This window comes from Phyllobates terribilis, unplaced genomic scaffold, assembly GCF_046119375.1.
Source record: "Phyllobates terribilis strain yellow unplaced genomic scaffold, ASM4611937v1 Scaffold_4__5_contigs__length_816908805, whole genome shotgun sequence".
Taxonomy (NCBI): domain Eukaryota; kingdom Metazoa; phylum Chordata; class Amphibia; order Anura; family Dendrobatidae; genus Phyllobates; species Phyllobates terribilis.
Genome location: NW_027362764.1, coordinates 490107555 through 490251733, shown reverse-complemented (window position 1 = coordinate 490251733; position 144179 = coordinate 490107555). Strand labels below are relative to the sequence as shown.

Below are 144179 nucleotides of genomic sequence, written 5' to 3'. Positions count from 1 at the left end.
GCGTAGTGTCCAGAGGCTGGAGGCGCTACCAGGAGACAGGCCAGAACACCAGGAGACGTGGAGGGGGCCATAGTGTGGGGGTCGTGATGACATTCCACTCGTCCTCCAGTCACTCCAAATTCAAACTATGAGCATGGGTCAACCATTCAAAGAATGAGTCAGGCAACAAGCTGGTTCAAACTCAGAGCACGCTCAAAAGACTACTACAGACAACGTTCTCAGCAATGTTCTATGTTTATTTTTTACATGCACAAACCTAAATACACTACATAATGGGAGGGGAAAGGGGTTGTCCGGGGCGGGGTAAGCCATGAAAGTCCAGTGTCTGGCCACTCCTGATTGGTCCACATCTCCTTATTTCAGTCTCTGGGCAGATATTGCAGCCGTCAGCTTATAATCTTGTTTCGTTTCTCTGAAATAAGTCTTGGCAACACTGGAACTGTCTTAGTTTAAGTTTCGATTTGAGTAATACGTAGCAAGGAAAGCTTATTGTTATATGACACAAAATGGTGGTTAGTACATTAGCAAAAAAGCATATAAAAGTTACAAGAATATAAAAGTTACGAAAATATATATATTCTCTTTTTCCCCGACAATAGGAGGGCAACAACCCAGCAGCAGGACCGCTACCTCCGCCTTTGTGCAAGGAGGAACAGGAGAAGCACTGCCAGAGCCCTGCAAAATGACCTTCAGCAGGCCACAAATGTGCATGTGTCTGCACAAACGGTTAGAAACCGACTCCATGAGGGTGGTATGAGGGCCCGACGTCCACAGATGGGGGTTGTACTCACAGCCCAACACCGTGCAGGACGCTTTGCATTTGCTACAGAATACCAGGATTGGCAAAGTCACCACTGGCGCCCTGTGCTCTTCACAGATGAAAGAAGGGTCACACTGTTAACATGTGACAGACGTGACAGAGTCTGGAGACGCCGTGGAGAGTGATCTGCTGCCTGCAACATCCTTCAGCATGATCGATTTGGCAGTGGGTCAGTAATGGTGTGGGGTGGCATTTCTTGGAGGGCCGCACAGCCCTCCATGTGCTCGCCAGAGGTAGCCGGACTGCCATTAGGTACCGAGATGAGATCCTCAGACCCCTTGTGAGACCATATGCTGGTGCGGTTGGCCCTGGGTTCATACTAATGCAGGACAATGCCAGCCCTCATGTGGCTGGAGTGTGTCAGCAGTTCCTGCAAGATGAAGGTATCGATGCTATGGACTGGCCCGCCCGTTCCCCAGACCTGAATCCGATTGAGCACATCTGGGAAATCATGTCTCGCTCCATCCACCACAGACTGTCCAGGAGTTGGCGGATGCTTTAGTCCAGGTCTGGGAAGAGATCCCACAGGAGACCAACCGCAACCTCATCAGGGGCATGCCCAGGCATTGTAGGGAGGTCATACAGGCACGTGGAGGCCACACACAATACTAAGCCTCATCTTGACTTGTTTTAAGGACATTACATCAAAGTTGGATCAGCCTGTAGTGTGTTTTTCCACTTTAATTTTGGGGGTGACTCCAAATCCGGGCCTCCATTGGTTAATAAATTTGATTTCCGTTGATGATTTTTGTGTGATTTTGTTGTCAGCACATTCAACTTTGTTCAGAACAAAGTATTCAATGAGAATATTTCATTCATTCAGATCTAGGAGGTGTTATTTGAGTGTTCCCTTTATTTTTTGAGCAGTATATAAATAATATATATATATATACTTACATTTTTATTTATATAGATATATCAGATGGGGCAATGCTGGCGCTGTTGATAGTTGTGCCCATCAGCAAGGCATGGTAGCATCCTGTACCCTGTGACCCCTGCAGGCCTGTACCCTGCACAGGTCACTAAAGAGGTCGGTACTTGCTGTCAGGTGTCACAATGGAGCCGGTCATGTAAAGGATTGCTAGTTATTCAGTTCCCTAGTACAGAGGGAATGTGACAGGAGGGGATGCAGAGATGAAGGCAGGCGGCAATAGAGGAGGAGGTGGTGATCCGCTTTACATGTCCCGGGCCGGTACCGGCCAGATCATAGCGCCGCTTCCGCTGGTGGCGCAGTGGGATTTGCACTCGCTCGCTATCCGCCCACTGCTGCGAGGCTCGGGCCCAGCTCAGCACCCAGAGCAGAGGCCGCAGCCTGCTCCTCTCTGATCAGCCTCCCTCTCTCCTTCCCTCCCTCTCCCGCTTGTTGTTGCTCAGTCGGAAATAAGACTCACCTGTCGGAGAAGAAGAAGCCGCAGCAGCGGTGCCGGAGAGCTGAGGCGGCTGTATCTCAGGCGGTGGTGGTGATGAGCAGCAGCATCTTTCAGCCTTGAACAGGCGGTCTCGTCATTCCCCTTCCCTCCGAACCCCATGGGGGACACGAAAGGAGCAGAGCACAGGCAGCGGCTGGGGCGAATGAAGGAGAGGGAGAAAGGTTTATGAATGAGATGTCAATAAGGGGGGTAGAATGGCGGGTGGCCGGGGAGAGTCAGCCTGGGACTGAGCTTGTAACACCCCACTCTCGCTGTTGCTGTTGTGTCCAACAGCTGGTATATAAAAAGATATTAGGTATATAAAAACATGCGTGCATTCGAATGCAAAGTTGTGTCAAAATTTCAAAGCAATCGGTGAAGAACTTTCGGAGATTTAAGATTTTGAACAAACGAACATTTACATTTTTATTTATATAGATAGATAGATAACAGCGTCCCTTATTACATAGCATCCTCTCTAGTTATCTATTGTGCCGTCTCTTATTATATAGCTTCCTCTGCTGTTATGTACAATGCTGTCCCTTATAGAGCATATTCTTGTTATTTTTGTCAGTCACAGTGCCCTCATTTATTACATAGTCATCTCTTGTTAGATATTAACCCCTTTACCCCCGAGGGTGGTTTGCACGTTAATGACCAGGCCAATTTTTACAATTCTGACCACTGTCACTTTATAAGGTAATTACTCTGGAACGCTTCAATCGATCCCCCTGATTCTGAGAGTGTTTTTTTTGTGACATATTGTACTTCATGATTGTGGTAAAATTTCTTCGATATCACTTGCGTTTATTTGTGAAAACAAAACTGAAATTTGGTGAAAATTTTGAAAATTTTGCAATTTTCAAAGTTTGAATTTTTATGCCCTTAAATCAGAGAGATATGTCACCCAAAATAGTTAATAAATAACATTTCCCACATGTCTACTTTACATCAGCACAATTTTGGAACCAAATTTTTTTTTATTAGGGAGCTATAAGTGTTAAAAGTTGACCAGTGATTTCTCATTTTTCCAACAAAATTTACAAAACCATTTTTTTAGGGATCACATCACATTTGAAGTCACTTTGAGGGGCCTTTATGACAGAAAATACCCAAAAGTGACACCATGCTAAAAACTGCACCCCTCAAGGTGCTCAAAACCACATTCAAGAACTTTATTAACCCTTCAGGTGCTTCACAGGAATTTTTGGAATGTGGAAGAAAGCAATGAACATTTAACTTTTTTTCACAAAAATGTTACTTTAGACCCAATTTTTTTATTTTCACAAGGATAACAGGAAAAAATGGACTACACAATTTGTAGTGCAATTTCTCCTGAGCACGCTGATACCCTATATATGAGGGAAAACCACTGTTTGGGAGCGCCATTAGGCTTTTTGAATGTAAAATTTGTTTGAATAATTAGCGGACGCCATGTCGCATTTGGGGAGCCCCTGATGTGCCTAAACAGTGGACACCCCCCACAAGTGACACCATTTTGGAAACTAGAACCCTTAGGGAACTTATCTAGATGTGAGGTGAGCACCTTGCACCCCCAGGTGCTTCACAGAAGTTTATAATATTGAGCCGTAAAAATAAAATTTTCACATTTTTCTCACAAAAATGTTTTTCATCCCCTAATTTTGCATTATCATAAGGGTAACAGGAGAAATTGCACCATGAAATTTGTTGTGCAATTTCTCCTGAGTACGCCGATACCCCATATGTGGGGGAAAATCACTGCTTTGGTGTACAGCAGGGTTCGGAAGAGAAAGGAGCGCTATGTTGGCTGGGATAGGTTGCAGACACCATGTCACATTTGAAGAGTCTCTGACATGCCGAAACAGCAGAAACCCCCACAAATTACCCCATTTTGTAAACTACACCTCTCAAGGAATTCATCTAGGGAAGTAGTGAGTATTTTTTAATTTTTTAATTTATACAATTGGGCAGTGAAGAAAACATAATTATATTTTTACCACAAAAAAATGTTTTAGCCTCAGATTTTACACAGGGCAATGGGTAAAAATGGTGCTGAAATGTGTCACACAATTTCTTCTAAACGTGGCAATACCCCATATGTGACTGTACCGTACCACTTAGCTATACGGCGAGATCCGGGAGGGACGGAGTGCTATTTGACGCTTGGAGAACAAATTATTGTAGAATAGTTTGCGGACTCCATATACACAGCCCCTAATTGCTAGAAGAGCAGAATCCCCCCTCAAGTGACCCCATTTTGGAAATTATACCCCTTTGGGAATTTACCTACAGGTGTAGTGACGATTTTGACTCCATGGGTCTTTTCCAGAAACAAGCAGCAGTGGATGTTGCTGAGTGAAAATTTCAAATTGAAGTGACCAGTTTCTGTAGTGACCAGTACGTTGTGCTCAGCTTGTGCTTCGAGAGACATGCACCTGTAAATTAGGCAAGCTCTCATCGCTACAGGAATGCCAAACATGTGGACCCTAAATGTAGTTTAGGCACATTGTGGGGCTCAGTAGGGAGGGAGACATTTGGATTTGGGAGCACAAAATTTTCTGAATTTCTTTTGGGGGCAAGGGCCATTTCGCTTTTCTAGAGCCTTTCTGCTACCAGTAACTTGGAAGTCCTTTATATTTTTAACAGATAACGGACCCGAGTGGGGCTAGCTTTTTTTGAGGACTGAGTTGAACCTTTTATTGAGAACATTTTACGTAACATTTATCCGGCTCTCTAGGCTGAGCACTTACATCAGGGTTTCCATCTAAATTTCCAAGTGATGTAATTCAGATGAAACCCCTGCAAGATCCATTCACTATAATGAGGCAGCAGAGTTACTCTGGACTCCGTCTGGCCTCTGTTTAGCGGTGTCCTTTTTTTCAGAAGTGCACAAAATTGTGGCCAACCGCACTGTTATGCACGCCTAAAAAAACTGACACCGTGGGATCACAGGCCAGACGGCATCCACAGTGCCTATATCTGCTTCATTACAGAAAATCTTCCATTATGGGTTCCGTCTGAATCACGTATTTCAGAGATTTACATGGAAACTCTGGTGTAAGTGCTCAGCGCAGAGCACAGGATGAATGTGAGCAGAGCCTTACTGCGATCTTTGGGAGACGTAATAAACAAATCAGTAGCAGGTGAAGAATTGGTTTTATTTATTTTTAACGCCGTTCCTCGTGTGGTATAAGTGATTAGATTACTTTATTCTTCGGGTCGGTGCGATTACAGCTATACCAGATTTATATCGGGTTTTTATGATTGACAGCTGTCACACACTAAAAAACACTTTTTTTAAAAAAAAAAAATCTAGTTTTTGCATCACCATATTTTGAGACCTATAATTTTTCCATATTTCGGCTGACAGAGTCATGTGAGGGCTTGTTTTTTGCGGGACGAGTTGACGTTTTTATTGGTACCATTATTGGGTACGTGACATTTTTTGATCACTTTCTATTCCGTTTTTTGGGAGGTAAAATTAACAAAAACCAACAATTCAGGAATTGTTTTTTGAGGTTTTTTTTATGCCATTCTGCATGTGGTAAAAGTGATAAGGCAGCATTATTCTTCGGGTCAGTACGTTTACAGCGATACTACACTTAGAAAAAATATTTTTCTACATCGCTTTATACTGAGAGCTATAACTTTTTTATTTTTCAGCTGATGGAGCTGTATGGCTGCTTTTTTTTTGCGGAACAAGATGACATTTTCAGCGGTACCATTTTTATTTCCATTTGGCTTTTTGATCGCATTTTATTCCGCTTTTTGTTTGGCGATATGATGAAAAAGCATAGTTTTATGCTCCGTTTTTTTGTTTTTTTTTGCGGTGTGCACGGAAGGAGTTAATTGGTGTGACAGTTTTATAGATCGGGTTGTTTCGGACCCGGCGATACCAAATATGAGTACTTTTTTGTTTTTGCATAAATATACGGATTTATTGGTTTAATATTTTATTTATTTATTTTTATTTATTTTGTGATTTTTTTCAACAGTTTGAAAACATTTTTTAGACTTTTTTTTTTTTCATTTTTACTTAGTCCCTGTATGGGACATTAATTTTTATTTTTGTAATCACTGTTCTCATGCAATGCAATAGACATGTATTGTATTGCATGAGAGCTTTGCTGACAGTGTAAAACTGTCATCATCTCGTGCTAGACTCAGCTGCAGGCTGAGCTTAGCAGGACACTGTACATAGCAGACCCAGAGGTGGTCATGTGACCTCCAGCTGCCATGACAACGCCAGGTCCTCTCAGACATCAGGGGGCCACCGGAGAGGTAAGTAGACAACCCCCTCTCCTCTCACTATAGATTGCGGCATCTAGAAGATAGCAAAGGCTTAACATCATCGGGACCTGAAGGCCCGGTCTCAGGGGCCAGGAATACTTTTTTTGGATCTTAATCCTCATTATTTGCTTAAAAAGCAATCCAGAGAACACCGTTTTTCTGCGCCATTTGCTTGTTTTGGGAGAGGTGCTACTGCGTCAGGGACAGATCTGCTTGTGTATTAGGTAGTGTAGGGAGAAAAACCGTACATTACACATATCCATCTTAACAAACAGTCCTTCTGAGGACTAATCTATCTGCAGAGATATCAGGCAGGCAGGGTGTATAGGCAGGCAGTGTATATAGCAGACTGCAGTGCATATAGCACAAGAGGCTCCATTCCAATTCAGCCTTCTGCTGCTGTTAGATATTTCTATACAAAGGCCCAGGTCTCAGGGGCCTTTTTTGGGGTCTTAATCCTCATTATTTGCTTAAAAAGCAATCCAGAGAACACTGTTTTTCTGCGCCATTTGCTTGTTGGCACTGCAGAATACAGCCAGGTTCTTTCCATATTACAGCGCTAAAAATCCAGCCATTTAAAACTATGTTATCTCCCTCACACGGATCACATATACGTTTTCAGAAAATACTGCCATTTCTAACCTCCATTAAAAATTTGTTTCAGTGTGTCAGTGAAGCAATTGACACCAGTTTGCTGTTCAAAATAGTTACCTACTGGCCAGGTATGTAAAGCTGTGTTTTCTCCGTCACACGGATCACATATACGTTTTCAGAAAATACTGCCATTTCTAACCGCCATTAAAAATTTGTTTCAGTGTGTCAGTGAAGCAATTGACACCAGATTGCTGTTCAAAATAGTTACCTACAGACCAGGTATGTGAAACTATGTTTCTCCGTCACACGAATCACATATACGTTTTCAGAAAATACTGCCATTTCTGACCTCCATTAAAAATTTGTTTCAGTGTGTCAGTGAAGCAATTGACACCAATTTGCTGTTCAAAATAGTTACCTACAAGCCAGGTATTTAAAACTGTGTTTTCTCCGTCACACGGATCACATATACACTGTGTTCCAAATTATTATGCAAATAATATTTTCTCAGATTTTCCCAAATTACCTATATGGATTGCAGTCATTGTAATTTTCCAGTCAAATAACTATTAGAGTACAATTGAAAGTTTTTTTTTACAAACTGCCTATGATAACAGTATACTTTTAAAAAAATAAAAAACTCAAACTGCACTCAAAATGCATGTTCCAAATTATTGTAATGATGTTACATTTGCACATAGGACCCCTTGTTCGAAAGGAGCTTCTGAACTCTCTCGTCCATTGAATTTGTCAGGTTTTGGATGGTTTCTGCTTTAATTGTTTTGCATGAGGACAGAATGCCCTCCCAGAGCTGTTGCTTAGATGTGAACTGCCTCCCGCCATCATAGACACTCCTTTTGATGATGCTCCAGAGGTTCTCAATGGGGTTCAGGTCATGGGAGCATGGGTGCCACACCATAAGTTTGTCCCCTTTTATGCCCATAGCAGCCAGAGGTGCAGATGTGTTATGTGCAGCATGAGACGGGGCATTATCATGCATGAAATGATCTCGATGGTCCAGAATGATGGAGTGGAGTATGGCTGGTTGATGGACACCCCATGCAAACATGGCTACGGCACTAACAAGGAGGAGGTGGAGGAATGTTTTGGGCTGGAATCATGGGGAGAGAGATTGTCGGCCCTTTTAGGATCCCTGAAGGGGTAAAGAAGAACTCCATAATGTATGTTGAGTTTCTCAAACAGCACTTCCTTCCATGGTTCAAGAAGAAGAACCGTGCATTCCGCAGCAAGATCATTTTCATGCATGATAATGCCCCGTCTCATGCTGCACATAACACATCTGCATCTCTGGCTGCTATGGGCATAAAAGGGGACAAACTTATGGTGTGGCACCCATGCTCCCCTGACCTCAACCCCATTGAGAACCTCTGGAGCATCATCAAAAGGAGTGTCTATGATGGCGGGAGGCAGTTCACATCTAAGTAACAGCTCTGGGAGGGTATTCTGTCCTCATGCAAAACAATTGAAGCAGAAACAAATTCAATGGACAAGAGAGTTCAGAAGCTCCTTTCGAACAAGGGGTCCTATGTGCAAATGTAACATCACCTAGAATAAAGTTTTGAGTTGAAAACTGTTTGATTTCAGTTTGTAATAACCTGCTAATGCTTAGAATTTTAAAAATGACCATTTTTTTGTTCTTTATTAAAATGAAAAGGTTGAAAACTCTGCTGTGCATAATAATTTCGAACATGCATTTTGAGTGCAGTTTGAGTTTTTTATTTTTTAAAAAATATACTGTTATCATAGGCAGTTTGTACAAAAACCTTTCAATTGTACTCTAATAGTTATTTGACTGGAAAATTACAATGACTGCAATTCATATAGGTAATTTGGGAAAATCTGAGAGAATATTATTTGCATAATAATTTGGAACACAGTGTAAGTGTTAGAACCCTCCTGTTAGTTTTTTCTATTTTGCTGGTCACATGACTTTTTGTCTATATAATCCAGCTCTGCCCTCCTGGCCTTGCTGGACTTCAGTGTTACATTTACTCTTAAGCTAGCCAGGTGCCTTGTACCTTACTCTGTAGTTTGCTTGGTCTTTTGACCACTAGTGCTTCTGTTTGTTTGTTTGTCTTTGCTCTGCTACAATTTCTGCTAGGAGGTGTCCATCTATATCCCAGTCCTTAGTTCTTGTAGGGACCCCTCCCTTTTATCTATAGGTCTGCGTTCAGACTAGCCGAGGACTTAGGCGGGTCTGTTCACAAGGAACAGGTCCCCCGCTGCATCGTAGGGAATCAGCTTAGTCCTATTGTAGGGACAGTTTTCCTATCTTTCCTTAGTGTTTGTAGCAGTTCATAATAGTAAGTCCAGCCAAAAAATAAAACACTCTAAGGAAAGAAATCCTGATTTCAGCATGGTGTCGGTTCAGGAGTTGGCTCAACGCCTGCAGGGACTGTCTTTGGAGGTGGCCGAGCTCCAGCAACACGTGAGTAGCTGTCCTGGAGCGCATTTTGTCGAACCGAAGGTAGGACTGACAGATTTTTTTTATGGTAAACGGCAAGATTTTTTTTCCTTTAAAAACGCTTGTTTATTATATTTTCGTTTAAGACCCAGATCCTCAGGGAATGAATCACAGCGCATTGGGTTTATAATGTTACTTTTGCGCAAAGAACCACAGGGATGGGCCTTTTCTCTACAACCTAATGATCCGTGTTTTAGATCTGTGGAAGATTTTTTTTTCTGCTAGGAGGTTGTTTGTGCCTAGGAACTTTAGGAGAGATTTGTTTGTGGAGTGTCATGAGTCTCGGTTGGCAGGTCATCCAGGAATTTCGGAGACTAAGAGACTTGTAGGTCGCAGTTTTTGGTGGCCTGGGTGGCAGAAGGAAGTCATTAAGTGGGTGCATCAATGTACTGTGTGTGCTACATCTAAGTCTTCACATGCTCCTGCTGCGGGGTTGCTTTGCCCTCTGGAGGTTCCTAGTGCTCCTTGGACGCATCTTGCTATGGATTTTATTACTGACCTTCCTGCCTCTGAGGGTTTCACTGTTATCTGGGTGGTCGTGGACCGTTTTAGCAAGATGTGTCACTTGGTTCTCTTCATCAAACTGCCCTGCGCCAAGACATTCGCTAAGGCTTTTGTTAAAGAAATTGTCAGGCTCCATGGCGTTCCTACCGACATTGTTTCCGATAGGGGACCTCAGTTCGTGGCTCGTTTTTGGCGTGCCTTTTGTGACAGGTTGGGAGTCCATTTGTAATTTTCATCCGGTTATCATCCTGAGTCTAATGGACAGACGGAAAGAAAGAACCAGGATGTTGAACAGTTTTTGCGTTGTTTTGTGGTTGACAATCAAGATGGGTGGTCTGAGTTTCTGCCACTGGCGGAATTTGCTCTTAACAACCATACATCCTCTTCTGCTGGGTGTTCTCCTTTTTATTGTTGTACTGGGAGACATCCGTCGTTTGGGTCATTCTCCAAATTGGTATCGGCTGTGCCGGAGGAGGAGAATTTTTCCGGTGATTTGGAGAGAGTTTGGACTGATGTACGTCGCAACCTTCAAGATGCTAACAAAAAATCCAAGAGGTACTTTGACAGGAAACGTCAAGAGGTTTTGTTTACTGTTGGTGACATGGTTTGGTTGTCCTCTAGGAATCTGCAGTTGAGGATTCCTTCTAAGAAATTGGGCCCGAAGTTTGTGGGTCCGTTTAAGGTGCTTCAGGTAGTTAATCAATTCGCTGTTAGGTTGGAGGTTCCTACCTCCTAGAAGATTAATCCGGTGTTTCATGTTTCCTTATTGAAAAAAGCTGATGTTTCTGATAGGGACGCCACTGTCTCTGTTCCTCCGGTGGAGGAAGACGGTGAATATGAAATTTCTCGCATTCTTAATTCTAGATGGCATAGAGGGAGATTGCAGTATCTCGTCGCTTGGAAAGGTTTCGGTCCCGAGGATAAATCCTGGGTAAGGGCGGATGATGTCTCTGCTCCTAGAATTGTCGGAGCATTTCACAGGAGGTTTCCTGATAGACCTGGGCCTGGAGGATCCGGAGGATCCTCATAGAAGAGGGGGTACTGTTAGAACCCTCCTGTTAGTTTTTTCTATTTTGCTGGTCACATGACTTTTTGTCTATATAATCCAGCTCTGCCCTCCTGGCCTTGCTGGACTTCAGTGTTACATTTACTCTTAAGCTAGCCAGGTGCCTTGTACCTTACTCTGTAGTTTGCTTGGTCTTTTGACCACTAGTGCTTCTGTTTGTTTGTTTGTCTTTGCTCTGCTACAATTTCTGCTAGGAGGTGTCCATTTATATCCCAGTCCTTAGTTCTTGTAGGGACCCCTCCCTTTTATCTATAGGTCTGCGTTCAGACTAGCCGAGGACTTAGACGGGTCTGTTCACAAGGAACAGGTCCCCCGCTGCATCGTAGGGAATCAGCTTAGTCCTATTATAGAGACAGTTTTCCTATCTTTCCTTAGTGTTTGTAGCAGTTCATAACAGTAAGTTTGCTCCAAATTCAGTCATTTGTAGTAAGCGTGGAAGATATTGTCCTTGTCCTCCATTTAAAATGGGCCAGGCACGTGGCAAGGGATGGGGAACTGGACATGATGGTGATGGTGCATACAGAGGCCGAGGCTGAGGCCATGGGCAAGCTGAAATTGTGCCACAACAAACACCCACATCTTCTCGCCCGACCTTCCTGTCCCAATTCCTAGGGGACCGCAGCACACCACTATTGAACCCAGAGCACTGTCAAAAGGTTGCTGGTTGGATAGCGAATAATGCTTCCAGTCACTTAGCCACCACCACCCTGTCTTCCACACGGTCAAGTTTCAGTAGCCGTGAATCTAGACCGCATATTCCTCACCCTAATCCTCCTTCCTCCCACCATGCCGAGTGCCCGGAGACAAATGATCCCACACTTGGACACTCTGAAGAGCTGTTCACTTTTCCATTTATAGATTCGGGCCTCTCACCCAGTCCACTTGAAGCGGGGCAAGAGGAGATCGCATGTAGCCATGCCCAAATATTTGAGCAGCCACGGTCACACGAAGGCAACGGTGGGAAAGTGTCACAAGAGGTGGACGATGATGAGACACAATTGCCAGAAAGTCAAGAGGAGGACCAGGGTGAGGAAGTGGAAGACGAGGTGGTGGATGATATAGTAACTGACCCAACCTGGCAGGAGGACATGCTGAGTGAGGACAGCAGCACACAGGGGGGGGGAGGCAGAGCACCCCAACAGGCAGGGAGAAGCAGTGTGGTGGCCGCAGACAGAAGGCAGGAAACCATTCCCCGTAACACCAACATGAAGGAAGTTGCCAGTACAACTGTTAGGTCTTCCAGAGTCTGGTTGTTTTGTAAAGACTCTGCCGATAACCCCAAAAAGGCCATTTGCACCACCTGCCAGCATCAGCAGAGGTGGCAAAACTAGCAGCCTGACCACCACCGGCATGATCAGGCACATGGCAGCAAAGCACCCGACTTTGTGGGCCGAACCCCAGGGTCCAGGAACAGTGTCTATGGGTGGCACCATTGCTTCTTCCGCTGTTGTGCATGCAAGCCAATCCCCTGTCCATGGTGCATGCGAAGATGCCTCCTGCCCTGCACCTGTCGTTGCACACTCTCAAGTAGCAGCATCAGGAAGCACGTCCATGTCCTTGTTCCCGCGCAGCGTTCAGTTGTCCATACCCCAGTCCTTGGAACGTAAGCGCAAATACACAGCAAATGCCCCACAGGCCACACTACTAAATTCTCACATTTCACTACTGCTTGCGCTCGAAATGTTGCCTTTTAGGTTTGTGGAGATGGAAGCATTCCGCAACCTGATGGCGGCGGCCATCCCTCGGTACTCGGTCCCCAGGCACTACTATTTCTCCCGGTGTGCTGTCCCCGCATTACACAAGCACGTGACCCAAAACATTAGCCATGCCCTCAACAAAGCAGTTACCGGGAAAGTCCACCTAACACCGGACACGTGGACAAGTGCTTGTGGGCAGGGACGGTACATCTCGCTGACGGCACACTGGGTTAACATAGTGGAAGCTGGGACCCAGTCGGACATTGGGACAGAACACGTCCTCCCGACGCCAACGATTGCGGGCCATAGGTCAATCAGGGTTGCCCACACGGTCTACAGCTGCTGCACCTCATCGTCCTCAGCCTCCTCCTCCTCCTCTTCAGCCTCCATCTCCAAAATGACCACATCAGTCACAAGCTGGAAGCACTGCAGCACTGCATCGGCCAAGCGGCAACAGGCTGTGCTGAAGCTAATATGCTTCTGTGACAAAACACACAATGCTGAAGAGTTGTGGACAGCTCTGAAAGAGCAGGCACATCTGTGGCTCACACCGCTAAACCTACAGCCAGGAATGGTCGTGTGTGACAATGGCCGGAACCTGGTGGCGGCTCTGAGGCGTGCTCACACACATACCATGCCTGGCCCATGTGCTTAACCTCATAGTTCAGCGGTTTCTCAAATCCTACCTGGAGCTGCCAGATCTGCTTGTTAAAGTAAGCCGCCTGTTTGCCCATTTTAGAAAGTCACCTACAGCTTCGGTCGCCCTTGCCGTGTTTCAGCAGCGTTTGCAGCTTCCAGCTCACAGACTGGTGTGTGATGTCCTCGCGTTGGAACTCTACACTGCAGATGTTTGGAAGGATTTTTGAGCAGAAGAGGGCAGTTGTTGAGTACCAGCATCAACAAGGCCGTCGGTATTCAGTTCAGACTCCACACATAAGACCTCAGGAGTGGACATGGATGTCAGACATATGTACCATCCTCCAAAACTTTGAGGACTCCACCAAGATGGTGAGTGGCGATGACACCATAATTAGCGTCACCATCCTGCATCTCTGTCTTCTGAAATGCTCTCTGCTCACAATTAAAGAGGATGCATTGCAGGTGGAGCACGATGAGATGGAGCAAGGAACCATACAGGGTGATTACACACAGCCCAGCCTCATCTCATCCCAACGTGGATTGGGAGACAATGAGGAGGAGGAGGAAGAACAGGAGCTAGTTTCATGCACTATAGATGGTACTACCTGCACAGCTGTCATACCGTCTGTTCAGCGTGGATGGCCAGAGGACAGAGAGGAGGAGGAGAGTATGGTCAGTCATCCTCTTGGTGAGGACACGGAAGTCTTGCCTGTTAGTAGTCTGGCACGCATGGCTGAGTTTATGTTACGCTGCTTTTCCCATGACCCTCGCGTTCTCAAACTTTTTGGTGACAGTCATTACTGGTTGGTGACACTTCTAGACCCACGCTACAAGGAGAACTTTATATCTCTTATTCCTGAGGCGGTCAGATCTGCAAAAATGGGGCTGCACCAGAAGGCCCTTGTTGCGAAACTATTAAAAAAATTCCCATCTGAAAACGCTGGCGGCAGAGGTCACACTTCGTTGGACAACCAAGGAGTACAGGCGAGAGAGACACAACTTCAATCCAGCAGAGGCAGGGGAACACTGTCAACGTTCTGGGAAAATTTTCTCAGCCCCTACCATCGCACAAGCCCTAAGGCGCGGGGTACTCTCACAAGGAGTGCAAAGTTTGGGAAGATGCTGAGGGAGTACCTTGCCGACCTTACCAACGTCCTCCGTGATTCCTCTGTGCCTTATAATTATTGGGTATCCAAGCTGGATACGTGTAATGAACTGGTTCTCTATGCCTTGGAGGTCCTGACCTGCTCTGCCGCCAAAGTTTTATCAGAGCGGGTTTTTAGTGCCGCTGGTGGAATTATAACTGATAAGTGCATCCGCCTGTCAACTGAAAATGCTGATAGGCTGATTCTTATAAAAACAAACAAGGGCTGGATTGGGCCAGAGTTCTCAACACCACCAAATGATAGCAGCGTAACATAAACTCAAATCCAGTGTCTTTTCTTGGGAGGTGTATTCCCATGCACCTTTTCACACCCATACATGGGTATACACTTCCTGATTTTGGCTATTTGCTCTTGTCCTCCTCCTTCTCCTCATCCTCCACCACCATATCACCAGGGTGACAGTTGTCCTTGATGCAACACCCACATAATTTTTTTAAAGGGTGTTTATGATCCCCGTAAAAAAAAAATAAAATTATACAGTATGTTCATGTATACCCCCAGGGGTAAATGTTTGTCAGCCCATACATTTAGTGCATGGGCATTACAAGTATAGGAGGCCCGCTCCTTTCTAATTGTAACATTTTTTTATGAGGCCCTCCTCCACGTCTCTTCCAAGGAGCATTGGAGTGCCTCCCAATTTTTGGCAACCCTTACATTCACTGATAGGCCAGCACAATGGGAGGCCCACTTCCTAATAATGGGAACATTGTTTTGAGGAGGCCCTCTGACCTCCATGTCTCTTCCAAGGGGCATTGGAGTGAATCCAAATTTTTGGCAACCCTTGCATTCACTGCAGAGTCAACACTATGGGAGACCCACTTCCTAATAATGGGAACATTTTTTCATGAGGCCCTCTACATCTCTTCCAAGGGGCATTGGAGTGCCTCCAAATTTTTGGCAACCCTTGCATTCACTGCATAGGCAAACACAATGGGAGACCCACTTCCTAATAATGGGAACATTGTTTTCAGGAGGCCCTCCTCTAAGTCTCTTCAAAGGGGTATTGGGGTGCATCCAAATCTTCAAAATGGTACTGGGGTGCTTCCAAATTTTGGACAGCCCTGCCACTCACTGCATACGCAATAACAGTATAGGAGACCCACTCTTTAGTAATGGGAACAATAAAACATAGCCGGCTGATGGCTCTCTACGAATAGTGAGGGCCGACTGCTGGCCCTTTAAGAATAGTAAAGGCCGCCTGATGGCCCTATAAAAATAGGCTTTGTGACTTTCAGAGTCCATCCTTCATAAATGAAACACGATGTGTCTGATGATATCTCACACACCACATGGCTAGATAAGGTTGTAAAATGTTAAAATGACATTTCCTGGTGGATGCATTAATCATGGTTGAAAGCAATGCAAAAGTGAAAAAACGCATCAAAACGCTACGTGTGAACATAGCCCAAGGTGTGGAGGAGCATTTTTGTTTTTGGTGATTTATTTTGCTTTATATACAAGTCATTACCCTGGAAAGGATGTTCCTTAACATATTTCCCAGGAAAATCCATTTTGCTTTTGTTTTGGTATGTTTTATTGTGAGTCTGTAAAAGTGGCGTAATACCTCTAACAACGTTGTTGACAGAAGTGACCTGGGAGTCAGAAATGCTTCCAGGGGTCTTCCCCATGCTGTCCCCATGTCATTTGAGCACTGTTCCCATCGATTTGGGCAATTTTTAGGCCCTCTGCACACCGCCGGGGGGAGCTGCCTGAAAAATGCTCGAGTTTCCCATAGACTTACATTGGACCCGAGTATTCCAATGTGCTCGATCCGAGCATCGAGCACTCAAGCATTTTAGTGCTCGCTCATCACTACATTTAAACGCTGCTCAGCCACTCCCTGAGGTGGAGGTATGGGGAATGACTTCCCTCCCATCTCTATGTCATTCCCATAAAACCACACCCTTTAACCCCTTTCTGACCGAAGGCGTACTAATATGTATCTGCGCCCTGAGACTTAAGAGCCTGATACGTATTAGTACGCCCTAGCTTTAGTCGCGATGATCGCAATAAATTTCCGGTTCCATCTTACCTCAGGGTAGATGGCGCCGTCATCCTGGGGGGTGTCGCCGCCCCCCTGCACCCACGATCACTGTGATCGCTCCTCCAGAACCTGCTGCTGATACTGCTGCTGAAAGAAGAACGGAGAAGACTTTGGTAAGTCCATCTCTGTTCTCCCCTCATCCACCTCAACCCCCCTCCACACGCCCCTCTTTTTACCCCCTCTTCCCCCAGTTTTTTTTTTGTGCATCTTGCAGCAGTCAAGCACTAACCAGTGACTATGTCACTGATCAACGTCCGTGCTCACTGCTTTTCAGGACTTTTTTATCCCCATCCATTCCCCCCCCCCTCTCACTTTGCACCACCTCCGTATGTGCATCCAGCAGGGGCCGAGAGTTGATCGGTGACGCAAATCACCAATCAGCACTCGCGCTCGCTACTTTACCCTTTTTTTTCAACTAACCTTTTTTCTTTTTTAGAGGGCGGTCGTGCTGTCCGATTGTGCGCTGTGCTGGGCCTTGAGATGCCACAGAAGCCTGTGACACCATAATCGCCGCTCCTGTTCTAGAAGACATCTTACAGATGACATCTTACAGACAACTGTAAGTAGGATTTTTTGATCCCTCCTCATCCACCCCAATCCCCCTTTCTCCCTTCCCATCCCCCATTATGCCACCAAGTGCTGATCATTACTTGATCAGTACTTGATTGCTCGACTGTTGTCCATTTTTTTTTTCGTGCTTCCTGCAGCGGCCGAGCGCTGATCAGTGATCACAGATCACTGATCCGCACTCGTTCTCGCTGTTTTACACAGCCTCGTCCTTTGCACCACATCCGCGCGCACACCCAGCAGCCGCCGAGTGTTGATCGGTGACATAGTTCACCGATTCGCACTCGTGCTCGTTGTTTGCAACACCTACGGTAGTTCCTTTTTTTCTCTTTTTTTTCAGAAAAAAAAGTTCACACGAAGCACACTGACACACACAAGTACTGAAGAAGCCAGAACTTCGGCAATACTGGAGTGATGACATTTTGTATAACACTCCAGTGTTCCGAATGGTCATGACCCGGAAACGTTTTCAGGCCATCCACAAGTTCTTGCATTACAACGATAATGCAAGGTGTCCTGCACGCAATGACCCGAACTTTGATTGTCTTTTCAAACTTCGTCCTGTCATCGAGCACTTCAACAACAAATTTGCTGAAGTCTACGTGCCCCAAAGGGACATCTGCGTGGATGAGTCCTTAATCGCTTTTAAGGGGCGGCTTGGATTCTGGCAGTACCTGCCCAGTAAGAGGGCCAGGTATGAAATCAAGCTGGATAAACTTTGTGAGAGTACCTCAGGGTACACTCACAAGTTTAGAGTTTATGAAGGGAAGGACTCCCAGATTGAACACCCTGAATGCCCCCCTGTTCTGAGAGTAAGTGGGAAAATTGTGTGGGACTTGGTGCACCCACTGCTGGATAAAAGATATCACCTGTACGTGGATAACTTTTATACCAGTGTCCCTTTCTTCAAGTCCCTCTCTGCGCGACGTACCACAGCCTGCGGTACTGTCCGCAAAAATCAGAGAGGCCTCCCAAAGACGCTAATTGGGCAGCTGCTCAGAAGGGGTGAGAGCAGAGCCCAATGTAGCGACCACCTGCTGGTGATCAAGGACAAGAGGGATGTCCTTCTCTTGACCACCATACATGGTGATAGCAGTGTGGCGCCCCTGAGGGTTCAGTTGCTACAGAGATACTGCACCTCACTTAGAGGTGTGGCATCTCCTTCTTTCAGGTTTGGAAGGAGTACTGCCCGGGACCCCAACACCCGCATTCAACACTACACTGCTCCAGGCTGGCTGGAAGGGCAAGATGCACTGTGTTTCTGCTGAGCCCTGTCCCTGGCTGGAGTGGGGGGAACCAAAGAGAGGGGGAACCAGTAGTGGGTGTGGGTGGAGGACGCAAAACAGGGGAGCACTTGTATAGGAGGTATATATAAAGGGAAGCCATCTTAGGGTGGCAGTGCAGTGCAGTGTAGTGAAGTGAGCAGTAAGGAGAGGAGGGGAGCAGCGTCTCTTCAGGAGCTCTGCTCCAGAAAGGGGCCTAGTAAGGGGAGTCAGGGAGAAAGGCTCCGGTAACAGAAGGTATCCCAGGGGGTACGGGGAGTGCAGGACGGCACCCATACGCCCGAATCTGCCAGGCGTCAGAGGGATCAGGCCGCAGGAAGGGAACCGGTCCCTGCACCAGCCGTGTTACTCCAGGTCTCGGCTGGAAAAACCGGAGGCTTCTGTACTTCCATGGTGCTGTTGCCACAGCCTCACCCTAGCTGCCGTGAAGGGCATCAAGCAGGTCCGGGAACTCCAGGTTGCCCAGAGGGACTGCAGAGTACCCGATCGGGACTGTGTGTGGGGAGCGCAGGGCAGGAGGGAGAGACCCAGCGCGGGAAGTCGGCCGAGGAAGGAACATAAAGACAGGGGATCCCGTAAAGTGCTTCTGATACACCTGAAGGAGTGCTGAACCCCCTACCTGGCAAACGCAGCGCGACGTGGGAGTCTGACACTTGGACAGTGTACCCGAGGAACTTGAACAGAACTGTGAGTAAACTCGGATGACTGCACTCCACTGCCTTTGTCGGTTATTTCCATCACCCCACCGCGCCTGCACTACAATGCCCACCATCACCATCTGCACCAGCCCTGCCCCGGGGGCCCGCTCCATCTGTGGGGAGCAGAAACATCCTAGCTGCCATCCCATCACCCCCGGAGGTCTGCAGCAGCGCCGGTAACCATTACCGGAAACCACAGGTGGCGTCACGAGACAAACTGTACACTAAAACCCCTTTTAAAGAGTGACCCAGAGGACGGGCCCGGGAGCCGACTGCCGTGACATCCTAAGCAAGGTAAAAGGCCCGGGTGCCGAGTCCCCTATATCCCCCTGGGTGACACAGCAGCACCCTCAGCACTGTACGAGGTTCCACTACACAGGTCGTCAAACCAGACTGTGTAGTGGGGTACAGCAAGTACATGGGGGGAGTTGATCTCTCTGATCTAGTCCTCCAGCCATACAGTGCTTTGAGAAAAGCCAGAGTGAGGTAAAAGAAGCTGGCCGTGCACATCATTCAGATGGCAATGCACAAAGCTTTCCTTCTGTCACGATGTGCAGGCAAAACTTCTGCGTTGTACTTTCAGTCCCAGGAGGTAGTTATCAAGGCCCTGATATTTGGCAGCGGTGACGGAGTGGGCCCCAGTACTTCCGGAACTGAAGGGCCTCGAATTGTGCCAGACCAGCATTTCCCGGGGCAGATCCCTCACAGCGGAAAAAAAGGTAAGTCACAAAAGAAATGCCGAGTGTGTTATAAAAGGGGAATACGCAAGGACACCATTTATCAATGTGACACCTGCCCCGACAAACCTGGCCTGTGCACGAAAGAATGCTTCAAAAGGTACCATACTTCCATGCACCACTAAATTAATTTCTGACGTATGACAACCTGACATATGACACTACATTCTAAAATTCAAAAATCAGATATCAGTTCCAATAAGGGGGCACTTTTTGGGCATTTCCACTGTTTAGGCACATCAGGGGCTCTGAGAACGTGACATGACGCCCACAGACAATTCAATCAAAGTCTGCATTCCAAAGCGTCACTCCTTCCCTTCCGAGCCCTGACATGCGCCCAAACAGTAGTTTTCTCCAACACATGGGGTATCAGCGTACTCAGGAGAAATTGCACAACAGATTTTGAAGTCCACTTTACCCTGTTACCCTTGTGAAAATATTTATTTTTAACATTTTTGTGGAAAAAATGTTTTGTTTTTTTTTATCTTCACAAGTCAACGTTATCATTTTCTGTGAAGCACCAGGGGGTTCAATGTGCTCACTACACATCTAGATAAATTCATTGACGGCCTAGTTTCCAAAAAGAGGGCACTTGCTGGGCATTTCCATTGTTTAGACACATCAGGGGCTCTGAAAATGTGTCATGACACCCGCAGCCCAGTTTTTAGAATGGTGTCACTTTTGGGTATTTTCTGTCATAAAGACCCCTCAAAGTGACTTCATATGTGACTTGGACCCTAAAAAAATGGTTTTGTAAATTTTGTTGTAAAAATGACAAATTGCTGGTCAACTTTTAACCCTTATAGCTCCCTAACAAAAAAAATGTTGTTTCCAAAATTGTGCTGATGTAAAGTAGACATGTAGAAAATGTTATTTATTAACTATTTTGTGTGAGATATCTCTGTGATTTAAGGGCATGAAAATTCAAAGTTTGAAAATTGTGAAATTTTCAAAATTTCCACCAAATTTCCATTTTTTTCACAAATAAACGCAAGTCATATCAAATAAATTTTACCACAATCATGAAGTACAATATGTCACGAAAAAACATTCTCAGAATCAGGGGGATCCGTTGAAGCGTTCCAGAGTAATTACCTCATAAAGTGACAGTGGTCAGAATTGTAAAAATTGGCCTGGTCATTAACGTGCAAACCACCCTGGGAGGTAAAAGGGTGAAAAGAGTTAACCCCCAGCATATAACATGCTGGCAGAAAGTTTATTGGTTTCAGTTCACACAGGCTAGCAACCTGCGTGACACATACCTCCCCTCATATATCATACCAGTGACTGTCACAGTGGCAAAAACCTGGTGACAGATTCCCTCTAATACAATGAGTGCTAGAAGGGGTTCGGTACATGTGAGAATAGATTTTTTTTGAATTCGCACTCTTGTATGTTTTTTTAATATAAACTAGCCCTTTAATGTTCCTGTATGAACCATCTCTTGAATGATGTTGCCTGCAGCTATGTTTCTTGGAAATGAAGAAACTGCTATTTTCATCTTGCAATGTTTATTATCCAGCTTCCCTTACCAGATGTGTCTGGAACTGAGACAGCATTGACAACTATACAGGACGGGAGACATTTTCACCTGACGTAGCACCCAAGCAGTGACTTGAGACTGTGTTGTTATTTGGAGTCAGCTTGTCTCTCACCATGGAAAATGTGGATATTTTTATGTATTGCAATATACATACACTGCAAACAGAAATTGGATTGACTACTGAGGCACAAAGTGGCTGCAGTAATTACATTATTTGCTCCAAACTGCCAAAAATCAATCTGTCTGTCTATCCACATCATTCTTATTTCCCTATGCCAAAAGGCAGTTAAACCCACCAAAAAGTTCACATTTATTTATTTTAAAAAAAAAAGTGTTCTTTTTTCATCAGTGCAGATATGTTAGAATTAAACCAATATGTTCACTTCTAAAGATGGAGAGAGAGCTGTAAAACACTGAATAAACTGTACAGATAGTGTCTGACAGCACAATACTGAAGAATGGTTGCCATCTTTTTATCCATAGTCCACATATGTTGAGATCACTTTGACACGGCTAAGGCCTCGAATCAGTCCACTCATCTCTAGAAATAACATTATGATGGGACATATTGTCAGATGTTACCCAGGAATGTACATCCCTACAAAAAGGTTTTACTGGTAAATTAAATTACATTCTTATTTGATGTTCAACTAGGCAATAAATTAACCATGAGACGTTTTGTAACAATTTTGATTCTTTATAAAATAGAATAACACTAATGTCATATTTATTTCTCATAAACATATGTAACTATATATTAAAAGCATGTTTTAATTAAATAATGATGAAAACAGTGCACAACAATTCACATACAAAGTGTCAATGAGAACAAAATCAGAATAACTTACAACTGTGAGTCACTACATTTCAATAGATTCCAATAATAGTGCAGAACACATGATATTCATATGTCTTTTCTCAATGAAGGAAAACAAATAATGAAAAACACTTTTACAACCATGAAGTAAGATTACATATGAAATGTAGATACTATTGCATAGCTACTGTATATAGTAATTGGGTCAAAAAGTTAGTTATGGGATGACCCCAACCAATTCTTACCAGTGCAAATTTCATATGTTATGAAAGCCTCATCCAAGATAACATATTAGGCCACGTTCACATGTTCAGTACTTCGTCAGTATTTTACCTCGGTATTTGTAAGCCAAAACCAGGAGTGGGTGATAAATACAGAAGTGGTGACGTGTTTCTATTCTACTTTTCCTCTCCTGGTTTTGGCTTACAAATACTGATGTAAAATACTGATCAAATACTGAACGTGTGAACATGGCCTTATACTGAAGAATACAGGAGCCACTAATACTCTGGTGCCTATTGAGCTGCCACTCTCAGGTTTAGGGTTGGGGAACCTATTTATTTGGAAATGAAGAGGTTTTTCAGGAACGTTCTTTTATCAGTAAGACAAATTGTAAAAATGACAGTCTGTTGAGACAAATGTATATGTAAATAGGGACCCTGTAAAGTTAAATGGGCTGTCCCATTACGGCTATTCTGCAAGACCCCCATCCCCTACTATTAGTCTTAGGCCACGGCCCCTCTATCAGTGTTTGGTCAGTATTTTTTCTCAGGAGTGGGAGCCAAAACAAGGAGTAGGTGATAGAAACAAGTCACCAATTCTGCATTTATTATAGCTTTTCTCTGATTGTTCCTCACCTGGTTCTGGCTCCCACTCCTAAGAAAAAATACTGACTGAATACTGACCAAATACTGATAGTGGGGCCGTGGCCTTAGTGGATAGGTACAGTCATTGACCCTCCGTGTTTTACATGCATGATACTTAAACGTATTGGTCACATTACTACATTTCATCTCCAGCTGCAACAAAAGCAGCCAAATATCTGTGGGACCTTCTCAAATTAGCCACCCCCTTCATTGCCAATAGACTACAGGGCAGATTACAGATTGGCATTAAACAGACTAAGCAATTTTATGTATCTTGTAATGTAAATATAAGTTTATAGTAAAACTATACATCTATATCTCTTAACATAGCATTTTAGGATGATCATAGCTATTAATATTTTGATTTATTTATAATTATTCTAAATTTTATATCTGCTTTTTTAATTAAAATAAATGTATATAAATATACAGCAGCATTATTTTTTTCCTTCATAACACAGTGAACTGTTTTTCAGCTATAAGCTTTGACAGTGTACAGTGTATTCATTCGCATTATATACATATAAAAATAGCAGATATTGTCACAGTCCCAAAAGAATATACAGGATCGTCATTTCATTCTATCATTTGAGGTCACTCAGTGCAATAGTGAAAATCAAGAGATTCGTCTTTTTGCTTCTCCCCTGCGAGGGATCCAAGAAAATACAGAAACTATTTGTAAAAAGCCATGCCTTTACAGATACTAAACTATGTAGGTCTGATTAACTGGAAATATCGGACAGATTTAAATCTGTATTGTCTCAAGGCAACTTAGAAGTTCCCAAATATAAAATGTACTAGACTTAAGATCCCAATACACATTAGACAAAAATGGGCAGACGAACTATTGTTTGTCGGTGATGAGAAAGGATTGCATCGGCCGTGTTGAATTATTTTTGACTGATGATCCAACCAGTGCTCATCTATCATTAGCCCAAAAAATGCAACATGCCAAACTGGTGTTTTGAGCAATATATAGGTCACAATAGATGATCATTCATTTCAGTGGAACAGCTGACAATTGTCTGTTATGGTCGAAAATGGCTATTTTGGCCAACTTCTATCTATGCATGGCTACCAATAGTTGCTAAAGATAATATTAGAGGGATAACCCATCAGGACAGAGATAGAAATGTGCTACACGAGAAAGGGAAATATAGCTTGTCAACATTCTTGTCATGCCATTCTCCATATTGGGCTGTGGTATTAATCAGATCCTTCTAAATATTCCCAATATCAGACTTCTGTATTAATCAGAATTTTCTATATATTTCCCAGTTTGGGCTATGGTATTAATACAATATTTCTAAATATTTCCCATTTTGGGCTGTGGTAATAATTAAATTTTTCTAAATACACATTTACACCAGGGATGTCAAACTTAAACACACAAAGGGCCAAAATGAAAAACTTAGACAAAGTCGCGGGCCAACCAGTATACAATATAATGGGCCCCACATAGTCCTCCATACAGAATAATGGGCCCCACATAGTCCTCCATACAGAATAATGGACTCCACATAGTCCTCCATACAGAATAATGGCCCCACATAGTCCTCCAAACAGAATAATGGGCCCCACATAGTTCTACATACACAATAATGGCCCCACATAGTCCTCCATACAGAATAATGGGCCCCACATAGTCCTCCATACAGAATGATAGGCCCCACATAGTCCTCCATACAGAATAATGGGCCCCACATAGTCCTCCATACAGAATAATGGCCCCACATAGGGGTGGTGGTACTGGTGTCGGGGGCCAAATATAACCACCCTGCGGGCCAGATTTGGCCCACGGGCCAGAGTTTGACATGTGTGATTTAGAGTAAAGGTGGTCTCCACTAACTGGACAACCCCTTTTTAAATAAAGAACTCTCCTTTGTAACATAAAAATAAAATATACTTTCCTCCCGCATCGGCACCATTCCAGCAATTTTGGTGCCAGGGCTCCAATGGCAGCTATTAGACTGCTGCACGCATCTGCCCACTAGTGGCCACTGGTTGGCCGTACAGCTCACATGACATAACAGTGTCATGTGATTCCCGGGAGACCCGGCACCGACATTGCTGGAAGTGTGGGAGGGGAGGATATGTTATTTTATTTAACAATGGGGACTACTTTATTTAAAAAGGGATTATCCAGGTAATGGACAACCCCTTGAAGGATCCTTGCAACATTTCTTAATTTGATTGGATAATCGTATGATATAAATTTTATATCTAACTCCAGATACTATTTTTGCATCAGTTGTGCAGCAAAAGGTTAATAGCTACCAACAGAAAGGGCAATAAAATTGATATATTGAAATAAAATCATGAGTGGAGTCAGTCATCCCTGAAGGAAAATTATAATAGTCAAATATTAAGGTTGGTTTATTTACTAAGCTTGTTTGCACAGCCGCCTCCGCGCTAGGTTCCACCATTAACACCATGGACATGGAGTGGCAATCGATTTCCTGTTAATAGCAGCGTTGTGTTCCAGCCTCGCTTTATATCTAATATTGGTTGAATACCTGAGTCCTGACACTCTGTTCTGCTCCTGAACCTTTGATGTTGCTTTGAAGTTCCTGAATTCCGGATTTAGGCTATGTGCCCACGTTGCGGAAATGAAGCGAAAAATTTGCGCTTCATTTCCGCATGTCCTTTCCCGGAAAAACGCATGCGGAATTCCGCATGCGTTTATAGCGCGTTTTTCACGCGTTTTCGCCATGCGGAATTGCCTTGCGTTTTTTGTGCGCATCAAAAACGCTGCGGAAAAATCCGCAGCATGGGCATAGAACTTGCGGATTCTCATTGGGGACCATGGGGTGCGGATTACCTAGAGTTTCACAAACGTTTACGCTGCGGAAAATACGCATCAAATACGCTTGTAAAACGCTACGTGGGCACATACCCTTACGGTGTAGCTGACGACCCCATTCGGACACTGTTCATATTAGGCCATGTTCAGTATTTGGTCAGTTTTTTACCTCAGTATTTATAAGCCAAAACAAGGAGTGGGTGATAAATACAGAAGTTGTTCCACTCCTGGTTTTGGCTTATAAATACTGAGGTAAAATTCTGACCAAATACTGAACATGTGAATATGGCCCAAAAGTTTACCTTCTCAGCATGCTAATGCAAACAAAATAGCCTTCTCACTACTTCCTACTGGCCAAGGGGGCACATAAGCTGCTCAGACTCATTCAGAAAGTGTGTGGGTGATTGGGCACAGGTGCATTCACATCTTCTTTTTAGCAGGACATCTAAGGATGCGTTCACACACGGTTTTAAAAAAAAGCTGTGCTTTACTCACTCTTGCAGTGTACATAGAAAGCTGCCAATCAGTAGTGGTGTGGGTTATACAGAGCTCATGAATATGGAGGACTACCTGGCAGCAGGTTTACAAGTCCTCTAGTGATCATCTTCTGCTGGATTTTATCAAAACTGCACTAAGCAGCCCAGTAAGTGACACATCGCTGGAATCGGGGTCTCTGTCTCTACATTAAGCTGCTTTTAGATTAGGTAGCAAAAAACTGGTGACAGACTCCCTTTAAGTGATTGTGCAAGGAAACAGAGGAAAGGTCTATTGCAGTTAAAAATGCAGAGTGACTGCAAGGTGTGAACACAGCCTTATAGAAGTGAAATATAAAACTGTCTAGTTAAAGAAGCACCTGAAAGCAGCAATATCAATGCATTTACATCGGTGTTGAAGCAGGACTGTGAAAATGAATTCATACAGATACCTTATATGTACAGCTGTTCATATATACATATATACGTGTTTACCACTCATTTACAGACCATAATAAATAGAAGTGTTGCCTGCATGCTGCTTTGCATCAAATGCATGTGTAAGTGAAAGGCCACAATCTGACACCATTTTCCTTTAATGGGTGTATGAGCACATAATGCATTCATTCCCGCCATGTCCTCGCTGAATCACACAGTGACCAGGAAATACTCGAGTGAATAAAAAAGCTAAATAAGTCTAAGGATGAGTGTTTGGGGAGTTTTTGATGTTGCACTTCTGAAGAATTTCTGCTTTTCTTAGGTAAATTAGGTTACTTGTATTTTTTCATTGCGTTTTTGATTCTGCAGTTTTTGCCTCTTTCTTATATGTCATGTTTTTAAATAAAGCTGCTTTGTTTTTGATACTTCCTGAGATTTGGCGTTGACAAAACTTTATTGACAGCACAGTGTGCATGAGATAGCTATAATCCATGCTTTGTTGGAACTATAAGGCTATGTGCCCACAATGCAGAAATACTGCTTATTTTTTCTGCATCTCCCTGGCAGGAAAAGCGCATGCGGATTTTAAATGCGTTTCTCCTGCCAGGTAGAAGCGTCTGTCAAGCGTTTCTGCATGCGGGTCATCAAGCGCTTTTCCAAGCGATTTTAGCATCACTTGGAAAAGTGCTTGACAACTTGGTCGCACTATATAAATCCATGCAGGTTGCAACCGGCATGGATTTATATAGTGTGACCAAGTTAATAGTTAAAAAAAAACTAAAAATGGTAAAAAAAAATAAAAAAATTATCCGCACCATATCCATTATTTTTGCGGAAACGAGACTCTCCTCCAGACCCAGGTACCATAGTACCTGTTAAAAAAAAGAATTTAAAATAAAAAATAAACATTATACTCACCTTCTGATGGCCCCCGGTCTATGGTACCCGGGTCTGGAGGAGAGTCTCGTTTCCGCAAAAATAATGGATATGGTGCGGATTTTTCTGCAATGATAATCCGCAGCGGAAATTTCCGCAGCATGTGCACAGCACATGCTGCTTACCATTGGGGAGCATGGGGCACGTATTACCAAGCATTTTTTAAGCGTTTTCGCTGCAGAAATTCCGCTGCAAAAACGCTTGAAAAACATAGTGGGCACACAGCCTAAGATGCTGCATTTTTTTGAGCAGTGAAAATACAGAGTCAAAAACTCACCAAAAACTTGTCGAGGGAACTTCACCTAATAAAAACACAATGATAACACTATAAGCCATTTGCCCCAGTATACATTTTCTCAGTATTTGATATTTCCCAATATCCCCTGTTATGGCCAGCATGGTGGCTCAGTGGGGTCCTGGGTTCAAAACCTACCAAGGACAACATCTGCAAGGGGTTTGTATTTTCTCCCCATGTTTGCGTGGGTTTCATCCGGGTTCTCCAGTTTCCTCCCACACTCCAAAGACATACTGATAGGGAATGTAGATTGTGACCCCCAATGTCTGTAAAGTGCTGTGGAATTAATGGCGCTATATAAGCAAGAAAAATAAATATTGCTCTTCCCCTTTTTTCATTTCAGTTCCCCTTTGCCTAATTGGAAAAGATTTTAAGGGGTATTCTAAGTTACAATATTGTTTATAGAATTAAAGGTCTTTACAATTTTACAAAATAGTTTTTCTATCAATTTCAAGATATCTGCTTGCAGTCATTAAATAGCTGACTCTTTGTAGCAAAGCCCAATATTGGACATAACTCTAATCCTGGCGGCTTAAAAGGTCCCGTCCCCCCCCCAAAAAAATCAAGTTATCCCCTGATTGCTTGGGGTCCCCAACCACTGTGATCCCAGATATCCAAAGAACGGGACTCTTCAGCCCCATCCTGAATGGAATGGAGGTGCGCATGCTCATCAATACAGCCCTTGCTCTCCCATAGACAATGAATAGAGTGATGCATACTCATCTCTGCTCTCTTCAAGAGGAGGTTGCAGGGCCCCATTTTCAGGGTTCCAGAGCATCAAACTTGGGATAGCTGGGAGCCCCAGTGTTCTGCCCCCCAGTGATCAGCATGTTATCCCATTTTTTGGATAGAGGATAATTAAATTTTTTGGGAATACCCTTTAAATCTACCAATGTTGCAGTCAATAGAGGGATGGGCTGTGTGACACAATCGTGGGGGGCTGTTGGGTTGCTTTGTCAGCTTGGGGTCCAAAGGATTGCTGCATGTATTTTCCTATTAAGCCCTACCAGATGTCAAACAGGCATCAAAACATGGTCAATATGAGTATTGCAGTGTATTGTAAATCAACAATCTAAAAAAAATCACATCGTCAAGACCCCTAAAGAGACAATTTGTTTTTCTAAAAGTTAAAAAAAAGGTTTTGCAATATTAAAAATGGAGGAAAAACTTCTCTACTTACAAAATGCTTTGTTCATTAGAAAAATAAAAATCTAAAAAAAAACACATTATTGTTATTGTTGAAACAATAACAAACCTAAGTATAAAATTATCATGTGGTTTATCCAGCAGCTAAGCAATCATGGATTTTATAATGAAAATTGAAATTAGTCCTGCAAAAAATAACTCCATCAATGGAAAAATAAAAAGTTATGGCTCTCATAATATGGTGTCACAAAAATAAATGATTTTTTTTAAATATGTTTTTATACTACAAATGTGTAAACCATCATAAAAACTATGTACATTTGATATCACTGCATTTATAGCAGCACTCTTAAAATAACTAAAATGTAATTTATAACGCTGAAAATCGAAGTATTAAAAAATGATGAATACTCTAAAATAATGCCACTGAAATATTCAACTCGCCCCACATAAAAAACAAGCTATCTTATAGCGACAGAAGCTGAAAAACAAAAGCAAAAGATAAATGGAATACAGTGGTGAAAAAAATTATGTTCTCAGAGCTAAAATAGCTGTATCCTAAGGGGTTAAAGTACAGTTATCAGACAGTGTATACATTACAGCAGATGGACAGTCTGAGAGGGAATTAAAAGAACACCAGGAGGTGCCATAACAATTATGTAACACTAGTATCTTCACACTGGAGCATTTTTTCTCCTTGAAATATTTACTTTCTGATCGAACAGATAACAGTTTAAATATACTTCAAAAAATCCCTAGTTTAGTTGCAGCCTAAACATCATCTAAATATCACTAGTTCAGTTGTTGCCCAAACATCTTCCTTAAATCACTAATTTATTTGCAGCCTAAACATCCTCCTAAATATTTGTAGTTTAGTTGCAGCCTAAACATCCTTCTAAAAAACACTAGTTTAGTTGCTGCCCAAACATCATCTAAAAACCACTGGTTTAGTTGCAGCCTAAACACCATCTAAAAATCACTGGTTTAGTTGCAGCCCAAACATTTTCCTAAAAATCTCTAGTTTAGTTGCAGCCTAAATACCATCTAAAAAATCACTAGTTTAGTTGCAGCCTAAACATCCTCCTAAAAAAATTGTAGTTTAGTTGCAGCCTAAACATCCCCCTAAAAACTAATAGTTTAGTTGCAGCCTAAACATCCTCCTAAAAATCACTAGTTTAGTTGTTGCCCAAACATCTTCCTAAAAATCACTTGTTTGGTTGCAGCCTAAACACCATCTAAAAATCACTGGTTTAGTTGCTGCCCAAACATCTTCCTAAAATCACTAGTTTAGTTGCATCCTAAACATTCAGCAATATGTTTCAGAGCTTTACCAGAATCATTGTCAGAGTGGTTCTCTTTGTGGATTTTTTTAACACTTCATTTACCAGAGTGTAGACAGATGTGGCTGTACACATTGTTGGTCCAGTAACTTTATATTGCATGGGGCTTATTTTTCTTTTTAATATATGGCTTATACAGTACTGTTCAACACGAAATCACAAGGATACAATTCCTTTCCATAAAATTGCATCTTTTAGCAGCAACAAATTCACATCGCATGCTACTACCAGTCGTAAAAAATGTTAATATAAGCGTTTCGACTAATTAAAGTTTTACTCATGTCTGGAGGAGAGGAAGTTGCTTGATGATATCTGCTTCTTGGCCTCAAATTGCCTTTTAAGGACAGTTCTTAAGAGAAAGATGTTTACTTTTCACTGCTTTTCCTTATTAGAGCACATACATCAATTCTTCATGCAATTTTGTGTGCACAGTGTTCTGCTTACAAGTACCAGTCAGGCAGCGCGGTGACCTCACTCTGATTTAGAGCTCGCTCTCTGATCTTCATTTCTAGGCATTCCATTGTCAGTGGGTATGATTTCAGTTCAAATTTGTTAGCAAAAATGCTATTGGAATTGATTAACCATGGCAGGTCCCCCGTTCCATAGATGCAGATATCTCGAATGTAATGGCCTGGAAAAGACAATTAAAGATGTAAGTGAATATAAACTTTTATTTTGGGATCTGGTAATTGCTTTGCCTGTGCCCATGCCCAGCATTTATCAGCAGACTGTTTGACATCACTGCTTTACAAGTGGCATCGTTGCTGCTTCTGTCTTCTGGGAAACCTTCAGTGTTCCAGGGAACCTTGGCTGGGAATCAATGATCTAACGGTTGTTTATATATAGCAAAAAGTATAATTATAGAAACTGTAGCAAGTGTATCTGTTTATTACAGACTTGGACCTTGTACCATTGAGCTTTTGGCTCAGTTTTCTGTATACAATTTCTTTTTTTAGCCAAAGCTAGGATTGCATCCTGAAGTATAAAGGTAGGATAAGACATGAAGCTAGTAGTGAGCGGAGAATGGGGGTGGGGGCAGGGATGATGCATGACTGCTGCTACGAGTGACCACAGGGGTGACCAACTCGTTGCTCTTATAGTCAGTGATTGGCTGCAGCAGTCATACACCTTCTCCAAGGATTAAGCAAGGAAATTGGTAAGAGATTCAGTTTAAAACAGCAGCATGAGATCGGTAGTCAACTATTTTTTTTATTATCACCATTATCACCATTATATATATATATTTTTTTGTTATTTTTACAGCACGCTGACCCTGTTCTAATAAGAAGAAAAAGAGGTAGATAAGCGTTTTAAAGCTAGTACTACAGTGACTCTGACCATCAGACCATTATTGTCCTGCTAAAGATCTCAGTATGGCGGTGCTACATCGTAACATAACAAACATGATTGTGGTCGCTCTCATGTTGCTGACACCGTGATACACAAGTAGCAAGAAGTCTAGCTGGTTGGGTAATAATGCAACATGCAATTACTTCATCAAAAGCGACCCTGTATAAAGAAATTGTATCGTGTTCCTGGAACTGATGTGTGACATCCTATTCAATACATGTTTTAATAATTAAAGAGCATCTCTTTTTTTTGCCAGCCATCTTCTATTTACCCGTGCCAGTCTTCTAAAGAGCAAACTTATCTATTGACCAGGGGAATAACGATCATGGTTGCAGAAATCTCCACCAGGGTGAAGGGCCCGCCGACACCAGAGCAAGCTTCAACAGGATGTGCGTCCTCGGACGCACATTCAGCTGAAGTGTTTTGCGGCACAGAGACGTGTCGGGTTCATGAGCGGCGATACATACTGCCGGCCAATCAGAGGCCAGCAGCTGATTTCAGCATGCATTTGACTGGGAGCGCATGGCAGTGACGTCAAGCGCTCCCATCACTTGTCAGCTGCCGGCTTCAGGAGAAGACGCCACGCAGTGGGGGAGCAGAGGGAAGGTGAGTAGAATCACTTCATTTTTTTCTTTGCATTAAAAAACAGTAGCAGAATGGGGGACATATATACAGTACAGACCAAAAGTTTGGACACACCTTCTCATTTAAAGATTTTTCTGTATTTTCATGACTATGAAAATTGTACATTCACACTGAAGGCATCAAAACTATGAATTAACACATGTGGAATTATATACTTAACAAAAAAGTGTGAAACAACTGAAAATATGTCTTATATTCTAGGTTCTTCAAAGTAGCCACCTTTTGCTTTGATGACTGCTTTGCACACTCTTGGCATTCTCTTGATGAGCTTCAAGAGGTAGTCACCGGAAATGGTTTTCACTTCACAGGTGTGCCCTGTCAGGTTTAATAAGTGGGATTTCTTGCCTTATAAATGGGGTTGGGACCATCAGTTGTGTTGTGCAGAAGACTGGTGGATACACAGCTAATAGTCCTACTGAATAGACTGTCAGAATTTGTATTATGGCAAGAAAAAAGCAGCTAAGTAAAGAAAAATAAGTGGCCATCATTACTTTAAGAAATGAACGTCAGTCAGTCCGAAAAATTGGGAAAACGTTGAAAGTGTCCCCAAGTGCAGTTGCAAAAACCATCAAACGCTACAAAGAAACTGGCTCACATGAGGACCGCCCCAGGAAAGGAAGACCTCTGCTTCTGAGGATAAGTTTATCTGAGTCACCAGCCTCAGAAATCGCACGTTAACAGCAGCTCAGATTAGAGACCAGGTCAATGCCGCACAGAGTTCTATCAGCAGACACCTCTACAACAACTGTTAAGAGGAGATTTTGTGCAGCAGGCCTTCATGGTAAAATAGCTGCTAGGAAACAACTGCTAAGGACAGGCAACAAGCAGAAGAGACTTGTTTGGGCTAAAGAACACAAGGAATGGACATTAGACCAGTGGAAATCTGTGATTTAGTCTGATGAGTCCAAATTTGAGATCTTTGGTTCCAACCACCGTGTCTTTGTGCAACGCAGAAAAGGTGAACGGATGGACTCTACATGCCTGGTTCCCACCGTGAGGCATGGAGGAGGAGGTGTGATAGTGTGGGGGTGCTTTGCTGGTGACACTGTTGGGGATTTATTCAAAATTGAAGGCATACTGAACCAGCATGGCTACCACAGCATCTTGCAGCGGCATGCTATTCCATCCGGTTTGCATTTAGTTGGACCATCATTTATTTTTCAACAGGACAATGACCCCAAACACACCTCCAGGCTGTGTAAGGGCTATTTGACCAAGAACGAGAGTTATGTGGTGCTACGCCAGATGACCTGACCTCCACAGTCACCAGACCTGAACCCAATCGAGATGGTTTGGGGTGAGCTGGACCGCAGACTGAAGGCAAAAGGGCCAACAAGTGCTAAGCATCTCTGGGAACTCCTTCAAGATTCTTGGAAGACCATTTCCGGTGACTACATCTTGAAAATCATCAAGAGAATGCCAAGATTTTGCAAAGCAGTCATCAAAGCAAAAGGTGACTACTTTGAAGAACCTAGAATATAAGACATATTTTCAGTTGATTCATACTTTTTTGTTACCTATATAATTCCAAATGTGTTAATTCATAGTTTTGATGCCTTCAGTGTGAATGTACAATTTTCATAGTCAAGAAAATACAGAAAAATCTTTAAATGAGAAGGTGTGTCCAAACTTTTGGTCTGTACTGTACCTGGATGAGGGATATATATACCAGGATGGGGAACATACATAACAGGATGGGGGACATATATACCAGGATGTGGCCCAGGATCGGGGATATATCAGGATGTGGCCCAGGATGGTGGATATACCAGGATAAGGGACATATGTACCAGGATGGGGCACAGAATGGGGGGATATATATACCAGGATGGGGCCAGGAAGGGAAACATATACTGTATACCAGGATGGCGGACATATATATATATACCAGGATGGGGGACATTTATACCAGGATGTGGCCCAGGATGGGGGATATACCAGGATGGGGCCCAGGTTAAGGGACATATATACCAGGATGGGGCCAAGAATGGGGGGATGTAGAGAACAGGATGAGGCCAGGAAGGGAAACATATATACCAGGATGGAGGATATATATACCAAGATGAGGGACATATATACAAGGATGGGGCCCTGGATGGGGGATATACCAGGATGGGGTCCAGGATAAGGAACATATATACCAGGATGGGGCCCAGGATAAGGGACATATATAACAGAATGCAATATATATATATCAGAAGGGGCCAGAAAGGGAAACATATACACCAGGATATAGGACATATTTATATACCAGGATGGGGGACATACCGTATATACTCAAGTATAAGCCGACCCGAATATAAGCCGAGGCACCTAATTTTACCACAAAAAACTGGGAAAACGTATTGACTCGAGTATAAGTCTAGGGTGGGAAATGCAGCAGCTATTGGTAAATTTCCACATCCTGGTAAGCATTGCCCACTCATCACCAATCCTGGTATGCATGGCCCCATCATCCCCAATCCTGGTATGCATGGCCCCCTCATCCCCAATCCTGGTATGCATGGCCCCCTCATTCCCAATCCTGGTATGCATGGCTCCCTGATCCCCAATCCTGGTATGCATGGCCCCCTCATCCCCAATCATGTTATGCATTGCCCTTCATCCCCAATCCTGGCATGCATGGCCCCTTCATCCCCAATCCTGGTATGCATGGCACCCTCATCCCCAATCCTGGTATGCATGGCCCCTTCATCCCCAATCCTGGCATGCATGGACCTTTCATCCCCAATCCCGGTATGCATGGCACCCTCATCCCCAATCAGGGTATGCATGGCCCCCTCATCCTCAGTCCTGGTATGCATGGCCCATTCATCTTCATTCCTGGTATGCATGGCCCCCTCATCCACAATCATATGCATGGCCCCCTCATCCCCAATCCTGGTATGCATGGCCTACCTATCCTGGTATACATGGCCCCCCATCACTGCAGACATGAAAAAAATAAACACTTCTACTCACTTTCCTTCCCTCTGCTCCAGCGCTACTTCCTGTCCTGCCAGCAGCTGATCTCAGCATCTGAGCAGCGCATGACGTCACTGCCAGGATGAGCTGCCTGGATATTCACTCTTCTTCACGCCAGGACTATGGGCATGGAGAGGAGTAAATATTGATTTTCTTTAATAGCGCACACTATAACCTCAGCCGCCGGCTTCCGGCTGCGGCTCAGCTATCCCGTCTGCCCGCTACTAAAGATAATGAATATTCACTCTTCTCCACGCCCATGGGAGTGGAGGTGAGTGAATATTCATACTCTCTAATAGCGGGCACACAGGATTGCTGAGCTTGCAGCAGGAGCCGGCTGCTGCAGCTACCATGTGTGCCCGCTGCTTAAGAAAATTAATATTCACTCTTCTCCACACCCATGGAAGTGGAGAAAAGTGAATATTCACTTTCTTTAACAGCGCATACTGTCAGCAGCGGCTGCAGCTCCTCCTGCGGCTCAGCGATCCTGTGTACCTGCTACTAAAAAGAATGAATATTTACTCTTCTCCACACCTATGGGAGTGGAGAAGAGTGAATATTCATACTCTCTAATAGCGGGCACAGAGGATTTCTGAGCCGCAGCAGGAAGCCGGCGGCTGTGACTGACACTGCACACTATTAAAGAAAATGAATATTCACTCTTCTCCACTCCCATGGGTGTGGAGAAGAGTGAATATTCATTCTATGTAGGAGCGGGCACACGTGGTAGCTGCAGGAGCCGGCTACTGCCTGTGCCCTGCTCCTCCGCCGCCGCAACCCCCCCACCACCTTACACAGCCAGCATATATATATATACAGTAAGTATATACTCGAGTATAAGTGAAGGGGGCTTTTTCAGCCTAAAAAATGTGTTGAAAAAGTTGGCTTATACAGAAGTATATACGGTATATACAAGGATGGGGCCCAGGATAAGGAACATATATACCATGATAGGGCCCAGAATAAGGGACATATATAACAGGATGGGATATATATATACTAGGATGGGCCCAGGATGGGGAACATGTATACCAAGAAGGATCCCAAGATGGGGGACACTACTAGATATTGGGGGAGGGGGTGCAAAGTGTATGTCCTTATAGGATTTAAAACGCTACAAGGGCCCATACTACTGACCAACAGGTGGATGGGGGGGGGCCCAGGTCCAAATCTTGCACTGGGGCCCATCGGACTCTAGTTACTCCACTGCTATTGACTATTTGCAATAAAACGTTTGATGATTCTTTGATCACCCCCCAATAGGTTAGCAATTTTAAGAGTGCTGCCTGAAGAAAACAAGCTGCATAATAATTCTGCACACCTTGATAAAGGGTGTTGTATCCTTAGGCCACACCTAAGCATTCAAGTTTATGCAGCTCAGAGTTGGAAAATCTGCATAATAATGATAATATGGTCAAAATACACCTAATAATTCTGCACACAGTGTAAGGTGACAATTTTAGAAGGCAATGCCTGTGATATAGTCCTGATATGATTCTTTCCAAGCTCAGTCCATTTGAGTGTCAATAATATTTGATTTTGAGTGTCGTAATATTATTTTTTTTATTTAGCAAATAATAAAAAAAAATCAGTCATTATTTTTTTAAATTATTTCTGGACATTTTTTTTATAGAAATGTGTGATGCTTGATTGTTTATGGCCCTGTTTCTCCGCTCTGCATTATTAATTTTTGTGACCGGAGATAACTAATATGAATGTTGTACCTGGGACATTGTTTTGTTTGCACTATATTAAGATAAGCACAGGTTGTGTGAAATCATACACAGGTCTTATCCCCCTGACGCAGGCTCACAATAAACACATCCTCATAAAGATACATGTGGTTATTCCCTTGATGTCCACACTGCTATGGAGATACAACACATATATAGTTGATGAAATGTAGTTTCCCATTACTTGTAGGGGAAAAGAAAATGTTCACAATGATTAAGGAGGAATGCAGATATTCACAATGAGAAAAACAGTTTTGACTGCCTTATTATACAGAGAACAAGGGAAATACTGATACTATACACATGTAATAATGTATAGAAGTGCAGGGCCAAGTATGATGCACGGACAGGCAGAACAAGCTAATCTTTGATTTAATAATAATAATGATAGTTTTAGATCAACATTTTGAAGAATAATATGCTGGACGGGTCACTAAAAACAGAACCTTTTCTCTTGTGTAATATGTGCAGGATAAGAATTTTTGATGCTCATTCCATATAACTGTTTTGGGCCTCATTCAGATGTAAGGAGATGGACATATTGCCCGTGTTTCCCCCTTGAACAACAAGTGTGTTATCGTAATGTGAATTGTGCTAAAAGTTAATGGAGTTAGTGATGTGTTTTATTCGACAGTAGTGAAAGTGAGAGTTAATGTTTGGGACTAGCCCAGAGTGGGAGGGACTAGCCTGGAAGGACAGGGACAGTTTTCTCAGAAGAACATACATTTTATGTATTTAATTGCAGTCCATAGATGATTACAGACTTTTCGTTCTACATGATCTTCATCGGTGTACTGACTGCTGGGGACAGAAGTTAAATGAGGAGAGAAAGGACACAGTGTTTAACTTCTGTCCCTAGCAGTCTGTACACTGATGAAGGTCGTGTAGACCGAAACATCTGTAATCATCTATGGACTGCAATTAAATACATAAAATTTATGTTCTTCTGAGTGCCAAGTTTTTTTGCTACTTGTATGGTTTTGGACCCTACTTGCGCACCTTATCCTGGTAGTACTACGGTTTTCTTCACCAGGGACAGTTTTCTTTCAGGAAGTTAGAAAGGGCCCAGTGTGCATAAAAATAATACCTAAGGTCTGATATGAGCAGTGCCGCATGTTGTGGGTGTCCTTAACAAGAAGGAGACAGAGGATAGTAAGATCCTAGCAGAGAGCAAGATAGAGAATTGATCGAAAGAACAGAGTGATCGATGGGAGACGGGTCCTGGGACAGAACGCCTTGCAGTACAGCCCAGAGTTTATAACTCCGGAAGGTAATGGGCCTAGACGGGCCATAGTACATAAGATGAAGAGAGTTCCTCGGGCGGGAGGTCCAGAGCGTCAGTAGCAGTGAAGATTAGTACCAGTCATACTGGCAACATAGTTCCCTTGATGGGAAAGAAGACGCGGATCTGCGGGTTGAGAATAGGACTCTTACTAATTGGACTGTAGTACTGAGGTGGGCTGTGGTGAAGTTGAAAGGAACGTTGAAGATAGAAGATGTAGCATCGGCGTCTCTGCCCCCTGCCAGGCAGAGACGCCGTCCCTCTCACCGCCGCGCTCCCCGCCCGGCGTTCTCCAGCGCTCCTTTTCCTGCTGCTGCCGGCGCGCGCAGCTTCCCGGGCATGGTGCTTAGGGCGCATGCACGCTCCCTCCCTCTTAAAAGGGCCGCGCTCGCCGCCCTAAGGAGTCCCCGGCCAATTGCCGGAGGTCCTCCCATATATAAGGCACCTCCTCCAGAATGGAGGTGCCCGAGCAATAGTTGTTGCACAGTGTACTTACCTCTGCTTCAGCCCTCAGGTCCCGCTGCTAGCCTGACTACCAGTCCAGTCCGCCTGCCTGACTACTCTCCAGCCCGACAGTCTGTCTTCCGTTCAGTCCGCCAGTCTGTCTATGGGCTTGCCCGCCTGCTTACCTGGAAGCACCTGCCCGCTACCTGCCGTGCCTACTTGGAGGCTCCTGCTTGCTACCTGCTGTGCCTACCTAGAGGCTCCTGCCTGTCACTTGCCGTGACCACCTGTCAGCCTACCTGGAGGCTCCTGCCCGTCACTTGCCGTGACCACCCGACAGCCTACCTAGAGGCTCCCGCCTGTCGCCTGCCGTGTCTGCCAGTCCATCCACCCGGATCACTCGTCAGCCTGTCTGCTGTGCCCATCTGCAATACCGGTCAGTCCCTGCCATCTGTACCGTGGGAGTCACCTGCTCCCTTACAAGGTCGTCCCCAGAGTAGCACCTGCTCCCTCTGCTCGGATCCTCCCTGGTCACGGAGTCGATTGAACCGCCATACGACCTAGGTCGCTCCGAGTTGATGCCTAGTTACGCCCCTCTGGGTCCCTCCTTGCACCGCAGCACAGAGGTTCCACCATCTGGATCTGTAACAGAAGATAAGCGAGTAAAGAGGAAGGAATTGAAACTATGTGTGGAAAAATGCTCTGTTTTGTAAAGGGAACATCATGAAGTTGTGTTCCCACTATCTACTGTAGTTTAAAAAAGTTGAATGATTATGATTTGAATACTAGGTGGACATTTAATACCCAGCAGTGGCCACTATCAGAAGACGGCCAGCTCCACAAGTGAGAACAGCTGATCCGCAGGAATGCGGATGTCAAACCCCAACCGATCATGACGGGGGTTTGATGACCCCTGCACTAGAGATGAGCGGTGTTCGACTCGAACTGTTCGCCAATCTCAAATTCGAGCTGTTTTGGGCGGTGTTCGAGTCGTTCGACGAACGCGAACGATTTGCAAAAAATTCGGCTGTTCGAGGTTATGTTCGATAACTGTTCGTGCACCAAAAGCGTAACAGGATTTTTTCACATCATGCAGGGATTGTCTGCCACTCACTGTAATGCTACAGCCATGGTGGTTGTGGCATTACAGTGGTTGCCCAATTCGATGGGAACAGTGCTCACAGTGAAACATGAAAAGCCGGCAATTCAGCAGCGGCATACACCAGTACCCGACAATTTAGAACAGAAAGAATAGAGCATCACACATAGATTAAATAGATAGAAACATGTCAGTCACATATATAATAAGTACAGTGATAGTGTTGATTACTGTACTTGTCATTTAGTGTTAAAATAAAGTATTTATTAAAAAAAAAAATTGGAGTGGGGTTCCCGGTAATTTTAGTCTCTAGCGGAGGTTAAGCAGACGGCTGGGGCAGATGTTTGAAGCCTGGGAAGGGGGTAATACCCACGGAGCTTCTCAGGCGACTAATATCAGACCCCAGCTGAATACTTAGCCTTTACTAGCTATTAAAATAGGGGACCCCAAAAAAAATGATGTGGGGTCACCCCTATTTTAATAGCTAGCAAAGGCTAGGCAGACAGCTGGGGGGCTGATATTAATAGCCCAGGAAGGGTGCCATGAATATTGGCCCCCTCCCAGGCTAGAAACACCAGCCATCAGCCGCCCCAGGAATGGCGCATCCATAGGATGCGCCAATTCTGGCACTTAGCCTCGCTCTTCCCACTGCCCTGTAGCGGTGGCAGTGGGGTAATAGGGCTGGGGTTGATGTCAGCTTATAATACCAGCTGACATCAAGCCCAGGTTAGTAATGGAGAGGCGTCTATAAGACACCCCCATTACTAACCCCATAGGCAAAGTTAAAACAAAACACAAACACCCAGAATAAAGTCCTTTAATTGAAATAAACACACAATTCTTTAATGTTCTAAATTAAACCATGCTTACAGTCACGCCCATTCCAGCTGAAGCCAACGATCTCCTGCAATAAAAGTAAAATAATAAACCAACCTCATCCTTACCTTTCCATGGTTCCCAGGACAGCTTCAGCTCTGCTACATTGACATGACAGGCTGGATCGCAGCAGAAAGCTGCCATCCAGCTTGCCATGCCGCAGACACTGAGAAGCGCAGGCATGCTTGCGCTCCTCAGTGTCTCGCTGTGACGGCATCCAGATGAGCCGAGTTCATGTCCAATGAACTCAGCTCACCTCATGCACGTCACTGACAGCGTGGGAGAATTCTCCTGCGCATGCGGTGAGCATGAGAGAATTCTCCTGCGTTCACCACATGCGCAGGAGAATTTTCCCATGCTGTCAGTGACGTGCATGAGGTGAGCTGAGTTCATTGGACATGTCCAATGAACTCAGCTCACCTCATGCACGTCACTGACAGCGTGGGAGAATTCTCCTGCGCTCACCGCATGTCAGTGACGTGCATGAGGTGAGCTCAGTTCATTGAACTCGGCTCATCTGGATGCCGTCACAGCGAGACACTGAGGAGCGCAAGCATGCCTGCGTTTCTCAGTGTCTGCGGCATGGCAAGCTGGATGGCAGCTTTCTGCTGTGATCCAGCCTGTCATGTCAATATAGCAGAGCTGAAGCCGTCCTGGGAACCATGGAAAGATAAGAATGAGGTTGGTTTATTATTTTACTTTTATTGCAGGAGATCGTTGGCTTCAGCTGGAATGAGTGTGACGGTAAGTATGGTTTAATTGAGAACATTAAAGAATTGTGTGTTTATTTCAATTAAAGGACTTTATTCTGGGTGTTTGTGTTTTTTTTTAACTTTGACTATGGGGTTAGTAATGGGGGTGTCTTATAGACGCCTCTCCATTACTAACCTGGGCTTGATGTCAGCTGATATTATAAGCTGACATCAACCCCAGCCCTATTACTCCACTGCCACCGCTACAGGGCAGTGGGAAGAGCAAGGTTAAGTGCCAGAATTGGCGCATCCTATGGATGCGCCATTTCTGGGGCGGCTGACGGATGGTGTTTCTAGCCTGGGAGGGGGCCAATATTCATGGCACCCTTCCTGGGCTATTAATATCAGCCCCCAGCTGTCTGCCTAGCCTTTGCTAGCTATTAAAATAGGGGGGACCCCACGTCATTTTTTTTTTGGGTCCCCCATTTTAATAGCTAGTAAAGGCTAGGTATTCAGCTGGGGGCTGATATTAGTAGCCTGGGAAGCTCCGTGGGTATTACCCCCTTCCCAGGCTTCAAACATCTGCCCCAGCCGTCTTCTTAACCTCCGCTAGAGACTAAAATTACGGGGAACCCCACTCCAATTTTTTTTTTAATAAATCCTTTATTTTAACACTAAATGACAAGTACAGTAATCAACACTATCACTGTACATATTATATATGTGACTGACATGTTTCTATGTATCTAATCTATGTGTGATGCTCTATTCTTTCTGTTCTAACTTGTCGGGTACCGATGCTGAATTGCCGGCCGGCTTTTTTAAAGAGACGGGTGCATGAAAACATTATTATTTTCTTTTAATAAATCCTTTAACACTAAATGACAAGTACAGTAACCAACACTGTCACTGTACTGCTTATATATGTGACTGACATGTTTCTATCTATCTAATCTATGTGTGATGCTCTATTCTGTTCAAAATTGTCGGGTACCGATGCTGAATTGCCGGCCGGCTTTTTTAAAGAGAGTGTCTTCTGAGCAGTTTGTCAGCTTTTGGACACCTTTGAAGGTGTTTTCTATGTGTTTTTGTTTGCCTGCCATTGGTTTTAACGGTGTTTGACGGTGTTCTAAGGTGTTCGACGAACAGTTCCACGAACATTCCGGTGTTTGACGAACCGAACCCGAACACTACGGGGGTGGCTCAACACTACCCTGCACATGAAATTTACGATGAGCAGTGGAGTTTGCCATGCTAAAAATCTTACACCAGCAGTGGCTGGAGTAGGTTTAGCGGTGAGGTACACATAGCAATGCATGCCTCTGCACGCGTCGTCTGATTTCTTAAGAGGCATGAGCCTTTTAAAGAATAAGGATCGTCTGCTCCAAAATGCCCTGTCATCAAGACGAGCGAGAGATGAATGATGAAACACCCCCTTAACCGTTAGTCACCTTCTTTGTAAATGGCTGGCTTCCAGTCGTGTTGGTGGCGCTGGATATCGGCTCAGTCACACTCCTTCGCCTAGTCGTGAAGCCCTCTGCAGAGTGATTGGTGTCCTGGACTTCTCTGACGTCATGTCACTCTCTGAGGAGATCCTGCTCCTGTGTGTTGACAGCCAGCTCCCTGGGCATGCGCATTGAGGCTGGGTGTACACCTCCAGCTTAATTTTTGATCTGCGCATACTCCTGAAGCCATAGATCCACCTTCAATATGCATACTCGTGGGAGCTGACTGTTAGTGCACAAATGCAAGACTTCCTAGGAGAGTGGTGTGACACCAGAAAAGTCCAGGCCATCGATCAAACTGTGGTGGGCATCACTACTGGTCGGAGGACTGTGACTGAGCCGATATCGAGTACTACCCATATGAGTGGAAGCCAGTAATTTACAAAGAAGGTGACCAAAGATTAAATGTGGTTTTGACCCAGCAGAGGCATATCAGATAGAAATGGTTTGAGTCTCTCAAAGGAAAGGTGACCCTGTCATGGCTGGTTTGCACACACGAATTGGCCAATTTGTGCACTAATTACTTTATTTTTATAAGTACGGTATATTCTATATGGCATTAATGCAGTATAAATTGCACATATTCAGTGTTTGCATACATCTTAGTGCTTCCACTATTTTTTGGTTTGTATAAAGAATAAGTGTTTTTTTCCTTTAAATATTGGGGTGTTTAGCCTTACAGAAACATGTTAAGGATGCACATTACATCACATCTATGGCATTGGGGGCAGTCAGTAGGGCAAAATGATGTGGTGGGTTTAAATCCTTTATTGTATAGATGTGTAGTTAAAGCGTAAAACCTATATCTCAAAAATTTGAGGCTCAGAGTGTTGATTACACGATCAAGTGTTGTTAAGCCATGTTCTTTCTTAGTGTGAGACAAACAAGACATATTAATCCTCCAAACGCTTCTACATACTGAATGTGACTGTGACTAATGGGGTATACACTCCTGTGCCCTGTGAATGCAACACGTCACTCCAGTCGTTTTACCTACTCAGATTTCAGAATTGTGAATTGAAATCGCAAACCTTACAAAACACATATTTGAGGTTCTGGTGATTAGTTACATGGACAAGTGTTATATTATATCCTGGTGTTGTTTATGGCAGACAGGATACTCTGGGCCTATAAATGATTCTACAAAAGTGAATATTATTAATGAGGTATATCCTCTGGGGGTGGTGTGTATACAACTGCTAACATAAGATTAAAGGCGTTGTTCAGACCGGACAACTAAACGTCTGCAGCCATTCTATGAATCACTTTTGAATCCTTACGGCACACGCACCACACCCTGTCAGCCGATGTCACCAGCAAGAGTGGGCATCATGTGACCGCAAGTATGAGATTTGCATACATGTGATCACATGCCGACTAGAGGTACGTGACCTCATACATTACAAGTGACTTGAATGAGGCCGAGCACGTCTAGTCTGAATGTGGCCGGAAGTATACTGATCACGTACTTGAGGTTACATGATCGGCCGCAGAATCCTGTCAACATGCGGTGCACTAGCTGTAAGAAGTCTGCAGTCACATAGACTACTGCAGACTTTTAGCAGTAGACTGGGCAACCTCTTTAAATCTTGTATAATTATTTTCTTACAAGATAAGCTTTAAATCACAAGAGTTTGGAGTTTGATCCGTTATTTACAGGTATAAATGCAATCATTCTATATTCTTTTGATGTAAGATATATATGACAGCTCAAATGCCTTACGAGTTAATAAGGGAATAGTTACTCTAGGTTTGGGGACCAAATATGGCACATCCAAGACTAACAAAGACTAACTAACTTTCTCCTTTCCCATCAGGTTGCTATTTTGCATAATGGCTCCTTCATATAACTAACTTCATTCTTACACATAGGCCCCGATTCATCATTTGCATTTATTTTAAGTTACATTTTTTTTTGTCTTGCGGTATTTGTTGCAATTTTTTTTCTTCAAAATTGTGCAAGTAGTTTAGGAATTTTGTGCAGTCAAAAATCAGCTTTAATTTTTGTCTTTAACTTTGCTGCTAATTTTAAGTGCACACATTTCGCAAAATTTCCCAAAGATAGCGCAAAAATTCTCTGGTGCACATAAAATCACTCCAGAGGGGAACTGGAGTACATTTGCGAAAAAGTTTACGGCTTTTTGGGCTGGGTATTGGGTCTTTATAGGTTTCCACAGGCAGGTGTCTGAACAGTCGGGTCTGGCTCATCCACATTGAGGTCTCCTGACACATAGTGAAGTTTAATACTAGAGATAAGACCTTCCCGATTGGGTAAACCTTGTCGCAGTTGGATCACTTTTACGTTTTTTTTTTTAATCAAAACATTGTCAGCTGGATTCCCTAGGCTATTTACATGTAATATGACTATATATTAGCTTACTTGCTACAAGGTATTTGCTCATTTTGTTTTTATCTTGGCTTTTGTCTTTTAGGTGTGAACAGTTTGAATGTGTACCTGCACATTGCACTTATACCAACATATGTTCCAGCTCATTTCTTTGGTTTTGACTTTTTAACAAGTCGCAAATGAGGAATCAGGAAAGAAACCCCAAACGTCGCCCACACTGGAAAACAGAAGGAATAAAACGTAACAGACAAACACATATAAAATAAAATAAAAATAAAAAGGCAAGCATTAAAAGAAGAATAAGGTGCAAATGAAAACAGATGACAGCAATCCAAATGCAAAGAAACCTAGGGTTGTCCTAGGAGTGGACAACCCCTTTACACTAAAACAAACCATGGACGAACAAGGCAATTACTTATTGGTATCAGGCACCATACTTGATTCAGGAGTTTGTATCATATCTTATTATTCCAATAACAGGGACACCCTGATTTTGGGAGGAGATTCTAAGCTACACTTTGATGAAACACTAGACAAATCTGCCTTATCTCACTCCACTCTGCGCAGTTCTCCCCGGCAAAGTCTATTCTTTGCTACTTTTGTAGCCAATCACAACCTGGTGGATATCTGGAGATACACGCATCCCACTCAAAGATATATATTTTTTCTCCCAGTCATATGAAGTGTATTTCTGTATTGATCATCTGTTTGTATTCCCTGCTGCTAGTGACCCAAATCAAAATAATATATTCACCTTGCTCTGATTATGAACCAAACCAGGGGTGGGCAACTAATTTTCCCGAAGGGCCATATGAGAGATCGTGACTGTTGTGTAGGGCCGAACCAATAGGCTGAAAATAATTCTGCTCTTTATTAATAATAAGATATTCATTATAATTATTATTTTATATTAATATTATTGGATCACTTAATATTGAGCAGAATTTAGTATGCTGACTCGTGCTACTGTTAATAAATGTTAGGATAGGACTTATTATAACATGTATTCTTACCTGTAGCAGCTAATCAACACCATATCATTTACTGCTTTTTTTTATTAAGTTTATAAATCATATGCTTCTGTTATTCAACCCTTATACCTTGGTCAACAGTTCCCCACACACAGTATGATATCCACACAGCCCCCACATACAGTTTGATGTCCACATACAGTATGATGGTGCTCACAGTACCCCACATACGGTATGATGGTCCTCACAGTACCCCACATACGGTATGATGGTCCTCACAGTACCCCACATACGGTATGATGGTCCTCACAGCGCTACACATACGGTATGATGGTCCTCATAGCACCCCACACACGGTACGATGGTCCACACAGCACCCCACATACAGTATGATGTCCACACAGCTCCCACATACAGTGTGATGTCCACACGGCGCCCCAAATACAGTATGATGTCTCCACAGCTCTCGCATACAGTATGATGTCCACACAGCTTCCACATACAGTATGATGTCCACACAGCGCCCCACATACAGTATGATGTCCACATAGCCCCCACATACAGTGTGATGTCCACACGGTGCCCCAAATGCAGTATGATGTCCACACAGCTCCCACATACAGTATGATGTCCACACGGTGCCCCACATACAGTATGATGTCCCCACATACAGTATGATGTCCACACAGCTCCCACATACAGTATGATGTCCACACAGCTCCCACATACAGTGTGATGTCCACACGGCGCCCCAAATGCAGTATGATGTCTCCACAGCTCCCGCATACAGTATGATGTCCACACAGCTTCCACATACAGTATGATGTCCACACAGCGCCCCACATACAGTATGATGTCCACATAGCCCCCACATACAGTATGATATCCACATAGCCCCCACATACAGTGTGATGTCCACACGGTGCCCCAAATGCAGTATGATGTCCACACAGCTCCCGCATAAAATATGATGTCCACACAGCTCCCATATACAGTATGATATCTACACAGCGCCCCACATACAGTATGATGTCCACACAGCCCCCACATATAGTATGATGTCCACACAGCACCCCACATACAGTATGATGTCCATACAGCCCCCACATACAGTGTGATGTCCACAAAGCGCACCAAATGCAGTTTGATGTCCATACAGCGCCCCACATACAGTATGATGTCCACACAGACCCCACATACAGTATGATGTCCGCACGGTGCCCCACATACAGTATGATGTCCCCACATACAGTATGATGTCCACACAGCTCCCACATACAGTATGATGTCCACACGGCGCCCCAAATGCAGTATGATGTCTCCACAACCCCACATATAGTATGATGTCCACACAGCACCCCACATACAGTATGATGTCCATACAGCCCCCACATACAGTGTGATGTCCACACGGCGCACCAAATGCAGTTTGATGTCCATACAGCGCCCCACATACAGTATGATGTCCACACAGACCCCACATACAGTATGATGTCCACACGGTGCCCCACATACAGTATGATGTCCCCACATACAGTATGATGTCCACACAGCTCCCACATACAGTATGATGTCCACACAGCTTCCACATACAGTATGATGGTCCTCACAGCACTCCCCACATGGTGTGATGGTCCACAATCTTTTATTCTAACTCTGTCCCTATATTCTAATGTATGAAGTATATACATTTGGAAAACTGTTTCCTTCATAATGTCTAGCCATCTCAATAAGTGTACAGATGTAGCCTTTGTTAAACAGAATCTGTCAGCAGGTTTATGCTATTTAATCTGAGAGCAGTATAATGTAGGGACAGAAATCCTGATTCCAGCAATGTGTCACTTGCTCAACAGCTTGCTGTAGTTTCAATACAGTTTTTATCAGCAGGAGATTATCACTAGAGGACTATGAATCCCATGCCAGGCAGTCCACCTAATCTGAATAAGCGCATCCCCACTTCTGATTGGCAGCTTGCTCACCATGCACAGTGTACACAGGAAGCTGTCAATCAGTGGTGTGGGCGGGGTAATACACAGCTCAGCATTCTGAGCACTGCTTACATGAACTGCAGAGAAAACAGGGATTCTATCAAAACTACACCAAGCAGCCCAGTAAGTGATATATTACTGGAATCAGGGTCTCTGCCCCTACATCAGGCTGCTCTAAGATTCCATAAAAAAAAAACTTCTGACAAATTCCCTTTAAGAGGGTTGTCCACCTCAGCTTTATTTTAATAAATATATTGGGTACATAATTTTATGGTACTAATTTACAATTTAAGTATACCAGGTTCTCCTCCTTTCCTGGTTAGTGCTGATGGATTAGCATGCCACCAGATCTGTCCGCCAGCCTCCACCAATCTAAAAAGCTTACCCATGTGCAGTGTTTTTTTACCTGGAGGAAAGCCGATGTTCCTCCATCAGCAGCCATTTTGAGATGTTTAACTCTGTGCCACAAAATCATAACACATTATTTAGCCCGCTGAGCATGTGTGTACAGCACCAATACACCATAAATGATTGGCTGTGTGATAGAGATAGGTAGGTGCACTGTGCTATGTAGTGTGGTTTAACCTTGTTTTTTATGCTATGTAGTGCGGCACTGGCAGGACTGATCTGGGTGTGCTAGGACCCAGCAGCTCCATGTCAGGCAGAGACCCAGCGATCATGTGAGTGCTGGCTGTGCCTTCTATTCAGCACATGGCGCTCACTGAGCTCTATGTGCCTGCAGGAGAGAAGACAGCGGTGATAAGCCGCTTCTGTCTTCTCAGGGGACACTCAGCGCAGCAGTGTGAGCACAGCTCACTGCTCATGCCACACAGCGCTACTCTGGTGAGGGCAGGGCAGGACATGTGGCTCACCGCCCAGGACAGTGGGACAGAGACCCAAATGCGGGACTGTCCCTCTGGATCCAGCACAGTTGGGAGCCATGAATGTGACTGCCTCCATGAAGCTCTGGCCTTAAACCCATTGGATACTTTTGGGATGAACTAGAATGAATATTGTGACCTAGGACCTCTCATCTACATCATTGTCTGATCTCCCAAATGCTCTTCTGGATGAATGGGATAAAATTCTCACTCCCAAGTCTTCCCAGAGCATAGAGGCTATTAGAGCTGCAATGGGGAACCAACTTCATTTTAATGCCCCTGGATTTAGTATGGGATGTCATAAATGCTTCTGTAGGTGTAATGTTTACATGTCCCAATAGTTTTGTCCACATAGTATTCCTATCAGCCCCCCATATACTGTACATCCTTAAACAAATTTGCATGAGCATGGTAGGGTCCTGGCATTTTGAGAGACGCCTTAACATGGCTACCAGGTACACATGAATTGGCCAATTTATGCGCTAAGATTTCTATTTTCTAGAGCAGTAATGCTATCCATATTTCATATATTTCATGTTCGCATACTTAACGTTGCAGTGTGCTGCTTTGTTTGTTAATATTTTATGGAGGTAGCGGCTCCTAGTAAGCACCTGTTCACACCTATTTCTTGTATTGGAAGTGCCGTCAGTTTTTTCTGTTCCTATCAGCCCCCCATATATTGTACATCTTTAAACAAATTTGCATGAGCTTTCAATAGGTGGCCTGGGGAACTCCTCTGGTAGTGGAACACTTATTTGGGTAAGTCCAAAATACTAGGGAAACAAAAAAAGCTGCAGTGCTTATATCAATATTGTGTTCCTGGGGATCCATCTTAAGCATTGCACTACATTATACAGTTATATGTTTTATAAAAATTGGTGGTTTTGCAACAGCTATTTCAGTTTGATATATGTAATAACTGTTGGACACAGTAATGTTTCTGCCTTGAAATGAGGTTTATTGTACTAACAGAAAATGTGCAATCTGCATTCAAACAAAATTTGACAGGTGCATAAGTATGGGCACCCTTATCATTTTCTTGTTTTAAATACTCCTACCTACTTTTTACTGACTTACTAAAGCACTTTTTTTGGTTTTGTAACCTCATTGAGCTTTGAACTTCATAGCCAGGTGTATGCAATCATGAGAAGTGCTACTTAAAGTGGCCACTTGCAAGTTGTTCTCCTGTTTGAATCTCCTCTGAAGAGTGGCATCATGGGCTCCTCAAAACAACTGTCAAATGATCTGAATACAAAGATTATTCAACATAGTTGTTCAGGGGAAGGATACAAAAAGCTGTCTCAGAGATTTAACCTGTCAGTTTCCACTGTGAGGAACATAGTAAGGAAATGGAAGAACACAGGGACAGTTCTTGTAAAGGCCAGAAGTGTTAGGCCAAGAAAAACATCAGAAAGGCAGAGAAGAAGAATGGTGAGATCAGTCAAGGACAATCCTCAGACCACCTCCAGAGAGCTGCAGCATCAACTTGCTGCAGATGGTGTCACTGTGCATCGGTCAACTATACAACGCACTTTGCACAAGGAGAAGCTGTATGGGAGAGTGATGCGAAAGAAGCCGTTTCTGCAAGCACGCCACAAACAGAGTTGGCTGAGGTATGCAAAAGCACATTTGGAGAAGCCAATTTCTTTTTGGAAGAAGGTCCTGTGGACTGATGAAACCAAGATTGAGTTGTTTGGTCATACAAAAAGGTGTTATGCATGGCGGCAAAAAAACACAGCATTCCAAGAAAAACACTTGCTACCCACAGTAAAATTTGGTGGAGGTTCCATCATGCTTTGGGGCTGTGTGGCCAATGCCGGCACCGGGAATCTTGTTAAAGTTGAGGGACGCATGGATTCCACTCAGTATCAGCAGATTCTTGACAGTAATGTTCAAGAATCAGTGACAAAGTTGAAGTTACGCAGGGGATGGATCTTTCAGCAAGACAATGATCCAAAACACCGCTCCAAATGTACTCAGGCATTCATGCAGAGGAACAATTACAATGTTCTGGAATGGCCACCCCAGTCCCCAGACCTGAATATCATTGAACATCTGTGGGATCATTTGAAGAGGGCTGTCCATGCTCGGCGACCATCAAACTTAACTGAACTGGAATTGTTTTGTAAAGAGGAATGGTCAAAAATACCTTCATCCAGGATCCAGGAACTCATTAAAAGCTACAGGAAGCGACTAGAGGCTGTTATTTTTGCAAAAGGAGGATCTACTAAATATTAATGTCACTTTTCTGGTGAGGTGCCCATACTTATGCACCGGTCAAATTTTGTTTGAATGCAGATTGCACATTTTCTGTTAGTACAATAAACCTCATTTCAAGGCAGAAACATTACTGTGTCCAACAGTTATTACATATATCAAACTGAAATAGCTGTTGCAAAAACACCAATTTTTATAAAACATTAAGCTTAAGATTAATAGGGGTGCCCAAACTTTTTCATATAACTGTAATACAACATTATACAATACTGCTCCCATTGCACTTCTCTGCCTGGAAGATGAGCTGCTATAAACTTGGTTGATCTGTTAATTTGTCCACTTTACAAATAAAGATCCACTGTGAAACAATTCTTTAATATTAGTGTCTAAAGATTTTACTCTTTAAAGGGAACCTGTCAGCACAATTTACACCTGGATCTCTTATTTGTAGAGATCTGATGCGGCAGTCTTGAGAAATCTAGAACCTCTACATCATTCAGGCTGGAAGTGCAGAGGGAAGAAGCAGTCCAAATGCAACACATCGGACCTCTAAGGAAAGAGTATCTTTTTTTACTCCCATATGTTAAAATGTGCTGACAGGTTCTGGCATTTTTAATATTTTCAGCATTTTACTCAATAATGCTAATACATTCCTGTCCACTTTAATACATTAGATATTGTCATAATAATAATGTTAATTATATTACCATGGCAGCCTCCGTGGCTTGTCATGTCTCTCCACTTAATTGCTCTGAGATCACCTTCCCATTGGCCGTCTGGCATTGATCCCGGTACATCTGTGGTTCAAAACATTGAATTAGATCATTATTTTAAAGAAGATTTACAAAGTAATTCACATGTATAATTAATAAATTATAGAAGGTCAAATGTCACAATGCATTATTCAGTATTTACACAAATATCAAATACAGGTTAAGATGACCATGTTCACACACATAAATGTATCAGTTCCAGTATAACTTTGTAGTCCTTTCTTATTCTTTAGGTATAGCTTTACTTTTGTTACATGTAGTTTCTAGTTTAAAACCAAAACATGTTGGGACTTGATGCTTTTTAACATGCTGGAATATCTCATGTTGTTATACTGATATGTCTGATATACTGTATATCCCAAATTAAGGTCTAATTATCAAAAATGGTGAAGTTCAGATGGTTCTTAAGAATTTAAAAAAAAAAAAAAAGCTTGCGAAAATAGGGAGAAGTTTGTCGACCTAATTTTTTCAGGAATTGAATTGTATCTGCATCTTTAGGAACAGATAGAAATGGGTATGGTGACAGCTCTAACGTATAAAACAGTCTTCCTCAGGTCTCTTTCCCAACACTGAGCACCTTCTATGTGAAGATAATGATATTATCATGCCACCTGTGTCATTCTGCAGGTGCCTTCCAAGAAGAGACCAGGCTGGGCTTGCTTGGCATTATTTTCTAGGGGCACAGTCTATGGTGGTAATATTTTCAAGCGGCAGTGTGTGTTACATTGTTATTTTTAGGGGCACAGTGTGTAATGCAATTATATTAAGCTTCATGATGAACAGTAGCTATAAGTAGTGAGGGTATGCTGCAATCATGAATAGCAAAACACACCTGATCAAAAAACTGTAGAGATAAGTTGACTAGGAGAAGTTGTCATAGTGGTCTGAACTGGATGGAGAAGAAAAGATAAAAGACTCCAGTAAGAAAATACATCACCTGCAAGTCCCTAAATGCAAACGTTTTGTCATGTCTTTGCATCAGTAAAGGATTTATTTGTGTACAGTCATGGCCAAAAGTTTTGAGAATGACACCAAAATTATATTTTCACATGATCTGCTGGCCTCTGGTTTTTATTAGTGTTTGTCTGATGTTTATATCACATACAGAAATATAATTGCAATCATATTATGAGTACCAATAGGTTATATTGACAGTTAGAATGAGTTAATGCAGCAAGTCAATATTTGCAGTGTTGCCCCTTCTTCTTCAAGACCTCTGTAATTCTCCCTGGCATGCTCTCAATCAACTTTTGGACCAAATCCTGACTGATAGCAGTCCATTCTTGCATAATCAATGCTTGCATTTTGCCAGAATTTGTTGTTTTTTTTTGTCCACCCGTCTCTTGATGATTGACCACAAGTTCTCAATGGGATTAAGATCTGGGGAGTTTCCAGGCCATGGACCCAAAATCTCTATGTTTTGTTCCATGAGCCATTTAGTTATCACCTTTGCTTTATGGCAAGGTGCTCCATCATGCTGGAAAAGGCATTGTTGGGCGCCAAACTGCTCTTGGACGGTTGGGAGAAGTTGCTCTTGGAGGACATTCTGGTACCATTCTTTATTCATGGCTGTGTTTTTAGGCAAGACTGTGAGTGAGCCGATTCCCTTGGCTGAGAAGCAACCCCACACATGAATGGTTTCAGGATGCTTTACAGTTGGCATGAGACTAGACTGGTGGTAGCGCTCGCCTCGTCTTCTCCGAATAAGCTGTTTTCCAGATGTCCCAAACAATCGAAAAGGGGATTCATCAGAGAAAATGACTTTGCCCCAGTCATCAGCAGTCCACTCCCTGTACCTTTTGCAGAATATCAGTCGGTCCCTGATGTTTTTTCTGGAGAGAAGTGGCTTCTTTGCTGCCCTCCTTGAAACCAGCCCTTGCTCAAAGAGTCTCCGCCTCACAGTGCGTGCAGAAGCACTCACACCAGCCTGCTGCCATTCCTGAGCAAGCTCGGCACTGCTGGTAGTCCGATCCCGCAGCTGAAACAGTTTTAAGATACGGTCCTGGCGCTTGCTGGTCTTTCTTGGGCGCCCTGGAGCCTTTTTGACAACAATGGAAGCTCTCTCCTTGAAGTTCTTGATGATGCGATAGATTGTTGACTGAGGTGCAATCTTTGTAGCTGCGATACTCTTCCCTGTTAGGCCATTTTTGTGCAGTGCAATGATGGCTGCACGTGTTTCTTTAGAGATAACCATGGTTAACTGAAGAGAAACAATGATACCAAGAACCAGCCTCCTTTTAAAGTGTCCTGTGATGTCATTCTTACTTAATCATGACTGATTGATCGCCAGCCCTGTCCTCATCAACACCCACACCTGTGTTAATGGATCAATCACTAAAACGATGTTAGCTGCTCCTTTTAAGGCAGGACTGCAATGATGTTGAAATGTGTTTTGGGGGTTAAAGTTCATTTTCTGGGCAAATATTGACTTTGCAAGTACAGTAATTGCTGTTAAGCTGATCACTCTTTGACATTCAGGAGTATATGCAAATTGCCATTACAAAAAATGAAGCAGTAAACCTTGGAAAAATTACTATTTGTCTCATTCTCAATACTTTTGGCCATGACTGTATATGCAGTTGGGGGGAGTAGGATGAGGACACAGGAGAGTGACTGGAAATGAATAGGGGGAATGAGCATATAGGCTTATTAATTTAGATTTTTATTGGGTAGGAGGAAAAGAGACTAATTATAGTTAAAGATGGGTACAGTGCCGGCTTATCAGTTTATATTGTGAATAGTGGGTTACACAATGGCTACTTGTACATTAATGGTGGGGTACATGTCTATATTCAGCAGCACAGTGCGGGGAATTTTTATTCAGTAAATAAATCTGTCCATTATGTGACCTTTTTATTTTCGGGGTGCGGTGATCAGTGCGGCAATATCAGCAGTGACCACATCACGACTTTAGGACGTCAACATGAAGATTTGACAAGATGGAGAAGAAACAAAGAACATGGCTCTAATTAGAAGAGACGTCAGCAGTAAGTTACTGGATGCAAATATTTGTTCTGTACACCATACAAGAGTCCAATACATGGACAACCAGAGGTACTAAACGATGGTTGATCCGCAGACCATTACTGGTCATTTAATAACCTGTTTAGACAGACAGACCGCAGTAAATGATGTGCACTGATGAGCTAGCATTTTGCTTATTCATTGGGCGATCGACAGCCTGTTTACACTGAGAGATGAATCTTAAGAACGCTTATCTTTCAGTATAAATTCAGCTTTACTTGCAGATAGATGATGGGAGTAATACTCTTGTTTGTAAAAGAAACTCCCTATAGGTATAGTGCCCTCCCTTAGTATACAGGATCTTCTCTTGTTATGTACAGCACAGTCCCTTATACCATAGCATTCCTTCTTGCAATGTATAGCGCTATTGCTTATTTCATAGCATCGCCTCTGATTATGTCAAGCCATCTCTTCTTACACTCTGTATTGTTATGTATGTACTGTACATAAGGGAGAAAGTTGACACTGTTTTTATCTTCTTGCATGTGCAGCAGAGCACCTGTGTGTTCATTACGTGACCTCCCAAAAACATCATGTGCAATGTCATATGATACATAGGATGCTGGGGGCCCACACACTATAAACTGCCCGGGGCTCTGGAGACTCTTACTCCGTCCCTGACTGTAGAGATTTAGAAATCATTGCCTTCTTCTTTTCTTCACATTTTACACAGCATCAAAACTTTTATGCAATTAGGGTTGTAGGTATTTATTTATTTTTACACAGTAATTTTGCCAGGATCACATCTTTCTACGTACATTACTACGTATAGTACTACATACATTACTGTTTTATGTTATCTAGTTTGGCTTCTAATCTTCTGGCATTCACTATAATGGAAGATTTCATAGATTTCCATTGGACTTTCTATATTGTTTGTCATTTAAACATTATAAAAGGAATGCAACATTGTATAAATGGAATAAGGCGGTGACTTGAAGAGTTATACAAATGTTATTTGCTCCGAGTTTGTTGCATTGAGGATATAAAACAGTAAGACAGTAAAGTGCTTGATCAAGAAGTGAGACTAAAACTAATGGCCATGAGAATGGTATGATATGTATTTCCCCAAAAGTGGTTTAAAGTGGATCGGTCACCAGATATTGCAATACAAACTGCATACAATATTAAATAAATCTCTTAGACCTGATAAGGATACTGTATTTACTAAATTCCATGTCAGAATGGGTGCGTAATCCTTTAAGATTTGCTTGATTGTGCTCCTTCTTCTGCTGAGATCTCTCACTCCTCAGTACAAGCTGCAGCTATCAGTCAAGCTGGATAGGGGGAGATTGACTACACTTGAGCTATGTAGATGCTCCATTTTATTGCTAGACTCATAAAATGATCATCCTGAAATAAAGATCATAGAACCTTTCTGATGTGGATTTTGACTCATCAGTTCTAAGAGATCTATTTTATAACCTAAACATTAAGTATTGTTAAATCTGGTGACCGGTGAACTTTAAACAGTAAAATCAATCATATTAGGTTACTTTTAGGTCCTACGAGTTTCTCAGAGTTGTCAATGTAATTGTATATATAGAGAAAGTAGGTCACTTGATATCTACTTCACCTTCCATGGATGCAACTGATATTTGCATTGTAGTGAATTGAAAGACGTATATGTCATTATGGAGAGCTTTCTCTCTTTATTTCGGTATTATATTAGATGTTATTATTTCTTTTTATGCAATTTAGCGTGTCAACCCCTTCGCCTCTCACTTATTGAGTTAGGCTATGTGCCCACGATGCAGAAATGAAGCAGAAAATTTCTGCAGCATTTCTGCATCTCCCTGGCAGAAAAAAACGCATGCAGATTGTACATGCCTTTTTCCTGCAGAATACATGCGGATTCACATGCGGATTCACATGCGTTTCCGCATGCAGATTGACAAGCGCTTTCCAGGCGATAGCATCACTTGGAAAGTGCTTGACTACTAGGTCACACTATATAAATCCATGCAAACGGCATGGATTTATACAGTGTGAACCGTAAAACAATGCTTAAAATAAAGCTATACTCACCCCCGATGCCCCGGCGTGTGCTGCAGCGCTCGTTCCTGTCTGGTTCCCGGCTGCCGGCATATCGCGAGACACAGCGGTGAAGGGCCTGCGGTCACATGACTGTGACGTCACCGCAGGTCCTTCAGCGCTGCCGGCAAGCAGAGAGAGCCGTCGGAAAGGTGAATATAAACTTTATTTGTTATTTTATTCCTTTTTTCACAGGTACAATGGTACCCAGGTCTGGATGAGAGTCTCCTCTCCTCCAGAACTGGGTACCATCTGCACATTGAATTGCATATAATCCGCGTGTACAAATGTACAGACACGGATTATATGCGTCTCAATGCAAGTCAATGGCGGCGCTTCCGCTGCGCTTCCGCAAAATTAATGAACATGCTGTGGATTTATGAGCGCTGCAGAAACGCTGCGGAAAGATCCGCAGCATGTGCATTGACATTGCGGAATGCCATTGGGGACCATGTGGTGCGGATTACCATGCGTTTTTGATGCGTTTCCGCTGCAGAAATTCCACAGCGGAAACGCATGAAAAACGCATCGTGGGCACGCAGCCTTACATCAATGCCAGCATTGAAAGAACAGTTCCTATTAGCTTCTATTGAGTCTTGTTATATTTCTACATTATTTTGTGATTTTTCTATAAAGTCGCCTATTAAAGGGATTGGCCACTAGTTTACATGTCCCTTTCATGTGAACTAAGTCCCATAGATAAGCATTTCACTAAATACCTTGCTTTGCCAAGTCCTATGTAAGTCCTGCTATAACCTGAGCGGCTCTTCTAGTCACATGATCTCTGGATGAGAGTCTCTTGCTTCTGTGTAGGTGAGCGGGGCTGCATCCAGCAGAGCTCACTCAGTTTCTGTGAATGCTGACAGCTCTTCCTTGCATCTGTATGTACGCATACTGCTGTATACCCTGTGTAATGTACAGTGTATATACCGTGATGTATCTTCTTTATAACATGAATATATTAAGGTCTCTCCCCATCCATTCATTGATCCATCCATCCCAACATCCATGTCAATGAGGGGTAGTAGGGGATAAATGTATTGCCATGGTTGGTGTTCTGGTGCTTTGTGCAATACTTCTATTCCCAGCAGTGTCCTGTACAGATGATCCTGCTGATGCTGTGAGTGACATTAGGAGAGGGAGGGGGGAGTTACAAGTATGTGCTTACTGGGAAATGGAGTAAGAAGGATACAGAGGATTCTGAAGAGGAAGTGATCGCTATGAGAACAGTACTGGTGCCAGGGCACAGGAAGGGAGGCAGAGAGGCATAAAACAATGCGAAACATGGTAGAAAAACTATATGGGGTTATTTGGGGGCATTATCCTTAAGCATTCATGGCAATACCAGTAGTGTCACGGTAGTGGACAACCTCTTTACGTCATTGTACACAGTGCACAAAAGGAATCCAGATCTGTAACCAAACTTTCTCCACTCCAATCTATCCTGAGTGCAGAAGCCAGGATCGTATTTCTGTCCAGCCACTTCACCAATGTCTCCACCTTGTGCCAATCATTGCACTGGTTGCCCATTCACTACAGAATACAATACAAACTCATCTCTCTAACCCACAAAGCTCTCCATAGTTCTGCACCACCCTATATCCCCTCCCTCATTTCTGTCTATCACCATTCCCATTTCCTCTGTTCTGCAACTGATCTAAGACTAACATCCTGCATAATCTGAACCTCGCACCTCTGTCTCCAAGACTTCTCTTGTGCAGCGTCAGTTTTCTGGAATGCACTACCCCAACAATGCAACTTATATCTAGCTCCCATGTTTTTAAGAGTGCTTTAAAAACACATCTCTTTAGACAAGCCTATCACCTCAACTCACCAACCTAACTCTCCCCTGTTCCCTCCTAAATGTTAATGATAATTTGCTCTATCCTGTTCATCTCCACATCCTCCATGTACCCAAAAGCACACGGTAACTGCACTTAGACAGATCCTGGCTGATGACAGGATCATGTAGCTTTATATGAAAACCCCTATTTAATATAATAATGGCTGGACTGTACATAACAGCACGTTCTACCTATTGTGTCCCCCTATTTTCTTATAGATTATAAGCTTGCGAGCAGGGCCCTCACTCCACCTGTAACTGTTGAAATATGTGTTACTTTGTATTGTTTTTTAGTCTGTACAAGTCACTGCTTAATTGTAAAGTGCTGCGGAATATGTTGGCGATATAGAAATAAAATTGTTATTATTATTAACTGTAAGAAAGGAAATCCAAATGTTTGTGTAACTTTGTCATATATTTCAATAATATGTCTTCTATATTACTGAATATCCACAACTGTATGGATAGAGTGGCTGGGATTTGGAACATCTCCCAGAAGGTGTGAGCTGCTGCTCCGTGCGGCCGTATCCCTCTTTGAATCTCTTGGTGTCTAAACGAGAGGTGAGGATTCACGATGAAAACGACATATGGTCAAACTACCTGGGGTGTTGGTCATGAAAGGCAAATATAAAACAAATATACTCTGGATAAAATTCACTAAAAAAATTACAAAACAACGTGTTTTGCATTTCGGTACAGAATTTGCACCTTCTTCACGTTCAAAAAAACCCCACGATCATTTAGATTGAATAGAAGATGCGTAATTAATTGGCATCATCAGAATTAGTAATGCCCATGTCTTCGTATTGTCCAATGAAAAGTTTTTTTCACAAGCTTCGTCATCTTCTATTCAATATAAATGATTATGTTTTTTATTGAACCTGAAGAAGGTACAATTCCTTCACCGAAACGCGTTGTTTTCATTTGTTTTTAAATAAATCTTTTCCAGTTTACATTTCTTTCCATGCCTTCATGACGAGCAGTGCCCAAGTTGAATTACTGTGTATGGTTAGCTTTCATGGAGGCCAGGAACATAATGACAGACTCTGCTACCAAACCAGCCTATCATCCCATAAATTCCAGACCTTAAAATAGAACTTATCAAATACCCTTAGCAAACTATACCTCACCTAATTTTGCTGACATGGGATGTTTAATTCCTAGAGCATAGTACGCATTTGAGAGGAACCTTGGGAAATTATAGCTATCTCCAACCACTTATCCTGTCACTGTCTCACATACTTTCACCCTTAGAATCTGTTGGGACAGTCATTTTTATCCATCAAAAAGTATGTACTGGATAGACAGACGGTCTCCATTTCCTTGTGGTGTGACTGACTTATTCTCAGCTGAAAATTTTGTAATTTTGTAATGTGAGAAACCGTCTTGTGCCTCCAGAGCTAAAAGGATTGCAAAACATTCATCTTCGACAATACTATGGATTTTTTCAGTGGTTAGAAGCTTCCTGCTCAGATATGTCAAAGGGTGTTCTTCTCCCCCAACTTCCTGTAAAATGACTGCGCCCAATCCCACATCAGATGCATCAGTCTGGACCACAAACGGTTTCCTAATATCAGGTGTAAGAATGAGTGGTTGGTCACAGAGAATATGCTTCAATTTTTTTAAATGCACCCTCAGCCTTTGCTTTCCACTTGACCATAACTGATTTATTTCCCTTGGTAAGGTTATAAAAAGAGCACAATTTGGTTGCAGTAACACACAATTCTTAAAAAAACCTCTAAGCTAGTTTAAGGACCTTAGTCTAAGGACTAATGGCAATTTTAAATAGATTCTTACTTTATTGAGCTGAGGTTTATCACACTTTTTCCAATTACATACCCCAGATAATGTGCTTCTTCAAGACCCAAAATACACTTTTTAGGCATTGCTGTTAATCCTGGTGCCCTGAGAGAATCTGCACTTTTGGGAAATGGTTTTTCAAAAATGTCAGGTGTTATTTCACACATCCAATAGCCAACTGGAGGCTAGCAGACCTCAGAAATAGGGTTTGTAAGGTGGCGGTGTTCACACCGTGCAGTAACTGAGGCAGTGACCCAAGCAAGTCCAACATCAACAGCTTTTATTCAGCACTCACAGGTAAAACAGAAAGTCCTCCGGTTCGCAGCCGGGTTAACATAAGTCCATAACAACGGTTGCCGTGGGCAACGGCCGCACCGGGCCACTCAGAGCCTGACGGGTATAGAGCCTTCCCAGGCGTGGGTTCAGCTACTCATAGATCCGCCGAGCTTTCCTGCTATGTTCTTAGCAGGTCCCAACACTGAACAACACTAATCCTTAATGCAGGGTTTTTAAAGGACCTGTGGCAAGAGCCACTGGAAAACCCGGGTTGGAGGGAGGAGGCCGCCCCACTGCCTTCTTGTAGCCTCCCCCAAGAAATGAAGGCCCTGTCGGATTTTACTTAATCTGCCTTAGCCAGATAGCCTGACCAGGTCAATGCTCACCTTCTTTCCTGCATTGCAGCCGCAGCTGAGCTTGTGACTGCAATGCACTCCAATGGATTTAATAGGTCTCTGTACACATTCTGGGGGATATATAACGTCCCTCGTATACGATCCCAGTCACTGCCTCACAGGTTTCTTAGATAGACACTTTCTAAGTGTCTTCTTGTGGCTTCCAACTAAAAGTCAAACTTGCCAACATCTACTACTATATCTGTATTGAGAGAGTTCTCACTGTATTATTTGTGGTGTTACATAGGACTGCAGGTGACATCTACTACATTATGTGTACTCAGAGTTATCTTTGTTGTTACATAGGCTGCAGGAGACATCTACATTTGCAGAAAGGTGCCTTTACTTTTGATACAGGGGAAAAAAAAATAAAAAAAAATTATATATATATATATATATATATATATTTTGTACCATGTTAGCCAGTAGATAGAAAAATATTTAGATTTGAGAGTCCTCAGTGGTTAATACTAGTGAATAGCGAGCATACTCGCAAGTACTCGGTACTCGCCCGAGCATCTCAGTACTCGAGATGCTCGGAGCTCGCCGAGTACTTGCGAGATGCTTGGGTCTCCTCCCTGCATGTTTGGCGCTCTTTAGAGCGCCAATCATCATGCAGGGATTGCCTGCGACTCACTGTAATGCTGCAGCCATGTTGGCTGTGGCATTACAGTGATTGGCTGGCCGCACAGCGTCATTAGGTCTATATCAGACCTGGCGCCGCTGTGCTCGTCAGAGTCACTCCGGAATCAGACAGTGTAGGGAGAGGTGCTGCTGAGCTAGGGAGAGATTTGGTTGTGTATTAGGTAGTATAGGAAGAAAACAAGTACATTACACATATCCATCTCAACAAACAGTCCTTCTGAGGACTAATCCATCTGCAGAGATATCAGGCAGGCAGTGTATATAGGCAGGCAGGCAGTGTATATAGCAGACTGCAGTGCATATAGAACAAGAGGCTCCATTCCAATTCTGCCTTCTGCTGCTGTTAGACATTTCTAGACATATTCCTGGCCCCTGAGACCTGGACCTAATTTTTTTTGGATCTTAATTAGAGATGAGCGGTGTTCGACTAGAACTGTTCGCCAATCTCAAATTCGAGCTGTTTTGGGTGGTGTTCGAGTTGTTCGACGAACCCGAACGATTTGCAAAAAATTCGGCTGTTCGAGGTTATGTTCGATAACTGTTCGTGCACCAAAAGCGTGTCCTGCATGGATTGTCTGCCACTCACTGTAATGCCACAGCCATGGTGGTTGTGGCATTACAGTGATTGCCCAAATCGATGGGAACAGTGCCAACAGTGAAACATGAAAAGCCGGCAATTCAGCAGCGGCATACACCTGTACCCGACAATTTAGAACCGAAAGAATAGAGCTTCACACATAGATTAGATAGATATAAACATGTCAGCCACATATATACGAAGTACAGTGAAAGTGCTGCTTACTGTACTTGTCATTTAGCGTAAAGGATTTATCAAAAAAAATAATAGTGTTTTCATGCACCGTCTCTTTAAAAAAGCCGGCCGGCAATTCAGCAGCGGTACCCGACAATTTATAACAGACAGAATAGAGCTTCACACATAGATTAGATAGATAGAAACATGTCAGCCACATATATACGAAGTACAGTGACAGTGTTGCTTACTGTACTTGTCATTTAGCGTAAAGGATTTATCAAAAAAAATAATAGTGTTTTCATGCACCGTCTCTTTAAAAAAGCCGGCCGGCAATTCAGCATCTGTACCCGACAATTTAGAATAGAAGGAATAGAGAATCACACATAGATTAGATAGATAGAAACATGTCAGTCACATATATATGAAGTACAGTGACAGTGTTGGTTACTGTACTTGTCATTTAGTATTAAAATAAAGGATTTATTATTAAAAAAATTGGCGTGGGGTTCCCCTTAATTTTAGGCTCTAGAGGAGGTTAAGCAGACGGCTGGGGCAGATGTTTGAAGCCTGGGAAGGGGGTAATACCCACGGAGCTTCCCAGGCTACTAATATCAGCCCCCAGCTGAATACATAGCCTTTACTAGCTATTAAAATGGGGGACCCCCCCAAAAAAATGACGTGGGGTCCCCCCTAATTTAAAAGCTAGCAAAGGCTAGGCAGACAGCTGGGGGCTGATATTAATAGCCCAGGAAGGGAGCCATGAATATTGGCCCCCTCCCAGGCTAGAAACACCAGCCGTCAGCCGCCCCAGAAATGGCGCATTCATAGGATGCGCCAATTCTGGCACTTAGCCTCGCTCTTCCACGCTGCCCTGGTGCGGTGGCAGGGGGTAATAGGGTTGGGGTTGATGTCAGCTTATAATGCCAGCTGACATCAAGCCCAGGTTAGTAATGGAGAGGCGTCTATAAGACACCCCCATTACTAACCCCATAGTCAAAGTTAAAAAAAACACAAACACCCAGAATAAAGTCCTTTAATTGAAATAAAGACACAATCCTTTATTGTTCTAAATTAAACCATACTTACCGTCACGCCCATTCCAGCTGAAGCCAACGATCTCCTGCAATAAAAGAAAAATAATAAAGCAACCTCATCCTTACCTTTCCATGGTTCCCACGACAGCTTCAGCTCTGCTACATCGAGATGACAGGCTGGACCGCAGCAGAACGCTGCCATCCAGCCTCTCATCCCGCAGACACTGAGAAGCGCAGGCTTGCTTGCGCTGCTCAGCGTCTCTCTGTGACGACATCCAGATGAGCCGAGTTAATGTCCAATGAACTCGGCTCACCTCATGCACGTCACTGACAGCGTGGGAAAATTCTCACGCTGAAGCGGTGAGTGCAGGAGAATTCTCCCACGCTGTCAGTGACGTGCATAAGGTGAGCTCATGTCCAATGAACTCAGCTCACCTCCTGCACGTCACTGACAGCGTGGGAGAATTCTCCTGCACTCAGCGCTTCAGCGTGAGAATTCTCCCACGCTGAAGCGCTGAGTGCAGGAGAATTTTCCCACGCTGTCAGTGACGTGCATAAGGTGAGCTCATGTCCAATGAACTCAGCTCACCTCCTGCACGTCACTGACAGCGTGGGAGAATTCTCCTGCACTCAGCGCTTCAGTGTGAGAATTCTCCCACGCTGAAGCGCTGAGTGCAGGAGAATTTTCCCACGCTGTCAGTGACGTGCATGAGGTGAGCCGAGTTCATTGGACATTAACTCGGCTCATCTGGATGCCCTCACAGAGAGACACTGTGGAGCGCAAGCAAGCCTGCGCTTCTCAGTGTCTGCGGGATGACAGGCTGGATGGCAGCGTTCTGCTGCGGTCCAGCCTGTCATCTCGATGTAGCAGAGCTGAAGCTGTCATGGGAACCATGGAAAGGTAAGGATGATGTTGCTTTATTATTTTTCTTTTATTTCAGGAGATCGTTGGCTTCAGCTGGAATGGGCGTGATGGTAAGTATGGTTTAATTTAGAACAATAAAGAATTGTGTGTTTATTTCAATTAAAGGACTTTTTTCTGGGTGTTGTGTTTTTTTTAAATACTTTACTAGAAATTCATGGTGGTCATGTCTAATATTGGCGTGACCCCATGAATTTCGGGCTTAGGGCCAGCTGATAATGCCAAGCTGGCCCTAACCCCTTTATTACCCAGTGAGCCACCGCATCAGGGCCCTGGATGAGTTGGGTACAGCGCCAGAAGATGGCGCTTCTATGAACGCGCCATTTTCCGGGGTGGCTGCGGACTGCAATTTGCAGCGGGGGTGGCCCAGAAAGCTTGGGCCTCCCTGCGCTGCGGATTCCAGCCCCCAGCTGCCTAGTTGTACCTGGCTGGACACAAAAACAGGGCGAAGCCCCACGTCAATTTTCTTTAAATTATTTCATGAAATAATTAAGAAAAAAAGGGCTTCCCTATATTGTTGTGTCCGGCCAGGTACAAATAGGCAGCTGGTGGTTGGGGGCAGCCCGTTCCTGCCTGCTGTACCTGGCTGGACACAAATATAGTGCGAAGCCCCACGTAAATTTTTTTTAAATTATTTCATGAATTTCCTGAAATAATTTAAAAAAATTGAAGTGGGGCTTCGCACTATATTTGTGTCCAGCCAGGTACAGCAGGCAGGAACGGGCTGCCCCCATCCACCAGCTGCCTATTTGTACCTGGCCGGACACAACAATATAGGGAAGCCCTTTTTTTCTTAATTATTTCATGAATTTCATGAAATAATTAAAAAAAATTGAAGTGGGGCTTCGCACTATATTTGTGTCCAGCCAGGTACAGCAGGCAGGAACGGGCTGCCCCCATCCACCAGCTGCCTATTTGTACCTGGCCGGACACAACAATATAGGGAAGCCCTTTTTTTCTTAATTATTTCATGAATTTCATGAAATAATTAAAAAAAATTGAAGTGGGGCTTCGCACTATATTTGTGTCCAGCCAGGTACAGCAGGCAGGAACGGGCTGCCCCCAACCACCAGCTGCCTATTTGTACCTGGCCGGACACAACAATATAGGGAAGGCCTTTTTTTCTTAATTATTTCATGAATTTCATGAAATAATTAAAAAAAAAGTACGTGGGGCTTCGCCCTATTTTTGTGTCCAGCCAGGTACAACTAGGCAGCTGGGGGCTGGAATCTGCAGCGCAGGGAGGCCCAAGCTTTCTGCCCCCCCCCCCGCTACAAATTGCAGTCCGCAGCCACCCCGGAAAATGGCGCGTTCATAGAAGCGCCATCTTCTGGCGCTGTACCCAACTCATCCAGGGCCCTGGTGCGGTGGCTCACTGGGTAATAAAGGGGTTAGGGCCAGCTTGGTATTATCAGCTGGCCCCAAGCCCAAAATTCATGGGGTCACGCCAGTATTAGACATGACCGCCATTAATTTCTAGTAAAGTATTTAAAAAAAAACACAACACCCAGAATAAAGTCCTTTAATTGAAATAAAGACACAATTCTTTATTGTTCTAAATTAAACCATACTTACCATCACACCCATTCCAGCTGAAGCCAACGATCTCCTGCAATAAAAGAAAAATAATAAACCAACCTCATCCTTACCTTTCCATGGTTCCCACGACAGCTTCAGCTCTGCTACATCGAGATGACTGGCTGGACCGCAGCAGAACGCTGCCATCCAGCCTGTCATGCTGCAGACACTGAGAAGAGCAGGCATGCTTGCGCTCCTCACTGTCTCGCTGTGACGGCATCCAGATGAGCCGAGGTCATGTCCAATGAACTCGGCTCACCTCATGCACGTCACTGACAGCGTGGGAAAATTCTCACGCTGAAGTGCTGAGTGCAGGAGAATTCTCCCACGCTGTCAGTGATGTGCATGAGGTGAGCTCATGTCCAATGAACTCAGCTCACCTCCTGCACGTCACTGACAGCGTGGGAAAATTCTCCTGCAATCAGCGCTTCAGCGTGAGAATTTTCCCACGCTGTCAGTGACGTGCATGAGGTGAGCCGAGTTCATTGGACATGACCTCGGCTCATCTGGATGTCGTCACAGAGAGACGCTGAGCAGCGCAAGCAAGGACTTTATTCTGGGTGTTTGTGTTTTTTTTTAACTTTGACTATGGGGTTAGTAATGGGGGTGTCTTATAGACGCCTCTCCATTACTAACCTGGGCTTGATGTCAGCTGGCATTATAAGCTGACATCAACCCCAACCCTATTACCCCCTGCCACCGCACCAGGGCAGCGTGGAAGAGCGAGGCTAAGTGCCAGAATTGGCGCATCCTATGAATGCGCCATTTCTGGGGCGGCTGTGTTTCTAGCCTGGGAGGGGGCCAATATTCATGGCTCCCTTCCTGGGCTATTAATATCAGCCCCCAGCTGTCTGCCTAGCCTTTGCTAGCTATTAAATTAGGGGGGACCCCACGTCATTTTTTTTGGGGGGTCCCCCATTTTAATAGCTAGTAAAGGCTATGTATTCAGCTGGGGGCTGATATTAGTAGCCTGGGAAGCTCCGTGGGTATTACCCCCTTCCCAGGCTTCAAACATCTGCCCCAGCCGTCTGCTTAACCTCCGCTAGAGCCTAAAATTAAGGGGAACCCCACGCCAATTTTTTTAATAATAAATCCTTTATTTTAATACTAAATGACAAGTACAGTAACCAACACTGTCACTGTACTTCATATATATGTGACTGACATGTTTCTATCTATCTAATCTACGTGTGATGCTCTATCTTTCTGTTCTAAATTGTCGGGTACCGCTGCTGAATTGCCGGCCGGCTTTTTTAAAGAGACAGTGCATGAAAACACTATTATTTTTTTAACTAAATCCTTTACACTAAATTACAAGTACAGTAAGCAACACTATCACTGTACTTATTATATATGTTACTGACATGTTTCTATCTATCTAATCTATGTGTGAAGCTCTATTCTTTCTGTTCTAAATTGTCGGGTACCGCTGCTGAATTGCCGGCCGGCTTTTTTAAAGAGACGGTGCATGAAAACACTAATATTTTTTTTAATAAATCCTTTACACTAAATGACAAGTGCAGTAACCAACACTGTCACTGTGCTTCTTATATGTGTGACTGACATGTTTCTATCTATCTAATCTATGTGTGATGCTCTATTCCTTCTTGTCTAAATTGTCGGGTACCGGTGTATGCCGCTGCTGAATTTGCCGGCCGGCTTTTTTAAAGAGAGTGTCTTCTGAGCAGTTTGTCAGCTTTTGGACACCTTTGCAGGTGTTTTCTATGTGTTTCTATGTGTTTTTGTTTGCCTGCCATTGGTTTTAACGGTGTTCGACGGTGTTCTAAGGTGTTCGACGAACAGTTCGACGAACAGTTCCTCGAACATCCCGGTGTTCGACGAACCGAACCGAACCCGAACACTACGGGGGTGGCTCAACACTAATCTTAATCCTCATTATTTGCTTAAAAAGCAATCCAGAGAACACAGTTTTCTGCGCCATTTGCTTGTTGGCACTGCAGAATACAGCCAGGTCCTTTCCATATTACAGCGCTAAAAATCCAGCTATTTAAAACTTGTGGTTTGTCCGTCTCACGGATCACATATAATTAAGCTGAAAATACTGCCATTTTTGGCCTCCATTCAAATTTTTTTTCAGTGTGTCAACAAAGTTTATAACACCGGTTTGCTGTTCAAAATAAAAATAGTTACCTACAAGCCAGGTATTTAAAACTGTCTTCCACACGGTCAAGTCTCAGTAGCCGTGAGTCTGGACTGCATATTCCTCACCCTGATCCTCCTTCCTCCCACCATGCCGAGTGCCCGGAGACAACTGATCCCACACTTGGACACTCTGAAGAGCTGTTCACTTTTCCATTTATAGATTCGGGCCTCTCGCACGGTCCACTTGAAGCGGGGCAAGAGGAGGTCGCGTGTAGCGATGCCCAAATATTTGAGCAGCCACGGTCACACGAAGGCGACGGTGGGAAAGTGTCACAAGAGGTGGACGATGATGAGACACAATTGCCAGAAAGTCAGGAGGAGGACCAGGGTGCGGAAGTGGAAGACGAGGTGGTGGATGATATAGTAACTGACCCAACCTGGCAGGAGGACATGCAGAGCGAGGACAGCAGCACACAGGGGGAGGGAGGCAGAGCACCCCAACAGGCAGGAAGAAGCAGTGTGGTGGCCGCAGACAGAAGGCAGGCAACCGTTCCCCGTAACACCAACACGAAGGAAGTTTCCAGTACAACCGTTAAGTCTTCCCGAGTCTGGTTGTTTTTTAAAGACTCTGCCAATAACCCCAAAAAGGCCACTTGCACCACCTGCCAGGCCAGCATCAGCAGGGTTGGCAAAACTAGCAGCCTGACCACCACCAGCATGATCAGGCACATGGCAGCAATGCACCCGACTTTGTGGGCCGAACCCCAGGGTCCAGGAACAGTGTCTGCGGGTGGCACCATTGCTTCTTCCGCTGTTGTGCATGCAAGCCAATCCCCTGTCCATGGTGCATGCGAAGATGCCTCCTGCCCTGCACCTGTCGTTGCACACTCTCAAGTAGCAGCATCAGGAAGCATGTCCACGTCCTTGTCCCAGCACAGCGTTCAGTTGTCCATACCCCAGTTCTTGGAAGGCAAGCGCAAATACGCAGCCAATGCCCCACAGGCCACACTACTAAATTCCCACATTTCACAATTGCTTTCGCTCGAAATGTTGCCTTTTAGGCTCGTGGAGACGGAAGCATTCCGCAACCTGATGGCGGTGGCCGTCCCTCAGTACTCGGTCCCCAGCCGCCACTATTTCTCCCAGTGTGCCGTCCTCGCATTACACAAGCATGTGTCCCAAAACATTAGCCGTGCCCTCAACAACGCAGTTACCGGGAAAGTCCACCTAACCACGGACACGTGGACAAGTGCTTGTGGGCAGGGATGGTACATCTTGCTGACGGCACACACGTTAACATAGTGGAAGCCGGGACCCAGTCGGACCTTGTGACGGAACACGTCCTCCCGACGCCAAGGATTGCGGGCCCTAGGTCAATCAGGGTTGCCCCTACTGACTACAGCTCCTGCACCTCATCCTCCTCAGCCTCCTCCTCCTCTTCAGCCTCCATCTCTGAAATGACTACATCAGTCACAAGCTGGAAGCACTGCAGCACTGCCTCGGCCAAGCGGCAACAGGCTGTGCTGAAGCTAATATGCTTAGGTGACAAACTGCACAATGCTGAAGAGTTGTGGACAGCTCTGAAAGAGCAGGCAGATCTGTGGCTCACACCGCTGACTGAACCTACAGCCAGGCATGGTCATGTGTGACAATGGCCAGAACCTGGTGGCGTCTCTGAGGCGAGGCGAGCTCACACACATACCATGCCTGGCCCATGTGCTTAACCTCATGGTTCAGTAGTTTCTCAAATCCTACCCGGAGTTGCCGGATCTGCTTGTTAAAGTATGCCGCCTGTGTGCCCATTTTAGAAAGTCACCTACAGCTTCCGCCGCCCTTGCCGTGTTTCAGCAGCGTTTGCAGCTTCCGGCTCACAGACTGGTGTGTGATGTCCCCATGCGTTGGAACTCTACACTGCAGATGTTGGGAAGGATTTGTGAGCAGAAGAGGGCAGTTGTTGAATACCAGCATCAACAAGGACGTCGGTATTCAGTTCAGACTCCACATATAAGACCTCAGGAGTGGACATGGATGTCAGACATATGTACCATCCTCCAAAACTTTGAGGACTCCACCAAGATGGAGTCCTCAAAGTTTTATGGCGATGACGCCATAATTAGCATCACCATCCCGCTTCTCTGTCTTCTGAAATGTTCGCATTGCAGGCGGAGCACGATGAGATGGAGCAAGGAACCATACAGGGTGATTACACACAGCCCAGCCTCATCTCATCCCAACGTGGATTGGGTTACAATGAGGAAGAGGAGGAGGAGGAAGAACAGGAGCTAGTTTCATGCGCTATAGCCGGTACTACCTGCACAACTGTCATACCATCTGTTCAGCGTGGATGGCAAGAGGACAGAGAGGAGGAGAGCATGGTCAGTCATTCTCTTGGTGAGGACACGGAAGTCTTGCCTGTTAGCAGTCTGCCACGCATGGCTGCGTTTATGTTACGCTGCCTTTCCCATGACCCTCGCGTTCTCAAAATTTTGGGTGACAGTCATTACTGGTTGGTGACACTTCTAGACCCACGCTACAAGGAGAACTTTATATCTTTTATTCTTGTGGCGGACAGGTCTGCAAAAATGGGGCAGTACCAGAAGGTCCTTGTTGCGGAACTATTAAAAAAATTCCCATCTGAAAACGCTGGCGGCAGATGTCACAGTTCGTTGGACAACCAAGGAGTACAGGCGAGAGAGACACAACTTCAATCCAGCAGAGGCAGGGGAACACTGTCAAATTTCTGGGAGAATTTTCTCAGCCCTTCCCATCGCACAGGCCCTGAGGCGCGGGGTACTCTCACAAGAAGTGCAAAGTTTTTGAAGATGCAAGGGAGTACCTTGCCGACCGTACCAACGTCCTCCGTGATTCCTCTGTGCCTTATAATTATTGGGTATCCAAGCTGGATGCGTGGAATGAACTGGCTCTCTACACCTTGGAGGTCCTGGCCTGCCCTGCCGCCAGCGTTTTATCAGAGCGGGTTTTTAGTGCCGCTGGTGGATCTATAACTGATAAGCGCATCTGCCTGTCAACTGAAAATGCTGACAGGCTGACTCTTATAAAAATGAACAAGGGCTGGATTGGGCCAGACTTCTCAACACCACAGAATGATAGCAGCGTAACAAACTCAAATCCAGTGTCTTTTTTTGGGAGGTGTATTCCCATGCACCTCTTCACACCCACACATGGGTATACGCTTCCTGATTTTGGCTATTTGCTCTTGTCCTCCTCCTTCTCCTCATCCTCAACCACAATATCAACAGGGTGACCGTGGTCCGAGATTCAACACCCACATAGGAGAGTCTCGAAATATAAACTAATGGTGACCTTTGACACCTTCAGAGCAGGAATGAATGTGTTGCATGGATTTATGTTATTCTACATCAACTAAGGAATGTGCCCATCAGACTTGTGGGGTCATTACAACACTGCACCAAACAATAAAACTTTCACAGTCCTTATCTATGAACTGCTAAAATATTTACAGCCAGAAATGTTTATCTCTCCTATAGTAATAGCTCTGCTTTTCGTCAACTGTCTCATCTATTGCATTATTTCTGTGCCATATTGTGTATAAGTATGTGACTCTTCAGATTTTGGGTTATACTAGTCTGATGAAGAGGCCTGAGTAGTCTGGAAAGCTTGCAACCTGTTACCATCTTTTCAGTTAGCCATTAAAAGGTATCAACCACGGAGGACTCTCAAATCTAAATATTTTCCTTTACTTTTGGTTTCCATTATTCTTTTTTTATCGGTGAGGAAGGAGTATGCAAGTGGGTACGATAAAGGGTCATGGTTTGTCCCAAACGTGTCACATTCCTTAAAATAGTTGTCCAGGCTTGGGGCTCAAGTCTGCAGTCGCTCTATGTGACTGTGGATTTGTGTATCCTTACAGCATGCACAGTGCACATTGACAGGATTCTCAGTAGTCGGGAGTGGACGGTCATGTGACCACAAATATGCAATTTGCATAATTTCGGTCACATTCCGACTAGATGTGTCTGGCCTTGCTCAGTTCACTTGTAATGAGCAAGGCCGAGCACATCTAGTCGGCATGTGACCGCATGTATACATATCACATATTTTTGGTCACGTGCCTGCCGCTCCTGGCACTGGCACTGGAGAATCCTAACAGCACGCACCGTAAGTGCTGTGAGGACTCTCAAGTCTGCAGTCACATAGGGCGATTACATATTTTAGTTTATCCCCAAGAGTGGACAGTCCCTTTAATATCCCTGAAGGTTTTCAAAAGTTGACAAATTTGACCTAAGTGCACCCAGTGTAAACCTCTCTAAACCCAACCTGGACTGCTGAAGGCTAGAAATGAAAATGGGCCAGAAATGGAAGGACAGGATCTACTACCAAACCCGCTTACCATGCGATAAAAATTCAGTATTTACTAAAACCATCTAAGCAAACTACACTTTACAATTATATCCAGGAATACTTTTTTTGGAGCCTAGTGTGCAGATGAGAGGAATCTTGGGAATGTAGATATCCTTGACCACTTGTCCGGTCACCATCTGACATCACATAACTCTGATGCGGGAAGCACTGAGGCCTCTTTGGTTCTGTGAAGTAGTGTTGTCATTGTGCCACCTGTGCCAGGACACTGAGGTTCTGTTCAAGGTCCTGGTGTTTTGTAGGCTGCAGGCCTTTAAAGGGTTATTCACATCTTCATAAATTGGTATTGTCAGACAGTGCTTGTAAACACAAACAATTTTGCAATTTATCGCTTGACAATATCTTCAGCCAGCCTTGTGACATTAATGTTTTTCTTTTGTTTACAGCTTGTTATCTTGGAGACCGATCAACTTTGCTAGACAGCTGAAGATGTACAGATGCTTCTCACAAAATTAGAATATCATCAATAAGTTAACTTATTTCAGTTCTTCAATCCAAAAAGTGAAGCTCATATATTATACAGAGTCATTACAAACAGAGTGATCTATTTCAAGTGATTATTTCTGTTAATGTTGATGATTATGGCTTACAGCCAATGAAAACACAAAAGTGCTGTAAGCCATAATCATCAACATTAACAGAAATAAACACTTGAAATAGATCACTGTTTGTAATGACTCTATGTAATATATGAGTTTCACTTTTTGATGATATTCTAATTTTGTGAGAAGCACCTGTATGTGCACTGCTGACAAGTTCTTTTCTATTGAGCTTGTAAGCAAAGTTTTAAAGCTGGCCAGGATTCCTGAAGCGCGCCTTTACGGCAGCGGTAGTCGGTCTCCTAGGCAACGAGCTGTAAATTAAAGAAAAATTTTAATATTTCAAGAACAACTGCTAATTTTAAGAAGCAGTAAATTGCAAAATTTCTTGTATTTACAAATACTATTCAACAATATCCATTTATGAACACAGAAATAAACATTAACCTGTACTTTACAAGAGAGAGACTGGCAGGGCAAGGCATTGATAGCACCCTACTCAACTGTGACTGCACCATGATTAAAGTTGTACTCCGCTACAACTCTAGTATGTATGCCTTCAACACCGCAATGTACTATAAGGCCACGGCCCCACTATCAGTATTTGGTCAGTATTCGGTCAGTATTTTTTCTCAGGAGTGGGAGCCAAAACCAGGAGTGGGTGATAAATGCAGAATTAGTGCACTTGTTTCTATTATATCTTTTCTCTGATTGTTCCTCACCTGGTTTTGGCTCCCACTCCTGAGAAAAAATACTGACCGAATACTGATAGTGGGGCCATGGCCTAAGAGTCAAGCTGGGAATCACACTGCACCTTTCTAAATCTTTTTAAGACTTAGGCACTGTTCACACTGCATTTTTTGCACTGCATTTGGGTGATTCTACATTTCTGTGCCCCCTGAGCTAATGGACACCAGAAAACCAAAAAACACAAATAGCGCTCATTTGAACTCCATTTGTGTCATTGCAGTCTATGGCTCCATTTTTTGGGGGATTCAGATGGAACCCCCCCCCCCCCAATTCACTGCAGTGTGAACAGGGCATTAGCCTTATCTTTCTGTGTGGTTCTATTGCTGACTAGATAGTTCCTGTAGTTCAGGCACTGAAAACACTGGAGCATTTGATGATTTTTGTTAAACTGACAATTCAAAAAAAGTAGTAAATTGTGCCAATTTACAAAGATTAAAATACCCTGAAGAGAAATCCCCTATATATTTAGGCTTCCTATTTTAACTTGGATTCAGATTTTCACATGAAGTTGTATCTTCCGTCCTGGGGGGATATTAGCTGGGTGCTAAAAGCAGCAAACTATTAAAAGATTCTGTTTCCAGTAATTCTATTTTGTGAGTGCAGTAATATTCTTTTCTCTGCAGTAAAGAGTTCCAGATGCAAAAACTCAAATTAGTCTGGGAAATGATAAGCTCAAGTACGGACTCAATAAATCCAATCTACTAGCAGTATATTCTGACTTAATGGATTGTCCAGTTGATAACATCCAGTGTTTACTGGCCTGTGTTTTTCATCAGATACTGTTACTAGTTATACTACTAGTTCTATCACATTCTTGTACATAATCATATAGCAGCTTTTGCAGTTCCTTTAGGATTACCACCAAACTTTGGAAAAGTTGTTTAGTCATGCAGTTATATATAGTGCCTTGAAAAAGTAATCCTATATCCATGAACGTTTCTACAATCCCTTTAATGTGTCAGACTGGCCCACAGGGTAACCGTAGAATCCTCCGGTAGGCTCCTGGGCATGAGTGTGCCCCCATCCCCTATATCTGAGCAGTAGTTGGTACAGTACTCTTGGATCCCTTTGTACCGATGAAGCCAGCATTTCATTTAACAAACTACTTTCTTTATTGTTATATAAAAGCCTAGGTAAAATTTTTGACTGACGGTAATGTAATATTCACATTTAACAGAACAGTGGGCCCCCAGAGTTAATGTTACTGGTGGACCCTCGGCATCCCATCCCAACACTAGGTACAAGTAAGTAGATGTGGCATTCAAGAGTCTAACAATGTTATGTGACAAACCCAAAAGCATCCGTAGTGGCTTTCATTTCCTGTTGTCACTCTCGCTAAGAGAAACAAAGTGAGTTTAACTACAGTAAGTGTTATGTATGGTCATTTCTGTAGGCCTCTTTGTTAAACCCATTTACACGAGGAAGTTGGAGCGTAGTTCAGGCTGCATGAATCTAATGACAGCTTCCCTTTAATAATGTAATCAGTTTGTGTTGGGAAATCAGATGACAGATAACTTTCCATAACCACATCCCCACCCCACTCCCCAAAGGCAAAAAACACACAACAGTGAAAAAACTATAATAGTTTTCCTTAAAATAAGTTAAAAGATCATTTTTTGCTTTGGGTAAAATTGATTTTGACTTTAAATAAATGACAGTTATTAAATAGATGCTTTCGAATTTCCTTTCAATGTAACCAGTCTTATACTGAAGTCATCTTACAAAAGAGCAAACTAATTTTACCAAATGCAACATTCTGCAAAAGGCTTACAATAGAAATATGTGTTAGTCCCATGGGCTGTAACATGTGTCTCTCACATGCCCTGCTACCTAGTACACTAGTGATTCAGGAAAGCAGCCAGAGGAAATGTACGCCGAGGCAAATCTTTACATACAGGCATCAGCGCTGTGGGTAGGAGGCGAGAAACTGATACTACTTTCTAAGGAGACCAGCGAGAAGAGTTTCAGACTGAGTAGCGCCCACATATTACCAGAAGAGAAATATACATAGAAGAAGTCATAGAACTTATCAATGTCCTTGATGCAAAGCAAAATCATATAGTAAGAAATGATTGCCGCACCTTACCTGACTTAAAGGGGTTGTCTGATCTCAGCAGAAAAGTCTCCAGTCACACTATGTGACACACACATTTAATAAAAAAAATACATGGGAGTGCTGCTTTAAAGTTGTTTCCAAGATAACTGAAAAAGTTTAGTTAATTCTAGAGCTATCTTGGTTTACCTAATCCTGCTGTTTGAAATGGGCATTCGCTTCTAATCAGAAACTACATCTTCCATAATTAGCTCTTCATAAATCACTCTAATCTAGTGGCTCTTTTAGACATGCGGACCGCAGGCCGATCGGCAAGTTTAATTACTTGTTTTACAAGGAATTACTTGTGTTACAAGGAAAAAACGAGAACCTGTAAAAAACAAATAAAAATAGCGAAGGAGGAAACAGAGAGACGTATTGCTAGGGAAAGTAGATCAAATCCCAAACTGTTCTTTACGTATATAAATAGTAAAAGGATTAAATCGGATAATATTGGACAGATAAAAAGTGAGGAAGGCAAAATCATAGAGAAAGATGAGGATAAAGCTAATCTATTAAATAAATTTTTTTCGACAACTTTCACAAAGGAAATAGAACTAACAGGAGAAATGAGAAGTGACAAACTTAATCCTCCACTAAGTATGACAAATCTAACCCAAGCTGGGGTACAGAAACGCCTCAGTAACATTAAAATAAACAAATCACCAGGACCTGATGGCATACACCCACGGATACTAAGGGAACTAAGTAATGTGATAGACAGACCGTTATATCTTATATTTAAGGACTCTGTTGAGACTGGGTCTGTGCCACTTGATTGGCGACAGGCGAATGTTGTGCCAATATTCAAAAAGGGAGCGAAAAGTGACGCCGGAAACTATCGGCCGGTGAGTCTGACGTCCGTTGTGGGCAAAATTTTTGAAAACTTCATTAAAGAGGCAATTACGGAGCATCTTGATGCTAATAATCTTTTAATCCCGAATTAACATGGATTCATGAGGAATCGCTCCTGCCAAACAAACCTGATTGACTTCTACGAGGAGGTTAGCTCTCGAGTAGATCAGGGGGAACCAGTGGATGTCGTGTATCTCGACTTCTCAAAAGCGTTCGATAGCGTGCCACATAATAGGTTGGTATACAAAATGAGAATGATGGGGCTGGGGGAAAATGTCTGCAAGTGGGTAGCTAACTGGCTAAAGGATGGAAGGCAGAGGGTGGTTATAAATGGAATATACTCAGATTGGGTAAGCGTCACTAGTGGGGTACCACAGGGGTCTGTACTAGGCCCAATGTTATTTAATATCTTTATTAACGACATAGTCAACGGGATAAATAGTAAAATATCAATATTTGCAGATGACACAAAGTTATGTAAAACAATTAATACAAAAGAGGACAGTGCAGACCTACAGAGGGATTTGGATAAGCTGGGTAGGTGGAGCATTAAATGGCAAATGAGGTTTAACGAGGAGAAATGTAAGGTCATACATATGGGAAGGAAAAATGGAAGTCACCAGTACTCACTGAATGGGAAATCATTGGGGAATTCAGAGATGGAGAAGGACTTGGGCATCTTGATTGATAGCAAACTAAATTGGAGTGCCCAAAGTCAGGCGGCTGCTGTAAGGGCAAACAGGGTAATGGGATGTATCAGAAGAGGTATAGCTGCAAAGGATGAGAACATTGTTCTTCCACTGTACAAAGCACTGGTCAGAACACACTTGGAATACTGTGCTCAGTTATGGGCCCCAATATATAGAAAGGATATAAATGAGCTTGAAAAGGTACAAAGGAGGGCAACAAAATTAATAAAGGGAATGGAGGGACTGCAATACCCAGAGAGGTTGGCAAAACTAGGACTATTCAGCCTGGAAAAGAGAAGGTTGAGGGGGGACATAATAAATGTGTACAAATATGTTAGGGGACAGTATAGAGATCTTGCCCGGGATTTGTTCAAAAGGAGGGATATTACGGTAACAAGAGGGCATTCACTAAGACTGTAAGAGAAAAGGTTTCAGCACCAGCATAGGAAGGGGTTCTTTACGGTAAGAGCAGTGAGAATATGGAATTCACTGAGTGAGGAGACGGTAATGTCGGATTCACTACACCAGTTCAAGCGGGGACTGGATGCATTTCTAGATACCAGGCAGATTTCAGCATATACTTAAAAATAAAATAAAATAGTAGGTTGATACAGGGATTTATTCTGACTGCTGGTTTCAGAGTCGGGAGGGAATTTTTCCTCAGGTGAAGATTGGCCAAATCATTTGGGGTTTTTGCCCTCCTCTGGATCAACTTTAGCAATTACAGAACTAACAGGTCGAACTTGATGGATGCAAGTCTTTATTCGGCTTTACAAACTATGTTATGTTACTATGTTTTGACAGAACGACCAGAACGCTATACGTATAGTATGCTCGTAAATGCAGTCAGTCTGTGCACACAGAACACCATATTATCATCGGTACATGTCCTGTTTACACAGCAGGTGCTGCCAAAAATTATGATTTTTAACCCCTTGCCTCCGCAGCCACTTTTCGTTTTTGCTCTCTCTTTTTTTTCATTCCCTTCTCCCAAAGGCCTTAACTTTTTTATTGTTCCATCGATATACAAACTTTTTTGTCGACGTAGGGCCTGATTTTTGCGAGACAAGTTGCAATTTTGCCATATAATGTACTGGATAACAGGTAAAAAATTCCAAGTGCGATGAAATTGAAACATGAAAAAAAGGCAATTCTGAAAAATGTTATGCTCTATGTCACTTGCATGGATTTTTTTGTTTCATTTAAATGGAGAAAGAGAAAATTTGGAAAGTTGAAAAAAGAAAATTTTGGCTTGGGTTGCCATTTTGCGAGACAAGTTCTTGGTTTTTATGCTAACAATTTGGGTTGGATATGTCATTTTGATCATTTTTATTGCATTTTTTTTTAGGGAAGACTAGTGACGGAAAAACCACAATTCTGCCATTTTGATTTTCTTTCCCGTTATGACTTTTACTGATTCACTTAATTTTATATTTTTATAGATCTTACTTTCATGTACTTGATGACACTAGATATGTTTATTTTTTATGTTTTTCGTTTCTTTATTTTTAATGTGGGAAAGAGGGAGATTCAAACTTTAATATTTTTTCACTTCTTTTTATATTTTTAAAACATTTTTTTAATAGCTTTTTTAGGTGACTTGAACCTGTGATCATTTGATCACTTATACTATATATTGCAATACCACAGTATGTCTGAATACAGTGTAAATCCTGGTCTTCTTTGAAGCTCGGCATATAGAACATCCTCAGAGAAGGACCATGATGGCAGCGATGGGGGCCTTTAGCTTTACTCACCATCCCCATGTCCACCGCTGAGCCTCCATCGCTTCTCCCGGTGTCTGTTATTGACTGCAGTGCTGACATCACATCGACCATACAGCAGTCAATCAATGCGCTTAGCTGCTCTGAATGGGGTCTTACATCTACATAGGAAGAGTCGTTGCTCTTACTGATTGGCTTCTGCGATGTCGACGTGACGTCAGTGCTACAACCATTACCAGACACCAGTAACAGTGGTGGAGACTAGAGATGAGCGTTGTTCGACTCGAACTGTTCGCCAATCTCAAATTCGAGCTGTTTTGGGCGGTGTTCGAGCCGTTCGGCGAACACGAACGATTTGAGAAAAATTCGGCTGTTCGAGGTTATGTTAGATAACTGTTCGTAAACCAAAATCATAACTGGATTTTTTCTCAGTAATGATGAAAATTAATGTTAATACGCAGTTTGAGTGTACAGCGGGGTGGGGGGAGGGGCAGGGGATGGATCTCTGCAGGAACAATGAAGATCTCCATTTTTTTTTCTCTTTCCCGCATTTGCAGTGGGGAGGTGCAATCTGTCAGCCTATCAGCAGCGCACACACGGAGCGAAGTGCTTTTTTTCACACAAGCAAGGGCATGTGTCATTGGCAGTGTATGTCACATGTCCTTGCCCTATAAGACCAAGCCATTTTCCCCGTCGCCACCATTTTCTCACTGCTGCAGCTGCGTGTTAGATGGCACCGCTGTTGCTGTGTGCGCTATACCTTGTTAATTTCAAGCCAATTTTCGCACTAATATACAGATAGCTTGGGAGTAGGGAATAGTTGTGATTGCAGTCCTTTTAAGGACTAGGTTACAGCATTTCCTACGACTTTTATCAGGCAGGTCTGTGCTCTTAAATAGATAGATTGTGGGAGTAAAGACTAATTGTAATTGCAGTCCTTTTCAGGACTAGGTTACATCAGTTCCTATCAGTTTTTGCCAGGCAGGTCTGTGCCAGTGCTGTGCAAGTTTTTTTCACAGCATTTGGCTGAATCTAGCAAAGCTAATCCTTTTTGGCCTATTGCAGAGTGTGTTAGTCAGTGGAGTAGCCTATCTGTGTTGCAAGATATACCACCTGTGTATAGAATACCAATTTTTTTACTGCACCTAGTGAAGTAAAATCTTTTGGTCATAGCATCATTCTATTACTCCATCTATACTGACCTCCATCAGGTTGCAAATTGAATATAATTTTTTTCTGCATCTAGCTCTGAAAAAATATTTGGGCTTCTAGCAGTGTGTGGGACTTGTTCTATTAGTCCATCTATACTGACCTCCATCAGGTTGCAAACTGAATATAATTTTTTTCTGCATCTAGCTCTGAAAAAATATTTGGCCTTCTAGCAGTGTGTGGGACTTGTTCTATTAGTCCATCTATACTGACCTCCATCACGCTGCAAATTCAAAATAATTTTTTGTCTGCATCTAGCTCTGAAAAAATATTTGGCCTTCTAGCAGTGTGTGGGACTTTCTCTATTAGTCCATCTATACTGACCTCCATCAGGTTGCAAATTAAAAATAATTTTTATCTGCATCTACCTCTGAAAAAATATTTGGGCTTCTAGCTGTGTGTGGGACTTGTTCTATTAGTCCATCTATACTGACCTCCATCAGGTTGCAAACTGAATATAACTTTTTTCTGCATCTAGCTCTGAAAAAATATTTGGCCTACTAGCAGTGTGTGGGACTTTCTCTATTAGTCCATCTATACTGACCTCCATCAGGTTGCAAATTAAAAATAATTTTTATCTGCATCTAGCTCTGAAAAAATATTTGGCCTACTAGCAATGTGTGGGACTTTCTCTATTAGTCCATCTATACTGACCTCCATCAGGTTGCAAATTAAAAATAAATTTTTGTCTGCATCTAGCTCTGAAAAAATATTTGGCCTTCTAGCAGTGTGTGGGACTTTCTCTATTAGTCCATCTATACTGACCTCCATCAGGTTGCAAGCTGAATATATTTTTTTCTGCATCTACCTCTGAAAAAATATTGGGCTTCTAGCTGTGTGTGGGACTTGTTCTATTAATCCATCTATACAGACCTCCATCAGGTTGCAAACTGAATATAATTTTTTTCTACATCTACCTCTGAAAAAATATTTGGGCTTCTAGCTGTGTGTGGGACTTGTTCTATTAGTCCATCTATACTGACCTCCATCAGGTTGCAAACTGAATATAATTTTTTTCTGCATCTAGCTCTGAAAAAATATTTGGCCTTCTAGCAGTGTGTGGGACTTTCTCTATTAGTCCATCTATACTGACCTCCATCAGGTTGCAAATTAAAAATAATTTATATCTGCATCTAGCTCTGAAAAAATATTTGGCCTTCTAGCAGTGTGTGGGACTTTCTCTATTAGTCCATCTATACTGACCTCCATCAGGTTGCAAATTAAAAATAATTTTTTGTCTGCATCTAGCTCTGAAAAAATATTTGGCCTTCTAGCAGTGTGTGGAACTTTCTCTATTAGTCCATCTATACTGACCTCCATCAGGTTGCAAACTGAATATATTTTTTTTCTGCATCTACCTCTGAAAAAATATTGGGCTTCTAGCTGTGTGTGGGACTTGTTCTATTAATCCATCTATACAGACCTCCATCAGGTTGCAAACTGAATATAATTTTTTTCTGCATCTACCTCTGAAAAAATATTTGGGCTTCTAGCTGTGTGTGGGACTTGTTCTATTAATCCATCTATACAGACCTCCATCAGGTTGCAAACTGAATATAATTTTTTTCTGCATCTACCTCTGAAAAAATATTTGGGCTTCTAGCTGTGTGTGGGACTTGTTCTATTAATCCATCTATACTGACCTCCATCAGGCTGCAAATTAAAAATAATTTTTATCTGCATCTACCTCTGAAAAAATATTTGGCCTTCTAGCTGTGTGTGGGACTTGTTCTATTAGTCCATCTATACTGACCTCCATCAGGTTGCAAACTGAATATAATTTTTTTCTGCATCTAGCTCTGAAAAAATATTTGGCCTTCTAGCAGTGTGTGGGACTTTCTCTATTAGTCCATCTATACTGACCTCCATCAGGTTGCAAACTGAATATAATTTTTTTCTGCATCTAGCTCTGAAAAAATATTTGGCCTTCTAGCAGTGTGTGGGACTTTCTCTATTAGTCCATCTATACTGACCTCCATCAGGTTGCAAATTAAAAATAATTTTTATCTGCATCTAGCTCTGAAAAAATATTTGGCCTTCTAGCAGTGTGTGGGACTTTCTCTATTAGTCCATCTATACTGACCTCCATCAGGTTGCAAATTAAAAATAATTTTTTGTCTGCATCTAGCTCTGAAAAAATATTTGGCCTTCTAGCAGTGTGTGGGACTTTCTCTATTAGTCCATCTATACTGACCTCCATCAGGTTGCAAATTCAAAATAATTTTTTGTCTGCATCTAGCTCTGAAAAAATATTTGGCCTTCTAGCAGTGTGTGGGACTTTCTCTATTATTCCATCTATACTGACCTCCATCAGGCTGCAAATTAAAAATAATTTTTATCTGCATCTACCTCTGAAAAAATATTTGGCCTTCTAGCTGTGTGTGGGACTTGTTCTATTAGTCCATCTATACTGACCTCCATCAGGTTGCAAACTGAATATAATTTTTTTCTGCATCTAGCTCTGAAAAAATATTTGGCCTTCTAGCAGTGTGTGGGACTTTCTCTATTAGTCCATCTATACTGACCTCCATCAGGTTGCAAATTAAAAATAATTTATATCTGCATCTAGCTCTGAAAAAATATTTGGCCTTCTAGCAGTGTGTGGGACTTTCTCTATTAGTCCATCTATACTGACCTCCATCAGGTTGCAAATTAAAAATAATTTTTTGTCTGCATCTAGCTCTGAAAAAATATTTGGCCTTCTAGCAGTGTGTGGGACTTTCTCTATTAGTCCATCTATACTGACCTCCATCAGGTTGCAAACTGAATATATTTTTTTTCTGCATCTACCTCTGAAAAAATATTTGGGCTTCTAGCTGTGTGTAGGACTTGTTCTATTAGTCCATCTATACTGACCTCCATCAGGTTGCAAACTGAATACAATTTTTTTCTGCATCTACCTCTGAAAAAATATTTGGGCTTCTAGCTGTGTGTGGGACTTGTTCTATTAGTCCATCTATACTGACCTCCATCAGGTTGCAAATTGAATATATTTTTTTTCTGCATCTAACCCAGCCAATAGTTTTGGCCTAATACCACAGTTTGGCCACTCAGCTCTGCTCGGTTCCCATCCATTGTTTTTTTGTGCAAACAACTCCAGAGTTGTGAATTAGTTAACCACCAAAATGAGTGGAAAAAGGCCTGCTGCTGGTGGAAAGGGGAATAGGCGTGTTGGGAAGGGGAAAAAAGGTTGTGTCCGTGGGGTAGGTGTTAAAGCAACAGTAACATCTGCAGAAGAAAGACCATATTCCAGCCAAACTAAAATGTGTACTTCTTTTAACGCACAATGTGATAAGATCCCTTTCTTACGGCCACGCCAATCGCTACAAATTCCAGATGAGGCACAAAAACAGCAGGTACTTCAACGGATATCAAGTGCTCCTTTAAGTGGGCTCTCCTCCACATCAACTTCAACATCACAAATACTCCAGTCCTCAAAGGTGTCACCCCAATCGCACTTGCTTCCTCACAGCTCCCAAATCTCCAGCTGCCCGTCTGAGTATGAGGTAGAACAGATGGTTGAGTCTGCAGAGCTGTTTACTCATACTATAGCCTGGGAATCAGAGGTCGACTCCAGCGCTTCTGTGAATCCAGACGAGGAAATAATCTGCACTGATGCCCAGAATCTTTATGAGTCGGATCCAGGACCAGACGCAGAAGGTTCTGACCATAATGTAGACCCTCGTTCCCAAACTGTAACTCCTGTTGGTGGAGACAATGAGGAAGACGATGATGAGACTCAAATACCTGATTGGAGCGACAACTTTAGTTTTTTGTCAGGGCAGGAACAGGTTGGCTCTGAGGACGACGGGTGTGATAACGCACAGGGTGATGATGATGAGGTTGGAGATCCCACTTACTGTCAACCCACAGTCAGCCAAGAGATGAGGTCAGCAGAGGAGGTGGAGGAAGATGCTAGTGACGACGAGGTCAGGTTGCGCCTTCCTGGACAGAGACGTAGTACTGGTAGCACGTCAACAACTGCATCCTCAAACACAACTCTGCCTCTCACCACAAGTCGTGGTGGCTCTTCAGGTCGCATGGGTGCTAAGCCTTGCATAGCCTGGGCATTTTTTCAGATCGATAAAGATGACCCAACTCGTGTTATCTGTAACATTTGTCAGCAAAAGCTAAGTAGAGGCCAAAAAATACATAGTTTGAGTACTTCATGCATGAACCGGCACATGGACATGAAGCATAAGTTGCAGTGGGAAGCTCAGTGTGCTACAATGCGGCCTAGCCGGCCGGGCCAACCACCGTCTGCCATATCTTGTGCATCCGCGGCCTCTTCATCATCTGTGACTGGGGGGACAGCAGTCACACCTGTTTTGGGGCGCAGACCTGCCACCTCTTTACCCGCAACAGCCAGCGTGATTGGCAGGTCATCATTTTCTTTGGAGGTGGTAACACCAGCTGGTGGTGAGCGCTGTCCGACATCGATAGCACCACCTTTGGATCAAGGCAACCTAACATGTCCGCCTGCATCTTCCTCACAGACCGGCAGTTTGCCGGGGACACCCTTATCAACCCCGTCTAAGCACAATAGCCAGCCCTCGGTCCCTCAGATGTGGACAAGTAAAAGACCATTTCCTCCTAGCCATGAGAAAGCTAAGAGGTTGAATTTCACCATCTGCAAGCTCTTGGCTACAGAAATGCTGCCTTTCCGCCTGGTGGACACAGAGGATTTTCGAGACCTTATGTCCGTCGCAGTGCCCCAGTACCAGATGCCCAGTCGGCACTACTTCTCAAAGAAAGGTGTGCCTGCGCTCCACCAGCATGTCGCACACAACATCACCGCTTCTTTGAGAAACTCTGTGTGTGACAGGGTGCATTTCACCACAGACACTTGGACGAGTAGGCATGGACAGGGGCGTTACATGTCGCTGACTGGGCACTGGGTAACTATGGTGACAGCAGGACAAGGGGCTGCTGTCCAAGTCTTGCCGTCCCCACGAGTTGTGCGTCAATCCTCTTTATGTCAAAGTTCCTCCACTGCTTCTGCCTCCTCAACTTCCTCTCGGTCTTCCACCTGCACCCAAAGCCTGTCTGGTCATGCCACAAGCTTTCTAACTGCGCAGAAGGGATCCTGCACACCTCCTTACTATGCTGGCAGTAGGGCTCATCAGGCGGTTTTTACTTTGAAATGTCTGGGAAATGTGAGTCACACAGCTGAGGAGTTGTGGTCAGCTCTGGAGAACCAATTTCATGAATGGTTGTCTCCACTGGACCTGAAACCAGGGAAAGCCGTGTGCGACAATGCTGCAAACCTGGGTGCGGCCCTTCGCCGGGGCAATGTCACACACGTGCCTTGTATGGCTCACGTGTTGAACCTGGTTGTCCAGCAATTTTTAGCCCACTATCCCAGACTAGATGGCCTTCTGCAGAGGGCACGGTCGCTGTGTGCTCACTTCCGCCGTTCGCATCCCGCAGCTCAGCGACTTACATCTCTACAGAAGTCGTTGGGCCTGCCACTTCACCGGCTAAAATGCGATGTGCCTACCCGGTGGAATTCAACTCTGCACATGTTGCAGCGACTGTGGCAGCACCAACAAGCCCTGGTGCAATATGTTCTGACATATAGCCTGGGCCAACGAGATCCAGAGGTGGGGCAAATCACGCTGGAGGAGTGGTCTCAGATCAGGGACCTATGCACCCTTCTGCACAGTTTTGAAATGGCGACGAAGATGTTTAGTGCTGACGATGCCATTATCAGCATGACTATTCCGGTGATTTACATGCTGGAGCACATGTTAAACAGAATTCGGAGTCAGGTGGTGGCACAAGAGGAGGTGGAGGAAGTAGAGGAGGAGGAGTTGTATGCGGAAGAGCTAACATCTGCAAGGTCCAGACGGTCGGCAGCACCAAGGCGGCAGGCATGTGAGGGTGGGGGAGATGGTTTTACCAGGGCGCATGGTAGCAGCCAAACTAGTGAGGAAGGTGCAGGAGCCCAGGAAGAAGTGGAGGACGAACTGATGGAAGACTCATCAGATGAGGGAGACCTTGATCACATTTCTGTTGTGCGAGGTTGGGGGGAGAGGACAGAGGAAGGAAGCATGATTGTTACCTCGCCACCAACACAACAGGGACTTGGTGCTCCTGGATGCGCAACACACATGAGTGCCTTCTTGCTGCACTACCTGCAACATGACCCTCGAATTGTGAGAATTAGAAATAATCCTGACTACTGGGTTGCCACACTGTTAGATCCCCGGTACAAAAGTAAATTTGCAGAAATTATTCCTGCCATAGAAAGGGATGCACGCATGCAGGAGTATCAGCAGAGACTGTTGCAGAATCTTACATGTGCTTTTCCACAAAACACCAGTGGTGCACGTAGTGAATCTCACAGTTCCAACTTGCCAACCGTGGGACCGTCAAGTGTTCAGCACTCAAACCGTAACAGAACCACAGTATCTGCTGGTAACATCAATTTTGCGGAATCATTTCACCACTTTTTTAGCCCATCCTTTGCAAGGCCACAGGAGACAAGAAGTCTGACACATAGTCAACGCCTAGAGACGATGGTACAGGAGTATCTCCAAGTAAACATTGAAGCCATGACTGTGTCACTGGACCCTTGCTCTTTTTGGGCTTCCAATCTGGATAAATGGCCGGAGCTAGCCACTTACGCCTTGGAGATCTTGTCATGCCCCGCAGCCAGCGTTCTGTCTGAACGTGTGTTCAGCGCTGCTGGTGGTGTGCTGACAGATAAGCGCACGCGGCTCTCCACTGATAATGTAGACAGACTCAACGTTCATAAAGATGAACAAATCATGGATCCGAAACGACTTTTCTACCCCTGTGTCATCCTGGGGAGAGTAAAAGCTTGATGATTGGTTAAAATCACCCTACCAACCGTTTTAAGCTTTCAAATTACTAATCATGTTTATCTGTATCTTGGCTGGAAAATAATTTGGGCTTTGTAGCAGTGTGCAGCACTGATTCTATTAGGCCATCTATAATAAGCTCCACCAGATTTAAAATTACTAATCATGTTTATCATATCTTGACTGGAAAATAATTTGGGCTTTGTAGCAGTGTGCAGCACTGATCCTATTAGGCCATCTATACTAAGCTCCACCAGATTTAAAATTAATAATAATTTTTAGCTGCATCTAGCCCGGAAAATAATTTTGGGGCTCCGAGATGCGCAAGACACATAAGTGCCTTCTTGCTGCACTACCTGCAACATGACCCTCATATTGTCAGAATTCGAAGTAATCATGACTACTGGGTTGCCACACTCTTAGATCCCCCAAACTTTTCGATCAACCTTTTCATTTTAATAAAGACCAAAAAAATGGTCATTTTTGAAATTATAAGCATTAGCAGGTTATTAGAAACTGAAATCAAACAGTTTTCAACTCAAAACTTTATTCTAGGTGATGTTACATTTTCACATAGGACCCCTTGTTCGAAAGGAGCTTCTGAACTCTCTCGTCCATTGAATTTGTCAGGTTTTGGATGGTTTCTGCTTCAATTGTTTTGCATGAGGACAGAATACCCTCCCAGAGCTGTTGCTTAGATGTGAACTGCCTCCCGCCATCATAGACACTCCTTTTGATGATGCTCCAGAGGTTCTGAATGGGGTAGAGGTCAGGGGAGCATGGGGGTCACACCATAAGTTTGTCCCCTTTTATGCCCATATCAGCCAGAGATGCAGATGTTTTATGTGCAGCATGAGATGGTGCATTATCATGCAAAAAATGATCTTGCTGTGAAATACACGGTTCTTCTTCTTGAACCATGGCAGGAAGTGCGGTTTGAGAAAATCCACATACATTATGGAGTTCATCTTTAGCGCCTTCAGGGATCCTAAAGGGGCCGACAATCTCTCTCCCCATGATTCCAGCCCAAAACATTACTCCACCTCCTCCTTGTTGGCGCTGTAGCCGTGTTTGCGTGGGGTGTCCATCAACCAGCCATCCTCCACTCCATCCATCTGGACCATCGAGCGCTGCACGGCACTCATCCGTGAACAAAACAGTTTTGAAATCAGTCTTCATGTAATGTTTGGCCCACTGGAGCCGTTTCTGCTTGTGTGAAGTGGATGAAGGAGGTCGACAGGATGGCGTATGCACAGCTGCAAACCTCTGAAGGACCCTGCATCTTGTTGTTCGGGGGACGTTGGAGGCACCAGCAGCTTCAAAAACTTGTCTGCTGCTATGACAAGGCTTTTTTGCCGCTGCTCTTTTAACCTGACGTAAATGCCTGTAGGAAAGAGTCCTCAATTTGCCCTTATCAGCACGCACACGTGTGTACTGTGAATCAGCTACATACTTCTTGATTGCCAAGACACTTCATCCTGATCATCGCACAATGTTGATTGTAGTCATGCCTTGACCTAAACACTCCACAATTTGTTGCTTCTCAGCAGCCGACACATCCTTTTTCTTTCCCATTTTGGCAGAAAATGTAGGCTGCTTAATAATGTGAGACAGCCTTCTTAAGTAGTCTTGCCTTTCATTGGACACACCTGTCAAACTAATTAGCACAGGTGTCTGCAATTGCTTACAGTGATATAAAGAGCCCTGACACACATCACCATCAATGAGTCTAACTGACAAACAAACAAATTCTTCCCTTATCACTCCGAAACACTTTTTGCATAATAATTTGGAACACAGTGTACATGTGCTTTTCCACAAAACACCAGTGGTTCACGTAGTGAATCTTACAGTTCTAACTTGCCAACCGTGGTCTGTATGGAGTTGTTCAATAAAGGGCCCAAAATTAAGATAACATAGATGGGAGAGGTCTCTATGAATAGGAATTCCTAAGTATTTGATACCCTGTGAGGGCCAGGCAAAGGGAAAGTTGGACTGGATGGAATCCTATATGGATTTGGGGAGGGAGACATCGAGGGCCTCAGACTTCGCTGCATTGATTTTAAAATTTGACCATGTAACAAAGTGATCTATTTCAGCCATAACAGCATGGATGGATATATGTGATTGAGTGATATATACTAGGACATCATCAGCAAATAGAGAGCACTTGTACTCGGTGCCTCCCACCTCAATCCACCTAATATTGGGGTTATGGCGAATTGATGAGAGCAGGTGCTCCGTCACTAGGATGTATAAGAAAGGGGACAGAGGACATCCCTGCCTTGTCCCATTGGTGATTGTGAAAGGTGATGAAAATGTTCTGATGCACCCCCTGGGCCTTGGGACACCCGGAGCCGGACCCTTTTTGGTGGATGCTGGTGGTTGTAGTCTTTGTGGCGGCGACCCGGTTCCGTGGCTCAGGGTGGTCAAACCAGTGGCGGAACTATTTATGTGGTTTTGATGTTTAAATGTCCGACTACGCCACCCGTGGATTGCGGTCAGAGTGAACCGCCGCTGCAGGGCAGACCGCTGAGGCTGGTGTTGTGGGTGCAGCAGAGCGTAGCATAACTCCCCACGGGAGGAGTATAGCCTCAGGGCAGTGTATGCGGAGGATGGGGGTGATGGTGCAGGGCAGCAGCAGTAACGACACGGAGTCAGTGATGCAGTCCAGGGCCTTTACTCACAGTTCTTATTATCCAGACCACGTCTGCAGGTAACGGCTGCCCACGTTGTACTGTGCTCACCAGGTGAGGGGCTCAGACAACTCCCAGATAACTTTGGAGCGCTTCACAGGACCCCCTTTGTGTGTCCTTTGTCTGGCCTTTCTTACCAACCCTTCTGTCCGGCTGCCTCGGGCCTCCTCTTGGTAAACTTGGCGCTAGTTTCCCTGATCCTATGTGGTGCCTTCCTAGCGGGTGTAGCGAGGGGCTGCGCCACATAAAATGTCACAGCCTCCGGTTTCTAGCTGAGGGTCGTTTCCTGCCTCCACTAGTTTCGGGGACCGGTCTACCCCTTTGGCCTGACCCCTCCATGCAGGTGGATTCGGGCGTGCGGTGGCGACTCGCCCGTCCGCACCCCTGGGATCCCTTCATTCCTCGTTCCTGGAGCCTTCTCCGCTCCTCTTCCTTCCTTCTCCCTCTTCCAGGCCTGGGCCTCTGTTACTAGGCCCGCCTCCGGAGCAGAGCTCATGCAGAGCCCCTGCTCCCTGCCACTTCTGCTCAGACTTCTCTGCACTGAACTAAGATGGTGCCCACCTTTTATACTCCCTTCTCAATGCACCCAGGAACTGCTTCCTCCCTGCTCCTGCACTACAGGGTTCCCCTTCCTCAGTGTTCCCTCCCCCCACTCCAGCCAGGGACAGGGACTGTCGTGCCCATCTCAGAGGCATATTGGTCGCCCTGCCCCACGGCAATGTGGTGTAATGCATGCAGGTGTCGGGTCCTGATCCACACTCCATCCTTACCTGAGAGTGAGATATCACACCTCTGGGTGAGGTGCAATACCTCTGTAGCAACCGAGCCCTCAGGGTGCTACAGTTCCATTTATCTTCAGCCTAGGTGATGTATTGTGATACAGGGCCGTGATTTTGGCTATAAAAGGGTCCCCTAGACCCCTACCCCAAGCTTTTTAAGAGAATCATATATGGCGTGCCAGGAGACTCTATGGAATGCTTTCTCAGCATCCAACGAGAGTATCTAATTACAAATTTTTAACTGCATCTAGCCCAGGAAATACTCTGTGCCTAGTAGCAGTGTCTTCTAGTCAGCTGATTATCCCAGCTGTTAAGCAAGCTACACCACCTGTAGTTTGGACACTTAATTTTTTCAAAGGAAATGCTTCGGGACCACGGGATACTCAGTGAAGAGCATCAGGAGGCACCCCAAGGCATAGGGGCTGGGACTGGCAGTAGGATGCCTTGCGGTGGACAGCCGAGCTCGATCCTTATAAAAGCTTTTTAACTGCAGCAGCTTTAGTGGACGCTACTGGAGCTGGAATTACGCGGCTGCTGGCATGAGACTTGCCCTCCAATAGATCCTTGTAAATGGATTTAAAGTGTATTCATTCAAATTAGAGAGACAATTTAAATTAAAAAGCTTAGAGCTGCCTCCACCACAGGGGGGCTCGCTCGACCCACCAGCGGACAGGCACCAGTATTGGGAGAGGGGGGCTGGCCGTCAGGGTTCACCGCGGCTCTGGCACAAACCCGACGACACGGAGGTGGCACGGGCAGGAGCGGACTGAACGTGTCGGCTTCTCACTTTTTGGATTTTAGAAGGGCATGACATGCCTATATCTGTGTCTCCCCCTCCTTTTACTCCTCCACCTCTTTTCTTTTCGCATGACTATATGTACTTGTCACTTTTCCATGTGTTAGTTGTGTCTTCTGAGCAGTTTGTCAGCTTTTGGACACCTTTGAAGGTGTTTTCTATGTGTTTTTGTTTGCCTGCCATTGGTTTTAACGGTGTTCGAAGGTGTTCGACGAACAGTTCGACGAACAGTTCGGCGAACACACGGGTGTTCGATGAACCGAACCGAACTCGAACACTACGGGGGTGGCTCAACACTAGTGGAGACTCAGCAGTGGATGGTGAGTAAAGTGTGGTTTATTATTTTAAAATACACTGCATCAAAGGGTCAGGATTTTCTGAACGGAGACAATATATTTAAGCAAGCTTGAAAGTCATCACACTCACCAAACAAGTATTTAGTTTGTCAGATGATTGCCGAACGGTTTGGATGGGCCAACAGTTGGCCTGGCTACATGAGCAATAACTCTGCCCTCTATGTGGTTCTACCCTCCCCAATATATAATTAGACAGGCAATGTTATCTCTTAGTGTCTAACTCAGAATGGCTTATTTCGTTGGCTGATATGGCACTGGCAGAAGATAACTGATCACTTAAAGTGGAAGCATGCACTATTTCAAGGAGGCAAGTTGTCTTCAATGTTGAATTTTAAGCGCATACATTATTAGCGGAAACCTTCAGAGGCCCATATGCTGATATCACTATTGATGTCACCAAAAATGTGATTTCTATACAGTAGGACTGAGGAAATTCTTTCCTAATAAACAGATGGGGATAAGTTTCAAATAGTAATAAATAGAAAATATTACTAAAATCAATTTATGTATAGATAGTGTGAGGCCCTCCCTGAGAAATGGGGTTACTCGGAGCCGTTTCAGTGTAGGTGTTACGGGGGAGGCAGTCGTGGCCTGGACCCGGTCCGTGCCCAGGGCGGTCACATAAAAGATTTTTAATGGGCTTTCAGGTGAGAGTGGTATTTTTCGACTACGCCACCTACGGTTTCCGGTGATGAGCACCAGCGCTGCTTCAGTCCTCTGAGGCCGGTGTTACTGGCAGCTAAGATGGGACAGCTCCCCGCAGGTGCAGCAGGCCTCAGGGCAGTGTGAGAAAGAATGGTGGGTGCAGTGCCGCGCAGGAAATAACAGGCTGAAGCGGGGTGTGAAGTCATCCAGGGTCTTTACTCACATTCAGATGAACTTTAGCCGCAAAGCTTCCCTCTGTTCCTCACGGCGTACTGCGGCCACCAGGGAGGGGGTCCAGCACTTTCCAGGTAGATCAGGAGCACCTGTCGAGACCCCTCTGGTGTGTGTTCCTCTCTTTGGTAGGTTCTCCCACTAAGTCGTCTCCTGACTGTTTGTGTGGTTAGAACAAGGTGTAAGGCCGGGTCCCACTGGATAAACGCAGGTAGAGAGGTACAGGTGGCGTAAGCCGCTCCGTCCGTATCCCTCCTGGGATCCACTAAGCCTTTGGGCTTTTCTGACTGAGACGTGAAGTAACAAAGTCAGATATCGGGGGCCGGTCACCCCTCTTGCAGCAGGAATCCCTCTGACTAGGCCAGAATAGAGAATACAGATGGCGTAGGCCGCTCCGTCCGCATCCCCCTGGGATCCTTTTGCCTGTGGAGCCTATCTCCTCTGCTCCCCTCCAGGCCTTCTTAGGTAAGGACCTTGACCGGGTAGAGACAGTGGTTAACTCTGACCCGCTCCTCGTCTCAAGGCCAGAGAACGAGGACCGTGTATCTTCAGTCGGCTGCGGCCTTATGCTGAACTCTGGCGGGTGTCCGCAATCAGAGAGGAAGACCACAATCAAAAGACCTTGAACTTAAGATGGGTGAAGATTAAATATGAATTAGTAAGTGTTTCCTAAAAGTGTGTCCTCCATACTCACCCACTACATGGTTCCCCCTATCTTTTGTTCCCCCTATCCCCTTTATCCCGGGCCGGGGTAGCACCCTGGTGCATTTAGGCCCCCTAAAGGATAGGAGTGGTGTAGTGTTGAATGGTGAAGTGGTGTCCTGAGAGATGCTCCATCCTTACCTGGAAGAGGAGATACCACACCTCGAGCTGAGGTGCAGTACCCCTGTGGCGACTGAACCCTCAGGGGCGCCACATTCCCCCCTGGTGAAACACAGCACGTCCGCGGGCTGCAATAGAGTAAAGAGTGGTACAGACATTCAAATTTTTTTGTAAACATGAGAACATTCTTCTCTTTATGGGAGGTTAGGTCACTTTTAACGTTGCATGATATATATATATAATATAATATAGTATAAATATAGAAAACATCAAAGAGACATTATGCATGTAGACAGTACTGTAGAAAACATTGTAGAAAAGTGTCAGTTCAGCAGCATGAGAGACCTGTCCCAAACCCTCAACGTAGGCCCTGGGGTGGCTGCAGGGCATGAAGATCCTGAGTTGGACCTCCATTAGAGCCACTCCAGACAGGTTTTGCTTCTGAGGTCTGAGGTACAAGTAGAAGTGGTTTTTGCATAAAAACCTAAATAGGTGCAAAACTATATACAAAGGAGTCTGTCTACTGCTATTGTCCGCAGGGACAAATGTCTCTTCAAACTCAAATCCGGGTGTAAACAAAAGTTAACTTTCTACATGGAGGTTCAGCCTCCTGGGCCGCTTAGTCAAAGTATCCCCACCGGGGAAAAGGCTCATTTTTGCCGACAGAGTCTGACCGATCCTCTGTTGGCAGATGTGTGGGGGCATCCTCTTTGAACACCACGTGGACGTCCAGGGCGTACCACCCATGCTCCCCGTGGTGGCGGGTGTAGGACATCAGGTCACCCGGGTAGAGGTTCCAGCCAGGGTGGCCCTGCTTCAGCCGCGGCTCGACGTCCCGACGGTTCACAAAGACGTCTCGGTGGAACTGTGGGCTGCGAATGAAGCCCCATCCGGCCTCCTGGTGGAAACGCACAATCAGGCCTTCCTCCCGGGGGCTTGGACGGGTGGCTTCTGCCTGGCTGGCCCGCGACTTTGCGGCCTTGGTGCGCACCTCCAGGCGCTCGCAGCGGACCTCCCTCTGGCGACGCTCCTTGTCCAGCTGGCGGAGTTGATTCCGACAGAACTCCTCCCTCCTCCGCGCTTCAGCCCGGGTCTCCTGGGGACAGCCCATCAGGTCGCCCCCCTGGTTGTCCCAGGCATACTCTTCTGCCTCCGGGCAGGTGACTGGAGGTGCGGGGAGTGGCAAAAGCGGAGGCCGCTGCGAACCCTCTACTGGTGCGGACCAGTCCGGGTTGGGGCAGGTGGACACCCAGGCTAACGCAGGCATTTCTGGATCGGGGGTCGGGAGGCATAGCAGGCCTCCGGGTGTGGCGGTGGCTTGGGCCTCGGCCTCCGGAGCCAGGAGCTGCTCCCACACGATGGCGCCTGGGGACAGGGGTGCCGGCAGGATACTTAGGAGCAGTTCAGTGTGTCCCGCGCCCGGGATAAGGGTTTTTGCCTTACCCGCACTTGGGCTCCACGGGGCCTCCTGGGCTTCCTCCGCCTGGGCTGGAGCCTCACTTGTCAGGCGCGACGAGCTCTGGCAGCGGTCCTGGATCCTCCGTAACACATCCTCTCTCCACTCTGCGGCGGCCAGTCGCTGGGCCTCTGCGACCCTCCGGGTCAGGTCCTGCGATTCTCCTCGCAGGAACTCGGCCTCCTCCGGGGTAAGGTGAATTCCCTTCATACCGAGGAAGGTGGCAGCTTGTTGGCCAGCGTCAGAGGCCTCAGAAGACTTCTCCTTTGCTGCTTCCATCTTTGCTGCAAGGTGTGGTCTCTTTCTCCTCCTCCTTTTTGGGCGGCTCCTGGGCGGTTGGTTGATGGGCACTCCTTGGGACGTCCCATCCGTCTTGACGGACACTACTATGCGGACTGTCTATGCGGGAGGGGGCGGTCTGCACTTTTGGCGCCATTGGGGAGCCAGGCCCACGATGGGAGGACTTTGGTTGCTGTTGTTTTTGCACATAATGGCGTCCGTTCTTCTTGGGCGGGCGTCACATGGAGTGTATAACGACAGTCTTTTAGTGAAAAGGCGCACAGTACTCGTCGGCAATGGGGATTACTCTTTTCCGTTGCTGCGGGCACGCAATCCTGCCGACTACGCCAAGTTGTGAGGCCCTCCCTGAGAAATGGGGTTACTCGGAGCCGGGTCAGTATAGGTGTTTTTACGGAGGAGGCAGTCGTGGCCTGGACCCGGTCCGTGCCCAGGGCGGTCACATAAAAGATTTTTAATGGGCTTTCAGGTGAGTGGTATTTTTCGACTACGCCACTTACGGTTTCCGGTGATGAGCACCAGCGCTGCTTCAGTCCTCTGAGGCCGGTGTTACTGGCAGCTAAGATGGGACGGCTCCCCGCTGGCGGAGCAGGCCTCAGGGCAGTGTGAGAAAGAATGGTGGGTGCAGTGCCGCGCAGGAAATAACAGGCTGAAGCGGGGTGTGAAGTCATCCAGGGTCTTTACTCACATTCAGATGAACTTTAGCCGCAAAGCTTCCCTCTGCTCCTCACGGCGTACTGCGGCCACCGGGGAGGGGGTCAGCACTTTCCAGGTAGATCAGGAGAACCTGTCGAGACCCCTCTGATGTGTGTTCCTCTCCTTGGTAGGTTCTCCCACTAAGTGTTCTCCTGACTGTTTGTGTGGTTAGAACAAGGTGTAAGGCCGGGTCCCACTGGATAAACGCAGGTAGAGAAGTACAGGTGGCGTAAGCCGCTCCGTCCGTATCCCTCCTGGGATCCACTGAGCCTCCGGGCTTTTCTGACTGAGACGTGAAGTAACAAAGTCAGATGTCGGGGGCCGGTCACGCCTCTTGCAGCAGGAATCCCTCTGACTAGGCCAGAATAGAGAATACAGATGGCGTAGGCCGCTCCGTTCGCATCCCCCTGGGATCCTATTGCCTGTGGAGCCTATCTCCTCTGCTCCCCTCCAGGCCTTCTTAGGTAAGGACCTTGACCGGGTAGAGACAGTGGTTAACTCTGACTCGCTCCTCGTCTCAAGGCCAGAGAATGAGGGCCGTGTATCTTCAGTCGGCTGCGGCCTTATGCTGAACTCTGGCGGGTGTCCGCAATCAGAGAGAAAGACCACAATCACTGACGAAGATCACAATCAAAAGACCTTGAACTTAAGATGGCTGAAGATTAAATATGAATTAGTAAGTGTTTCCTAAAAGTGTGTCCTCCACCCTCACCCACTAGATGGTTCCCCCTATCTTTGGCTCCCCCCATCTCCTTTATCCCGGGCCGGGGCAGCACCCTGGTGTATTTAGGCCCCCTACAGGACAGGAGGGGTGTAGTGTTGAATGGTGAAGTGGTGTCCTGAGAGATGCTCCATCCTTACCTGGAAGAGGAGATACCACACCTTGAGCTGAGGTGCAGTACCCCTGTGGCGACTGAACCCTCAGGGGCGCCACAATAGGTTAATTAACAATATTGTGGAAACCGCTTTACACTGCAAGTTATTTAACATTTTACATTCTTCATCAAAGTTTAGATGTGATAGTCTGAAGTCAATGTACATTATAACTCTGGTAAAACTTCTAATCACACAAGTAGCTCATAAAAGGCTGGTTTTGACCGTTCGTACCCTGACACTGGTTTTGACCATCCTCATTTTTATCATAATTGCTAACGATTGCCTGAAAGAACATAGCACATTAATGTGCTATCAAGTTATAAAACTATAACAGAGGTCACATTCTTGAAAAAAACCCATAAAAATACGGTATATAACGTTCAATGTTACCATAACAATGGAAACTGCAGGATCATTTAAAAATAATCATAGGGTTTCAATCAAATTTATTTAGATCCCGTTGCAAATTTGGTTTATTAGTAAAATTTGCAAACCTTCTACTGTTTGCATAAACCAATGAAAAACAATGTAAATAGCTCAGTACAACTAATAGTACAAGGAGTTCCTTCAAATGTCACTTTTAATGTCTATTGCAGCCTCAGAATTATTCCACCCCTTCATGATAAGTGTCCTTAGTACTTAGTAGAGCACCCTTTAGCTTTTATAGCCTGCTACAAAAGTGATGCAAAGCCAGACTTAAGCTTTTAGCATTGTTCCTGATGAATTTTAGCCCATTCCTCATGGTCAATGGCCTCCAGTTTGCTTAATATTCTTGGGTTTGCATGCTAGAATCTCCTTCAAATCCCATCAAAGATTATCTATGGGGGTTCAAGTCAAGTGACTGTAATTACCACTCCAAAATCTTTCAGGACTTCTTCTGAAACCTTGTTTATCTTTGAGGTATGCTTGGGATCATTGTCCTATCAGAGGGTCCAATGACGCCCATGCTTCAGCTCTCTCATACAAGGCATGACGTTTTCTCCTTGATTGAATCCATCAAACCCTACATTAGTGAACTGATGGCCAGTACCCATAAGGAATAGGCTAAGATAATCATCGAGAACGTTGCCAGAAGCTAGTGTCTGGTTATGTATCACATTTTCAGAAGGTCGTAACAGCCAAAGGTCACTCTACCAAGTGCTAAAGATGCTTGTCGTGAAGGGATTGAATCATTTTGAGTGCAGTAGTCAATAAAATTGGCATTTTGTGATGAATTTGATGAAACCAGTTGTTATATTAGTCGTGTTGGGCTCTTTAATTTGTTCATGTTTCATTGGTTTATTGCAAACAGCAGAAAGTTTGTAAATTATGCTTGGATAACAGCTGCTATTTTCAGATATGTATGGCACTATACCAACCTAGATTGCCAAACTTTATTTTCATTTTTTATGGACAACTTATCTAAAAAACACTGACAGCCCAAATGTTTTTATGGATAGATCTAAAAAACATAATAAATTCTAAAGATTATTGATTAACTGTCTTTGACTCAACACATTACCAGCGTGTACCGGGAGCTGTAAAATTATAATTACAGTCACAATCATCTGCTCAAGTACCACCAGTCTCATAAAAATGATGGATGCATCAATGTTTTGTCATAGGCACTGGATAAAAAGAACCATTTTTTATGGATTGTCCAGCTACTGTCTGGACAATTGACAAGCCTGATACAAAACCTTTGTTCATGTGAGTACATGTGAATGAATCTGCATACAGTACATATCAATTAGTATTAACAGTAGAAAAATGTAAGGGTGGCGTATTAGGATGGGTTCACATAGCGCTTTTTCCTATGTTCAGTGGCGCCATCGGGCATTTTAGGAAATGGTTGCTTCCCAGTAATTGGTCTGTCTATACAGCAAAACGCTTACTTATTGAATGAAATGATTTTTAAACTTGCTTAACAATCATAGTTTTAGACGGCACAATGTCCTGCGTGAATAGGACATGTGCTGCTGAGAATAATGAGAAAATAATGAATTGGTCCTCCAGACCGATCTTTCACCACCTTATAATTATTAAAACTTCACTTTTATTCATTTCCTTTTAAGAACGGTAGTGGCTAGAGATGAGCGAACCCAAATTCTAAAGTTCGGGGTTTGTACCGGACACTTAGTGTCTGGTGCTGAACTCCGAACATGGACTTCTCCCAGAAGTCCATTTTTTAATGTTTGGAGTTCTGGGTGACGTTTGGGAGGTGAGGAGAGAAAGATTGATTTTACTGCTCCGAAGTTCAGGTTCCTATACATTTCAATGGGGTTCGGATTCAAGTTCGGGTAACGTTCTGCTACCCGAACTGGACTTTGGACATAAAGTTTGGTTGGGTACCAGAACCTGGACTTCCATGGGTCCTCTCATCCCTAGTAGTAATCACACACTATATAAAAAATGTGTACGCTAATCAAAATTATGTTCTTGACTGGCCACCATATAGTTATTGAATATAAATTACTGATGCATTGCAGCTCACATTGCAGTAATCTATTGGAAGGTGTATATATCTTCAAATTATACGAAAACACCCTAGATATTGCCAACTGCTGGAATATGATTAGATAATGGAGTTCTGAAGAGAAGGTATACCTGTATACCTGGTATAGCTGTATTATACAGAGGTCTATTATCTAATCATATTCTAGCAGTTGACAATGTCTACGTAGGGTGTCTATATATAATTTGGAGATATACTGTATAAACCTTCTACTAGTGAGCTGATTAAATTAGCCATCATCAGTCGGGAGAGATGCGGGCTCGGCATGTGAGCCCGCATCAAAGTCAGGGACACGAGATATGTCATAAATGTACGTCATACAGTATATCGTGAAGGGGTTAAAAGGGATTTAATAAAAGTGAAGTATTGATAATCATGGGGTAGTGAAAGGTTTCTTAATTTTTGGCCTTAGGTGTCCAATTAATTCTGTTTCTGGTCTATATACCATATCACCACCTTTAGGTCCAATTCATATTTTTGCAGAGAATAATGATACATTATGAGAACAGAACGATCATATTAAAGATCGCTCTGTGCACAAGGAAGTGCGTTTAGCCTGTCTAAACAGGCTATTAAACTATCCCTGATTGACTTCTATGTAGCCGTACAGCAGTTGTTTAATGGTGCAGTGTAAATGCACACTTACTTTTCTTCCCGAAGAAGTGGATAATCTAAGCAACACTTAGTTTGACTCAGGCTGGACCTTTTCTTCACCCTTAAAAGGGGTATTCTAGCCAAAATAAGGTTAATCTATTCACTGGGTAGGTTAATACCCATTAGATTTCTGTAAGTTCAACCATTGGTTTGAGCACAAATCACCAGACTAAGAGACTTGTGTCATGAATGTGACCCGCAGTTCCATTAAAATCTATGTTTCATAAAAGTAATCCTAAACTATGATGTTTCCATCATTAAGCTGTATAGATGTATCTGTTTCTTCTTGTGAAATGCTGTTCTTGTTTTTCACCAAACTTATCTTCTTGTACTTCACATGTCCAGTGCACATTGTTCCAGAAGAAGTCCCAGTGTTTGCCCTAGTATTTATGAGAAAGTTATAGTTTTGTCCAGATGTTCTTTCTAGAAAGCACAGGTGGCCTCCTGGCACATCTAGATCTAATTGCCATTGAATGTTTCTTTCACTTTGACATCTGTAGTGGTGAAAGCCTATGAAATTCCAAGCTTGATAGAGATTTCTTCCACCTCCAGCAAGTTGTGATAATTTCTCAATTTGTAGCTTACCATCCAGCAGAATAACTGATGTCCAATTGTTTGGCAATATTTTTAATTCCCCGAGTAGACTTATAAGCATCTAAATCTTTTTTGAAGGCTTCATATAGCTTCTTGAAACTACTGTGTCATCTCTGCCTACTGAAAGGGCACTATTATTATCATCCTTCTGTCTACGGCACCCTAAATAAGATAACATATTATAAGTAAATTTGAGGCCTGCTAGCACATAGCGAGGTGAAATACTAGAGGTAGGAACCATCCTGATTTGGTGCAACTTGTCAAGTTGGGATGGCTCTTACGCTTTGATCAAAATACTGTCAACTATGTACCCTGTGTTATTTTTTGATCACTTAGAAGATAAACTTTTTTATTAGCTGATCACTTTTCAATGATATGATACTAAGCAAGTGCTCCTATAAACTTTTGAACAGTCATCAGACCATGTAAAAGATGACCAATAGTCAGTACTGACTAGGTAAGTGCCCTCAAATTCTCACACTGATTTGATGTGGCTGTCAAACCTGGTGAAAGAATATAGCAATTTTTCACAGATGACTAAACCTTTGAAATGTATACCTGCTGTGAGTTGGCATTCTTCTGACACTTTTATATAAAAACTACTATGATCGGCAGCATGGCACTTTTATTAATCATTTTCTATTTGCTCAAATTGAATGGAATCTTATAATGCTGCCATTGCCAATATTAACAGTCCAAACAATAGCCGGCACTTACATCTTCTTAAAAGAATTGCTTCATTGATTCAGTAGTATAAAAAGCACAAAAAACGGTTGAACACAACAGTACAAGCATTAAAAGGCCAGAAAAGAAATATCCGCTGCGCTCCCAGGCAACATGTTTCAGACCTACATGGTCCTTTGAAGCGTGATAATATATAATACATAGAAATTGTTATATTTTACATTGTATCAATATGGTTACAGTATATACAAATTTATATAATCTAGAAATCACTTTTCATACCTTTAAAAGGGTTACCCTGCTTTTTAAAATCCCTGTAACAGGCCATCAATATTGGATCTGTGGGGGGTCCGATTATTAACACCTCCTCCATTCAGCTGCTGCAGATATTGCAGTGCCCTCATGAGTGCCGTAGCCTCTTCAATATTCATAGCAGCTTGCTGGCTGGTAAGTGCTCACCTGTGCTGTATTTTTTTAGCATCCGTGCAAGACATTGCTTGTTTTGTTCCAATGAAGTGATTAGGACACCACTGAAATAACTTCAAAAAGTAGAGTGTAGGTGAGTATGAACCAGAAATAGCTGTAAATGATGGCCTATCCTAGGGAATCAGCCATCAATTTGTAAAGGGTGGCTAAACCAATGCGGCCTTTTCTCACCTGGCTATGGATGCACCACTATGCATCAGTTGCGTCTGGTTTGGGAATAGAAAAAACTAATGTATGCTGATATTACTTGTCCCACAAACAAAAGAGCTCTTGCACAGCACTACTAATGGAAAAAAGATGTGGATCTCAGAATATGGTGACACTATCCCCCTTTTTTTTTTCTAAGTTTGTAAAAGCGGTACAAAAAACTTTATAAAAGTGTAATATCATTATAATCCTACTGATTCTCACCAAAAAATAAAAATGCAATTTTTTTCACGTTTTTCAATTTATAATATAGCAACATTAAGAAAGAACATCTTGCACTGCAAAAAAAAAGGCATTGTAATATTATGTTGATAGAAAAATTTAAAACTTTAGAGCTTTTAAAAGGTGGGAATGGGAAAAAAAAGTAAACTGTCTTCAACAGGCTCCTCATAGGATGTCCCCTTGCGATCATGGTAGCAAATATTCAATTACCCTGCATTACTTTCTGTCCAACTGGCTATAGATTGGCTCTTGGTAGCTTCTCTCTGCTCCAGCTTCTTGAAGTACAATATGATATTTGGAAATGGGATTTTTACAATCAGGGAGGAAATAGGCTCACTGATTGATAATGGGGTGATAACATGAATTAAAGTTCATGTTACCCCATACAATGTGGTCATCTGAAGCCACACATGGACAACCTGCGAGCACATATCTTGCTGCCCCTTATGCACTCAACACAAGCTGTAATGCTAGCTATTTTCTTTTAAGAATGAAGGATCAGGTATGTTAAAAAAAATCAACATGCCCCATCCTTTTTTTCCCGTGACAGAAGTCAAACGAACACCAAATGTGTCATATACATTAGACAGTCCGCAGGTCTGAATTTAGTGTGTGTAGTTTATTTGGGTAATGTAAATGGATCTTTAGACCGGTATTTGGATCATTATATGAAGGTTTATCTTACCTTTATTAAAGGTAAATAGTCCTTCTGTACTTTTCCTTAAACTGCTTCTGTAATGATGAATGCTCCATTATACTAAAATATAATTTGAGCTCAAAAATATAAATGGAGGTTATTATTCATTATATAGAAGTTGTTGTAGTTATTTATTATGATTTATTATTTTTTTTATTATTATCTAGAATAATAATAATTCTTTATTACTATTATTATTATTGTTATGATCATGTTAAAGACCATGGTGGTCATTTAAGGTAAGACATAAACACTTGGATAGTTTTTTTTTATTTCATGTAACCTTTTACCACTAGGCTTAACTAGTTAATGTACAACTATGGAAGAGGCTAAAGTTCTCTGAGACCGGCTGTTCAATAAGGTTCACTCCAAGTAACTATGTCATTCACCGTGTCTAAGGATGTAAATAGTGTATACTGTAATAAGAGTTTGCTACTGTATATATAGAAGACACAACACATGAATACCATTCTTGGTGTCTATTCGTAAAACTTGGCACAGCACAAGATCGTGTTATTAAAGAGTTATGTAACACGTACATTACATATTAATGAAGGAGTCAGAGTCCGATTGTGAAAACAGAGGAGTTGTAAATATGGCTTAGGGATTTGTCTACACATTTGAGGTAATGACCAGAGTTAGGGTAGGTTGAAAACTTTGCAAATTTTATCTGAGGGTAAAGTCCTTAACGAATTACCGTAGAAGGAAAGTGGAAGAATTTTTACAACCCTTATCCACAAGCTGTAGAGCCATGTTCCCCAAACTCCAGCCCTCGCGGCCCCCACAGATCAGGTTCTCAAGATTTTCTTAGTATTGTACAGGTGATGGAAGTATCATCAAGGCATCAGGAATTCTCTCATATGTGGAATACTATGGAAATCCTGAGAACCTGATCTACGGGGGGTCGCGAGGACTGGAGTTTGGGAAACATTGATGTAGAATCTCCACTTTCAAACTGACCTTTGATGCTGTTTTTTAGTCCACAGATTGAACATGGTTAAATCTGCTGTGAAAATGACAAAGTGGTTGTGGTGAAACTCATGGAGAATCTGTAGATTACACATGCTTAATTGCTGTGAATTCTGGGGGGATTTGAGGTTAAAAAATAAGCCACGTGTGGACCTATACTGGGAGTTATACCTGTGCTGTAAAACCCAGTGGAAGATTCCCTAAACTAAAAATTATCCAAAAGTTATTAATTAACAGAGGACAGTGAATGATAAATCATCAGAAGGTAAGAGTGAGGATCGCAAAGGGGAAGTTAAAAACTAACTAGGCTGATTTCCTGTAACTATTTTGAAAAAAAACAGGACAGATTACATAGGCATGAATCTAAAAGCAGTTTTCCAGGAATGATATTCCCCCCATAGGCTAGTGCTGGTATACCCCCCATACAGGGTCGGACTGGCCTGGGGGGTACCATTAAAATTCCCGGTGGTCCCCGGCCTCAGCCGCCCTAGAAACAGAGTTAAAAAAAAATAAATTTAAGGGACATGGGCCCTTTAAAATCACGGGAGTCAGGGGCGAGCGCACGAATGCATGCGAACCTGACCCGCCGCGATGTCCATGGCCGGCAGCCGCTTCCCCACCTGACACACCCGAGTAAGTGCTGGGGCCCCGGGGAAAAGGTGCGCTATTGTGTAGGGGGAGGGAGAACCCCCCCACCTCCTCCTCAGATACGCACCTCTCCTTATTCCCCGCAGCTCGAGTGACGTCACCGTCTTCTCATTCTGATGTCTCAGGGCAGAGGGTGAGGTGACGTCACTACCACCCTCTGCTCTGAGAACTGCAGTCAGAAGACGCTGACTACACCGGACCTGCAGCCAGGGAGCGGGAGAGGTGAGGATTTGATTTTTTTTTTATGTATACAGCATCATGGGGGCCCATATACTGTATGGAGCAGCAGCATGGGGGCCCATATACTTTATGGAGCAGCACCAATGGGACCCATATACTGTATGGAGCAGCATGGGGGCCCATATACTGTATGGAGCAGCATAGGGGACCATATACTGTATGGAGGAGCATGGGGGCCCATATACTATATGGAGCAGCATGGGGCCCATATACCGTATGGAGCAGCCTGGGGCCAATATACTGTATGGAGCAGCATCATATGGGGCCAATATACTGTATGGAGCAGCATTACATGGGGCCCATAATTCTGTAAGGATATGGTCACTGTATCACCTGTATTACAGCATATATAAGTACTCTGTATATGCTGTAATGTCAACGGTGATCACTGTATTACCTGTACACTATGTAGAGGGCTCCTGTATATAATGTCACCGGTGATCCCTGTATTACCTGTACACTGACACTATATACAGAGCTCCTGTGTATAATGTCACCAGAGATAATATTAGTGTTATTAGTATTGTGTTTTTTATTAATGATCACTATTGTATTATTCGGTCACTCTGAGGAGGTAATATATGATCTCGTCATGGTGTGGAGGTATTTGTTCCTTGTATGTGGTATTATTCGGTCACTGTGGTGGTAATACATGGTCTGGTCATGGTGTGACGGTATTATTCGGTCACTATGTGGTGGTAATATATGATCTGGTCATGATGTGACAGTATTATTCAGTCTCTATGTGGTCTGGTCATGGTGTAACAGTATTATTCAGTCACTATGTGGAGGTAATATGTGGTCTTGTCATGGTGTGACTGCATTAATTGCCTGAATGTGGTATTCGATCACTACGTGGTCTGGTCATAGTGTGGCGGTATTTGTTCCTTGTATGTGGTATTATTTGGTCACATTGTGGTGTTAATATGTAGTCTGGTCATGGTGTGGCGGTATTTATCCCTTGTATGTGGTGGTATTGGTTTTGGTATAGTGGATTGTGTTGTGTATGGCGGCCATTTGTTCTTTCTGATATCAATAAGTGGAAGATTCTTGATTTCCGATAGAGATTAAATACTTGTATGGGACGCGCCCCCTGGGCCTGTGTTGTGCAGGGGATACCCGGAGCCAGATCGCTGGGAGTTGTAGTCTCCGTGGCGCTGACCCGGTCCGTGCCCAGGGTGGTCAATTCAGTGGCAGTCTTAGTGTAATAATAAGTGTCCGACTACGCCACCCGTGGATTGCGGTCAGTGGGGACCGCCGCTGCGCTGCAGACCGCTGAGGCTGATGCTGTATGCGCAGCCAAGTATGGGATAACTCCCCACGGGAGAAGTATTGCCTCAGGGCAGCTAGTGTGGATGACGAGAGTGATGGTGTGAGCGTCCCAGTACTGATGGTGCTGGTGCGGCGATGAAACACAGAGACGTGTGGTTGCAGTTTCCAATGCTTTACTCACAGTTCTTTACTGGTCCTAGTCACCTCGGTACCGGCGGTGACTGCCCAAACCGTGCTGCGTCCACCAGGCAAGAAGCTCGACCAACTCTCAGGCAATTCCAGAGCGTGGCACAGGGCTCCCTTCTCTTCCTTTCTCTGGCCGTCCCCACCAGTGACCCACTTTTGTCCAGCTTCCTCGGGCCTTCACTTGGCGAAACCTATCTCCGGTTTCCCTGACCCTATGTGGTATGCTTTCCTGGTGGATGTAGTGAGGGGTCGCACCAAGTTGTGGTCACAACCTCCGGTCTTTGGCTGAGGAATTTATTGCCTCCACCAATTTGGGTTCCGGTACCCTGTTCTGCCAACCCGTCACCCGCAATATCCTGGGCCTATGGGGTTCCTTCTGTCCTCGTGTCTCTGGGCCTTTCTCTGTGTTCCTGTTCCTTTCTTACTTTCCTTTCTGTTCCTTTCTGTTTCCGTTCTCTCTGGCTCCGGCCTTCACCCTAGGCCTGCCTCGTGGAGCTGGGCCCAGACTGAGCCACAGCTCTCCGTCAGCCCTTTCTGGCTGAACTCCTTCTCTCACTCCTCTCCTCTGACTGTCTTGTCTGTCTCTCCTCCCAGAACTAAGATGGTGCCCACCTTATATACCTCCCTCTATGTGTGAGCCCAGGTGACTAGCAACCAATGGGCTCCTACCTATGCCCAGAGACCCACCCCTATCTGCTCCTACACCACTGGGTGTACTTTCCCCTCCCCACTCCAGCCAGGGACAGATTCTGTCGTGCCTGCACTCCTGTCTCGTGGGAGCACTATTGAACTGTCCCTCGGAAATGGGGTGTGTGTGGTGCATGCAGCCTACCGAGTCCTGGTCCACACTCCATCCTTACCCGGGAGTGGAATATCACACCTCTGGTTTGAGGTGCAATACCCCTGTAGCAGCCGAGCCCTCGGGGTGCTACATATGCTTAACCCCTCTCTGTCCTGTGACTATTACACAGTAGCAAATATGCACTTACAGGTGTTCTATGGCGAAAACAAATAATCACCTATCCTTAGGCCCCGTTCACACGTTCAGTATTTGGTCAGTATATTACATCAATATTTGTAAGCTAAAACCAGGAGTGGGTGATAAATGCAGAAGTGGTGACTTGTTTCTAATATACTTTTCCTCTGATTGTTCCACTCCTGGTTTTGGCTTACAAATACTGATGTAAAATACTGACCAAATACTGAACGTGGCCAAAGGATAAGTGATAAGTTATTGATTGGTGGGGGGCGACTGCTGGGACCTGCACCGATCTGCAGAATGTGGAGCTTTCATCCTCATTAGTATGGAGCGGCATGTGCGACTTGACCACTGATCCATTCATTATCTAAGTAGCTGCACTTGGCTTTTTGTGGAAGACCCCAAAGAGGATGAATGGAGCTGCGGTCAGACATCCCACCTGCCGCTGCATTTTAAAATAGGGATAACAATTCCCCATTCTTCCGATCGGTGTGGTTTCCAATGCTCGGATTCCATCCATCAATAAGTTATCACCTATCTAACCTATGGATCGGTGATTATTTGTTTTCATCAAAGAACCCTTTAATGTAAACTACCATAATTCTGTGTACATCCCAGTTATAGTGGTGCACAGTAGATGTGCAGGAGATGGCTAACAGGTATTTGCATATAGATGTAGGGTGGGCCCCTAGAGTCAATTTTCCCTGTGGGCCCCAGACACCCCAGTCCGAGCCTGCCCCCATAGGCTAGTGCTTGGCTACCATTCTGCTCCTGCTCCTGTGAGTGTCTAAATCCTGTGTAGCACCCTGAGGGCTCGGCTGCTACAGGGGTATTGCGCCTCAAACCAGAGGTGTGATATTCTACTCCTGGGTAAGGATGGAGTGTGGACCAGGACTCGTTTAGCTGCATGCACCACACACACCCCATTTCCGAGGGACAGGTCAACGGTGCTCCCACTAGACAGAAGTGCAGGCACGACAGCATCTGTCCCTGGCTGGAGTGGGGCGGGGGGTGGAATACCCAGTGGTGTAGGAGCAGATAGGGGTGGGTCTCTGGGCATAGGTAGGAGCCTGGGCTCACACATAGAGGGAGGTATATAAGGTGGGCACCATCTTAGGACAGTAGTCAGTTGAGCCAGTTCAGTCAGGAGTTCAGCCAGAGAGGGCTGACAGGGAGCTGTGGCTCAGTCTGGGCCCAGCTCCAGAGGCAGGCCTGGAGTGGAGGCCAGAAACAGCAGAAAGAGAGAGGAGAAGGAACGGAAAGGAAAGTAAGAAAGGAACTGGAACAGAGGAGAAAGGAAGCAAGGAACACAGAGAAAGGCCCAGAGACACGAGGACAGAAGGAACCCCATATGCCCAGGAGATACAGGGTGAAGGGTTGGCAGAACAGGGTACCGGAACCCAAATTGGTGGAGGCAACAGATTCCTCAGCCAAAGACCGGAGGTTGTTACCACATCTTGGTGCGACCCCTCACTACATCCACCAGGAAAGCATACCACATAGGGTCAGGGTCTTGGTTTCGCCAAGAGAAGGCCCGAGGGAGCTGGACAAAGGTGGGTGACTGGTGGGGACGGCCAGAGAAAGGAAAGGAAGGGAGCCCTGTGCCACGCTCTGGAATTGCCTGGGAGTTGGTCGAGTCCCTTGCCTGGTGAACGCAGCACGGCTCAGGCGGTCCCTCATGTGCACAAGTGACCAGAATAACAACTGTGAGTAAAGCATTGGAAACTGCAATTACAAGTCTCTGTGTTTCATCGCCGCACCAGCACCATCGGTCCTGGGACGCTCACACCATCACTCCCAGCATCCACACTAGCTGCCCTGAGGCAATACTTCTCCCGTGGGGAGTTATTCCATACTCGGCTGCGCAAACTACATCAGCCTCAGCGATCTGCAGCGCAGCGGCGGTCCCCACTGACCACAATCCACGGGTGGCGTAGTCGGACATTGTTATTACCTAAGACTGCCACTGGTTTGACCACCCTGGGCACGGACCGGGTCACCGCCACACTGAGACTACAACCCCCAGCGATCCGGCTCCGGGTATCCCCTGCACAGCACTGGCCCAGGGGGCGCGTCACCTGCATTGGTGCATGAAACTACAACATACTTCACTGCTGCAGCCAATCGCCGAGCTTAGCAGCAGAACTACTGAGCTCAATGATTGGCTGCATTGGTAGTGTGCACTGTAGTTGTGATGTCATCACTGTCTGCAGCCTGTAAATAATCCCCGGAGCAGCACCGGAGGGGCAGTGCTCGACCTGGTAAGGGCTAATGACAGCTATTTTTATTATTTTAACCAAGTAATGGCTGACAGGTTGAAAAAAAATATTACTGATAAACATCTTTAAATTACAAAGTCAACTATAAGGCAATCCCCACAATGTGCTTTAATTCAGTGCCAGTAGTTTAGCTAAAAGTGATGTGAAGAAATGCAGTACTATGGTATCAATGGGCAGCAGAAGGTCAGGCTAATGAAATAGTAATGTCAGAACACAACGTTAACGCTACACATACCCTTTCTGATAGCTTTTGGCCAAACACTGTCAGTAGGTAGCTGTTCTTCACCACTCCAACATACACAGGCAACTTTGGCTGAGCGCAAATGTGTTTTCAGTTAGAAAATAGGAACTTGCCTCTCCTAGACTTCTACTTCATATTTAGTCATAGAACAAGAAGTTGGGTTCACAGACTGCACATTTTGTGGGTTTCTAAACTGACAACAATAAACACTTTTTATTGTGGAAACACATAAAAAAAAAACACAACACAACAATGGCGGGCCTTTTTCTTAAGCATCAGATTCAGGGCTTTTTTTAAATTAATGGATAAAATGTGCACCAAAAAGGTGCGTTTTCTGTAACAAACATTGACATGCTGCAGATGTTAAAAAAATTACCAAAAGACAATTTTTTGCACGGATTCTGCACCAAACACCATCCCAAAATGCAGCATGTGGATGAGATTAAGTTGCAACTCAACCACTTTGCTGATGGTGTAAAATGATACTGATTTTACAAGGATAAAATCCGCATCAACTACACAAAACCAGCCTAAAGACACATAGATGGGCTGATAATTGAGGATTGAGTATTCATAGGAATGCTGGCTCTGGGCCAGCAATCACTCGATGAGCAAACACTTGTTTATCTAGTGCCTGTGAAAGAATAATTATAAGACCTACACTTAACTGACTCATGAAACATGTGAAGAATTTATATGGTTTAGCCCTGGTGGTACTGTAAAAGATATAAAAGACGTGTTCTAGAGCTGTTGGGTTTGTCTGTGACACAGCAATGGCCCCTTTACACAACTTGATCACAGCTGTTAAACAACCGCCGATAGTCTCTATGCATTCTATGTGGACAGGATAATAGGTAATACAGATCGTTCTGTGCACATAAAATATCATTATTTCGGCAGCTCATCACCTGTTTACACAGGATGTTGTGCTGCCGACTACAACTATTTTTAAGCCTGCTTGAACCCAACAATTCTAGGATATATGTCACTTTTTTACCTTTTCCAAGAAACATCATTGGAGCTAAACCATATAAATTCTTCACCTGTTGCATGATTCTTATGATTTCCATACCCAAATGCTTTGTCACTTTTTCCATCTTATCCAGCAGAGACTGTTTGGGCTATACAATGTAAATGCTCCATCTGTTACATGAGTCTGTAAAGCTTGGTTCTTATGATTACATGAGATGCTTTCTGATACATCTTCTTGACATCATTGAGCTTCACAAAATGCCAGCGTTTCACAACCCAATTTTCTACACAGTTTTTACTCTCATAGCCAGTGTTCCTTTTAGGGTGGGTTTAGATGGCCGAACTAAAACTGGTCCAATCACATCTGCAAATTGCAGTCTTAATTGTCTCAATGTGCAGCTGAGTGTGCAGGAGCTACTTGCTATTTAGGTGCATTAGGCTAGCCCATAAATCGGACCAGAATAGTGGTGCGTTCTGTGACCATTGGTCAGTGTGGAAAATCAGCCATTTGCACTGACACACTGGCTATAATGGGTCCGTGTGCAGTCCGTGGCCTACACAGACAGCACACGACAGTATAATATGATAGTCTGAATGATCCCTTAAAGAGGACTTTTCACTGGATTCATTTAATTTATATTGAGTATCTCCTTCAATTGTCACTGTTCCACTGATTCTAGAACAGTTTTTCTTTTTATTTTGTGCCCCTCTTTTCCAAAGTTATATCCCTTGCCAATAAAGATGCAAATTTTTCTTTCAACCAACTGGGTGTTGTCCACAGAACGTCTCTGTAGCATTTACTGTGAAGTTTTGTGATACATGTCCAGTTGGGTGAAGGGAAAATTTACACTTTTATTACTGGGGGCTATATCTCTGGAACAGAGGACACAGATAAAAAAACTGTTCCAGAATCAGCGGAGCAGAGGCACTTGGAGGAGGTACTGAATTTAATAAAAAAAAATATAGTGAAAGGTAGTGTTGAGCATTCCGATACTGAAATATCGGGTATCGGCCGATATTCGCGGTTTCGGAATTCCGATACTTAATTCCGATACTTTTACAATATCGAATACCGGAATCGGAAGTTCCCATAATGCCTGCGCTCTGCAGTGTCTCTGAAGGATGACAAGCTGGATGGCAGCGCTCAGCTGAGATCCAGCCTGTCATCAGAATGCCATCCCAGCGTGGGAGAATTCTCCTGATTGTTTAAAAGCCGGCGCGCGGTAAAAAGCCGCCGGCTTTTAAACAATCACACAGCCCCATACTGCTTCCCCGCAGCCTCCCACCCCGATCCTCCGCTCCCCTCGCCACCTCCCATCCCGATCGTAAGTTAGGACCGGGCGGGGAGCGCAGCACCAAGGAGCGGGGAGCGAAGGACCCGGGCGGGGAAGCCGGCAGTGAAAAGACTTCACCGCCGGCTTTCCCGTTCTGTGCTGCGCTTTCCCGCCGGTTATTTCAAATGAACAGCTGCGGTATCAGGTGATGCCGATCAGCTGTTCATTTGAAGTAGCCGCGGTGCCCTCAGAGGGTTCATGTGAGTTCATGCTTGACTGCATTGCATGAACTCACATGAACTTTCCCACGGTCTCACAGGTCAGGCACACCTCCCCGACCATCAGCCCGTCATGATTGGTGTGTGTGGGTGTCTGTGCGATGTGTGCGGGTGTGCGCGGTGTCTGTGCGATGTCTGTGCGGTGTCTGCGGGTGTGTGCGGTGTCTGCGGTGTCTGTGCGATGTGTGCGGGTGTGCGCGGTGTCTGTGCGATGTCTGCGGGTGTGCGCGGTGTCTGTGCGATGTCTGCGAGTGTGTGCGGTGTCTGTGCGATGTGCACGGTGTCTGTGTGATGTGTGTGCGGTGTCTGTGCGATGTCTGCGAGTGTGTGCGGTGTCTGTGCGATGTGCACGGTGTCTGTGTGATGTGTGCGGGTGTGTGCGTGCAGGCAGACATAGGCCGATGTGACACTACTACTCCCATCGGCCTATGTCTGTCCCCCGTCCACTCGTGCCAGCAGGATCAGCTCGATGGGAGCAGTAGTTCCCATCAGCCTGATCCTGCTATATAAATTGCCCTACTGTGTCCCCAATAAATTTTAAATACATGTCATTGGTGGCCAGTGGTTGCCTACAATAAATTAGTTCATACATTACCTGTCCCCGCCGATCGCCACCTAAAATAAAGTAAAAAATAAAAAACTACACCTATACTCACCTAGACACCTAATTCCCCGAAGCCATCGATCTCCTGTAATAAAATATAAAATAATAAACCACAACCTTATCCTTACCCCTCCGTAGTAGTCCACGAGTGTCCCACGATGATCTCCAGTTCAGAGCAGCCACATAGAATGTGACCGCTCTGAACCGCTGCCGCCGCTAGAATGATGTGGCCGTAAAGCAGCCCCGTCACTGCATAAGCAGGTTCACCGGAGTTCAGCTCCTTTACGGCCCTGCTGTATCGTGAGAAATTCCCACGGTACAGCAGTGCCTTAAAGGAGGTCTCCGGAGCTGCGCTGCCTGAATGCACTCCGGTGACCTCAGTCAGTGGCTCCCGCTGCCGGGAGCGGACGTGTTCCCGGCAGCGTGAGCTTACAGCAGCCATGCACAGCTGTCACCATCTCCAGATGTGACAGCTGTGCATGGGAGATCAGCGCAGGAACGTGGACAGGTAACTATTTTTTTTTAGTAAACTAAGAATTTAATAAAATTGTGTGTTTTATTTCAAATAAATTATTTTTTTCTGGGTGTAGTGTGTTTTTTCTTTTTAACACTTTGTAGGTTAGTAATGTGGGTGTCTTATAGACGCCCATCATTACTAACCTGGGCTTCATGGCAGCTGGCGCTGACATGAACCCCAGCCCTATTACCCCCTGCCACCGCACCAGGGCAGCGTGGAAGAGCGAGGCTAAGTGCCAGAATTGGCGCATCCTATGGATGCACCATTTCTGGGGCGGCTGACGGCTGGTGTTTCTAGCCTGGGAGGGGGCCAATATTCATGGCTCCCTTCCTGGGCTATTAATATCAGCCCCCAGCTGTCTGCCTAGCCTTTGCTAGCTATTAAAATAGGGGGGACCCCACTTCATTTTTTTTGGGGGGTTCCCAATTTTAATAGCTAGTAAAGGCTAGGTATTCAGCTGGGGGCTGATATTAGTAGTCTGGGAAGCTCCGTGGGTATTACCCCCTTCCCAGGCTTCAAACATCTTCCCCAGCCGTCAGCTTAACCTCCGCTAGAGACTAAAATTATGGGGGATCCCACGCCAATTTTTTTTTTAAATAAATCCTTTATTTTAACACTAAATGACATTTGAGGAGTTAATAAAGATGCAGTCCCTAAATTATTATTTATTTTTCCCAAAAATTTTGACGTGGGCTTTGCTATATTTTTGTATGCCAGCCAGGTACAGCATCCAGCTTCTATGAACGCGCCATTTTCCGGGGTGGCTGCGGACTGCAATTTGCAGCGGGGGGGGGGGCCCAGAAAGCTTGGGTCTCCCTGCGCTGCAGATTCCAGCCCGCAGCTGCCTAGTTGTACCTGGCTGGACACACAAATAGGGCGAAGCTCCACGTATTTTTTTTTTTAAATTATTTCATGAAATTCATGAAATAATAAAGAAAAAAAGGGCTTCCCTATATTGTTGTGTCCGGCCAGGTACAAATAGGCAGCTGGTGGTTGGGGGCAGCCCGTTCCTGCCTGCTGTACCTGGCTGGACACAAATATAGTGCAAAGCCCCATGTCAATTTTTTTTTAATTATTTCAGGAAATTCATGAAATAATTAAAAAAAAATTGACGTGGGGCTTCGCACTATATTTGGGTCCAGCCAGGTACAGCAGGCAGGAACAGGCTGCCCCCAACCACCAGCTGCCTATTTGTACCTGGCCGGACACAACAATATAGGGAAGCCCTTTTTTTCTTAATTATTTCATGAATTTCATGAAATAATTAAAAAAAAAAATACGTGGGGCTTCGCCCTATTTTTGTGTCCAGCCAGGTACAGCAGGCAGGAACGGGCTGCCCCCAACCACCAGCTGCCTATTTGTACCTGGCCGGACACAACAATATAGGGAAGCCCTTTTTTTCTTAATTATTTCATGAAATAATTTAAAAAAAAAATACGTGGGGCTTCGCCCTATTTTTGTGTCCAGCCAGGTACAACTAGGCAGCTGGGGGCTGGAATCTGCATCGCAGGGAGGCCCAAGCTTTCTGGGCCCCACCCGCTGCAAATTGCAGTTCGCAGCCGCCCCGGAAAATGGCGCGTTCATAGAAGCGCCATCTTCTGGCGCTGTACCCAACTCATCCAGGGCCCTGGTGCGGTGGCTCACTGGGTAATAAAGGGGTTAAGGCCAGCTTGGCATTATCAGCTGGCCCTAAGCCCGAAATTCATGGGGTCACGCCAATATTAGACAGGACCACCATGAATTTCTAGTAAAGTATTTAAAAAAAACACAACACCCAGAATAAAGTCCTTTAATTGAAATAAAGACACAATTCTTTATTGTTCTAAATTAAACTATACTTACCATCACGCCCATTCCAGCTGAAGCCAACGATCTCCTGCAATAAAAGAAAAATAATAAACCAACATCATCCTTACCTTCCCATGGATCCCACGACAGCTTCAGCTCTGCTACATCGAGATGACAGGCTGGACCGCAGCAGAACGCTGCCATCCAGCCTGTCATCCCGCAGACACTGAGAAGCGCAGGCATGCTTGCGCTCCTCAGTGTCTCTCTGTGACGGCATAAAGATGAGCCGAGTTCATGTCCAATGAACTCAGCTCACCTCATTCACGTCACTGACAGCGTGGGAAAATTCTCCTGCACTCAGCGCTTCAGCGTGAGAATTCTCCCACGCTGTCAGTGAAGTACATGAAGTGAGCTGAGTTCATTGGACATGAGCTCACCTCATGCACGTCACTGACAGCGTGGGGAAATTCTCACGCTGAAGCGCTTCAGCGTGAGAATTCTCCCACGCTGTCAGTGACGTGCATGAGGTGAGCCGAGTTCATTGTCGGCTCATCTGGATGCCGTCACAGAGAGACACTGAGGAGCGCAAGCAAGCCTGCGCTTCTCAGTGTCTGCGGGATGACAGGCTGGATGGCAGCGTTCTGCTGCGGTCCAGCCTGTCATCTCGATGTAGCAGACCTGGAGCCGTCGTGGGAACCATGGAAAGGTAAAGATGAGGTTGCTTTATTATTTTTCTTTTATTGCAGGAGATCGTTGGCTTCAGCTGGAATGGGCGTGACGGTAAGTATGGTTTAATTTAGAACAATAAAGAATTGGGTGTTTATTTCAATTAAAGGACTTTATTCTGGGTGTTTGTGTTTTTTTTTAACTTTCACTATGGGGTTAGTAATGGGGGTGTCTTATAGACGCCTCTCCATTACTAACCTGGGTTTGATGTCAGCTGGCATTATAAGCTGACATCAACCCCAGCCCTATTACCCCACTGCCACCGCTACAGGGCAGTGGGAAGAGCGAGGCTAAGTGCCAGAATTGGCGCATCCTATGGATGCGCCATTTCTGGGGCGGCTGACGGCTGGTGTTTCTAGCCTGGGAGGGGGCCAATATTCATGGCACCCTTCCTGGGCTATTAATATCAGCCCCCAGCTGTCTGCCTAGCCTTTGCTAGCTATTAAAATAGGGGGGACCCCACGTCATTTTTTTGGGGGGGTCCCCCATTTTAATAGCTAGTAAAGGCTAGGTATTCAGCTGGGGGCTGATATTAGTAGTCTGGGAAGCTCCGTGGGTATTACCCCCTTCCCAGGCTTCAAACATCTGCCCCAGCTGTCTGCTTAACCTCCGCTAGAGACTAAAATTAAGGGGAACCCCACGCCAATTTTTTTTAAAATAAATCCTTTATTTTAACACTAAATGACAAGTACAGTAATCAACACTATCACTGTACTTCATATATATGTGACTGACATGTTTCTATCTATCTAATCTATGTATGATTCTCTATTCCTTCTATTCTAAATTGTCGGGTACAGATGCTGAATTGCCGGCCGGCTTTCTTAAAGAGATGGTGCATGAAAACACTATTATTTTTTTATATAAATCCTTTACACTAAATGACAAGTACAGTAACCAACACTGTCACTGTACTTCATATATATGTGACTGACATGTTTCTATCTATCTAATCTATGTGTGAAGCTCTATTCTTTCTGTTGTAAATTGTCGGGTACCGGTGTATGCCGCTGATGAATTGCCGGCTTTTCGCATAATACATTCTACATTATTCTTAGTTGTTTGACTTCATGTAGAATTAACCTACAAGGAAAGAAAGGGTTTATTTTCATTCCGATATTAGTGTCCCATTGACTTGCATTGGTTTCCGGTATCGGAATCGGCGATATCCGATACTTTTTGAGTATCGGTCCGATCCAATCCGATACGATATTTCCTGATATCGGAAGGTATCGCTCAACACTAGTGAAAGGTCATCTCTAAGCTGAGATTTATAAAGGAAGTAGTTAAAACAGCTTAATAATGAGGTTAATGAGCCTTATTGGACATATAACTCTGCAGTCTGTTTAACTCTATTATTTTCAGAGTGCACAACTGAGGATATGATCACACAACCATTATTCAGGCAGATTTTCAGTGGGTCCGCTCCAAAAACTCCCTGAAAAAGCACTCAGAAAATGCTCAATAGAATGAATATAATAATTTCTATGTAAAAATGACTTGCTGTTCATATGTTTCGGCCTTTTGAGCGTTGTTTAACCGCTTCAGGTTTCCAAAAACGCCAAGCTGTTAAAAGACGTGACCTGACCATTCTTCGAGTGTTTTCCGTGTGGAAGATGCTCAATATTTTACAATAGAAGTCAATAGGAAAGGCTAAGAAGGCATCCTGAAGATACTTAGTCATTTTTTTAAACGTTTTCTGAACGTTTTGGCTTAAAAAAAATGCTAGCATCTTGTTCATTGTTTAATGGTATTAAGAAAACAAATGTAAAAAGACGCCCAAAAACGATGAAGAAATGTAAAAAGAAAATGCTGGCGGAAAAAAATGTCACAAAAGCTCTCAGGAAAGAAGTAAAAAACACTAAAAATACTGGTAGACACTTCAGATTTTCAAAGTTCAAGGAAAAAGGAGCGATTGGTGAAGCGACTTGTGCTTTAAAAAGGGCTATTTTTGGCCGCCTGAAAAAGATGCCGTGTCCATATACCCTTAGAGGTAACGGTATCCTTAGCTTTCACAAGTAAATTAGGATTCTTTCAGGTTTTTCCATACTTATTAATCCTAGCTTTAAATCTACTGTCAATACATTGTGTCATGTACACATATTTTATTACTTCTAGTGTGTAGCCATGCCTCATTTATGTGTTGGGATTAATTCTTGTATATATTACTTCATATTATTATATTACTTGTATATAGTATGTATATACTACTGTATATTACTGTTAATATTACTATATATAATTAGTCTATTGAGTTATTCACTGGGAATGCCTAAGTTTATGTATGCTTTACTATCTGTATGTTTTTTCTTCTTTCAGTAAAACGAGTTTGAAAAAAAAATTCTCCATCTGTCTACTGTAGCTCCGTTACCATAATTACCTACATCGAGTCTTAGAATGATTAAGCCAAGTCACACAGTGCTAATCAGCATACGTCTTCCAGAGAGTTAATGATTTCTATGATGCAGAGTGCGCTTATTTTACTTCTTAGACCTATTTCACGCCACGTTTGTGCGGTGTATCCATTTATACTGTAAAAAAAAAGCATTTAACCATTTCCTGAAAAATGACGTAACTGTACGTGAGGATTCCAAGTGCATTAGTGCTCTTTGATGTATAGTTACGTCAAGACATTAAACAGTCACCATGTCAAACATCACAGTGACCGGCTTGCGAAGCAGAGTTTGCGAGATCGGGACCAATCAGAGCGTCCCCTTACCGACAAGAAGAATGCAGCGTCATAGCCGGCTCCGACAGGCTCATTTCTATTATGGAGCTTGTCAGAGCTGGTCACAGTGAAGATCTGTGCTTCAGAAGCACAGAAAATCAAAGAAAAAAACAACAAAACGCTCCCCTCACCCCGATCGCTCCCTTTATTGTTGGTCATCAGAGTAAAAGTGACAGATTTTTCCCTATCCCAGACCTCTAGATTCCCCCTGCCAGGGTTTCTGTTAGGTAACAATGCCACCTATCCTCTAGATTACCCCTGTTTCGATAGGGTGCCATACTACAGCGAGGGATGCCAGTCCGCTGTCACGGTTTATTGGATTCTGCTGAGTTAATAGTCCAGTCCACACCTACTGAGTCACCAGAGCCTACTGAATCTCTACTCTGCACTTACTGAGTCGCCAGTCCACACCTATAGTAAGCACACTGTCCTTGTCTGTCTTCACCTACTAAGTTGCTACTCTGCACCTACTGAGTCGCTACTCTGCATCTACTGCTTTGCCAGTCCGCACTTATAGTCTGTCCACTGTCCTTGTCTGTCTTCACCTACTGAGTCACCAGTCCGCACCCACTGAGTCGCCAGTCCGCACCTATAGCCAGTCCACTGTCATTGTCTGTCTTTACCAACTGAGTTGCTATACTAGTCCAGTCTTCACCTACTGAGTTTTCCAATCCACAACTACTAAGTCGCCAATCCGCACCTGCTGTGTTGCCAGTCCGCTGTCTCAGTTCGTCTGATACTAGTGCGCCTCCAGACCTGTTCGCACATACTGAGGCACCACCAGTTCACTCCCATTCAGTCCCCAGTCTATTCCCACTCAGTCACCAGTCCATTCCCCATCTCATTCGTAAGTCTACCAATGAGCCGTCAGATAGTTCCTACTAAGTTCACAGTCGGCAGCTCACTCCTACTGTTTCTTTAGTTGAAATTAAAAAGAAATAAATAAAACTAAAAATATTACAATATTGAGTTTATGAAGTTTTAATAAAACTTGCAGAATGATGTACAGTATATGGTTGAGGAGGCATATGCCATGATATTCTCAGATACAGTCACCTCCTGCAGTGATGGTTAAGAACAATTTGCACTTTCATCTTCCTTCATATCAAGCAAAGCTGAGATTGTTCTTTCCCAGCACCACAGAAGAATTGAATGTGGGCAGCTGCGGAAATTTATAGCCCACTTTGGATTTTTAACTGTATTAATTTTTTCCACCTTTCTGTCTCTCATGTTGACAATAGCAAATTAATTTATTTTTACTAGCCATCTCCATAGCTCAGTCACAAATAATAATGTAATATTAGTAATGCCCTTAAAGGGTTTTCCCATGAATGAAAGTTCATTTTAATCAATAGATCTTGGAATAATAATAACTTACACTACTGAATGTGTTTAAATAAAATGTTCCTGTGCTGAGATAATCTTATAAATGTCCCCCTGCTGTGTACTGTGTAATGGCTGCGTCCGACCGTACAGGAACATGGTCGGATCATACCACATCTCCTGGGCAGGGGGGGGGGGGGGGTAAGCAAAAGAGAGTACACAGACATCTCTTTAAAGGGAATCTGTCACCCCCCTGGGAGATATCAGACCGCTACTATGGGCATACAGGGTCTAGAAAAGTAAATCTATACTTACCTGTATGGCCCATGGTAGAGCTCTGATTGCAGAGAAAAGAAGTTTTATCTTTTTGGTTTTCAACGGGCTTGGCGTCCGGGGGATGCCAAGCAGTGCCCGCCTATATGATTATTATTCCCCTAAATCTCCACCTATCAGCCTAGTTACCATTTTCCCTCCCTCCCCCGCACATCACAGGGCGCTGTGACGTGCCCTTTCCTTCCTCACCTCCCGGCGCATGCACAAAGCACGGCTCTTATAGACCGCGCTTTGTTTCCTCCCGGCCAGGTTTGTATGAGCACAGTGCCGCAGAAAACCTTCTTGTTATGCGCCGGGAGTCACTGGAGCGTAAGTCACAGTGACTCCCCGGCACCTGCACAATAGAGCACTGCGGCACTGTGCTCAGCCAAACCCGGCAGGGAGGAAACAAAGCGCGGTCTATAAGAGCCAGACAGAAAAATGCTTGTCTGACAGGTTAACTATATGTGAGCAGCCAGACACACAGAAGAGTAGTGGCAGCAGATGAGGAGCAAGTACTAACGGTGTCCTGTGTAAACATCTCTGGATGCCTCATACATCAGGGAATAGGGTCACTTATTGTATATACTTTCGCAATGCCATAAATGTCACAGCAAGTAATACCCCATTAATTTTAAGTACGGCCCCTGGGTTTGTTCAGTATGACAATGTGGTCTTTGGACTAAAAATGTTGTGCACCCCTGCCTTAGATAATGTCTGTAGGACATTTAGAACTTTTTGAAATCTCACAAAATTTTTGCACAGTTGTACTCTAGTATCCTAGCGGAGTACAATATCTCAAACAACATTTCGATTTTATGCAGTTGAAGACTGACATGCCAAATTGTAATGGTTTTTGAAAAGGCCCCTACCACATTTTAATTAACCCATTAGTGACCAACAGACGTCTTTTTACTGACCTGCGATATAAGAGACTAGCGTACCCTGACAGGTGACAATCCTGTAGCTGTCACCTGTACACTATAGCTGACAACTTGCTGCATCATCCACGATCAGTGTTGGCACCGACCATGGACGTTTAACCCCTTAGATTCTGCTGTCAATAGTGACTACAGAATCTAAATAGTTAATAGAGTGTGGAGGCTCCATCTTTAACCTCATTGGCACCCTGAGATCTTGATTGTGTGGTCCTGATGTTTGCCATGGCAGTTCATTGCCAAATAACGGCCTTAGAGTCTGCCATATATAGAGGATTGTTCAGAAGTTATCAAAATTTAGGTGGTAAAAATAAACTTTTTCATTCTTGTCATGCCACTTTCCATTACTTCCTGAAAAGAACCAGAAGGGTTAATAAACTATCTGAAAGCAATTTTAAATACGTTGAGGGGTGCAGTTTTTAAAATGGTATGACTTTTGGACGGTTTCCAACATATAGGACCCCCAAAGTCACTTCAAAACTGAATAGTTCCCTATAAAAATAAGTTTTGTAAATTTTCTTGAAAAAATGAAAAATTACTGCTACATTTTTAAACCTTCTAAAATGCTAACAAAATAAAACAACGCTTTACAAATGGTGCTGATGTAAAGCAGACACAAAGGAAATGTTATTTATTAATGTTTTTGTATGGTATGACTATTGGGATTAAAGGGATAGTCATTCAAAGTTTGGAAATTGCAATTTTTAAAACATTTTTGTAAAATTTCTGATATTTTTTTTATAAATAAACGCAAAACATATCAACCTAAATTTACCATTATTATAAAGTATCATGTGTCACAAAAAAAAAAGTCTCAAAATCAATGGGATATGTTGAAGCATTCCAGTGTTATCACTAAATAGTGACACTAGTCAGATTTTAAAAAAATTGGTCCAGTCACTAAGGGGGTTAAAAAAAAGCATAAATAAAAGAAAAGCTCAAAATAAAAAAAACATCTTTGCTTTCAAGCTTAAACCATCAAGTGTCATACTCCATTTTGATGATTTTGGTGCAAAATCCATCATTGCAAAAAGAAAGACAAAGACAATGAATGATGTAAAAAATGGCAATAGTGAATTGGGGCCCAAAGATTTACTAAAATAATATTGTACTACATGTAATATTGGATAATAATAGAAGAGAGCACTTCGGATCCTGTACTTCAACACCATCTCTACTGCTGCTGTAAGAAGAATTATTTTACCATTGGCAATGCATAAATTTGCAACAGATGTCACCATAGTACAATAAGTTTCTGCTCAATTATTTTATGAATGTGGTGAAAAAAAGTCATATTTCTCTATACCATTGTTCTGCATCTTTCACATTTTTGGAGAGATGCCCACAAGGTTAGATGAAGGCTAAATGCCACATGTATGGGGAGAAACATGGAATAACAAATTCTGAAGACATAGGCAGGGGGAGTTATGATAATATTATAAGGCCTCATTCAGATAGGATTTTTCTCGTACGTAAAAAATAGACCGACTTTCATCAGTGTTTCAGATCAAATTGTCATCAGTGTTTCGTCTGTGTGTACATTTTTCATCATTCTTTTTTTGCACATTAGAAGTTTTCTCAACCTTCTCCTACCAAACATGAAAATTGGTCTACATACAGATGGCCTCGCATACCATATTGGATGCTGCCCTGTTTTTTCACGGACACATAGACTTGTGACGCGCCCCTGGGCCTGTGTCGCGCTGCGTTGCGCACGCGGGAGCCTACCCGGAGCCGGATCAGTGGAGGGTTGTAGTCTCGTGGCGGTGACCCGGTCCGTGCCCAGGGAGTCAAACTAGACGGCAGTCTATTAGTAGTAAATAGTTGATGACTACGCCACCCGTTGAGTGCAGCCAGGAAGCTGCTGCTGCAGGGCAGACCGCTGAGGCCGGTGGTAGGATTGTGCAGCGTGATAGTATAACCCCCAACGGGAGGGGTATGGCCTCAGGGCAGCCGACGTGGATGATGGGGGTAGCAGGAACCACTCAGAGACGGTACGGTGTAGTTCAGGGTCTTTACTGGTAACAACGACAGACCCTCCCGGAGTACTTGCTAGCAAACGGGGCCTGGTCAGTCTTTGAGCAGATGGGATCTCCCCTGGCCAGGCGTAGTTGTAGGCCTCCCAAACTGACTGTACTCTTCTGGCTACCTTGCTAGAAGCTGATGTAAGGAGCCCACGTCCCTGAGTGTACCGTGTGGTGCTCACCCGTATGGCCGGTGACTCGGGGCCTTCTAATGGCTTCCGCTCCACGATGGCGGTGCTGGTCCCACGCGTGTGACCGTGCCTTCGGGCTTCTGGGCCAGAGGACCTGAAATCCCCTGCCTGACGGATTCTGCTGCTGGGTAGGAGTTAGTCCCCACAGCCTCGGACTCCGGGTCCGGTAAAGAATCTTCTTAGTCAGGGCGAGCTCTGCAGCTGCCAGCCCCTGACTCCTTGTAACTCTGCTGTGTCCTATGCTGCTTCTTGTCTCCACTCTCCTTGTCTGACTCACCCTGCCTCAGCCCCGGGTTTATACAGGGGAAGTTCTTCCCCTCCCAAAACTGGGCAGGAGGTGTGGCATGCACAGGATCCCTGACCAAAGGACCTCCCACCTGCTCTCAGACATAACATTACATTACTGTGGAAAACCAGACCCCTGGGGTGCCACATTCCCCCCTAGTGAAATTTAGTACTCCGGGACTAAACACATTTAGAAAAACATAACAAAGTATAACAATAACAATACTATAAGAAAAACACATAAGATGGTTACGGCGTGTCCGCAACCGGATGCAGTCTTTGAAGAAAAGCAAAGGTGTCCATTTCACCAACACAGGGAGACGTAACCAGGTAGGGGTCTGTCCTACCCCGAGTCCTTAACAGTCTCTAGTCCATCCTGGGTTACGCTCCAACTATATACAAGGATTCCCGGTAAATCCACCAAGGTTTCCTAAAAACAACTGGAAACACAAAATTATACACAATCAACAATACACTGATAAACATAAATAAAACTATTTTTACACTTCAAATTCTCCAGCGTGCGGGTAACTGACCTCTAGTGGCCCTAGTGGACCTACGGAGCTGACTGTCTGGCCCTGAACTACAGGGTGTAGGAGCTGTCAAGGGTAAACTGGGCAGCTGTCTACCGGCTCTTTGTCTCACTAGGGGTACGGCAGGCTCACTATAAGCAGAGGGTTGATTCTCCTGTTCTACTCGTGTGGAGTCTTCTGCCTCCTGGACCGGCTGTTCTTCCAGCTCTACCCGTTGCTCCGTAGGTTCTTGGGATGATGGTTGGAGGAAGGTGAGTACGGGTACCACAACTGCACCATTGACTTGAGTCCAAGACCGAGGGAAGTCCCCGAGCACGGTACTAACCATATCTTCCCTTTCTCCCACGGGTCGATGGTCTTCTTGTTCCTCTTCAGGGTTCCTCAGTTGTTCGGGACACTTCTTCAGGTGGTCCCGGGATACAATGGCTGTGGTTTCCCCTCCGTCTTTACTGATGGTACAGACCTTCGGGTTCTCGTGGCTTGAGGGCAGTACGGTGTACGGGTCCTTCTCCCACTGGTCATCCAACTTGTGGAGCCGTCTTTTCCTCTTCAAGACCTGCTCTCCGGGTACCAGGGGAACAGCGGGAGCATACTGGTTGTAAGTCTTCTCTTGTCTTTCCCTAGCCTGACAGAGACTTCGCTCCACGCTCTCTTGTACTCTCCGGTACTGCTGCTGCCTCTCTGTGTCCCAGTCTGTTTCTGGTGAAGTGTCCTCAGGTGTCAGGACTCCCATTTCCAGGTCAACAGGTAACTTACCAGGTCTCGCCCTCATTAGGTAAGCCGGGGTACAGTTGGTGGAACCTACCGGGATGTGGTTGTATAGGTCCACCAGATCGGGCAACTTCTCAGGCCACAGACTGCGTTCTTCCAGGGGCAATGTTTTTAGAAGATCCATTACCACCTGGTTCATTTTTTCACAAAGTCCATTAGTTTGCGGATGGTAGGGTGTCGTCCTTATCTTCCGGCAGCCATACAGATTGCAGAATTCCTGGAAGACCTCCGCTTCAAAGGCAGGTCCCTGGTCCGTCAGCACTTGGTCCGGGTACCCGTGTGGACGACAGAAGTGCTGCTGGAAGGCTCTAGCTGCTGTTTGAGCCGTTAAGTCCTTGACGGGGACGACAACCAAGAACCGGGAGTAATGATCCACGATGGTTAATGCGTAGACGTAGCCACTTCTGCTTGGGGTCAGTTTTACATGATCCAAGGCTACCAGTTCCAACGGTTGCCGGGTGACGATGGACTGCAGGGGAGTCTTCTGGCTGGCCCGGTCCTTCCTTCTCAGATTGCACGGGCCACAATCTCTGCACCACTTCTCGATGGTTCCCCTCATGCCTACCCAGTGGAACCGCTCGCGCAGCAGGAACTCCAGCTTTTTCCACCCGAAGTGTCCAGCTCCGTCGTGGTATGCCTCCATCACCATGGCTGCGTCTCTTCGTGGCACCACTACTTGCCAGAGTAGTTCATGCGTCCGGGAGTTGACCATTCTGCGGCACAACTTCCCCTTGTAAAGGAATAGTCGACTCTTCTCCGCCCATAGTTGTTTGGCTTCCTCCGGAGCGTCTGGTTCAAGGCGAGCCTCCGGCCGAGTCAGCATCTCCTTCACCAGTCGGACGGCAGGGTCGCTGTCTTGCGTTTCCGCCCAGTTGTAGTGGGGTAAGGGGTTCAACGTAGCAGCCTGCTTACCCCTTACCCGGTGGGAATACTGGATAGTCCCATGACGGTGGAACGCAGGGAGTTCAACTTCTTCCAGTCCCTCCGGATCTTCTCCTTCGTCCGGCAGGTTGGGCATCCTGGACAGGGCATCTGCGTTAGTATTGGAGCGTCCTGCCCGGTATTTGATTGTGAACTCGTAGTTGGACAGACGGGCCATCCACCTCTGCTCCAGGGCACCGAGTCTTGCCGTGTCCAGGTGTGTCAACGGGTTGTTATCCGTGTATACGGTGAACCGGGAAGAAGCGAGGTAATGCCTAAAGCGCTCGGTGACTGCCCATACCACGGCCAGGAACTCTAGCTTAAATGAGCTGTAATTCTCGGGGTTCCTTTCGGTGGGTCGCAGTTTTCGGCTGGCATAGGAGATTACTCGTTCTCTCCCCTGCTGAATCTGGGACAGTACGGCTCCTAGCCCGATGTTACTGGCGTCGGTGTAGAGGATGAAGGGCTGGCTATAGTCCGGGTACGCCAAGATTTCATCCCCCGTGAGGGCCATCTTCAGCTGGCGGAAGGACTCTTCTTCTAGCTCTTCCCATTTGAAGGGCGGCTTCTGGTTCTTGGCCTTTCGGGACTGGCCTATCAGGAGGTCCTGCATAGGCGCTGCCTTTTTGGTGAAACCGGGAATAAACCTTCGGTAGTAGCCTACCAACCCTAGGAACTGCCGCACTTCTTTTACGCTGGAGGGGCTTGGCCATCCCTTAATTGCGGTGATCTTATCGGGGTCGGGAGCCACTCCGTCAGCGCTCACCACGTGTCCCAGGTATTGCACCTTTGGTTTCAGGAGGTGACACTTGGAGGGTTTCACCTTTAGGCCGTAACTCGCCAGAGCTTCGAACACCTCCGCCAGGTGTTTCAGGTGGTCCTCATAAGTTTTGGAGTATACGATGACATCGTCCAGGTACAACAGGACCGTCTCGAAGTTTCTGTGGCCCAGACAGCACTCCATTAATCGTTGGAAGGTTCCTGGGGCGTTGCAGAGTCCGAACGGCATGCAGGTGAACTCGCTAAGTCCCATCGGGGTGGTGAATGCGGTCTTCTCCCGGTCCGCCTCTGCTACAGGAACCTGCCAGTACCCGCTAGTGAGATCCAAGGTAGAGAAGAAGTTAGCAGATCTTAAAGCAGCCAATGACTCCTCTATCCTTGGTAAGGGGTACGCATCCTTGTGTGTGATACGGTTGATTTTCCGGTAATCTACACACATCCTCATGGTGTTGTCTTTCTTTTTGACTAAAACTAGTGGGGCTGCCCAGGGGCTACAGCTATCCCGGATTACCCCAGCCTCCTTCATGTCTCTAAGCATCCCCTTGGCGTGTTGGTAATGTGCAGGGGGTACGGGTCGATACCTCTCTTTTATGGGAGGATGATCTCCCGTGGGGATGCGGTGTTCTACCCCCTTGACTCGCCCGAAGTCTAACGGGTGTTTACTAAACACTCTCTCATACTCTTGAACCACCCGATAGACTCCTTGTTTCTGATGGGAGGGAGTGGAATCAGTACCCAAATGTAGTTGCTGACACCAGTCCTCCATGTCTTTCTTAGAGCCGTTACCTTCCTCCGGGTGAGATGGAGGCAAGGGTTCCACAGATTGTATAGAATTTTGATTAGTGGTATATAATTTGGCTAGCGTGGCATACCGGGGCAGGTACACTTCCCTCTCCCCGATATTTATTATGCGAATGGGCACCCTCCCATGGCGTACATTGACCACCCCCCGTGCTGTCAAAATGGTGGGCCTACTGTCTGAGTAAACTGGTTCTACCATTGCCTGGTAATCTCTACCTCTCAGACCAATAGCTGCCCGGCACCAAATCATCATTTCACTTTTTGGGGGCATGGCAATAGGAAAAGGGTCACACATTCTTACGCTACCAATCTCACCGCCGGAGAGTTCCACTTGTTGCCGTTGCATCAGTGCCCGGATCTCTTTCTGGAGCACCCGCTGCTCGCCGGAGCTGGCGTTCTTGGCAACCTGCTGTAAAAGGAAAATCACCTCTGCAAGACAATTTTCAATTACGTTAGTTCCTAGAGTTATTTTTGGGTGACTCTCATGTTTATCAATATCTACAATGATCAGTCCCTGTGCGGCCAGTTCGACTCTACCGATTTTGAGGGTCACCTCTTTAAATCCGATCTGTGGCACGGGCTGGCCATTGCTGGCGATGATACTCAAGTCATCGTCAGGGTAGCGGGTAATATCCGAGTCATTCCAGTACTGCTTGAAGAGCACGTACGGGATGGTGGTGACCTGTGACCCGGTATCCAGTAGGGCACTCATGGGGATGCCATCCAGTACCACAGGCAAGACTGGACGTCCTCCCACATATCTGTCGCGCCAGTTCGATGGGCCTGGTGATCTTTTTCCTGGGGGTTGGCCCTCTACTCCAGGTTGTGCCCGTTTAAAGAACAGTACCTTTCCATATGTCCGGGTTGATTGCAGCGGCGGCAGATGGGTCGTCCGTCCTCGCTGTATCGGTCACTGGGTCTTCCTCTGGCCGGTGGGGTCCTCCTTGGTCGACGCCACGGGATGTCCTCCGGTCCGGATGCCAGCTGGATCTTCCCTGGGGTGGAAACCTGTAAAGACTGCACAGTTCGGGTTAGCGCAGCAACGCTCTTAGCTAGCTCTTGGACCTGATGGTGTAGGTCTGGAGCCGGGTCATTGTCCAAAGCCTGCGCATCAGCTCCCACAGGCCCTGCCGACAAGGGCGCCGCCTCCTGGTGGTAAGTGATAGCTGGGCGCCTGTGGGTAACAACGCCACCCGGTGCTGGTTCTCGGAGCACCCGGATAGCTCTATCCTTGAACTGTGCAAAGTCCAGATGGGGATCCTGTAAGGCCATTGCCCGCAACTGGGTTCGGTGGGCATTGCAATATAAACCCTCTATAAATTGTTCAGTCAATAGCCTGTCCTCGTTTCCCACCCCATCAGGGTCGGTCTGCTTTATGGCCCTCAGGGCCTCTTGTAGGTTTAGTGCATAGTCCCTTATACTCTCATGCGCTCGCTGCTTGCACCCGTAGAATCTAAGCTTAATCTCGGCTGAGGTGCGGGTATCAAAGGTGTCCTTCAGCCGGGTTAGTATCCCTGCGACAGTCTTCCTCCCAGGTGGCCAGGATTTTACTTCCCTTTTGGCTGCCCCGGTTAGTTGGGCCACCAGGATGCTCACTTTTTGCTCTTCTGTGAGGGGGTACACCTGGAAGAGGCTATCCAGCTTTTCTCTAAAGTCATGCAGGGTATGTGACTCCCCTGAGTACTGGGGTAGCCAAGCTGCTCCCGGGATATAGGGCATGGTGAAGGGCATAACTGCAGCAGCGGTAGCGCTGGCGGGGGTTGAGGCAGTGAAGCTCTCCTCCGTATCCGACATCTTCCTCCCCCCTAGTGGACCGTGGCCTACCTTGCGATGATCCTCTTCCGTAGGCCGCGGCTCCGCAGTGGATCGTCAGGGTTGAGGACCTTCCGTCGCGCTCCTGTGACGTCGGCGTCTGCTGGGCTCCTTCCAGGACCTTACGCAACGTCCGGACGTGAGGTGGGGCTTCAGTTCTCGCGCGCTTTCGGAGTCCACGCCCCTCTTCTTCCCGCGCGGCGTCCTCAAGATGGCGTCCAATGGCGGGAAAACTCCACGGATGGCGGGAAGAAGGTCGAAGATGGCGCCGGATGGCGGGAAAACTTCGCCACTGGTAAGTTTGAACAGTCTTTGCTTTTCAGGCACGCAGTACCCGGTGGTTGCGGGCACGAAATCCTGCCGACTACGCCAAAGTTGACGCGCCCCTGGGCCTGTGTCGCGCTGCGTTGCGCACGCGGGAGCCTACCCGGAGCCGGATCAGTGGAGGGTTGTAGTCTCGTGACGGTGACCCGGTCCGTGCCCAGGGAGTCAAACTAGACGGCAGTCTATTAGTAGTAAATAGTTGATGACTACGCCACCCGTTGAGTGCAGCCAGGAAGCTGCTGCTGCAGGGCAGACCGCTGAGGCCGGTGGTAGGATTGTGCAGCGTGATAGTATAACCCCCAACGGGAGGGGTATGGCCTCAGGGCAGCCGACGTGGATGATGGGGGTAGCAGGAACCACTCAGAGACGGTACGGTGTAGTTCAGGGTCTTTACTGGTAACAACGACAGACCCTCCCGGAGTACTTGCTAGCAAACGGGGCCTGGTCAGTCTTTGAGCAGATGGGATCTCCCCTGGCCAGGCGTAGTTGTAGGCCTCCCAAACTGACTGTACTCTTCTGGCTACCTTGCTAGAAGCTGATGTAAGTAGCCCACGTCCCTGAGTGTACCGTGTGGTGCTCACCCGTATGGCCGGTGACTCGGGGCCTTCTAATGGCTTCCGCTCCACGATGGCGGTGCTGGTCCCACGCGTGTGACCGTGCCTTCGGGCTTCTGGGCCAGAGGACCTGAAATCCCCTGCCTGACGGATTCTGCTGCTGGGTAGGAGTTAGTCCCCACAGCCTCGGACTCCGGGTCCGGTAAAGAATCTTCTTAGTCAGGGCGAGCTCTGCAGCTGCCAGCCCCTGACTCCTTGTAACTCTGCTGTGTCCTATGCTGCTTCTTGTCTCCACTCTCCTTGTCTGACTCACCCTGCCTCAGCCCCGGGTTTATACAGGGGAAGTTCTTCCCCTCCCAAAACTGGGCAGGAGGTGTGGCATGCACAGGATCCCTGACCAAAGGACCTCCCACCTGCTCTCAGACATAACATTACATTACTGTGGAAAACCAGACCCCTGGGGTGCCACACTTGCATTGGCGAGTTTGATCTGTGATTCAGATCAAAATGTCTGTGTTCTTGTGCAAACCACTCTGTCCGCTAAAACACACGGACATGTGAACAGCCCCATGGACTGTAATAGGTACGAGTTCTTTCCTTAAAAAAGAAAGATAGTACACGTACGTCAGAAACTGATGTCTGCATGACCCTTTAGTGTATGGTATGGTGTTTTGGACAGTTATAGGACCTCCAGAAAAACACCTTGTGCCTTGGGGTCACTGTTTATTGAGGACATTTAATATTTCAGCCACTAATCAGAGAATTGCTTTATCAGCTAATTCTTAATATTTATAAAGTACTCCAATTGCTTCACCAAAAGCCTGATTTATAAAGACTGGCATATAAAACGTAACTGGCGTAATGAAGGCACCAGAGGAGTAAGATGAACCTGACTCATGTAGATGCACCTCTTAGTGAATAAGGCGCATCTGACAACTGCCATGCGCCTCCGCCAGCAATATCAAGGACTGGAGCACATTTCTGGAGTAATTACCCCACCAAAGTGGTGTACATTTTGATACATTTTCTGCACCGGCTTCATCATGCCCAGTCCCACCCAAGTTTTTGGCCACTTTGGTGGAGGTGCCCGTGACTGGTGAACAAAAATGGTGAAAGCTGTACAGGTTGCACCAATGCTATGTCAGCCCCTCTTTATGGTCCGTGAATTGGACCAAACTTGTGCATGTCTCAATTTTTGTTAAAGAAAAGGCATCTGAAAAGGTCTTTAGACTATAATGGATACATCTTTTATCCACAAAAAAAAAGGATAGAACACATACACAGCGATCAGATTTGTGATTGAGACCTTAGATTAGCTTCGTTTCTGTGCATCTATACATGCTCCTGTGCTAATAAGGCAAACACGGAAAGGAGCACATAGGCGTCAATCAGGCTTGTGAATGGGACCTTAGATTAGTTTCTCTTTGGTGCTTTTACATGTGCTTCTGTGTATGTTCAATAAAGAAAATGAATGGCACCATATGTGACACCCTGCTAGGAGCTCGTGCACATGGCCATTACCCTTTTTCTAAGATCTCTCTAATCTGTGATTAGCTCACTTGTATGGTAGCCCAAAACGATTAAGGGTGTCTTTACAGACCGCCTCATAAGACAGAATCTACCCAGCAATTTCATTCTTGCTTTAAATCTCATGAACATAATTTTGGTAGCCCAACTATTTTATTTGTAAATCTTTGAGTTTTATTTTTCCTTACAGTAATATTTTGCTGAGTAACCATTATTTGAAAGTTAAGTGTACAGACCCAACTTTTCATATTGTAGTAAAATCTTGTCGTCATAAACTGCATGACAAATATTGAGCCCCAAGCTTTTGCAAATACTTATGTAGCCACTAGTTTCATAGAACAAAAAAATCTAGGAGCAGAAAACATATGAACACAAAGATCTAGACATTTTGTACACTTCTTCCAGTGTTTATTCTTTAAAACATTAAAATAAAATATTAAACATCCTTTAAAGTGGAGTAATTTCTCCTCCCTTTTCCTCTCCCTCTGACCTCTCCATAGAACTTTATGAGCACTAACAGCCATCTCCTATCTCAGGAACTGGAAAATCTGTATTCACTGAAGAAAGCTTTTACCCCTGAATTCACAGTGAAATATAAATCTAGGAGGTGAAATAAGCAGATTTCCCTGATAAGATATATTACAAAGTTTCTTATTTTCACATGTACTATTGATTTATGACATAAAAATGAAATAGACAATTAAAAGGAGTCTGCCAGTACAAAATGACAGTTCAAGCACAAGCGCTCAACTCACTCTCGGGTTGCCAAACAGTTCAGTATACCTCCCCAGCTCCATCTTTTCCAAATAGTGGTAGTACTGGTACGACGAAGCAGGGGGGAATAGGTAGATATTTTTTTATTTGTTTCTCCTCTATTTAGACTTAAAATGGGTGGATTGTTTCAGTTATTTTGACTGTACAGTGAGCTGTTTTCTATAATATTCTAAACAGCTATTGTTTTGGTAAAGTGAATGTGAAGGAGAGCTAGGAATGGACTGTTCACAGTCCAGGCCATTAAAGTTATATATTTACTAACGTCAGATTGAATAGAAAGGGTATAATAGGCAAAGGACCTCCTACTATCACAAGCATGAAGTCATATCTTCATAAATTACTGGTCTGTTTAAACAAGTAGACGAACGTTCTATATGCATGTAATGATCATTAAAGGGGTTTTCTTATTGTCATAAAACATCATGTAAAAGCAAGAAACTTTGCAATTTACTTGTTATTAAAAATCTTCTCTGCTGTCAAGACCAGAGGGATCTTAAATGTTACAGTTTACTGTTTGTTACCTTGGTTACCGACCACTTCTGTAGTCTAGCAAGCAAGAATTATAGCTCTTGAAAGCTCTATGCTATCCAGCTTGTATATACGGCTCTAAGCTGACTGGATTGCTGGATGCGGCCAGCTTCAATGCCATCACGCTCCTCCAATGCTGCAGAGCAAAGCCGCTTCTGCTTATACTATCAAAGAGCAAACAGTTTGAGACAGTGGATCAGCCTTACTGCTGGTCCAAACTGCCAATCATTCAGGCGCGCACCGCACACCAGCAAAGAGGAAGCCAGGAGGCAGGGGAGCGGCGCGCCTTTGAACTTTGTTCTTGAGAAAACCCCTTTAATATAATCATTCTTTGCGCATAGAATACAATGTTGTCTGCAGCACATTGCCTGTATGCATGGGATGATGTGCTGCTGATAACAATGATTTATAAGGCGTAATACAAATTATCGCACAATATAAATGAGAATTTTGCTCTTTTGACAAGTAAATGCCTGTCGAAGGAACCTGTCGAAAATGTCTGTTTAGTTCCTACAAATTATTGGCTTGTCTAAATGTGCCATAAGCAACTAGCTACATGCTCGTGTACACTGTGCAACAGGAACATTTTGTAAAATAATGCTCTTTTGGATTTATCCCCGTAGTCCAAAGCAAACCAACGGCATCTAATTGAATTTCCATATGATACTACATACCTGGTATTCTATTCAGTGTGACCCAGTAATGCTCATCTGGGCTGTAAGTGTCCTTAGACCATTTCAGTAGATCCAAGGCTCTCTGATCTTCTAGAATAAATTTTGTAAATTCCCTTGTCAGGGCCACATATGCAGACCCAAAGTATATGGTGATATTGTGAGGAGGGGGAGGCTTTACAGTGTTGGTCCTCTGCACTTGTGAATGTACTATATCCTCGCGATGAACATATTTGGTCCGGGGGATGGCATGATCTGGGGGCAGGACCCCCGGAGTGATATTTTTCCCATTAAATTTTTTTAAATGTTGCACAATCTCCTTGTTTGTCTTCAATGGGAAATCCTGGCCACAGGTATTGATCACATACTTCCACTGCACCTCTGATTTCAGCAGGTCTTTCATGCAGTTCAGATCAGCCTGCAGTCTGGATATTCCAGCATAAACCACAGGCTCCATTTTCGAGGCGAGAAAAGCATTCGGAAAGCAATTTATAAAATCATCTACTGCCTGCAAGTACTCGGCACTGGACTTCTCATCCACATGGATGCAGTATATATTTTGGGGCATATAGATAGCCCTAAACAATCTCTCGAATGTATCGAATTCCTTGTGCACTGTCATCATGTAGGCTAGAGGAAAATCTGCCTCCTCAGCTGACAGGGGAGCTGTGATGTAATGATTTTGCTTTCTATATTCTTGACAGTCAGACCTTTCATAGGATTTAGGCACCGTAGGTTCGAATTCAGATTTGCGTCCGCTGAAGAGGGCGTCACAGGCTTCCAGTAAGAGGATTCTTTCTTCGGTTGCGTTAAAGCGGTGGAAAGATTTCCACTTTATGAGGCTGTTGTTATAATATAACACCAGAAAAGTCACACTTAATAGAGGAACAGGAAACATGTATCGCATCCTAGGAGTCATTATTAAATAGGAAAATAAATCTTATACCTCCACGTAAATGTGCCTTTCATCTTTCACACCGGATTGCAGAATGGTGCATTGTCCCTTCTCGGTGGAAGCCGCCTTTGTGGCCATACATTTGTCATCTCTGGTCAGTGTGTAGCCGCACCAGCTGCTCGGTGTTCTCTCCTTGGCTTCATATGATTTTATGCAGGCTGCATGAGGCTGTGATGACCTTCTGTTCACTTTAAACATTTGCATATGAAACATTGGGCGCGCTGATTGGTTAAGCCTCTGGCACCCCGCAGCATGTCACTGAGTGCTTTAATCTTTCCCTTTTTCCTCGCATATGTTTCCCCAGCAATCCCCTCTGCCGGATCCGCGCTGTATTTACAAATATCACATTAACAACTAATTACATTTACAGACACATTGTAGCAATTCTGCACCGCTACACGGGAATTTAGTTCTGCGGATAGAAGAATCTTTGTTTTTCTTTGCTGATAATTAAAATTAAGGGCTCGTATAAATCGGACGAGTGCTATCTGATTTTTTTTTACTTGGACCAATGTTATACAATGGGGCAGTGCTGATGACCGATTATTTTCACTGACAGAATCTGTCTGTAAAAAAAATTGTAGCATCGAATGGGTGCGAGGAAAAAAATCAGATGTGTGGCATTCAATTTTTACGGATACATTACAATTCTGTAGGATAGGAGACTGTAAATGATTAATAACTGCTGAGTACAAAAACAGACTGCACACGGATGACAAGTGGGAAAAAAAATGTACCACTTTTCTGGATTAAAACATATTTTTATACGCTCGTGTGACCCCAGCCTAAGGGCGCATTCACATATCCATGTAAATGTTGGCGTGCTGTCTTATTTTTTCATTAGACAGCACTTGACTCACTGAGTATGCCCTAGTGTAATCCTCAACATCGGACCAGTATAGGACATGCTCTGAGTTTTTTCCGTGATTTTTACAGAATGGACAAGCACCCTAAGTCTACATTCACACATCCGTGTCTTAAGCTATGTTCACACATCATGTTTTTTTCAGCGTTCTTTGATGCAGTTTTTCTGCAAATTTTCAGCTGCCTATTGCAGTATCAGCAAAGTCTATGAGAAAACAGAATTCTCTGTTCACACATCATAGTTTTTTTTGTTCCGTATTTTGCGCCTTGCATGTTTTTTTGAAAATAGAGCATGTCACTTCTTTCAGCTGTTTTTCAGCATTTTTTCACCCATAGGAAGTAATGGGTGGTGAAAAAAGCACTGAAAAAACGCACCAAAATTTGCATCTGGATTTTTCCAGCGTTTTTGATGGCAAAATAGAATGGGGTTATTTTTTCTTCACAGAACTTTATGTACATGAATAAATAGAGACAGAAGGACAGTGAAAAAAACACACCAAAAACGCATCAAAAAAGCACCAAAACTGAAAGAAAAATACTGAACAAAATGCCCCTGAAGATAAAGTTTTGCTGCAGATTTGTGACTCAAAAACCCCATGATGTGTGAATGTGGCGCCCCTGAGGGTTCAGTCGCCACAGAGGTACTGCATCTCACCCAGAGGTGTGGTATCCCACTCTCAGGTAAGGATAGAGTGCTGCCCGGGACCCTAACACCTGCATCCAACACCTCCACTTCAGTAGGGCAGGACGAGATTGCTCCTAAGGGAGAGCACAGCCCCTGGTCCCTGGCTGGAGTGGAGGGGAACCAAGTGAGGGGGAACCATGTAGTGGGTGTGGGTGGAGGAAGCAGATAATGGGGAGCACTTGTGAAGGAGGTGTATAAAAGAGAGAGCCATCTTGTAAAGACATGCCAGTCTGAGAGGAGAAGTGAGGGGAGCAGGGGCTCTGAATGAGCTCTGCCCCAGAGTGGGCCTAGCAGAGAGGCCGGAGACTGAGGAGAAAGGAGAGAGGAGCAGTAAGGAAGGCTCCAGCAGGAACGAGGGGATCCTATGGGTACGGGCAGTGCTGGAGGCCACCCGTACGCCCGAATCTACCAGGTGTGGAAGGATCAAGCCGGGGACCGGCCCCTAAACTAGTGGAGAACTACAAGGCTCAGCTAGAAACCGGAGGCTTCTGTACTTTTAGGGTGCAGTTGCCACAGCCACAATTACATCGCCGAGAAGGTGGTCACAGAGGGTCCAGGGGACTGCAGGTCGCCCGACAAGACCCGAGGCTACCGGATTGGGACACTGTGAGGCGCAGGACAGGAGGGTGAGAGCCAGCGCAGGAAGACGACTGAGAAAGGCACACAGAAGGGGGTCCTGTTAAGTGCTCTGGAATTACCTGAGGGATTGCTGAACCCCTTGCCTGGTGGACGCAGCGCGACATGGGAGGCTGTAACCTGTACAGTGCAACCTGACGAACTTAACAAGTGTGAGTAAACTCTGAGGACTGCACCCCACTGTCTCTGTGAATTACTGCTGCGCCATCACTCCCTGCACTACACTGCGCTACAACGCCCAGCAAACATCTACAACATCTACACTGCCCTGGAGCTAAGCTCTACCTGTGGAGAGCTAAACCAACTTTGCTGCGTCAACAACAGCTCCAGAGGATCTGCACCGCAGCGGCGGCTCCACATAGCCGCATACCACAGGTGGCGTCACGAACATTTCATAAAAACTATAAATCCCCTGTAAATATTCCCCTTTTGATTGACCGCCCTGGGTCACGGACCGGGTCACCGCCACTGTGACATCTCCCCTAGCAACGACCAGTCCGGCACCGAGTACCCCACGGCCCATGGGGCTCATCATGAACATAGCCTAAGACTACATTCATACATCCGTGTGCTACTATCCAAGAGAAACGGATCTATTTTACTTAGAATGGTAGAGTTGGAAGGGACCTCCTGGGTCATCTGGTCCAACCCACTCTCAAAGCAGGATTCACTAAATCATCTCAGACAGATATCTGTCCAGCCTCTGTTTGAAGACGTCCATTGAAGGGGAACTCACCACCTCTCGTGGCAGCCTGTTCCACTCATTGATCACCCTAACTGTCAAAAAGTTTTTTCTAATATCTAATCTGTGTCTCCTCCCATTCAGTTTCATCCCATTGCTTCTAGTCTTTCCTTGTGCAAATAAGAATAAAGAAGATCCTTCTACAATGTGACAGCCCTTGAGATATTTGTAGACAGCTATTAAGTCTCCTCTAAGTCTTCTTTTTTGCAAGCTAAACATTCCCAAATCCTGTAACCATTCCTCATAGGACATGGTTTGCAGACCGGTCACCATTCTGGTTGCTCTTCTCTGAACTTGCTCCAGTTTGTCAATGTCTTTTTTAAAATGTGGTGCCCAAAACTGGACACAGTATTCCAGATGAGGTCTGACCAAAGAGGAGTAAAGTGCGATAATGACTTCACGTGATCTAGACTGTATGCTTCTGTTAATACATCCCAGAATTGTATTTGCCTTTTTTGCTGCTGCATCACACTGTTGACTCATGTTCAGTCTATGATCTATTAGTATATCCAAGTCTTTTTCACATGTACTGTTGCTTAGCTCTATTCCTCCCATTCTGTCTATGCTTTTTTTTCATTTTTACTGCCCAGATGTAGTACTTTGCATTTTTCCCTGTTAAAAACCATTCTGTTAGTTGCTACCCACTGCTCCTGTTTATTTAGGTCTTTTTGAATCCTCTCTCTTCTCTAGTGTTAGCTATCCCTCCTAGCTTTGTGTCATCAGCAAATTTAATCAGTTTACCCTCAATTCCTTCATCTAAATCATTGATAAAGATGTTGAACAATACAGGTCCCAGGACAGAGCCCTGGGGCATCCCACTTGAGACATTCATCCAACTGGATGTGAAGCCATTTACAACCACTCTTTGAGTCCGATCACTAAGCCAGTTATGAATCCACCTAACAGTTGCCTTGTCCATTCAATACTTGGTCATTTTTTCAATAAGGATGGTGTGAGATACTTTGTCAAATGCTTTGCTGAAGTCAAGATATACTATATCTACAGCATTTCCCTGATCCACCCAGTCAGTGATTCTATCATAGAAGGAAATTAAGTTAGTCTGACATGACTTGTTAGTTATAAACCCATGCTGCCTCTGGTTAATCACTTCATTCTAATCCAGGTACTTACATACATATTGTTTAATAATTTGTTCAAAGATCTTTCCTGGTATAGAAGTCAGACTCACCGGCCTATAGTTCCCTGGGTCCACTTTCTTCCCCTTTTTGAAGATAGGAACAACATTTGCTCTTCTCCAGTCTTTTGGGACTTCTCCTGTTCTCCAAGAATTTTCAAAGATTATGGAGAGTGGTTCTAAAATTTTTTCTACGATCTCCTTCAGTACTTTGGGGTGTAATTCATCTGGACCTGGAGACTTGAACTCATTTATGTTAGCTAAATATTCCCTCACAATCTTTCTGTTTACAGATAACCTGGATTCTTCTATTCCTTTAATAGGACAGTGAAGATCAGTTGATGTTACATTTTCTTTCTGAGAGAAAACTGATGCAAAATAGGAATTAAAAAGTTCGGCCTTCTCAACATCCTTTCTTACCATTTCACCATTTTCATCCTGTAAAAATCCTATAGCATCTTTGACTTTTCTTTTACTTTAGACATACCCCCAGAATCCTTTTTTATTGCTTTTGACATCTCTTGCAAGCCTTAATTCATTGTCAGCTTTAGCTAACCTGATACATGCCCTACAGGTTCTGCAGACTGCATTATAATCTTCTTTAGATATGCCTCCCTCTTTCCATTTGATAAACATTTCTTTCTTTCTTTTTAGCATGTGTTTAAGTTCTGTGTTCATCCATCCTGGTTTCCTTAAATGCTTCCCATTCTTCCTACTTTTCGGGATTACAGGTGTCATCCTAGTTGCATCAGTTTTTTTTCTTCCCTTTTTTTTCACTGAAGCAGGTAGACTGTCTGAACTTTTTTTTCCCCCATTGACTCTTAACAATGTATCAGTTAAAAATAGATAAAACTAGGATGGAACACTAAAGTTTAAAGTATATCTTCCTAGTTTCATCCATGTTAAAGATCCCCATAGATTTTAATGGCTGAGTCTCATCCACAAAATGGATGAGAATAGGACATGCTCTGAGTCCCATGGACTGGAGACACGAGCGCTTGTGCAGATGAACGTATAAATCAGATGTGTGCCGTGCAATTTTTCATTGGATAGAACACAGACTGACTCATGTTCTTCAATAGGTCTGTTCAGATGAATGATTCTTCTCTCTGACAGACTGTCCGTAAGAAAAACATTGCAGCATTCACAATTCTCTTCAGAGTCTTGGATGAGACTTGCCAATCCAATTCTATTGGCACTCAAATGAAAAAAAAATCTGATCCCATAGGCCATCCATGTGGCATCCGATTTTTACAGATATATTTCCATTATTAATGTAGGAAACTGCATTTGCTCAAGTACATTTTTGAATGTATATGTATCTAAATAGATTGCACCCAGACAGCAAACAGATATCACATGGACTTAACCTCTTCACCACCTTGCGTTTTTCTGTTTTCGTTTTTTGCTCCCCTTCTTCCCAGAGCCATAACGTTTTTATTACTCCGTCAATATGGCCATGTAAGGGCTTCTTTTTTGCGGGATGAGTTGCACTTTTGAGCAACATAATTGATTTTGCCCAGGGCCGGCGTCAGCACCCGGTGCACCCGGGTAAGTGCCGGGGACCTGAGGCGGGGGGGGACCCACTCGCGGTTGGGCAGACTGCCGGGCTATGGGGAGAGCAGTGCCAGTGCCCGCCCTTCCCTCCCGCTTGCTCAGGGCCCCGGCAGCCGAATACTTACCTTTCCCCGTGCCTCCGCAGATCCGCTGTCTTCCTGCTGTGCGTTCCCTGTGACGTCTCAGGTCAGAGGGTGCGGTGACCTCTTTCCACTGTGCCCTCCCCTGAGCCGTCACAGGCAGCGCAGAGTGGGACGACACCGACGAAGCTGTAGTCCGGACCTGAGCAGTGGCAGCAGGTGAGGAGGAGTGAGGTGAGTATTTGATTTTTTTTTTTTTTTTTAATGTATGGAGGCATGGGGCATTATATGGGGGGGGGGTGACATCCTGCATGGGCCATTATAAAGAGGGGGGTGACATCCTGCATGCGGAATTTTAAAGAGAAGGGGGTGATATCCTGCATGAGCCATTATAAAGAGGCGGGTGACATCCTGCAAGGGGCATTATATGGTGGGGAAAGGAACATCCTGCATGGGGCATTATTTGGGGGGAAAGGGACATCCTGCATGGGGCATTATATGGTGGGGGAAAGAGACACCCTTCATGGGGCATTATATGGGGGGGGGACATCCTGCATGGGGCATTATATGGCGGGGGAACTGACATCCTGCATGGGGCATTATATGGTGGGGGAAAGGGACATCCTGCATGGGGCATTATATGGTGGGGCAAAGGGACATCCCGCATGGGGCATTATATGGGGGGGAAAGGGACATCCTGCATGGGGCATTATATTGGGGGGAAAGGGACATCCTGCATGGGTTATTATATGGGGGGGAAGGGACATCCTGCATGGGGCATTATATGGGGGGGAAGGGATATACTGCATGGGGAATTATATGGGGGGGGATAAGTGACATCCTGCATGGGGAATTATATGAGGGGTGACATCCTGCATGGGGCATTATATAGGGGGGAAGGAACATCCTGCATGGGGCATTATATGGGGGGAAAAGTGACATCCTGCATGGGGCAATATATGGGGGTTGACATCATGCATGGGACATTATATGGGGGGTGACATCCTGCATGGGGCATTATATGGGGGAAGGAGAAGTGATATCCTGCATGGGGCATTATATGGGGGGGAGTGACATCCTGCATGGGGCATTATATGGGGGGGAGTGACATCCTGCATGGGGCATTATAAGGGAGGGAACAGCCTGAATGGGGCATTATAAGGGGGACACAGCATGTATAGGGCATTATGTGGGGGGAGCAGCCTGCATGGAGCATTATATGAGGGCCAGTATCCTGTATAGAGCGTTATAAGGGGATCAGTATCCTGTACGGAGCGTTATATGGGGTTCAGTATCCTGTACGGTGCGTTTTATGGGGGCCAGTATTCTGTATGGAGCATTTTATGGGGGCCAGTATACTGTGTGGAGCGATTCACCAGTTTCTGAGCTATTGTGGAATTTACAATAGATATCACTCATGTAATGTAAGAAGTGAAATCTTTGCATTGTACTATATATATATTTCTCCGCGGTATTTGTGCATCATGAATTGTGGTATGTGTTAAAGGGGCCCACTGAGACTCTTTCGCCCGGGGCCCAGAAAAACCTGGAGCCAGCCGTGATTTTACCATATTGTGTACTGGAAACTGGAAACAAATTCCAAGTACATTGAAATTGAAAAAAAAGGGCAATTTCACAGTTGTTGTTTTTTTTACCATGTTAACTATATGCTAAAAGTGATTGAACTTATTCCCCAGATCATTACGAGTTTGTAGATACCAAACATGTATAGGCTCTTTTTTTGTTTATGTGGTAAAAAAAAATCCAAAGTTTGTAAAAAAAAAAAAAAATGGCACCATATTCCGAGACCCGTAGCGTCTTCATTTTTCGGTATCTGGGGCCGGGTGAGAGCTTATTTTTTTCATGGCGAGCTGACGTTTTTATTGATACCATTTTGGGGTAGATAGGATGATTTGGTCGCATGTTATTGCATTTTATTGCAATGTTGTGACGGCCAAGAAAAACGTAATTCTACATATTAACATAGTTTTTTAAGGTTGAAGGAAGACTAAGTCCATCTAGTTCAACCCATAGTCTAACATGTTGATCCAGAGGAAGGAAAAAAAAACCATGTGGCAAACACTAAGCTCCACATTGGGGAAAAAAATTTATTCCTGACTCCATATGACAATCAGACTAGTTCCCTAGATCAACGCCCTATCAAGGAATCTAGTATTTATAACCTGTAATATTATACTTTTCAAGAAAGGCATCCATGCCCTTTTTAAATTTTAGCAGTGAATCACTCATTACAACATCATGCAGCAGAGAGATCCATAGTTTCACTGCTCTTACAGTAAAGAATCCCCGTCTGTGATTATGATTAAACCTTCTTTCCTCCAGACGTAGAAGATGCCCCCTTGTCCCCGTCTCAGGCCTCAGAGTAAAAAGATCAGTAGAAAGGTTTTTGTTCTGTCCCCTCATATATTTGTACATAGTAATAAGATCACCCCTAAGCCTTCGTTTTTCCAAACTAAATAACCCCAAGTGTAATAAACTGTCTTGGTATTGCAGATCCCCCAGTCCTCTAATAACCTTGGTCGCTCTTCTCTGCACCCGCTCTAGTTCATCTATGTCTTTCTTATACACCGGAGACCAGAACTGTACACAGTATTCTAAGTGTGGTCGCACTAGTGACTTGTATAGAGGTAAAATTATGTTTTCCTCATGAGCATCTATGCCTCTTTTAATGCATCCCATTATTTTATTTGCCTTTGCAGCAGTTGCCTGACACTGGCCACCAAACGTGAGCTTGTCGTCCACCAATACACCCAGGTCTTTTTCAGTGACAGTTTTGCCCAGTGTTTTACAATTAAGCATATAATTATACATTTTATTTCCTTTGCCCAAGTGCATTACCTTACATTTTTCCCCATTAAAGCTCATTTGCCTTTTATCAGCCCAAGCTTCTAGCTTCTAGTTTACATAGATCCTCCTGTAATATAAAATTGTCCTCCTCTGTATTGATTACCCTGCAGAGTTTAGTATCATTTGATACTACTCTGTATGCCCCCTACAAGGTCATTAATAAATATGTTTAAAAGAAGCAGGCCCAATACTGACTCCTGTGGTATCCCACTGTTAACTGAGACCCAGTCTGAGTGTTTTCCATTAATAATTACCCTTTGTTTCCTATCACTGAGCCAGTTCTTAACCCACTTACATATA

General features: G+C 44.5%; 1 protein-coding gene across 2 annotated transcripts; it reads right to left on the bottom strand.

Moving 5' to 3' along the window:
* Positions 1-26610: 26610 nt before the first annotated feature.
* On the bottom strand, positions 26611-135492 carry LOC141265554 (N-acetyllactosaminide beta-1,6-N-acetylglucosaminyl-transferase-like). 2 transcript variants are annotated; one of them, XM_073678761.1, is made up of 4 exons: positions 135304-135492; positions 134361-135199; positions 52340-52429; positions 26611-31269 (listed from the first exon to the last, which is right to left on the bottom strand). In XM_073678761.1, the coding sequence occupies exons 1-4, from the start codon at positions 135324-135326 to the stop codon at positions 31079-31081; spliced, it is 1143 nt and encodes a 380-aa protein (XP_073534862.1). In that variant the 5' UTR covers positions 135327-135492; the 3' UTR covers positions 26611-31078. The 2 variants fall into 2 exon arrangements, with proteins under 2 accessions (XP_073534862.1, XP_073534861.1); XM_073678760.1 differs by having other exon boundaries at positions 134361-135492.
* Positions 135493-144179: the final 8687 nt, after the last annotated feature.

What these genes read in the sequence shown, in the direction of transcription:
- LOC141265554 (XM_073678760.1), bottom strand. Translation starts at nt 135,276, where the DNA reads ATGACTCCTAGGATGCGATACATGTTTCCTGTTCCTCTATTAAGTGTG. An exon ending in CACACTGAATAGAATACCAG is followed by an intron (nt 52,430 to 134,360) that starts GTATGTAGTATC and finishes TTTGAACCACAG; the next exon opens with ATGTACCGGGATCAATGCCA. An exon ending in AAGCCACGGAGGCTGCCATG is followed by an intron (nt 31,270 to 52,339) that starts GTAATATAATTA and finishes TGTCTTTTCCAG; the next exon opens with GCCATTACATTCGAGATATC.